Here is a 140327-nt window from a genome sequence, read left to right as displayed (position 1 = left end):
TTTCTGGATTTTTTAAGTTTTATTGAAAATATTCCCTTTTTCCCTTTTTGCTAAATTTACCTATTAAATTTCCCTAGACTAGGGAAATTTCCCTCAAACTACGAAGACTGCTGCTGAATACAGAAATTACGTTGTTATTTAGTTTTAAAAGTGTAAGAACGTGGCTGTTTATATTTGTCATACAGAGTCTTATAAAACGCATTTAAATGTTTAAACATTGTAGTTTTGTTCTCAGCGGTTTAACACAACAGGAAGTTAATTTTTGTGATAGAAAACATAAATAATCAATCAGGTGATGTTTCCCTTCCAATCTTGATGCCATGGCGTCATTAGAAATAGAGGGTGGGGGAGAGGTGTTGGCCTGATTGACATGAGAAAGAAAGATTTATTTCTGCACGTTGTACTACCATGAGCAAAATAAATGATTCGTCTCTTTATTTTGAATTTTTTTGAAAATATCTCTGTTTTCTTTATATGTTCGAAATTTCGGAAGGTTTCCCCAGCAGGACAGGTTAATAACAAACCCGTTTTTAATATTTGTGTTAGATATTAGCTTAAAATAAATAAATTAGAAGCAAAAAACATTAAATCTCGAGAATTACCAACTCTGCTAAAGTGGGAAATTTTCAAGAACGCGAGGGAATTCTGCAGTTCAACACGAAGCAGCGACATCTATGTCACTGAGAGAAATGTGGATAAAAACTACAAACGAAAGTTTTAACGAAATATTTCTAATATGTCTTATTTCGTGCATTATCTGCATACTCCAAATATATGAATATATGCCAAGTATTAACGTAAAGATAGAGCAAAAAGTGGAAATTGTCTATGGAAAAGGACGAATTGGTAGCGCGACCGTAATGAAAAATCGTCTTTATCGTAGAACAGGGTCAGTTTACGTAAGGAAACATATAGCGCAGTTAGTTAAAGCAACTAGTCTGTATGCCGAAGGTAGACGGTAATGTATGCAGTAAATGTTAATCCTAATTTGGAGAATTTTATAAAGTTTCACAATATTTCTCACTAGATAGTCTTCTATCTACTTGTTTGGATATTTTGATAACAGATTTCCCTATTAAATGTTTAATTTTCCCTAGATGTTTAATTAAGGAAAAGTTTTACAATGTATTTGTATTAAATTAAAATTGTTTTGAATTTACCACATGAGATAAGTAGCTCGAAGGAGGAAAACTCAAGTATTTGATATTCTACGTAAAAGCTACCTATTGTAGAATGATGATACTTCTTGCCATCAGCACATAATCTTCACGTTAGAGAGTCAGACAGAAAAACATTCTGGTTTTTCCTCCCTATGACCACCCATCTTAAACCTCTACATTCCATTGTTCGTCTCACAAAATTTCGGTGCTCCAAAAACATTCATATAATAATAATAATAATAATAATAATAATAATAATAATAATAATAATAATCCTGAATATGCCATCCTTACATAATGTAAGGATATCTTAGTTTCTTATTTTAAATCTTAGATATCTTAGTCTAAAGTGCTTTCTTTAATAATTATTTGAAAAACCATGTAGGAGGGGGTACGGCGTTTTATTTTGCCCCTCTCATTTCAGTACCCTTCCAACAGAAAGTAATTTCTCATAAGCAGGGTACACAAAATGAATAAGAAATATATTTACAGCATCCTCTCCCCTTTCATGATTGGAATATCACGTAGCATTTTTTTTTATTCTACCAAAGATGGCCCTGTGCGGTTAGGGGTAGGTAACTAAAGAAATACCTAATATATAGCGCCCCTTGATTGTAATATTACCGCTTCTTTATTTGTACGAGGGAGCCCCAACAAGGTGATAAAAAGAATAGGAAAAATGTCTATTGAATCCAGTGGCGGATCCAGCACAAACTTCTGGGAGGAGGGGTAGTGAAAGATTCTTTTGATGATGTGAAGCTGACACAAATTACCACTTAACTAAACTAAACAAAATGGTGGGGTGAACTGGAACCCAGTCAGTTTAAATTGATGTAAAAGTTTAATTTTTGGCTTCATATTAAAGTTTTGGTTTCAAATGAAAATTTCAGTCCTTGTGGACAATTATCAAATCTCGGAAGGCTCTTTGGTGTAGGGGTTTCGGCTTCTTTATGGGACAAGATTCACGTAATTGATATTGCAAAATTATTTTGTACACATTAGTGTAAACTTGCACCATTTGGTTAATTTTACCTCTTATATTTTGCAGATTTCAAATTCCAAGCATAGTTACTTCTCAAAGCTAAAAGGCACTTACTAGTTTCATTAAAAGAAAATGTCTTTTATGAAAAGTTGTCATGGAGTAGACGAACGAACAGGCACCCAAACATTGGTTGAGTCGGATGGTTGAAATTCGTTAAGCTCACTTCAATTATTATTATTATTATTATTATTATTATTATTATTATTATTATTATTATTATTATTATTATTATTATTATTATTATTATTATTATTAATAATAATAATAATAATAATAATAATAATAATAATAATAATAATAATAATAATAATAATAATAATAATAGAGCATTCATGGGGTCCGTGACTCGACTCCACTTCGCGCCAAGTGAAATTTGAGGTAGACAAATACCGTGTGCATGGGTATGGGTTTTCTTGGAATTTTCCATTTTCCTCCCACTTTCTTAATTTCATCATTTCATTCATCATCATTCTCCCTTAGCGTAGGTGCATAATCGTGCAACGTTAAACTAGATATTCCATTTAATTTTAATTTCAATAATAATAATAAACAATTAATTCAACTGAAAGAACTATAATTTATGTTGACGGCAACTATCATAAATATGCAACCATTATAAAAACAATGCTTTGAGTAGAAAGATAATCCTTCCCAAGTGTTAACGAATGCGCACGAGATAAGACATGTCTCGAGAAAGAGACGAGACGCGCTTTGTGACATCCAAAAGAAGACGTAACAAATGTTTTGGACACGAGATAGCTTTTAAAATGTCTCGTCTTGTCTGGAATGTCTCGAAAACAAAAGTCTAAGTTTTAAAATTATTTTTAAAGATCTATTCTCTCAAAAGTAGCTCTCTGCCTTAAAATTAATAACGGCATTTGTGATTTTTTTAAAAAATAAACAATGTCTAAAGTTAATAGTTAACTCTTCGAAAAGAAGCTTCATTAAGGGTGAACCTGAAAGATGTCCACAAACTTCGGGAGATGATTCGTGACATCAAAAGGAGACAAATAGCCCTCTTGCAGTTTTCGAGTTCAGCTTCGTTGTCGAGATACAAGGTTGCCAACTGGTCGTGTTTGAGAAACTCACTGGAAATAAATTCAACTCCAAGAATAAGCTACTACAGGTCAATTGACTTATACCATGCTGCAAGGTTAAATATTTGTTTATGAAGTGTGTACAAAATTTGCCAGTGTCCTTTCTGAGAACATCGTCGAGAAAAAGTCACCTCCAAGAATAAACTACCCCTCGTAAATTTTTCTAAGAGAAATATCTGATACTGCAATATAGGGTTGTTAATTAAATATTGATTAATGAAAAATAAACAAAATTGTTAAAACCATTTTGGAGAAAATAGCTTCTTTCGATTTTCGGCTGTTAGTAAACCACACTTATTTTAGGCGGTAGGAGAAAATGGGAAAATCTCCTGTAGGAATACTATGTAAACCCTAAGTTTAAAATTTGGTGTAGATACGTTGAACGGTATGGTCTCTAGGCGAGTGCACAGAAAAGTGTACCGAACGGACGGACCGGAAGGATGGGTATCGAAAAATCACATTTCCGGTATGTAGACGCCATGAAGTATGTAAATCCGTTGAAATCTGAATTTGATATACTATTTTCACAATCACCATATTTTCTTCTCTCTTTTGTCGCTCGAAAAAGAAAAGCCTGAGTTTACCACAAAAAGCTAGGGTGTTTACCAAAAAATATTCAATTACAGGGCCACCGCACTAAACTTTTTAAATTCAATTTCTTAACTGTGTTAGGCCGCAGTTGTTACTGAAGTTTGTATTTGGATAATACGAAAAAAAATATCGTATTATTCAAATACATCGAATGTCAGATTATCGAATAAAAAAACTTCGATTGAAGAAAATCCACACTACAAAACTAACTCACACTTTGAGCACATTTTCATTAGACATATAATAGAGCAATTAATGCAATAATTGTTTATGAAATATGAAAAAATCAAATGAGTCATTTTCGAGAAAGTCGTTCAAAAAGAACACGTCAGAAGTAACCTACCTCTTGTGAATTGTTTCGAACAATGAGTTAAGATATACTTTTGCTTATTAATGAAATATTTATTTGCGAAATTTGAACAAAATCGCCTGTCGTTCGAGAAAATTGTTGGGAAAAACCTTGACCCCCAAAATAATCTATCCGTCGTAATTGTTTTTCATAGAAATGACTTATACTAAAATATAGGGTTATTAATGAAATATTTATTTATGAATTATCAATAAAATTGTCCACGTAAGTTTTGAGAAAATCGTGAGGGAAAAATAACTCCCCGAATAAACTATCTCTTGAGGATTCTTTCAGGGCAAGCGAGTTATTCCATATTATTAGGTTTTTAATGAAATATTTATTTCTGAGTACGAACAAAATTGCTTGATTCATTTTAGAGAAAACCGTGGAGGAAAAACACCCCCAAGAGTAAACTACCCCTCGTATATTTTTTTTAGGACAAACGAGTTTTGCCATATTGTTCGGTTATTAACGAAATATGTATTTTTGAAATACGAATAAACTCTTTTGAGTCATTTTTGAGAAAATCACCCAGACAACACACTCCACCAAGAATAAACTACCCCTCGCATTTTTTTTAGGACAAACGAGTTATTTATGCCATATTGTTAAGTTATTAATGAAATATTTATTTATGAAATATGAACGAAAACACTTGAGTCCATTTTGAGAAAATCACTGAGAAAAAACTCACCCCTAAGTATAAACTACCCCTTGTTGATTTTTCTCAGATAAATGCCTTATACCACAAAATAGGGTTGCTAATTAAATATTGATTTATATAAAAAGAAAGAAAACAAGATCGTTAGAGCCAGTTATTAGAAAATATATTTTTTCTATTTTCATCGTACAGGAAACTACTCTTGTTTTGGGAGTAGGAGGGAAATAAAAGAAACTATAGGAAATACTATGAAAATATTAAACTAAAATTTGGTGCAGATAAGTTGAACGGTTGGCCTCTAGGCGAGTCCACAGAAAAGTGTAGCGAACGGACGGACGAACAGATGGACATGTATCAAAAAATAACTTTTTCGGTATTAGGGGCAATAATACGTGTAAATTCGTTGAAATCTCAAATTTGATTTTTTTTTTTCGATCACCATACTTTCTTCTCTCATTTGTCATTTCAAAGTAAAAGGAACTCAGAACTAAGATAAGAGACCCCTACTTTTACACATAGACATTTATTGATTTAAAACTGTTTTAGTTTGTCATTTCACTTTCAATTGAAAGGTTTTACCATGACTAACGGCATACCAATGACGAGACGGAAGTTTTGAGGAAGTAAATGCATTCAGAAGTCTAGACTACATTACGCCTATCAGCCTGTTTTTACTTCTGCAATTGTTGACAGTTGTAATTTCGTCCAAACACTACATGAAATAATTCTTGGTTGACGTCATTGTGTTACTATTTTAGTATTGTTCTCTTCAGACTTGGTTGAAGTTTTGTCTTAACGGTTATACATTTTTTCTTTCTTATTTCATCGTTACACAAGAATAAAATGTTCTGGTGAGTGGATAAATTCGAACCTACGAACATTGAGTTTTCATTCTTCCAACACATTACCAATGGACCAAGCTTTGTCTTCACGTTAACGCACGGTTACAGGGTTTATTACGATTTAAATAAAATGGCTGGCTGTTAGAGTTTTCTGCCCAAATATTTCGATAAAAAATTTTCATTGCTTCGTAGATACGTAGAGCAATGTTTAGATACACATTTTAGGATAGTGCATTTTAGTGTATATAATAATTTCATGCCAGATAAAAGCTATATAAGTTTTGATAAAATGTTTCATATGTAGTTCTCAATAATAGGCTTGCTGTTCGGGGTGAAGTTCCAAGGTTCAGCATTGACTAGCAGTTTTTGCTATTAATATCCCTTCTAACAATATTCGCAGTGGACAAAAGTTAGCCCGTGTTAAAGCTTTTTGCTCCTAATTTAATTATTTTACTTTATTATTTAACGAATATATTGAAAATTGTGAGCAGGCACGTATACAGTAATTTATTTCGGAAGGGGACCGACTTCAATATTAGGATAAATTATAATAAAATTTTAAAAGATAATCCCAAAAATTAGGCTAAATTTACAGAAAAGTTGGGATTTCAGAGGGGGTCCGGACCCCCTGTACCCACCCCTAAATGCGTCCTTGTTTGTCAGTAACGTTTTCTCATTTTGAAACCTTCAAAAACTTCGGATATATAAAGGGAAAAGAGTTATTTTCGATAAAATATCACTTCAAGGAGACGCGACAGTTTTATTGCACATGGTGGTATCCAACGTTCACAAGGGCAAGAATTCCTTCCCTTTTATTCTTTTGCTATTGTGTTCTATCGAAAGGTTAGGTTTGTAAAATATTACTCTTACAAACAAGCGTGATTGGCAGATAGGAATACTGAACAGAACTCCACAGAAATGCATGCTGAACTTACGTTTATAGCTACTCTTTGGTGATTTGGCCTCAAGGTCAATCGAGTGGTAATTCAGTTCCGTCTCTGTTCTTGAGCCATGTTCGTATTACTTCGAACAGTTTTGCTAATGAAAAGCATGCCTCGTAATATAACAGACTTCTTTCGCGTAAGAAATCGAAACTCAGTTGGTCACAGCAACTTTTGTTACCTAACCATAACGGCCATAGTCGTCTTCAGTAGAATAAAAAATGTTACGTGATATTCCATTCACGAAGGAGGAAAGGTTACTTTAAATATATTTCTTATTCATTTTGTCTACTCTGCTTGTCAGAAATTATATACTTTCTGTTGGGACGGTGCTGAAAAGAGGGGGGGGGAATAAAACTTCGTGCCCCCTCATACATTTTAAATTTTGTTACATGGTTGCTCAAATTATTACTAAAGAAAGCACTTTAAACCAAGATATCTAAAGTTACATTATGTAAGGGTGGCATATTCAGGAATAATAATAATAATAATAATAATAATAATAATAATAATAATAATAATAATAATAATAATAATAATAATAATAAATGTCTTTGGAGAGCCGAAATTATGTGACACGAATCATTACATGTAGAGCTAGCTTTAAGATGAGTGGTCATAGGAGAGGAAAAAACAGGGTTTTTCTCTGTCCGACCAACGTAAAGATTATGTGCTGAAGTTAGGAAGCATAATAATTCTACAATAGGTTGCGTTTACGTAGAATATCAGTTACTTCAGTTCTCCTCCTTCGGGCTACTTACCTCATGTGGTAAATTCAAAACAATTTCAATTTAAGACAAATACATGTAAAATTTTTCTGTAATTAAATATATATAGGGGAAATTAAACATTTAATAGGGAAATCTGTTATCAAAGTGTCCAAAAAAGTAGATAGAAGACTATCAAGCGAGAAACATTGTGAAACTTTATAAAATTCTCCAAATTAGAATTAACATTTACTGGAAAACATTCGTTATGCACCAGTGAGCATGTAGTGAGTAGTGAGCACAGGGGAAATCATTACGAAACTGTTTGCAAACAAAAATTAGAGACACTAATGCAAGTGCGAGAACGGCATTTTTTTTGTATCGTCATGAGTTTTACACATATGTTACAATTTGATTTTTTCCCACATAAAAAATAAATAAAATAACCACAGTAATAAAAATTACAACGGCACTTCCATGCGGTTCGAACCCAATACCTTCGGCATACAGACTAGTTGCTCTAACTAACTGAGCTACTTGTTTTCTTACGTGAACTGAACCTGTTCTACGGTAAAGACGATTTTTCATTACGATTGTGCTAAGAATTCGTCTTTTTCCGTAGGTAATTTCCACTATTTGCTCTATCTATACGTTAATACTTAGCATAGATTCATATTTTTGGAGTTCGCTGATAATGCATGTAATAAGACACATTAGAAATGTTTCGTTAAAATTTTCGTTTGTAGATCTAATCCACGTCTCTCTCAATGACATAGATGTCGCTGCTTCGTGTTGAACTGCAGAATTCCCTCGCGTTCTTGAAAATTTCCCACTTTAGCAGAGTTGGTAATTCTCGAGATTTAATGTTCGATTTAATGTTTTTTGCTTCTAATTTATTTATTTTAAGCTAATATCTAACACAAATATTAAAAACGGGTTTGTTATTAACCTGTCCTGCTGGGGAAACCTTCCGAAATTTCGAACATATAAAGAAAATGGAGATATTTTCAAAAAACTTCAGAATAAAGAGACGCGTCATTTATTTTGCTCATGGTAGTACATAGGTAGGGTGATAAGGAGAGTGTGTTTGGGTTTCAGGGCTCCTACAGTCCTTGTTTTATAAGAGGCAAAGATTGTTGTTCCTCTTTTCATTTGTGTTGACCAGTCTGAACTGAGTGTTGTGAGCTCGTTCTTTCCTGTACGCAATTTAACATACAGTAGAATCTATCTTTACGGACCCTAACACTTGAAGCTTTGCTTTCGTTGTTTTTACTTGTTTTGTGAACGCGGCATTGAATATCTGGGTTCCATAGGCTATAGTTAGTTAGTTAGTAAGTTAGAGACTTTGGTGTTTCTTGTGTTCAAGAGTAGAAATGACATCGAGAGATATTTTAGGTTGAGAAGACATTCGAAATGAGTTGGAAGCAATGGACATAGTTTCGGACTGGGATGAAGAACAGATTGTTCTGCCTTCCTCAGACACATACGAATTTAATTTTGATGACTTTGATGAAACATCAGGTTCATCAACGCTTCCATCATCTTCATCTACTCCTCCGTCTTCCCCTTTCCCCCTTCCAAATCAAACTCTTTTCTCTCAACCTACTGTTGCCTGGAGCATTCCCACTGGAGTTCGGGCTGCTCCAAGTTTACAGCCATTTTGCGAACATACGGGACTGACTAATAGATGCATCAGAGCAAACTTTACCTCACAGGATTTCTTCAATTTGACTTTTTCAGAGGAAATATTCCGGCATATTGTGTCTGAGACAAACAGCTGTTGTGTCTGAGCAACAACTTGTAGTGCGAACACGGGGGTCGGAGCTCAAAATATTTATTAGAAAAATTGTAAAAATTCTATTTTACCCCACTCCTAATCCTTGATTACAGTGACCGAGCGAAAACCATACTGATTAGGAAACTTTCATATATTCTCCGTAAACTGCTTCAACTTTCGTGAGTCTACTGCTATTAGAGTCTGAGCTACGATCATTTGAAAATAACCCTGCATTTTGTCCTTTCTTTCCTAATCAGTGGCGTAGAAACATTATCATTTTGAGAGGTTTCTGATTACTCTTAGTTTATCCTATGTTAACACTGCTGTTGTAATTATTGAGAATATATTTTTAAAAATGTTGATATGCATTTTATGCGCATCGTCAAGTTTTAGGGCGACAGAGGGGGCGAAACCCAAAATTTTTATTAGAAAAATTGTAAAAAAAAAAACTTTTTCCACACCCTCTAATTTTTTATTATAGTGGTCGAACGTAAATCATACTAATTATGAAACTTTCATATATTCTCCGTAAAATGCTTCAACTTCCGTGAGTCTAATGCTAAATGTCCCATATCAACGACTGTCCAAATCATTAAATAGTTATGAGACAATTGGAATAAAACTGTATAATAAATTGCCTGCATCACTAAAAGATGAACATATAGGTAGATTTAAAAGTAAGTTATACAATTGGTTAGTTGCAACGCCGTTTTATTCTTTACAGGAGTATTTTAATTGTTCAATAGAAGTGTAACGTATTTTGTAATCTCGTGTTGAGCTTGTATTAAAATGTATATTGTTATTGTAATTTATTTTGTAATGTCATTTCATCATTAATTTAGTTATAGATCATTATTTATTTATACTTACGTATCAATATTGTATCACATTTTGACGTTGTCTATTGCTATGTATAGCTTAACGACAATAAAATTATTTATTATTATTATTATTATTATTATTATTATTATTATTATTATACCCTGAGCTATGATCATTTGAAAATAACTCTGTATTTTGTCCTTTTCTAATCAGTGGCGTAGTTTCTGGTTGCTCTTAGTGTAACCTATGGTAACACTACTGTTATATTTTATTGAGAACATCCCAAAGAATATCTTAATGTACATTATGTGCGCATCTTCAACTTGTAAAATGACAGAGTGGAGGGGCAGAACCCAAACTTTTTATTAGAAAAATTGTAAATATTCTATTTTTCCTCACCACTAATCCTTGATTACATTCGATCTGCGTCAACCACACAAATTATGAAACTTTCACGTCTTCCCCGTAAAATGTTAATTTCAATTTTCGTGAGTTTACGCCTATTAGGGCATGATTCACAGCCATTTGAAAATAACCCTACATTTTGTTCAAAATTGCCGCCGTATCCCAGGCTTTATTTTTTAAAAAGGCTATGTAATTAAAAGGTTAATTGGTAAACACATGAATAACAGGAGTTTTGTCGTCTTGTTTCAAACTTGGTTAAACCTGAGATTAGGAATAAAACCTTGTACTCGAGCAGAATTGTTAGATTTCGCGCGACGTAAGCAAACATTGAAAAATCAGCATATAAGCAGTAGCATTAATAAACTGATGCCTATTAGCGCTAGAATATTTTCTCAGTACGTAAAAATAGAGGTTGTAATTCTTGTGGTTTGAATACACACACATAGAAAATATGTTCGTATAGATATAGGAATAAAATAAATTCTGAGTCATAGTATTATGCTCAGAACTGAAAAGAGTGAAGAAAATAATTGCTTGTAACAAATGTAGTGCCCACATTTGGCAGTGTCAAATAATTTGTCTGAGCTGTACCCACCGGTTATAGACAGAGGCTTGAATTTAGTCGAAAGAAATGTTTAAATGGAGACTCGTTAAAAGTGTCGGCCCCAAATAAAAGCAGTAAAGTTTTCAGTAATTGTGTTAGACAGCGAAATTGTTCTAAAATGTGAAATATTGGAAGTTATATTTTTTGTGCACGAATTACGACTTATAACATGGTTTGGTGTCATACAACACCCCACACTTAAAGTGTTGTTGGGATTGAATTTCCTACTAACAAGTAGGCATTCCAAAAAAAAAACATTATTTTTACATAAATTAAATAAAATAATAAAATTAAATGATTGGGACTATTGACCCTCTGTTGCATGTGATATCAGAACCTTGGAAGAGAAATGACGAATCCTGAAATTGGAGTGTTGGGAAATCAAGCTGAATGCTTTTCAAGTGCATGAAGATAGCAAGGGCGGATCTTTGTTTATCTTGAAACTTTGAGAATACGAAGGACGAACCAGGGCAAAACGCGGTACCTATATGTTGTCCAGACATGTTTGGTTCGAGGGTAAAACAAAAAAATCAATTTTTCGAGTTCACCCTTTCTCTTTCAAGTACTGATATGTCCATCCTTAATTCTCGTTCAAGGTCTGCTTGTTATAACTCTGCACCATCTGGCGCCACCGGTACAAAGATGAATACAAATACAAAGATGACAGACCTGGTGTCGAAGTTATTCCAGCTTCAGTTGGAGGAGGTTCGAGTTCTGGTTCGATATGAGAAAACGACAATAGAAATCATCGGAAAGGTATATATGTTGTTCCGTTTATGTTTGGGACTAATGGAAGTCGTTTGGAGGAGAGACGTAGTGGCAGAGGGAGAGGTAAGCCGTCTCCCAACGTTTAATCCATGTTGCAGACCACTCATCCAAGCCAGGGGCGGACAAGAAGAAGGGATGTTGTCAATCAAGGTTTACCTAATCTTAAAAGGAGTATTCAAAGTAACTTTCATTTTCTTCATGACAACGGAATCGAGATCTACATCAGATTCTACCAATCAAGAAACTCAGAGATAAGATGTGACAGTAGGCCGGCATACCACTTCCCGTTCACAAGTGGTTACTTGCATGACTGAGTTATAAGGATGTTCCACCAGGTGTCGCTACCAGTAATCCAGTTCGGTAGGAGTTTCAAAGCTTATCGAAGGATGATGTGAATTTAAAAGATACAGTAGATATTTCGACTGATATTATTTATCCTGATTTAATACCAATGTTTATATATTTAACAAGTGTAGCGGTGTCATAACAGAGGAACTTGGTGAACACGGGAGTATCAAAATCAGATACAGCTTACCAACTCTATTCTTTGTATTACATTACCTTATACAAAGAAAGATAAATTAAAAGAAATGGACGAGTTTATTGACTCTGATAAATAAATGGGTTTTGATTCATAATATATTTCGGCTTGTTTGAGGGTTACGAACAATGATAATTCAAAACGGTGAGTTGTTAACTACTCTGAAATTAATGAGGGTTTTGATCAATGCTTTTTCTTCTCCTCACATTGATCAACGATCGCAAACATAGGAAAATACCGTTTTTATAATAATTTTGATCCCAAATTTTCATTCAATGAAATTAATATTCATCCTTATTCTAGCCTTTATACAACCTTTGCAACACCCACTAGATTATTAGCATTCACTAAGGTCCCTGTGGGGTCTATAAATAGTAGAATTTATTCTCTATAGTTTAATGTATCGTATGTTGCATTGAACTAAAGAGAATAGAACGAAAATACTATGATGTGTTTGCCGACGATGTGATTGTACATGCTGATACCATTGAAAAATAATGAAATGTTAAAGAAAGTTGTGCAGCGTCTCCGTGAATACGGAGTAATTGTTTCAGCTCATAAAACAAAGTTATGTAAACATCGTATAAAAGTTTTTGGATAGGAATATGTGCATTGATACGAGCGAGTTTAAGTGATAATAAATCTATCTAGACTGAAAAATTGGAGATCCATTATTAAGCTCTTAAATTTCCTACGATAATACCTACTTTTTATTCAAATTATCTATTTTTTTATTTATAAATGATGTAACTTAGAATGTGCCTGATTTTTGCAGTCTATGTGTTGTGCAAGTCGATTATTCCAGTCAGTGCTCTAGCGAAATTTTAAGTCAATATGATTCCGCTGGCTTTTAAGTATATTTCTTCGGGATGCTCATACCAGCTTCTGATTGGTCTAAGAATACATTTGAACTTGAGATGCGTTCTCTCGTTACACAGATTTGATATATATTTACAAAATAAATTGATATAGTAGTATATTGCGACATTGCTAATTTAACATGGATCTTGAAAAATCTTTAACGCTGAAAGAAATATGGAATTCTGAGAAAATTAGTGAGTATAACTTTAATATAATCCACTTTCGGTCAAAAAATAATCTACCTTGTTGATTATGTCAGCAGAAGGTATAGCTACACTGATTTTTTTACCTTCTTATGAAATACAGAACGTACAGCAAATAAAGAATCAAAATGTTCATGTTGCCTTTATTAATGTTTGGATGTTTCTTCTCTTTAATCAACCTTTAGATGATCTGCAGAGGCAAGATCCCAAATTGAAGGAAATTATTAACTAGTTAGAATTTAAAAAGTTGTAGAACAGTGTATTTTAAAAGAAAATAATTTTGTTAAAGCATACGAATGCAAAAGTTTATGGGGAACTTAATGCTGTTGTTCCAGAGGTTTTAAAATATAGTATTATGAAATTCTACTATGAACTTGTGAGGAATATGCTGGTCAGGATACGTAAATTGCTAGGGTTACTTTTTGTTTTACATGAGACAATATGTTTAATGAAATCACTGAGTATATACGATGATGTGATACTTGTCAACGGATCAAGGATACGAACAAGGGCGCCGATTTCTCTGTAACTTGGGAAGGGGGGGGGGGGCATTCATAAAAAACATATAACAAAAAAATCATATAAAAATGATCAAGGATACGAACAAGGGCGCCGATTTCTCTGTAACTTGGGGGAGGCATTCATAAAAAGTACGTATAACAATACATATAACAAAAAAATCATATAAAAATACATATTCATAAACACACAGGGAGCCCACACGAGCTTTGTGGGGGCCCTCCTCCCGGCCCCCCAGGATCGGCGCCCTTGGATAGGAATCATCCTCTGTATTGGGCTTATTACTCTGAGAAAGAGCTTTATCCCAATAATTGCCTTCACATTGACATAGCTGCTCCTTCATTGCTTAGTGATGGGTTCAAACTTCCACTCGTCGTAACTCGCTTATTGTCGGTTCGTTATAATAGAAACTCTTAGGAATGTAACATCTAAGATTATATTTGTTTCAAGCTTGATAAGATCTATATGCACGGTTATACGCACAAACTTCTAGACGATATTTTGCTAGCGATCTATTTAAACATTATTTGTTTAGTCTTGGAATTCAGAATATTTGCATTGCTCCATATTCGTCATTTTGTAATTGTACGGAGCGTCCGAATCGAAACAAAATTAATTTTGAGATAATATGCAAATAAAAATCAAAAGAAATGGGCGGAGCGTATTTATAAAATTTAATAACCTTTAAATTCGAGTGAAAATTCCGGGAGTAGGAGAATTCCAGTGGAACTTCATCTAGGCTGGAAATTGCTTAATCCACTGGACATTAGTTGCATAGTGGATCTTGGTGTCGGAAGGGACTTAGGATAAAGAGCAAATGAGTAATACTAATGCCAATAATACTGAGAAGTTTTGGAAAAAAGAAAATTGTCTATAACAGAAAGCATACCCCTTCAGCCTTAACAATAGGAGAGACTGTTGTAGTAAAACGTATGTGAAAGGCTTTTATTGACAAAACGTAATGCCGAAACTGAGTGAACAATACATGAATCTATTCCAAATTCTTTCATATCCAACGCTAAATACTGTTTTGTTTAAAAATTCACAATAAAGTAATATTTAAACTTAGTAACCCGCACAAGCACGAGAAAACAATATTGTGTTTAATTCGCTCTAATTACAGTAGTTACTAATTAGCTAGTTTATCTGATTATTTTTAAAAAGTCATCCTCCCTCACCCCACCGCAAAGGATGAGGATAAACTTGACATCATGAAAACTAATACCATTAAACTCAGCGACCTTGAAAACTCAATTCAACACTAGTATCTCTCATTTTAGATTACTTTTAAAATCTCGCCCCTCCCTGCAAAGTGGAGTATCACTTCGAAATTGAATTAAATTAAAACTTATTATTTATCTCAGGACCCCAAAACTGCGAGTTTAACTCTAATATTGGTCGTTTTCGAGGGGAGGCAGAAAATGTTTGAAGGGACAACAAGTTATTTAGAGCACAGGGCCACACAATATATATATATGCAGGCCTGATTTAAGGTAATTTATCAAAAAAAAAATATAATTCATTCTTGTTTATTGTAATTTTGTTATTACAAATGTATATGTCTTCTGAAGTTGTAATCCTGTAGGATCTGTCTTCGACTCTCACCTATCATTATCATTTCCTAAGTAGATATATCGGAATGTCTTCTTGAGAGAGGCATCACTCTAAGATAAAGTATCCGAACATCTGAGGAACTTCGAACTTTAATTCATCTGAATTCAGTAAGAGTTATCTTATATGGGATACTATTACGTTGATGTATAGTGTATCCAAAGTTGACGGGCCCGTGAATTAAGGGCTTAGTTATGAGAAAGTTGGAACTATAGCCGATGATGAATGTGTTCACTCTATAATTAATATGGAAAATTCACCAGTGAACTGGATTAAGGTTTTTCTAACAAATTACTTTAATAACGTTTAAAATTGTCAACAATCAAGCGGGATAGTTTGTAACGTATTTTATCAGAAAAACGATTGTTTTTCAGTGGTCTTGATACAGACTTAATGTCTTTTTTACTCGAACTTGCAAAATTGTATGATGGGAGGCAGGTTTGATTGTCAACTGGATACGATCTTTTTAACGTGCTTCATCTTTGCGAATAACGATAATTATTTCAATACGTATGCTTGTACACTTCAACTCAGGTAATGGACTGACTAACATCTCGAATTTGTGTCTCATTTAGACTGTTGTAAAGAATATATATGTGTGAAGTGTTGAAATAGCGTGTGAAAAATGATTTGTATATTAGAGTCACTGAATAATTAGTTATCTGAGCGTTTGTAGTAACATTTAAAATAGGTAGATATTTATTTTGTTTGTAGTGATTTCTTATCTTTGACTTAGTTTTTGAGTTATATTTGATCAAACATATCAGGTGCTAATTGTCTATGGGACTTTAATGATAGGTCGTAAATTTCAATATTCATTAGTAATAATAATCCTTTTGACCTTTCAACCACAAAATCGCAAATTGTGTAAATTTCATATGAGCATGAGATATTCTTGCACCGAACTAAAACTGATTAATCGCGGAGGCATAAAAATCAGTATACTATTTCGGAAACCCATTTAATCTTTTAAATTCTTTATTATTGTTTGCATTACGAAGTCTGTTGTTTTTAGGTATATAATAAATACATTGTGTTCTCGAAATGTATTTCTAATTCACAGCCAGTTTATTACTGTAGCAATAAATATGACTACAATTCCTACAATAATCGTTTGAGTGTCCTCTAGTGCCTTATCACCAAACGACCGACCATTCATATTTCAGTACATGTGCAATCATGATCACTAAGCTTAATCATCCACCTCCCTTTGAACCTCTTCCTCACTTTATAATTGGAATTAAATTAATACCGCATTGAAGTAGTTGTTTCTAGATAAAATACTACTGAAAGAAAAACGAAACTTAGTAATAACCCGACAAACTATACCCTCAGGAAAAGTTCTCCATAAGCGCGAGAGATGACACTAAAAATTTCATGGATGGAGGTTGAAGACCGGACACCCTCGCGTTCTGAGTGAAGCTTCATGACTCCGCGTGATCACTATAATATTTCCTATGCACGAATCAAAGAATGTAAACTTTAAAGGAGAGGTCAGTTATTGTTCGTTCACGACTGTACATGATTTACATTATGATAGCATTTGGATTTGAAGAAATTTTATATTCTATTGTAATTACTATCGAATTAAATACGCATTTGTATACATAGAAGAACTAAACTTATGGCGATGGTGAAAAGGTATTTACGCTTGGATAAATTAATAATTGTGCTTTCTGTAATTTGAAAACGATGAGTCCAGTGAATCCACTATTAAATAATCCATCCATTCATGAGAAAAAATGACCTCAAAATAGAATATATGAACTACTGATCATGCTAATAGTAAAGGTATCCGCTCTTGGATAAATTTTTAATTCTGGCTGAAATACCCGTTCTTTTCACGGGGAAAGTAGTACACGAAGAATATTTGAACCACTGTCCAACGTTTAGATACGCATTTCAATGAAAATTTAATTACAAAAATCCATAAAACATCATTTTAGGATAACCATTGAACGCTTCTATTCACTTAGGATGCACTCTTAAATCAAAGTAAGTGATAAAACCTAGTTTAACGTACCTACTATATTCCCTATTAATTCAAACTATTACCTTGGGAGAAAATTATTCCTTTCAATGAAAGAGAAGGTTATTTAGCAAGTAAATAATTGTACCCAACTCCACATATTAATTCCATATCCCTTCCTTTCTTCTGTTTTAGGATCCAAATTCCCGCTTTCTAGATACCTCTAAACCATTTTTTGTCGACAATGAAGATATACTTAAGTCTTTCCCTTTTTCAAACTTGGCTACAGGCGGTCAGATGTCTAATGTGACAGTTTCCTTTTTAAAAGGCATCGGTTTTAGGATTTTTGTGTACGAATTTTCCTGAAGTCCTTAGAATAAACATATGTTAATTTTCGAAAGCTTTAATAGATATCAAAATATTTTCCAGAAACGTCGCTATAATAATTAAATTAACGGTATACATAATAAAGAATTCCTTTTTCTGTTTCTTTATGTCAAATGTTAAATATATAGACAGTTTTTTTTTAATGTTTAGGTATTTGTATTCCATAATAACACAAACTTGGTTTGAATTCAATTTCATCGAGAATTATTATATTTTATTATACCAACAACGATTCTTTTTTATCAATGTCAACCGCATATTCTTCAAAATTCCATTTCACGATGTTTAATCAAAAAGCTAAAATTATTTTCAATATGTAATTTTTTATGCATAGCCGACAAATAAATTCATGCTTATTATTATTGGTATAACAGTTCATCTTAATTCATTCTTTTCATATAACACAATTGTCATTTTTATAAATTATACTATAAGATGAATTCAGATAAGCCTACTCATTAATTTCAACCAATCAAAACATTGCTAATTCATTTTCAGCTAATCATCACCAAAAAATAAAAAATAAGAATACTATATTTATTAAGATCTAACTTTCTTTACGAAAGTTATTATGAAAAATATTATTGAACACAGACTAGAATATACAGACCGCAAACTCAGCGAAAAACTGGAAACTTGGCGACAGCAGCTCCTCTAACACGCGACGACGGAACTAACCATTCGATCTGACGTCATCTACGTGGAAATTTCGAAGTTGCGTTTGGGAAACAGGTTTTTTTGTTGGCGTACTTCACGGAACTTACATATTTTCAAAGCGAACTCTTTAAAAGAAAGAAAAATCTATTAATATAAATATAAAAAAAAGCTGGAATGGAACATCCAGTGCAGAGATAGTACAAGAAAAAGTGAACATTAGCTTATCTGATCTTACTACATCTAACACTGAGATGCGAAGCAGACGAAAACAATGTGTCGTTTACTATGACAACCCATGACGTCACGTTCCAAGACCGATGGCAGCGCCATCCACACACGACGACACTGATCCCGCCCACCGAGAGCATTGATTGGTTCTTTCGCTGTGCAGACGATCCAAACTGATTTCAATAGCGCATATGCGAAGTTGCTCGTCTGTATGTATTCTAGTCTGTGTTATTGAATTCTGAAGGTAACTACTAATATCTTCACTCCCTCACTTTTGACTGATTGTGACCGCAAACAGTAGAGGTGATTTTGAAGCCAAGCACACATACAGACACAAGGTCATATTAAAAAATTTATATAAATTTTGTGAAGGTAATTGTTGAGCAACAGACATGGAAATGCCGTAGAAACTTACCTACACTCTTTCCAAATGCATTACTGTTTACTACTAATATATCTTTAGGAACAATGAATTATATTTTGTGATGAGTGGAATTTTTGCAGTTGGGAACAATCCCTTGTACTTCCGCTTTGTATGTATTTCCTCAAAATATAATGCCATATATTAAATTCAAAATAAATTGTTTTTACTGTAGAATATCTTAATATGTTTTAAGTACTTTAATTGCGAAATAAATTTGATTTTTTTTACTGAGCTTAGTTATATGCAGATCCCAGGAGATTTTTATCTTTTCAAATTCCTAAGAACTTGGTTAATTTCACGTAGTTTAGTTCGTTACTTTTAATTGAGATATTCACTGACTGTGTGGGGATGTTTGTTGCGCAGGTGATGAAAGTTGATTGTTTGTGTCTTTTTATGTTTATGCTTATTTTTTTGAATCCAGTGGTAGTTTAGAAAGGGTGTCATTTGCACTACTTTCAACATCTTTATTAGTTTTCCCTTTTACTATACTACTAACGTCATTTACATGAAAGGATTGTTCTGCTAGAGGAATATTAGTTTGTAGGTCTTTAATGTATATCAAAAATAAAAGCGGCCCTAAAAAAATGCTTGTGGCACTCCATATTTCTTGTTTCCCCGATATGTTGTATGGAGTTTGTTTCTCTGTTACTATATGTAACTTCTACTACTACTTGCTGCCGATTTTCCAGATACGATTTAAACCAATTGTATGCAATATCTCTTATCCTATAATCGCGTAGTTTTGAAAGATTTCTATATAACACTAGGTCACATGATTTGGAAAGATCAAGGAACGCACCTATACATTTCTCCCTCTTATCTAAACTTTTACGTATTTTCTAGAAAATTATATATTACAGTTTCTGTTGATCTGCCTTTTAAGAAGCCACGTTGCTCATTGTTATTAGATCATCTTTAAGAAAAAAGATGCTACTCGGACACTCATTGTGGCTCCTAGAATTTTTGAGAAAGTTGAGAGAAGTGAAATAGACATAATTTTCAAGCGGTGATTTGTTACCACTTTTATATATTGAGTTTACTTTTGCAATTGTTAATATATCATGGAATTCTTCATTTAAGAATGACATATATATATATATATATATATATATATATATATATATATATATATATATATATATATATATATATATATATATATATACATATATATATAAGGAAACGCAGGACGTCGGCAATATATTCAGTGCTATTCTTTACAATACTTGGCTATATGCCATGTATTCCAGCACCTCTCCTTTCATTCTCTTCACCACTTTTATTATTTCTGTATTAGTAACTGAATGTAGATACATCGTATTGTTACCAATTTTTAGACTACTTTCGAAGTGGGCAATGCTGGCTCATTATTGTACATTTGTGATAAGTTGTAATAATTATTAAATATGTCAGTTATTATACGATAGTCTTTTATTATGTTGCGATCATCATCTAAATTACCATCAACATTACGAATATTTACATTTAATTCGTACTGCACTAGTTTCCATAACGCATTCGACTTATTGTCTATTTCTTAATGATTGTGTCGTTGTGTGACTTTGTTGTGTTTTAGGACGGCATGACGTCAGCGAGAAAGGACCCGAGTGTGTGCACCCTATTCCTTTCAGTAAAGCTTTGTTCTGAGAGCTGAAGGCCTTGTGTAATTGCAATTGAGGAGTTTGATACAATAAGGACGTAAGTCTGAAACATGCAGTTGAAGAAAAAAAGATGTTGAAAATTGAAGTAGTGTTTTTTCTTACATAAAACAATGTAATATGCAGCATTTTATTCTGATATTAAATTGAAATGTTACCAGGAGGCTAAACAAGCATGGCAAAAGCTACAAATGCGTTTGATGCAAAAAGGGCGTAAACTCGCTTATGCCCTTATTACATCAAACTCCTTAATTAATATCTTCTTCATGTCGTTGTACAATGGAACTGAATGGCAACTTACAAATTTGAGCGTTTCGACTGTACTGAAGAAAACAACGGAATAATTAACAATTTAAAGGAGTATCGTTATCTAAATAGGAATATTACAGTAAATATAATTTGAGGGGTAAATTTGGATAAGGGCGTAACTATCAATTCTTCAATTTTTCAGAAGAGCAGGAAAACAAACGCCTTTATCCATTTAACCAACGTATTCACACACTATACACAGGTTTTGGAGACAGGCGTTCGCTACGCAGCAGAGATATTACCTTAACACCACCTAAACACATACGGACATGCTCAAACTTGCAGAAAATATGTATATCTCATTTTACCGGAAATAGGTTGATATGCCCTTATCCAAATTACCCCTTCATTTGATATTGGCAGTAAATATACTAATTGGTCATTAAAAGTTGGCCCCTAAAATTGCAATATAAAATTCTAGTGTCTTATTGTAGAGGAATTGAAAGCAATGGTCAACCAAACCCAAGTTGAGTGAGGGAAGGAAGATAGATTATGGTAAAACCATATTTTTCTGCCCGTCCTCTTTTTCTGAGTTGAATTTGGTGACTATTTATTATTAATGTAGATAAGGTAATTGTGCAATTATGTAGTTTTAAAGCGAATGCATTTTGTAAAAAATTACTTTAATAGAATTGAATCCAAGACGAGTGAAACTATAAATCAAAATTGTTAACTTTTAGTCTTTCTATGAAAGGGGAGGAAATTTACAATTGGAAGTCAAAATTTAAACATTATTTGTTGGTGTTACCTGAATATAGACCTAACATTGATATTCCTTTTGAAACTACGTACTCCATACTGTCCTTTCAAATAGATTTCGTGTTAACAAGTTGCTGTGCAGGGGCGTCATTTAGGGAGACAGGAGGGGACAATTGATCCCCCCAAGAGTTTGAAAAATACATATACTTTGATCGATTGTCTATTTATATACTAGTACTAAACATGAAAGTCTTATGTCTGTGGTGCTCTTGCCCCCTCCCCCTCGAACGAAGTCTGAAATGACGTCCCTATGTTGTGTTGCCAGATATTCAAATTCAGAATTTAATTCTCACCTTCTGTCTGCTTTAAGCAAATACCACGTACAATGAATTAATTTAAAATTTTTCGGAATTTCTAAAATTTTGTTTTGGAAACAAAATTTTATTTTATTAATTAAAACTTTTCGTTTGTTTCTTTTCCGCAACTTGACTACATATTACGGATAAAACACAAGATTTTCTGAAATGTTCACAGTTGAGAAGCGTGAGGTAGATCGCTGTCAGCTGATCCAAGGAAATGTGCACAGTAGTTATCAATATGTTAGGTATCATCAGCTACAGCTTCAGAGGAAAAATAGCCGGGTTGGGTGGAGAAGTTTGATTACTTGGCTGGAGTTCAACGGATGCAATAAAGCATTGAAAAATACAACTGCAATTCTAGAATGTCACCTGTCATGTGTAATAAAGAGAATCTGATTGGAAATGTGAAGGACATAAGCACTTTATATTTGTTAATTCCTGAAAACCTGAAAAGTGCTCACATGAATTGGTATTTCAACTACGAAAACGCCATCTTGGAACATGAAATCTTTTCTCTTTATAAATAGATGACAATTTATGCCAAGACTTGCATGTGACGAAAAGTGAACATGACTGCAGTTAATAATCATTCTAATTGTTGAATAGCAAAAGAATAAATAGCATTGTTAACGTCATTCTTATACAAGGGGTGTATGATCTAGAGTTCAAGTTACTCATGGAGAAATAAATGTACTGTAGATATTCGCATGGTTATTCGAAGCGCTAAAAGCAGCTCACACGGTATAGGACATCCAAAGTTCAACAAATACATGTATTCGCTGAGTACCCAAAATAATATCAACCTCAATTATTTCCTCAGTAAAACCCTGTACAAAAATCAGTTTACATCTGTTACATATTATTATTATTTCGTCCACAACTTTCGAACGAATTGAACAACTAATATATTGTGGTAGACCTGCGGTGTGGTTTTTTATTTAGTGCGGCATCCACACACAAGTTTAGTAAACAAATCAAAGTTCTTAAAACTGATTAGCAAAAAGTTTCTATAAACCCTAAATTGTAATTCGAGCGACCAGGAATATGAACACAGCCACTAACCAGAGGCGGCTATCCTAGGTGAAAAACATGTCTGCGCCCCCATAATCTCCTTCTTCCTCAAACCCAAACTAAAGTGAAGCCTTATCACCCCTGACATTTTCACCACACCATTACATTGTTACCAATTGTTTAAGCATTAAATAAAATAAAACTTACTGCCAATGCCTCATAAGTAATCTATAAGCCAATTGTTTTTAAAACATGTTTATTGCTGTGGCATTTGGAATGAAATTTTACTAGTATAACCACAGGGCAACAGGAAATTGCAGTTTTATTGTAATGTAAACTTATGTCGATGTCCAATGTAAATATAAAATAAGATGATTAAGACAAAGCAAAGATGAAGTTTCTTAATTCATTTTTAGTTATTTTGAATTTGTATAATTATTCTGTCAAAAGCTGAGTAGATTTAAAAATGTTCACACGCCAATTGTTATCTGATTACAGTATATAAAATTCGTGCTCTGTAAAAGAAGGACCTTTGAATAATCGACAGTCTAGGGCGGGAAAGGTGGAAGAGGTTGGTATTTGGTGCTACACGGATAGGAATTTGATTACGTAATTTTAATTACGATTAAAATTACGATGCATTTAATTACGATTAAAGCATAACTCTTTTTATACTATTATTTACATAACCGACGTGCTTCAAAAAGGCATTTGTTTTGTTCTATTTCATTGCAGTTAGCACTCGTACGTCCTGTACTGACACTATAGCTTAGTTCAAAATAGATAGCGTTGGAAATACTTGAGAATATGCCAGCTTATATCTAAAGCAAAATGTAGAGTTGCGAGGGGAGAAGAGGAGCGAGAAAGCAAATAGTTGGGCATGCGCATTCGACAGAAAGCAGACGAAAACCCCGATGCTTGTAGTAGGCCTGGATGCCCAAGGAACATAGCATACAAGAGGAAAGAATGAATGTGCATCTGAGTGACGCGCATGCGTAGGTTCCGCTTGTCAAAGTAAGGCGAGAGAGCGCATTTAGAAGATTGCAGTGGAAATATTTGTGATAATTAGAAGCAAACAATTTATATATAATGAAATACGTACTTTTTCTTATTACCAAAGGATGCCGGGCATACTGGCGTTCCCTTATGCTACGCCGCTGCCAGATATATGTTCTCCCGCTCATATAAATGAGTAGTAATCGATCTTGGTGATCCCACTTTTTATTAACTTCCTCTTCCTATATATGTAGGGCGTTGGCCATTCCACCCCTAAACGTTTCCGTCCTAGGCAGCCGTCTAGGTTGTCTAAATGAACAAGCCGGCCCTGCCACTAATCAATCTGAAAGGTCTTGGTTTTACAGGATAGTTTTGCCCATGGCCTAGACTAAGCTTGAGACAGATGGTGGTCCTATCTAAGACTTGATAATTACCAGCCTACGATGTACCGGTATCTTTTGCAAGGAAATAAATTAAAGTTGCAAAGTAACTTAATTTATTTACTTTTAGGAACTATACAGCTTCCACGAGTCAGGTGAGTGAGCAGACCAAAAGATCTTTATTTTTTTATTTTATCTTTTTTTTTTTTTTTTTTTTTTAAGATATTAAATGAGAAAACTTACAAACTTCAATAGGAGCTTTTGGCACTCGGTGAATTTTGCTCAACACAAATAGCTTTCTACTAACAACTGGGACGGCGAGAATCAGAATCAGATACTGGTGAGATCTTGAGAATGTTGCCCAGGAACTTGGTTACTTCCTAAAGGGATAAGAGGTTGGGTACTAGAACTATATCGCCTGTCCCGTAGTCTTTGGCGCTGTTTACAGGAATCTATTCCAACTACTTGGTCCACAACGACTGGGGTAACTGAATTTCTAGGGTGGACATGCAGTGCCAATTGTAGGTTCCTGCAAAAGTACGGTTCTGAATGTGACCCTATAAAGGGAGGTCTATAAAACCAGGGATTAACAGAATGGTAATAAATTGCGCACTCCTAGTAGTTGTACCGCATCCAGTGATAATCCCTGGGTGACGAAGCAGAAGAATCGGTCTAGGATTTTTGATAGGGCTCAAATGTGTCGAATGTAAAGGGTAACACGACAAAAAACTATGATCCAAATACACACAACGAGTGGAAACGTTCAGAGACCGGGTATGCATCGTAAATCAGGACTCCAGGGTTGGACTAAATATGGTATGTAGGTGGTACCGATGAAGGAGTTTGATTAGTAAAAGTTCCTTCAGATATATTGGGAAAGGATATTTCGTTATCTGAAAGCACTGTGGTTGGAATACGTCATGAAAGAAGCCTATTAGCGTGGCAGAACTATCTTATCAAGAGATATAGTGCACTGTTCCTGTATACTTGTAAGTGAATGAAAGCAGCATCTTTGGACATGTGTGTATTTACCCAACTCTGGATGGTTTCATACATTCCACTATCACAATAGTTATGCATAATAGTAATAAACTTGAATATACAAGCAGAAAAATGCATATTTAAATCACAGAGGGTGTCCGACAAAAACACACACACAAACACACACACACACACACACACACACACACACACATATATATATATATATATATATATATATATATATATATATATATATATATATATATATATATATATATATATATATATATATATATATTCATTCTTGGGAAAGCTAATGTGATATTAGAATACTTTATATACCAAAAGCAAGTAATATAACAAAGTGTTTTTTACCTTCCCTACAAAGATTCAATATGGGTGCCCTTCGTGACACGGCAGGTGTCTAAAGCAGATTTCAGATGATAAGCGGCATGGCCTTGAGTTGGCTTCACGCGGCGTCCAATTGGCTTTGAGCGGTGTTGACAATTCGCGACAAGCAGTCCTGCACGCTGACTTCTCGCGCTACTGCGAATGTTGACAATACCAGAGGCGCTTAGTAGAAATATTGTATTAGCACATCAACTGCTCACTTTACGAAGTAGAGAAAAGAATTACGAACACATACGTGAAAACTACATCTTTTTATGTCAACTGGTTCTTATGATACACGCTTTTAAAGGTTTCCATATAAAACAATTAGTAAAACGAGTGATGAGTCCCGCGTCTAATTTCCAGTGGATTTTTCTTCAATTTGGAAATAGAACTCAACTTTTATTACAAAATAATCATGGGTGTAACCAGCAGGTTGTTCTAGGGGAACATTACTTTCAGGGGAGGAAAGCTTTTCACACATTAAGAACAGAACAAATGACCTCTTTCAGAATATAAAAGCATTTTAACTCACCATGTATACTATATACATATTATGTTTTCTCGATGCTACCTTAACAAAAGACGGATCCTGACAGTACTGAAATTGAAAACTGGATTGTAAGAGATAAATCAATAAGCTATTCATAAGAAAACAAATGCTGTTTCTAGCAGTCTGTTTATCCGATTTTGTGTTTATGTAGGTTAAAATACTAAAGGGAAAAAAACTCGAAAAAATATCAACTCAGATATTATTATGCAATAATATAGTAGTGAGATCACACGGTGAGCGTCCAGTTAGGAAAATGAGAATATAAAGCATATAATTAATTAGTTGTTTTAATTAGGCAAGGGCGCCGATCCTGGGGGGACTGAGGGAGCCAGGGCCCCTCATTTTATTTGTAAATGTGCAATATTAGGCATAATTTGAATGCAATTTGTCTTAAAATCATCATATATGCTTTCTGCATCTGAATGCACTCCCCCCCAATTTACAGAGAAATCAGCATTCTTGTAATTAGGTACAGAAACTGTATTGATGATGTTTTCTTTTTTCTTTTTTTTTTAAATCGTATTTTATTATAAACGTTCCTAATTTGCATTAACTATTAAATAAGTTTGCTAAACATATACCAGATGAATCTCATTTCGGGGCTGGAAATAGTTTGGAAAGTCAAGGCCCTCTTTTCCCCCGTTTCTACACCCTTGAGAATAGTAAGCGATCGAATTAAATAATAAGCCTCTGCAATTTGATTCATATATCTATTTTTTATATATATATTCGATTCCCGGCGGGAGCTCATGTGGAAGAACAGAAGGTATGGGACATTCGTAATATTGTTTTGAAATTGCCTTCATACAAGATTCTTCCTTATTCGACAGAAGAAACGCAGTATGATTTTTTTCTTCGTTTCAATACCTTACGTATGTGTGGCCAATTACGTACTCCTTCTTTATTCCTCTAGCAGGGATGCAAAAGCACCAGGCGTCTGAGTGGTGTCATAAATTATTGTAACCCAAAACAAACTCGACCATATCGTGTTGCTTACGAATCAGATGGATTGTTGTTGTGAGACCTACATCAAGTATAAGAGTATGTTATTATAGGAACAGACATGGAAGCAAAGGAGCTGATTGTGTGTGTAGGAACGCAGCTTCTCTTCTAGCATAAACAGAATTCATCAGTGTCTGGGTTGCTTTCTTTCGTGGTAGTTCATTTGTTCTCCAAAATTATAGTTGACAATGTCTTTAAGGAAACCCAGTACAAGTGCGGAATTTTCTTTTTTTTAAAAAAAGTGCTACGAAGTGAAGCTCGAAGAATTATTTTGTGTGTTTACAATTTTTGGAACTCATAATAAAAAATTTACAAGAGTCAGATTCAGACAATGGCGAAATATTAATTGACATAGACGATAGTGAAAGTAGTGTTGAAGACGAACGTTTAGCAGTTCCACTGGAATAAGTTAATAGGTAGGTTATTCAGTTGCTATATATACTTCTAGGATACACAGCCAAAATCTTTGAGTTTGCTGAAATAGTATATTTACATTGTGAATAATGTTGCCAATGTATGTGTAATAATCTCAACTAGAGGAAGAGCGAGAAGGGAAAGGGGAGTCCGAAATCCGGCAACACCGCGCGGAATATCGCACAGCATTGGCTACTGCCCGTGATGCTTTACATCTGAAAAACACAATAGTCGATAGTCCATTTCGTCCTATGTTCGAATCAACATGTCTCTTATAACGGCAACAATAGCTTGTGATCCGTTCTTGCAGTTCTGTCAAATCTCAAGGCAATGGTGGGACAAAGACATGGTCTTTGGCAAAGCTCCATAAAAAGAAGTCTCATGGTGTCATGTCTGGAGATTTCGGGAGTCATCTCATCAAAGTTTCATCAGGACCAGTGCGACCTACCCAACCCTGTGAGAGATGTCAATTCAGATACTATCTCACGTCATTATCGAAGTAGGATGGAGTTCCATCCTGTTGGAAAATAAATCTCGGGAGTTCTCTTCAAGTTGTGGTTATCAACCACATATGGAGCATTTGAAGATACGAGTGTCCCGTTACAGTTTTTTTCTGCAAAGAAAAATGACCCATAAAGTTTCGTTCTGCACATGGCAGCACAGACGTTCTACTTTGGAGACTCTCTGATATACTCAATGATTTAGCGTGAGTGTTCTTAACCCCAGATTTGAACATTACTCTGTTGACTTTGTCGTTGATATGGAAGATTACCTCATCACTGAAAATACCCTGTCCCTAAAATCACCATTTTCCAGGAATCCCAACATGTCTACACTGGAGACAGTGCGAAACTTATTGTCATCTTAGTGGAGTTCTTGTCAGGATCGAACCCAAAATGTAACCGAAAGTTGCGTTGAATTGTCATAATGGACGTTTGTCTTTGCGTATTCCCAGCACAAAATGCCCTCTGTTGTTGTGTGTCCGCCATCTTGAAAAAATGGTGGTCTTAAGAACAGCGAGTATTTCAATCAAAATTTGAAGTATCTAATAGCAATCCTTGTCACTGACAGCTCTCTCCACATACTGGGCACCTACAAAAAAAATAAAGGGTACCGTACAATCTTTTTCGGATATCCTGTATTATTCTTAAAGTAAGAACACATGATAAAGAGTAGATACAAAATCCAACGACTAAAGATAAACAAATATCCATTTTAACAAAACCAATATCACAAATACTAAAAATGATATTGATTTCCATAGGAACAGTCTTCTTTTATACACAGACTTATGGATGGGTCTTTTCAATATTGTGGTTCTATCAAGGGAAGAACAAAAGAAAGAGTGTATATATATCTAAATGATTGAGAGAGTTAAACAAAGGTCAACGGGCAAAAGTTCAAAACTTAACCGATTCTTCTGTTGATTACAAGACTCGATTGGATAATTAGAAAGAAAGAAAGTATTATTCCATAAGAATATTTAAAATTTTATTTACTTACAAATGAACGAAATATTTTAACATACGTAAAAAAAAAAAGTGGCGTGTGATTTGAGGTCATAGAGAATTATCTTTTTTTATTTTTTAAAAATAAACTTCCTGAATTATATGTAACTTCACTCGCATCACACACACACACACACACACACACACACACACACACACACAGTGAATATGAAAAAGAATATAACAGAAGCAACATAAAATCTACCAGTCATTTCACGTTTATAGCAGGGGCGGATCCAAGGTTGCGATTGCCCCCCAGAAGACGAAACTTTTTTATTTTATGTATAAACTAGCAGCGTTCACCCCGCTTCGCTGCGGTCACCCCGGAACGCAATAAACTTTGTTACTTAGATAATTTTTACTTTTTCGCTTTCAAGTGATATGATAAAAACCATAGAAGATTGCAGTAAATCTTAACATTATATCGCCTGTCATTTATGTTAACCCGCCCCGCTTCGCTGCGGTCATCCCGGAAGTTTTCGCTTTCAAGTGATATGATAAAAACCATAGTAGATTGCAGTAAATGTTAACATTATATCGCCTGTCATTTATGTTAACCCGCCGAGTGACACGGTCATGCGGGTTGCATATAAATACGTTTATTTTTACCTATGATGAACTAACAAAGGATTTGTACGTTATGGACACTTGAATGGTCAATTATCTCAAGACACTGGTAATTAAAAATTAAAGTGATATGATAAAAACCATCTAGGGTCCAAATCCTAATAACCCCCCAAAAATAAAAGAAATTGGTTCAGCCGTATTAGCGTGATGAGGGAACAAAGGATTTGTGCGTTCTCTTTTATATATATATAGATAAAATCCATCCCAGAGTTTGGAGCTCTTAAAAGTAGTTCTAAGTAGCAGTATTAGAACTCACCGCCCCCCAGAAGTCCGTGCTGGATCCGCCCCTGGTTTATAGTAACAAATTCGATTGCATAGCAGCACGTGTAGCTACACATAGTAAAGCAGTCATCGAAAATAATTTGAAAGTGATGTGTGTTGACTAGCAGAAAATACAGCTTTAGTGGATGTGAGTAGTCACATAAATCCCAAAGTTGTGGCCTTTTGCGTGGAGTACACATATGCCCTTTTCGACATTGGTTACAACCAAATAAGTGAAGTGTATATAAAAAAAAAGGTCTGTCACAGAAATGAAACAACACAATGTTGAATCGTAGTAAAACGGGCACTTACCCTTATACCGGAACCTCTGATAATGTGTATGGTACATATCGGAGACCAAAGAGTTCACATGTTACGCAAAAACTTATTATTATTATTATTATTATTGCATTGTGAGAACTCGCTCACTCACACGCTCAAAAAGAAATAGCAAAGGCAGTGAAAGTTTTGCCGCAATTGCTCAAGATGTACAACGTGCAAACAAGTGTAAGGCTTGAGTTCGTGGAGACAAAGATGAATAATCGAAAACTGTGTGAACACCAATTTGTAGAGAATCACTGAAAGTTTGTAATATCTCTAGACGAAGTAGGCCTATATGTTATCTATCGGGATGTGGTTAAAAAAAAGTGTCATCTAGCTACTTAGCTTGAATCCATAGGTCGTTTTGCTAAGTAGTGAATGCATTGAAAGTTCTCCCACTGCTTGCTAGTTCCTGCTATAGTGAAAAACTTTACGTAGACAGGATAAAAAGGCTTCAAGTAAACACATAATATTATCAGAACATTTTGAAGCCACTTTTCTGTCATGATATTTCATATCTTTATGGCAGTAATACATGTTATGTTGTCATTAACTAGGAAGAGGCATTCAGTCATACTGCAAAGCGAACAGTGACGTATAACAATCGGACGTTCATATAATCTTTTTTCCAGGATGGATTTTTGTTGGTTTCTGTTGTCGACTGTTGTACATACCTGATGGTCTTTGGAAAAAGTTTCTAACAGGAATTAAAAAACAAACTTGTTCAAAGTGTTTCTGAACACAGTCTCCTTCTGCAGAAATTTGAATGTAGGGCGATAGTTAACAAATGGAGTTTTTATATCGAGCATAACCGCTGGTAGTGTCGTTAAGAAGGCACAGGTAACAACTTCGTTGTCATTTACTAAAAATTTTGTGCTGAATGAGAACCGTATCACACATCGCATAGAGATTATTTAGAATAGAGGCAGGGATATTAACTTAGGAAATGTGGGTTTAATGTTGGGATTCAAAAAGAACCAGCTGCTAAACAGGGGCGTCATTTCAGACTTCGCTTGGGGGGGGGGGGGCAAGAGCACTTCCAACATAAGATTTTCACGTTTTATACTACTATATTAGTAGACAATCGATTAAAGTATGTATTCCTCAAATTCTTGGGGGGAGGCAATTGCCCCCCTCCTGCCCCCCTAAATGACGCCCCTGCTGCTAAAGAATGGCAAAAAAGATAGAATAGAATAGAATATTTTGTAATTTAGCTTTACAAGAAATAGACAACGTCCGAATGAGATATACATATAGATACAGATATAAAAAAAGTAATCATAACATACAGACAATCAGTTATTAGTTAATATTATAATGAACAACCTAATAATATTTGAAATAAAGTGACATTGCAAATTAGGACACAATGTCTTGACATTCACTAAACTCTTAAATCGAGTAAAGTGGATTCGTTATCAACCAAACATATAACTTTTTCTTATAGACCTTAAACGGCACCTGCTGTATGGAGGATGTTAGTTTATTAAACAGCTTCGGTCCTATAACTAAATAACTATTTTTGATCTTCGATAATCTAGTGAAGGGTATATCAATTTTCTTACACATCTAGTATTATATGTATGTACTTCATCCCTGAGTGTCGTGTTTGCCAGGTTTTGCTTAGTGTAAAGTAGCACTTGATAAATATATACATTAACTACTGTCATTATCTTAAGCCTGATAAATAGTAGTTTACAGTGTTCTTTATCATATGTTCCAACAATAATCCTGATGGCTTTCTTTTGCAAAACTAGAACATCATGTGCTTCGCTACTGTTGCCCCAAAGCAAAATCCCATATCCAATTATGCTGTGAAAAAAATGCAAAATATGAATTCCTCGGATACTCATAGGGAACTGTCTTTCAATTTTTTTTTAACAGAAAGAGCACTCGGGAGAGCTTTGTAACATTACATACATATTTGACATGTTGTTCCCAGGTTAGTTGGCTGTCTATACGTATACCAAGAAATTTAACCTCAGATTCATCATAGTTTCCTCTATCATTGCAGTGATTGAGACTAAAGGTTACTTTTTTTTTTTTTAATCTTGATTTAGCACAAAACCATTTCTTTTAAACCAGGTCGCTGCCTCTCTTAATGCAGCTTGAGCTTCTATATACACTTCTTCAAAGGTTGTATTTATGTTAAGTAGGGTAGTGTCATCCGCGTATAGAATTGATGTAGTATTAGTATTTAGAGGCAAATCATTTATCATCATTAAAAATAGTACCGGACCCAGAACAGACCCCTGCGGTACCCCATATTTCACTTGTAAGATGTTTGAATGCATGTTAACACTATCTGCTTACGTTCATTTAAATAGGATTTTACAAAGTTTAAACTGCTACTATGAAATCCATAATACGCTAATTTATCACATAGGATTTTATGATCTACACAATCAAATGCTTTACTTAAATCGCAAAATGTATCTAGAGCAAAACCCTTATTTTCAAAAACTTCATATACTTTTTTCGTTAGTGATTCTACTGCATCAGTTGTAGATTTCCCAGGCCTGAATCCAAATTGAACTTCTAAAATTATGTTTTGCTCACTCATATATTTATATAGCTGATCTTTAACAATAGTTTCCATAATTTTAGAAAAAAACTGGAATAAGAGATAATGGACGGTAATTAGACGAACACGATCGATCTCCCGTTTTGTATATAGGAATAACTTTTGCTATTTTAAACGCTTTAGGAAAAATACCTTGAGAGAAACATTTATTGAAGCATATTGCAAGGGGTTTCGCAATGTGACTAATGATAGCTTTTATAAGGTTGCTCGATATGTCAAATATATCTTTACTGTAAGAAGTTTTCATTTTTTTTACTACTTTTATGACGTCATTAGGGTTAACATGGTTAATAACAAAAGAACTATTAAATGAACTATGTTGACTTAAATACTGATACATATTTACATTAGAATCTGCATTGTTTTTCTTGATTTCCTCTACGGAAGTAACAAAATACGTGTTAAGAGTATCAGGCGACAGCGTAACGTAATTGTTGTTATTATTATTACTATTGCTTACCTTGTTGATTATCTTCCATGCAGTTTTGCATTTATTTTATGATAATTCAATGTAATTTTCATTGTATATTGCTTTCGCTACCTTTATTGCAGATTTATATTTACTCCTTTAAGACTTACAAATATCACTGGATTCACTAGTCATTTTGTTCTTATATATATTACTAGCAGCGTTCACCCCGCTTCGCTGGGGTCACCCCGGAACGCAATAAACTTTGTTACTTAGATAATTTTTACTTTTTCGCTTTCAAGTGATATGATAAAAACCATAGAAGATTGGAGTAAATGTTAACATTATATCGCCTGTCATTTATGTTAACCCGCCGAGTGACACGGTCATGTGGGTTGCATATAAATACGGTTAGATTTAGCTATGATGAGCTAACAAAGGATTTGTACGTTATGGACACTTGAATGGTCAATTATCTCAAGACACTGGTAATTGAAAATTAAAGTGATATGATAAAAACCATCTAGGGTCCAAATCTTAATAACCCCCAAAAATGAAAGAAATTGGTTCAGCCGTATTAGCGTGATGAGCTAACAAAGGATTTGTACGTTCTCTTTTATATATAAGATAATACTGTATTACTTTAGCTTTCATAGCAGAGAGTTCTGGGGTACACCACGTTCTTTTACCTAACTTGGTTTTCTTTGATGAATTACAGTATATCGGACCACCCTTTTAGGCACGATCCGCTCGGGAGAGTAATACTCCCGGAAGTACGTTATTTTCGCGCGCTACTCTAGCCAGCTGTTTTACGCGCTACCCTAGTCAGTTGTTTTAAGTTGGTCACAAAATCTGTATCATTTAGTACAAGGGTAAGAAAACGAGCCTTATATCATGGAGTACAAGGGCAACAAAACGAGCCCTGCGGGGCTTCTAACCCGTTCCTACTACTACTACTACTTATCTGCACAAAAGTAAGTAAATCACATTTTTGAGTATTATTTTCGTATTATTTTAATTTAAAAAGTGTTATAAAAATGTTTAAAAAACTTTCCTCAGGCCGAGTTTGAACTCACGCCAAAAGAGATTTTCGTTACTAGCATACAGCGCTAGCCCACTCGGCCACGACGACCAACAACAACAATCGTCTGAATTCTGCTATTTGAATGCAACGTGGCAAGACATAGATAACGCCAACCAATCAGAACTGTGTTTTCCATTCCTACTTCCGGGAGCATTACTCTCCTAAGCTAGTCCTTTTTAGGCACACACATTTCAAAAATATTTAGAAACAGTTAAAAAAAAAAAAAAAAAAAGATCAAATGTATCGCTGGTATTTAAATTATCACACTTAATATTTACATCCCAGTTTATACACAATAATAGTTGAATGAAACTTTGCAAGTTAGTTTCTATGATGGGCCTATAGTAGCTATAAGTTCGGTGGTGAGAAAACTAAAATTGCAGGATTCTACTTTCGTTTTACTTAGATTGACTAGTAGGGCATCATGATCTGAGAAAGGAAATCTGACATACATTACTGGTTAAATATTCCGTTTTTACATTGGTAAATGCATTATCTAAGCACGCTGTGCCTCTAGGGACTCGATATTGCAAGTCTTGAACATCGAGACGTTGGGCATTCATTTGAATATAGTAAGTGGGATAATCATTAAAGATGGAGATTAGATTTATTATTTGAGGTTTAATGGATGAAGATTAGAGACCAAGAAACCAATATCATTATATTTAAGCTCTACAGTGAATGTTTGGAGCCAATTGTGTCTATTCCTATGTTTGTGTTATTATTTCCGACGCAACAAGACAAAATTAGAAACTTTGAACTATCCATACAATATATAAATAATGACCCAACTGACTTTGGTAGGGATGTATCCAGTGCAATTATCACTATAACCAATTTGTAATCTCATTGAAGCAATTAGAGAAACAGCAAAAATAATTTAAAAATCGCTTCAACTTCTCATTTTTCAATATCAAGAATATGTGCACATATTTCAAGTCACTGTGACCAATAGAACAGGGCCAGTACGCACTGCAATCACAATCATGAAGGGAATAAAGTTGGTTCAGTTATGTTCATCGTTTCAACTCCTCTCCACGAACGTCACATTGTTGAGCTGGTAATTCGATGTTGATTTTGTAATACTTCACGGCAAGGTACGACTTCTACATTCAAATATCAATTGTTTGTCGTCTTTAGGGTTGAACTCCACTTTGTTTACCACTTCAGCTGTGAGATTGTATTGATGAGAACGTACTTGAGCTTGTTTATGTGCTTAATCTCTCCCTTTAAGCTAAGTACCAGTGAAACACCCAGAAACATTCTGTGTGTAAATAAGGTTTTGAGTAAAAAAAAAAAAAAAAAAAAAAAATGCTTAAAATTATGAGAGCAAGCTAACATTATATAATTACAATTTACACTATTTATTATTATTATTATTATTATATTTTGTTATTTATTTTATTTATTTATTTATTTATTTATTTTTTTTTTTGTCTGAGTGGACCGCTATGGTTCCTCGTCATAAAGACAGAGTGAGGCAAAGATGTCTAAGCAGGTAAAATTGTACAGAAGAATCTTATGTTTTCTTCCAGCTGTTATGTCACAGCCTGGCCGCCTTGTTTTCAACCCACTATTTGTTCCCAGCAAGAAGCTGTCATATATGCAGAGTGACGCAAAATTCCGGAGCCCATAGGCCAACTCGGTTACTATTGCAGGTATGGAAACAAGGTAAGATATGTAAGGACTCTTTTAAATTCCAGCAACACTTGTTTTTGTACTAGTGTACCGCTCAATAAAGAAAATGCGTTACCATACATCATGTCGGGCTACACGAATGAAAGAATGTGTGGTTTGAAATTAGCTACACCGAGAAGAATTGAAAGGAGACACAGTGAAGGATAAACATGCAAATGCAATATCCACACCAGTGGCGTAGCAACCACGGTGTTGGGGGGGGGGAGCAGATACGAAGGATGCGAAATTGGGTCTTGCACTATATTTTTCATTGTGTCTTTCCGTTCCCTTTGGTCCAAATAACTTCAAACCACACTTTCTTTCATTCAGTGTTGTCCAACAGTGGCAGCGTTGTACTTTTCGTTATTATTGGGCAGTATACTAATATAAAAACAAAACTTGCTGCATTTTAAAAAAAATCCTTCTGTATCTTACCTTGTTTTCGTATCTGCAATAGTAACCGAGTTGGCCTATGGGCTTTGGGTTCTATCATGTACAGAAATATTCTGTAAATATTTTGTCATGTACAGAAAATATTCCCTAAATATTTTGTCATGCACAGAAACTATTCTCTAAATATTTTCTGTGATGTACAAAAAATAATCACTAAATATATTCTGTCATGTAAAGAAAATATTTTGGCATATGTAGGAAAATATTGTCTGCGTTATTGGTAAATAATTTTAAAATATTCCATGAGAAACATTTTAAAAACCATTCCGTTAACATTGTATAAAACGTTTCAAATACCTTTTCAGTAATGTTTGGAAATCGTACAGGAAACATTTATTGGAAAACTTTTCTAACGGCGTATAAAATATTTCTACAACGTTTTTGAGTGTATTCAGAGAATATTTTCAGTATTATGTGGAAAATGTTTTCAACAACATATGGAATATATTTCCTTAAGGGAAGTAGGATACATTTTCTGAAAGAAAATGATGGCACGTTTTAGAAACGTTTTGGAAATACTTCATTGTTGTGTGGGAAACTGTCAGTGTGAGGGAACTAGTGGCAGTTTTCTTTATACCTTTGATATGTCTTATCAGTTTCTTGTTCTTTTTTACTCCATAACAGTACATTTTTGTATGCAGTCCTACGACATACAAAACGAGAACGAATTTGTGTCAGTATATGCCAATTGTACGTTCTCCCATAGTACGGTTTAAGTACATCATAATACAGATGGTGATCAGAAAAATGGAAACACCTGTAGTTGGCAACACGTCAGATGTATGGGTTGGCAGTGGTGTCGTGGCGCACGCAGCGCCGGACCGCTGGTGGTAGTGTGTTAGGTCGGTCTCCATACTACGTCAGGCGCAGTGGAACAGTAGTGTCCAGTGGCTGCAGCAGACGGAGGTAGTGTAAAATGGGAGACCTTTCAGATTTTCAAAGAGGACAAATTGTTGGTGCGCGGTTATGTGGAGTGAGTGTGACGGCAGTGGCTACTGTGTTAGGTGTGTCGCGTGGGACAGAGTCAAAGGTGATGACGGCCTACACAACACACGGGAAAACCACATCGGGGAAGCGGAACAGTGGGCGGAAGAAAATCATGAGTGACAGGTCACGCCGGGTATTAAAGCGCATTGTCACGCAGAACCGTCGTGCCACTGCGGAGCAAGTGACGGAGGAACTCAATCAGCACCTCCCCCACCCTGTTTCGACAATCACAGTCCGCCGCGAATTACATGACATGAACTTACGGGGTCGTGTTGCACGGCCCAAACCGCTCATCAGGGACCAAAACGCTTTCGCATGCCGCAAATGGTGCCGCGACCATGCAACTTGGACCGTTGAGGACTGGAAACGTGTGATATGGTCGGATGAGTCATCCTTCACCCTATTCCCAACCACTGGCCGTGTTTATGTGTGGAGAACGCCCAAAGAAGCTTATGATCTGCAGTGTCTCCGCCCAACTGTGAAACATGGCGGCGTCTCGATGATGCTGTGGGCCGCAATATCACGGTTTTCATTGTGTCCTCTGGTCACACTTAGCGGACGAATCACTGCCAACGATTACGTCGCAATTTTAGGAGACCACTTGCATCCTATGGTCCGGATGTTGTTCCCGGACAATAACGCCATCTTCCAGGATGATAATGCACCCATTCACACAGCTGGCGTTGTTGCAGCGTGGTTTGAGGAACATGGGATGAAGTTCAACACCTCCCCTGGCCCGCCCAATCCCCAGATCTCAACATAATTGAACATCTGTGGTCCGTCTTGGAAACACGACTCCGGCGACGATTTCCACCTCCATCCTCTCTCACTGAACTGGCCGATGCCCTGCACGAGGAATGGTGTAAAATTCCACTTGCTACCATTCACGACCTCTATGCCTCCATCCCACGTCGCATCAAGGCTGTTCTGAAGGCGAAAGGTGGCCCGACACCATGTTAATCTGGTAAGTTGCAATTTCGTTCAGGTGTTTCCATTTTTCTGATCACCATCTGTAAGTGTTATATGGCTGACTTGGACAAGTCTAATAATGCAGCTCCAATATATATGGGCTCGTCCAAGTTAACAAACGTCTTCTTCATGTGAAATAGCGTTAGGATCTTAATTTAATCCTTTTTTGTCAATGTCCAACACACATCTATCGTATGTGCTTTCTAACGTTCTCCATGGTTTCGCCATATATAGAATAATTCAGGAGCTATAAAACATTCATCTCCAGAGCATTTCTCACACCTCCCCGCAAATTTATATTGTTATCTTCTTTAACCAATCACTTCGTTTAAACGAAAAATGAAATGAAATATTTAAGTTTTACGTCCCATGGTTATGCTGGCTAGACTAAAGGAGACGGAGATTATGAAAACCTCGAGGTGGAATGAAGTGGGAGGAAACGGGAGAACCCCGAGAAAACCCACGCACACGGTGTTTGTCCATCACAAAGTTCACTTGGAGGGAGCTGGGATCGAACCGGGGACCCCACGTACCAGAGGTGAACGCTCTACCACTGAGCCACCGCGGCCCTTCGTTTAAACGATATCAAATGGCGTGCTTTCTTTAACACTAGCCCACTTTTTTAAGTACAATTGCAGCGAAGAATAATGCACAATATACTTTTCCTTGTCTTTCAATATAAGAATGAGTTTGTTTTGCTTAGGGGAGTATTCGTAGATGAATCTTATTGAAAATTTCTCTCAAGATCTGTCTTAAGTAAATTTGTGTTTCCCCACTCAGATAAGATTTTGAGACAGGTTTTCAGTTAGAAGGTCTTGATAAAAATCGCATTTTGACCTTATTCATAAACATTTTTCAAGATACGCTTTCGATCTCGAAAGTTGACACCAGGATTGGTCCCAAATTTTCTACAAGACAGGAACAGAAGTCTTGATCAAGATGTGTTTTCGCTAAGAAATTCTCAAAACATGTTTATGAACAAGAGTTGCCTCAAGATGGAAATTTTATCAAAGAACAAGTTTCACTAAAGACAAGATCTAGAGTAGGCATCATCTACGTATATGTACGGCCCTTAGTACCGAGAGGACACTCGTTTTCCGGAGCAAGTGATAGGTCACGATAAGCATCATGGACTTCAACCTGATACCCCAAATCTACTTTAGCGAGAAACGCATGCTCATTATCTCCCAACGCCTAACGTAGTTGTTTTTCATTCCATATATATTCCATGTTGATATTCGCACTATCGTATCTGTCCTAGTGATTCCTTTCCGCACGTTGCAATTAGTTTCGTTCTAATCCCTGGATTTGCATGGTGTATGGACGCGTAACTAATCTTTGGTATTTTTTGCCTATACTGAAGCTAGATTTGACTACAGAACTGATGGTTTAGTATAATTTTCTCTTATTTTGAGTTTATATTGCTAAGAACTATAATAGAATTATTGAATTAAGCCTGTGTTTTCCAACGTAAGATTTATTCCCTTGATTATTATTATTATTATTATTATTATTATTATTATTATTATTAATCCGTGTAACGTGGATTCCTGTCACCACGGCATGGCGCGTCCTCAGGTTGCGGATCGAGAAGGCCTCTAGATATAGAGGTTAGCTGCGAATATTCTGAATAAGCAGTCGCGGACAGACGACTAGGAGTGGTCCTCCAGCTTGGGGGTTTGGGTAAGGTTAACAACCTCATCCTGTAAATAAAAAAAAAAAAGACACTTATTCAGAAACATTCACAAAAGCCTTGGACAAGGACTGATAACTTGGCACGACCTCGGCAAAAGAAAATGGACATGAGATTTGGAACATGAAATATTAGAAGTCTTTATAGTGCAGGCGCGTTAAAATCAGTAACGAGTGAGTTAGAGAAATACAGGATGGACCTAGTAGAAGTTCAGGAAGTTAGGTGGGAAGGAAATGGATCTGTGAATTCCGGAAATTTTACGTTCTTTTACGGGGAAGGAAATAAAAATCACTAGTTAGGAACAGGGTTTTTCGTTCACAAACGAATATTACCAGCAATTAAACGGGTTGACTTTGTTACTGACAGATTTTTTTTTATTACTCTGAAGGGACGGTGGTGTGATATTGTTTTAAATGTACATACTCCAACTGAAGATAAGGATGACGATATAAAAGATAGTTTTTACGAAGAAGTGGAACGGATATTTGACCAACTCCCGCGATACCATATGAAAATTCTATTAGGGGATTTCAATGCGAAGGTAGGACGAGAGGATATTTTCAAACCGATTATAGCGAACGAAAGTCTGCATAAGGAAAGTAATGACAACGGTGTTAGACTCATGAACTTTGCAGCATCCAAAAACCTAATCGTGAAGAGTACAAAATTTCCACATCACGACGTTCATAAATACACTTGGACAGATTACGTTTTAGTAGATAGAAGAAGGCAATCTAGCATAATTGATGTCCGGTCGTTTAGAGGGGCTGATTGTGACACTGATCACTACCTGGTAGTAGCGATAATACGAGAGAGATTATCGTTCAATAAAGGTAATATTCAATGTCCGAAAACTGAGAGATTCAATTTAAAGAAATTAGAAGAGAGCCAGGTAAGAGAAGAATACCAGATTGAAGTTTCGAATAGATTCTCGGTTTTAGAAGACTCGGAGTGCACTAGTGTTGAGGATATTTGGATTGAAATTAGAGATAGCATTAAAAGTTCAGTAATAGGAAAATTGGGACACGCGGAAATACATAGGAACAAACCATGGTTCGACCAGGAAATACGTAGGAACAAACCATGGTTCGAACAGGAATGTATTAAACTAGCAGAGAAGAGAAAACAGGCAAAATTACGCTGGTTACAAAATCCGAATGAAATAACCACACAAAATTTCGCAGATATCAGGCGGGAAACTTCCAAAATTTTTAGAACCAAGAAACGCGATTTTTTGAAAGCTAAAATTAAGGAACTCGAAGATAATAGTGAAAATAAAAATATTCGGGACATGTACAGTTCTCACTGATACGGATAGCCTCTTAAATAGATGCAAAGATTTCTTTGACGATTTGCTGAACACGCAGCCAAAAACTAATGTGCGTGGAGAAAGGGAGATACACACCGCAGAACCGTATATTCCAGAACCCAATCGAATAGAAGTAGAAACCGCTATAAAGAAATTAAAGAAACACAAATCTCCGGGTGTGGATGAAATTCCGGCTGAGTTAATTTTAGCTGGAGGCGAAAAATTGTGGAACAAGATACACAAACTCATTCTCCTTATCTGGAACAAGGAAGAATTGCCACAAGAGTGGAAAGAATCAATCATTGTTTCAATTCACAAGAAAGGCGACAAAATTGACTGTAATAATTATCGAGGCATTTCTCTTCTTCAACATCCTATAAAATCCTTTCAAATATTCTATTAGTAAGATTGACCCCATACGCAGATGAAATTATTGGAGATTATCAGTGCGGATTTAGACGAAATCGGTCAACTATCGACCAAATAATCACCATTCGCCAAATACTCCAAAAAAAAGTGGGAATACAATACCCCGGTACATCAATTATTTATTGATTTTAGAAAGGCGTACGACTCGGTTAGGAGAGAAACGTTATACAACGTTCTTGCTGCACTTGGAATACCGAGAAAGCTAATTAGATTAAGATATGTTTAAATGAATCCCAAAGTAAAGTCCAGGTAGGAAAATTTTTGTCCACGAGCTTTCACGTCGAAAATGGCCTGCAACAAGAAGATGCATTGTCGCCATTATTATTTAACTTTGTGCTGGAATACACCATAAGGAAAATCAAAGATAGCAACCAGGGCCTAAAGCTGAACGGTATTCACCAGGTTATGGCATATGCTGATGATGTAAATTTAATAGGGGATGATAGGAGAACAATAGAAAGAAATGCAGAGATCTTATTAAACGCTTGCAGGGACATGGGTTTAGAAGTAAATGCAGAGAAAACTAAATACATGGAAGTGCGTCGGGACCGTAATACGGCAAATTGTGGATGCGTTAAAATATTAAATAATACTTTTGATAAAGTGAATACTTTCAAATATTTAGGATCAATATTAATAGACGAAAATCATATTCACGAAGAAATTAAATGTCGACTAAAAGCAGGGAATTCGTGTCACAACTCGGTTCAAAATGTCTTGTAGTCGCGAATTCTGTCGAAGAATTTGAAGCTTAAAATATATAAAACGATAATCATGCTTGTTCTGTATGGTTGCGCAACATGGTCGCTTACACTGGGGGAAGAATATTGACTGAAAGTATTTGAGAACAGGATCCTGAGAAGAATATTCGGACCCAAGAGGAACGGGAATGGGGAATGGCGGAAACTTCATAACAAGAAACTACATAATTTATACGGTTTACCCAACATTGTTAGGGTCGTCAAGTCTAGGAGGTTTAGGTGGGCAGGTCATGTAGCTAGAATGGAAGAAAGTAGAAACGCTTTCAAAATCTTGACGGGAAGACCAATCGGAAATGACCATTAGGAAGACCTAGGTGTAGACGGGAGGACAATATTAAGATGAATCTCGCAGAGATAGGAATACAAAGTAGAAACTGAATCCAGTTGGCTAAGGATAGAAGTCAGTGGAGAGCTTTTGTGAACGCGGCATTGAACCTCCGGGTTCCATAAGCCATAGAGTTAGTTAGTTAATAATAATAATAATAATAATAATAATAATAATAATAATAATAATAATAATAATAATAATAATACGAAAGGGGAAGAGAGAATAGAAATATATGTATAAAGATTTGACTTTAACAGCGATATAGCTTATTCCAGTTTGCCTTGCTTTCTTTTTATTCCTTTTTTTTCCAATATTGGAAAATTACAAAATTATATTCTTTTAGGTGAAGTTTTTAAAATCATGTGGCACATTAAGAAATAACAAACTAACTAAGTCTATGGCCTATGGAAACCGGAGGTTCAATGTTGCGTTCACAAAACTCTCCATTGACTTCTATTTTTAGCCAACTGGATCCAGTTTTTACTTTGTATTACTATTTCTGCGAGATCCATCTTAATATTGCCCTCCCATCTGCGCCTAGTCTTCGTAATGGTCGTTTTCCAATTGGTCTTCCAGTTAAGACTTTGAAAGCGTTTGTACATGACCTGCCCACCTGAACCTCGCAGACTTGATGACCCTAACAATGTTTGGTAAACCGTATAAATTATGTAGTTCCTCATCATGAAGTTTCCACCATCCCCCATTCCCGTTACTCTTGGGTCCGAATATTTGTCTCAGGATCTTGTTCTCAAATACTTTCAGTCTATGTTCTTCCTTCAGAGTAAGCGACCATATTTCGCAACGATACAGGACAACAGGCATGATTATCGTTTTATATATTTTAAGCTTCAAATTCCTCGACAGAATTTACGACGACAAGATATTTTGAACTGAATAATAACATGAATTCCCTGCTTTTAGTCGACATTTAATTTATTCGTGAATATGGTTTTCGTCTACTGATATTGATCCTAAATATTTGAAAGTATCCACTTTATCAAAAGTATTATTTGATATTTTAACGCATCCATAATTTGAAGTATTATGATTCCGACGATCTTCCATATATTTAGTACACATTACGAAATAGAGATATAAATAACCTTTTAATACTGTAGTCTCTGGACTATCCGACATACTGGGGCGGAAAAAGCATACTGGATAAAAAAAAAAAAAAGGCGGAGTTCCATAACTACTTACTTCCTTTCTCATTTATAGATACTTTATATACAAAAACCAGCTGTTATTTGTATTTTCTGACTTCTTAGTATGGGCCGATACTTTATAAATGTTCATGTACTATATGGTATATAACAGAAAATTGTGCCATACAGTTTTGGTTATTCCTCTGTACACATTAATTCTCTCGTATTCCTATTATTCTACATAATTACCATGTTCGTTTAAATACTTATCATAAAGTTAGAGAAGTTTTTGTATACTCAGGTCGTAGAAATCACTCGCCTGTGCCCGAAGTCAATCTCCAGCCGTACTTTTCAATTGTTCATCGATGTCAAACCGATGACTGATGAGAAACTGTTTCAGGTAGAGGAAAAGATGATAATCGCTCTCCGCAAACCAGAGTTGTAAGGTAGGTGCTCCAGTAGCTCCCATCCAAAAGAGCAAATTAACTCTTGAGTTCGAGCAGCACAATCAGGGTGTGCATTGTTACCCAGCAACAAAATACCAGATGACTGTAGGCCATGGCGCTTATTCTGTATAGAATGTCGAAGTTTTTTCAAGGTTGCGCAGTAAGTAGCTAAGTTGATAGTTATTTCTCGTGGCATAAACTCGACTAACAGGACACCATGACGATCCTAGAATACGGTAGCCATCATCTTGTGTGTAGACATTGTCTTTCTGGCTTTCACTTTGACTGGAGTCGTGTGTTGGTTGCCATTCCATTGATTGCCGCTTCGACGGTGAAGTCATGTGGGAAATCTATGTTTCGTACCCATCACGCGCAGTTTTACCGCAACTTCAAGGTTTCAGAATCGATTATGTTCACCACCGATCATGAAACGTGACTTAGTGGAAATCGTAAAACGCCAGTTTTCATGTATTTTTGTGTCAACTGCATGCACCAACTCTGTAAATACAGAAGGTTGACTCGATCGCGGTTCATCATGAACATTGTCCTGTCCGTCCATGAACGATCGCACTTATTTACGCACTTTGTTGTCATTCATCGCATTCGGGCCGTACACTTCATATCTGGCGATGAAATTCCATCATTGACACTTCCTTGCTATCAAAAATCGAATCACAGACCTTATTTCACACTTAGCGAGATGACCAATTTGAAGACAAATTTCAACTGCCCACACTGAACCATACACCGCCGCTACGACTCCAACTGGTGTCGCCTCATGCCCAAGATATGCTGGGAGACAGCGTGAGTGTGTTTCTACAGAAACAACAAACATAACCAATACCCGAAGAGAAAACAACGGCTAAAGATTGGCTTCAGTCACAGACGGGTTATTTCTAAGACGCGGGGAATACAAATACTTGTCAAGCACTATGATAAATGTTTAAACAAACATGATAACTTTGTCTTCGAATTAAAAACAAAACTATAAAAAAATGAAAACCCACACAATTAAGTACTACATGTATGTTTTTTTTTTTTTTTTTTTTTTTTTTTAACGAAACTTCTCATATACAGTATTAGTACAGAAATAAATGTAAAATTTATTTTTCCCAAAGGGTTGTAAGTCTATTTGATATAAATATAATTATGAACAAACAAACAAAAAATAATTTCTGAGTAGTATTGCACACAAAACATTACTGCTAAATGTATCACGTTAATAAAACTGTTTCACAACTAAGTTGAAATCACCAGTTTCATGAAAATGCCTTATTTGCTGGAAACCTGTGTCATTTTAGTGCCAGTTCCAGTTTGTTTTAACGTTATTTTATTTCCAAAATAAAATTGTAAGTCTGTCTTAATATTAGAAAATTAAAAGCTACAAACCCAATTTTGAAGATTTTATTTAGAACTTTCTTTTCTAATTTAAGAAGGGAAAAATAACACATTCAGGTAAAATATGAAATTTATTACTTCAATTTTTCGACCATTTCCAGACGATTGACGAGTAATACAGAACTCTTCGATTTCGACTTTTTGTTTTCACGAAGACAACATGACAATTTACAGTTACATATAATTAAGACAGTTATTTATAATATAAGCTTATAAAATGTAAAAAGAATTTCTCTCTTTCTTCTTAAACCGTAAAAACTTGGGAACGCCTTAAAATACGTGTATTACAACATTCCACTTAATTCTTATATACGAATCACAAGATTCATACTTACATTGTACTTATGTCGAATATGAACCATGACAAGCCAAATAATGCATAAAAGCAAGCACGCATTATCTGTACAAACAAAACTATAATTAAAGACAAATTTGCACATTTTTAAATGCCCATAGCGTTGTAACAAATGATTATAGAAAATAAATCTACAGCCAAAACATTTTAACTATGAAACTGCTAGTTCCTCGAAATACTGTGATTGAAAAGAATATATATGGTGTCTGATATTTAACTGGAAAGAGAATACCTTCCATTAGTACAGACTGAAAATTTCCTTTTCTCAGCAGACCTTACAGGTTTTCTAATACAGAAGGCAAACAAAGAAAGCTGATCGTCAACATGCTCGCCTAGACCGATTATCTTTGTATCACATACTTCCAATTTCTTTTATGAGAGAGAACGGCGGAGCCATGGTCCTCACTCTTCGGAGGTCGAATTGTGACTGGGCTTAGCAATGTTTAAGAACACACTAGGCGGAGGGTGCTAAGAATGCGGGGAGTTATTCTGGGTTCTAAATGGATTAAAGTGCCATTTGAAAATGACCGTTTGCTACATATAATGCAAAATCTTGCTCATCAGAAGCAATATTCGAGCAGATGAAAGAAGAACTATAGATCAACTACAACATGATCCGATTAAGTATAAGCAAGCAGCCTCGAAACTGCCGTTCCATTACATAACTCAACCTTATTAACAAGTAGGAAGAAAAGGGGCAAAACAGATCGAATTCAGAAGTAAACTCCTAAAGAATCAGAATGTAGCGAGACTGGAAGCGTTGGAGTTCTTATCAACAAAAAACTGAGAACAATGTCTTGAATGTACCTCCAGTTGACTTGCAAGACTTATTATCAAACTATCCCAGAGATTAAACTGCAAGTGCTTCAAGTATATGGTACAACAATAAGCCATTCAAACAGGAAGTAGGATTCTGTGAAGAAATTATAGAGTTTAATAACAGAATAAACAATTATGTAAAGATTATCACGAGTGATTTCAATGTCAGAATCGGACACAGTCCAAACGAAAAATCAATACAATATTGCAGATACTGCGGACGACACGAAATGGAAACCTTGTCAAGGAATACAGGAAATTGACATGACGACATTCAGGTGGGAGAACAAAGGAAATTGACTATATCATATCGAAAAGAAGGTATGTGATTCAGGGGTCTAATACTCTCAACAGGTTCAACGTAGGAAATGGCCACCAAAGATAAGTGTTAAGATTCTGAAGAAGAAAGTTAGTAAGACCATAAAAATGTGTAAAGGAAAATTCTTTAAAAGCAGCCTAACATATATTTCAATTAGAACTGCAGAAGTATTTTGTTGCACTCGAGGAAACTACGTATATTTCAGAAGCTAGTAAGGTCACAGAAACTTGATGGGTACAACTACAAAGATAGGAACTGGCAGAATGAAGAACGAGAAGACAACACTGAAGAAACAGAAGTTTGATGAAGAAAAGATAAATTGGAATTAACTTCTGAAACAGAATCTATGGAACTTTTCGAGACAATATATAAATGTATTACAGAAGATATATAAGAAATATACATAAAACAGTACACTTTTTTCTTTTCCATTTTACAACTGAATACCTCCCTATATTTACCTTATACAACGTTCACATTTGCCACATACATAATCAACATTCTAAACATATTTAACTAACTTAACAGACATTTTGTAACAGAGCATTAACTATATAAATGTCAAAACATTACTTTAAATGTTTGCAAGTCAGCAGACAAACTAACTCCAAAATATTAGTAGAAACTAAATCTTCCAGGAACTGAAGACTTTAAGTGTGTTGATACATTGTGTTTCAGGCTAAAACATGATAGATATATTAAGACAACTAATAATACAAGTAAGAAAACGAACAATACAACTGTCCTCATGAAACAAAAATTAACAATAAAGGCACAGTAATGATAATATGTGTCGTAATGTTAAATTACGTTTGCAACACAAACCTTTCCTTTACTATCAGGAGAAAGCTTTTGTAATTAGTATTTGTAGCTATCATGACTCTTAGAGCTCTCAACACGTTCTATGAATTTGTTGAATAGTGTATACATTTGGCACTTTCTAACTTTTCGAACAGTATAGTCTATATCGCGTTGAATATATGTAATTCTAGCAAACAACAAATAATGCAAACATATTGTTTCATCTTCAGTGCGCGGAAAATACAAAAACTGTTTCATAACGAGTTCATGCTTTCGACTTTATTTTCCTCGTCAATACACAATCTAATATACACTGATTTTCATCTGGACATTCAATTACCAATTCTACTTATATATAATATAAAATTACCACATACATACAGAACCATAATCTTACACGGAGCAAACGATAAACTTCAACAAAATGGGATTTTGTGATGACAGTTACTGTAATGCAACAAATTAAGCATTTAATACTGTTTTAACAATCACCACGAGACTAGGTGTGACCAAACGTTTGTGTGATTCGTTTGAAATCCTAAAAATAATTGAGTTTGTAGTTGTTTTCATTAATCTCAAGCCATCTGTTACTGGGATTTGGTGAAATCAATTGAGATCAGCTGGCATAAATACGACAAACTGATATTTATAACATGAAATTTTGTATAAAGATTGGTAAAACTGCACCTGACAAAGTTAAAGGGTCTTTGATGGTACAATGACCGCAAAAATAGACAACCAAAATTAAAACAGATGAAACAAACGTAAACAGAGTGTGAAATTTGGTATTATTTGATAGAGACTAAGTATGCGACAACTCGTAAATACATGGAAATATTTATCTGTGCGAAATAATAATAATAATAATAATAATAATAATAATAATAATAATAATAATAATAATAATAATAATAATAATAATAATAATAATAATATAAAAATGGCATCAAACCTTTAAGTTTTACGTCCCATGGTTATGCTGGCTAGGCTAAAGGAGACGGTGATTATGAGAAATGAAGGAAATAGTGGAATGAAGAAAGTAGGAGGAAACGGGAGAACCCCGAGAAAACCCAGGTGTTTGTCCACCACAAAGCTCACTTGGCGCGTACTGGGATCAAACGAAGGACCCCATGTACCTGAGCTGAACGCTCTACCACTGAGCCACCGCGGCCCCAATAATAATAGTAATAATAAAATACCGGTCATGTTATGCAAGGAGTGATAATAGAAACCAGTCATGGTCTTTATAAGTAGGACAGCATATGGTGCAGACATTTTATACGTCAGATGGTACACACTTGTAAATCACGTGGTGCGATCATCAACCTTCCGAACAAAACCACAGTGCACATATTGCAGAAGTTTCTCGAAGAACAAGAATCAGTTACCGAATTAGATTATGTTGCTTATGTCCACCTAAATTGGTACTTTTATGACTGCTAGTTGCTACCAAAATGGAAGACCGTGAAAAGAGAAAAAAATATATATATATCCTAGGCATTCAGCGAAATATGATAACGGATTAAGAATGTTTCAGGGAAGTTTCCCCATGTTTCTTTCTACAAATAGTAACATCATCTAAACCAATTAAAGTATAATTTCGGAAGTACGTTTCTCACAGTTTCATTCCGAGACTTAAATTGTCACCTACAAGTACTCTAGTATATTTGAAGAAAGCATATCTACATTCTGGAAGATTCTGTCATTTCTTTACAATATTTTACCAGAAAAGAAACTTGAACGAGTATTATACGTTGCAATATAAATGTCAAACTGTAACCATTCGACTAGAAAACCAATTACATGGCACAAGAAACATTCCATTTAACGAATTCATTTACAGAAATTGATATAGCTCTAACTTTATCGATTATTATCAACAAACAAAACAGAAAACTCAAATTCATACTTATAAAGAGAATATACACACACAATTCGCTTAATTTTGAAGAAGTCTCTTTTAACAATAACCCAACAACAGAAATATTAAAACGATATTCAAACCAGTTAATCTAAGTTGTTAATACTCTAAATCGTATATTAGTCGATGACCAATTAAGTTAATACTTCACATACATATCCTTCTGCAAGTACTTTAGTAACAAAGAACAATGGATGATGTCAGTTGTGTAGCTGAATATCAAATTTTAGAGTATTTTATCCATGTTTTTTCATAGTAAGCTTGTTCAATACGTTCTTTACACCAACAACTTGGACAATATATATATATATAAAATTTGCAAATAATGTATTTCCATAATCTTTATCCACGAAAATACGCACAATTCAGTATGGATAATATTTAAACCCTTAAAAAATGGCACATTTACATATCTATAAAAACGAATACCACGGTATTTGCTATCGTAAATTAACTAACGAGTCTAGACTATATTTAAACCATTAAAAAATACTATTTTAAAACTCTTGTTTTTATATTGCATATTAATGGAACACTATCAAAGAAATAACATAATATACAATTTTTAAAAAAGAATAACTATAATACTACTAAAACATTCGTAACATATTCGCATAATACTACCAAAACACTATCATAAAACATTCTTGTAATACTATCAAAACATATTTTGTGTACTTTTTTAAGCCAACAACTATTAACAACGTAATTCAAGTTTGAAGAAATAAGCAAAAGCTGAAACGGTGCACGATATTCTAGAGAACATCAAAATAATACAGAGAATGTTTTAAAAACAATTCAGCGTGGTAAATATATAGCCCTATTGTGCTTTCGAAGGCGAAATCGAAAGACACAAAATTAATATGACACGTTTACTGAAACAATATAGTTGATGACAGCAGTTGCCTTATATAATAAGCTAACCAGTACTGCGAAGTTATACTTTTCAAGTATTTTCTTGTTTGACTTTATCAGCTTATTTCTGGTTGCTAGTTGCTACCTTCTTCGAAGTTCACGGTAAGGCTGGATTTAGAAGTTGGGTAATTAACAGGGAAGTTGCCCAAGTTTCTAAGCCAATATTAGCGTGAGCTCGGAAGAAGGTATCAGTTCTGCTACCAAAAACTAAGTTGACGAAGTCAAACAAGACAATATTTCAAAGATCTCATTTCTTAGTATTTAATTGTATTCAATCAGTGTTCGTAGTTTTTTTAAAAGAAAATTTCCCTCTTCTGACACAAAATTTTCCCTGTCCTTAACAAATTTTCCCTAGTTCGTTGAGTGTCCAATTCCTATGACAGAAGTTATGTGATAAGATTAATTTAGCTATATTAAAGGAGGTCCCAACCACTTTGTTTTCTTTATCTGCTTTCTGCTTCTATTTTCTACTTCTTCACTTTTTTTTTAAAGCGAAAAAACCCGCGCAAATACTTCTAGCCAACAACAATATATATACTACGCAGACAATGAGGCTTGATTATGTATTCTAATAATTAGCATTTACAAATGCTGCAAACTATGGCACTTTGAATAGATACACACATACGAAACAGACATAAACTATTGCTGTTGTTTTGGTTTATTCCTGAAGAACAAAGAAAAATTTAAGCATTTATATTCGTCAATCAGTCGGCACGAGAATTTCCCTGGATTTTTCGCTTTTTATCGAAAAATTCCCTTTTTCCTTTTTACTAAATTTACCTATGAAATTTCCCTAGATTAGGGAGATTTCCCTCAAACTACGAACACTGCATCCAATGCGTTTTATAATCTGAATTAGTAATCTATCATGGAATCGGAGAAGGAAAGCCTTTCTCTCAGGAAATATTTTATTTTTATGTCTCTCTGTTTTATTAATTTTTAGAACTTAATACCAAATTGACACTCGACACTTGTATAATACGAAATCCTCCAAAAGTAAAGTAATCATTCGTATTAGTTTTTATTTCTTAACACTATCGACTCAATTTTTCCGTTATTTTATAAAAATTATGTATATATGTGACATTTATGAAATGATTTTAGAATATTTGGCTTTTAAAAGGACATTACTTTGACCAAAATAATAAATGTACACTACTTTTACTGTATCGTAAATAACTAATTGATTTACAATGAAATGAGACGGAAACTGCTTCGATATGTTTTGCTTGGGACGTGGAAAAAGAGATGCATACGGGAAGACAATACTAACACTGCATATAAGATTTATTCATGCTTTCTCCAATAAAGAGCCTGAAAGAAGCTGCTTGATAAAGCTTGCAAATCGTCTACATAATTTGCAACTTATTAATAACATTTATCCTCTGCACTGTACATAAACGTAAGAAATAATAAATACTTCTAGCAACGAGAAAAAATTAGTACTATATTGCATATATATACTACGCAGACAATGAGGCTTGATTATGTATTCTAATAATTAGCATTTACAAATGCTGTTTTATCAGAATACTAACAAATGTCGCGGTATCCTAAATCAAAAGCACAACGATCTCTTTTAGAAACTGACATTATAATTACTATTTATAAGGTAAGTAAAAACAGTGCATGTCATGCGTTTCTCTAACTAAAACACTTTTAAAGAGTGCATAACGGGCAATCTTGTTCAAAAAAACTTGACCACTCACGTTGCTTTAAAAGGTCGTATTCTGGTAAACGTACGTGGGAAATTTTAATACTTTTATTTCAAATAAAGACGTCAATTGGCCGAAGAAAATCTAAATTTGTTTGATTTCAGTTCAAACTATAAATTCGAGTGCAATGTTTTGTAATGAGAGGTAAGGGATCAAGTTATTTTGAAGAAGACTGTACATACACTACGGATAAGAAAAAAAGTATTCCATACTACTTTCTTTACTGTATTCATATTTGTACCTATGTATATCTTTCTTTAATACATTTTTACTCCCTTACAGATATACTTGGTGTGAACTAAAATACTGAATATTCCAATTTTAAAAGATTAAAATAATAATGTTAATACTATTTATAGCTGCTATTGTTGTTTTCACTAAACTGTGAAACTATGAAACTGTGGGTCTGGATTTCTTTGAAAATCCACTGCAACCACAAACAACACACTAATCTCTAAATATTACAGTAATGTACCAAAATACATTTAAAAATAAAGTACATTCCTAGTGCGACCGTAAAATAAATTCTTCAATTTACCAACAGAAAAAAAAAATCAAGGAATGTATATTTCTTCCAAGCATAAAATGATTTCATATGTTGTTATAAGGCTTACGCTTGTGGATGTAATTATTTTAATTCCAAGAACTCTTCTGTAGAAGTAATTGTTGCTTCTACTAAAAGGCCAAAATCCAATTCAGGTAGGCTGGCTGAAATAAACAAGTTTCTTTTATTTATCACGAACTACAAAGATTAACTTTCAAGACACACATGTTATATATATAGGGTGTCCGGAATGGGATTGGCGGTTTTTAATATGGTCAGAGATACAGAAAAAAAATGCATTTTAAAGAAAAACTCACAAAGTTTATTTGGCCTTACTTACAAGTCATTCTAACTCAGTGTAACTCCGTGTGAGTTCCATTTGTAACTCTTACAATATCTAGCCTGAACTCAATCTCTCTCCGCGTATTCTGTAACATCTGAGGTGTTACTGAAGCAATCGCATTCCTAATACGGTTCTTCAATTCATCAAGGTTACGTACCTTTTCACCAGAATATATAAGGTCTTGGGGGCCGCGGTGACTCAGTGGTAGAGCGTTCACCTCCGGTGCATGGGGTCCCGAGTTCAAACCCTGCTCCCGCCAAGTGACCTTGTGGTGGACAAACATTGTGTGCATGAGTTTCCTTAGGGTTCTCCCGTTTGCTCCCACTTTCTTCATTTCACTCATTTCTCAACATCACCGTCTCCTTTAGCCTAGCCGGCATAACCGTGGAAAGTAAAACTCAAAATATCATTTCATTTTTACATAAGATTCTTCACATACTCCTACCGGAAGATGTCCAGGGGGTAACATCAGGAGAGCGTGGAGGCCACCTAACTGGCCCATCACGGTCTATCCAACGGCCAGGATATTCAGTATCAAGGTACTCCCTTACTTGTAGGCTCCAATGTAGCGGGACACCATCCAACTGGAATATCACTTGAGGTTGCAAATGTTGTAACTGGGGAACACCAAAGTGTTGAAGCATGTCTAAGAACACATTACCTGTTATGGTTTGCTATATGAAAAAGTAGGGGCTTATAACTGTATTATGTGTTGTTAAAGCACACCAAACATTCAATTTGGGACTGTCTCTAGAATGATCTATGTACGCACGCGGTTTCTCAGATCTCTATATCCCAACATTGTGTCTGTTAACACAGCCAGACAAGTGAAAAGTTGCCTCATGAGAGGAAACAACGTTCAATAGGAAATTATGGTCATAATCAATCCTGTCCAGAATTTCAGTAGCAAATGCTGCTCTCTCTGGCTTATTTTTGAACTTAATTTCTGGCAACAATTTCACATTATACGCGCGCAAACGTAATGGTTTGGGTACCACATCATGCACTGTTGACTTTGGAATTGCCAATTGCCTGCTCGCTGAGCGAATTGACTTCCTCGGCTACGTGAGAAACACTCTCTTATTGCTTCCACATTTTCTTCTGACACACGCGATTTACCACCGCTGTGTTGTTTCACTACACTCCGCGTTGATAAAAACTGATCCTTCCACGCCTGGATACTGTTGCGTGATGAAGGATCCTTGTAGTAAACACGTCGAAAGTTTCATTGAACTTGAACAGCACTTCTTGTCTCTGCAAAACACTACACGCATTGCACCTTTTACGACTGCCGACGCTATTTCTGTTTATCGGCGATACTAGTTGCCGTCGCCGGTCGCGTTTGCCGTCACCGGTATTTGTTCAAGTATGAAAATTTACTGAACAAAAGTTTTTGAGTTTTCCTTCAATATGAATGTTTTATTTCTTCTGTATCTCTGACCATATTAAAACTATACACTTTTAGAAACCGTCAGTACCATTCCGGACACTATATATATATATATATAGGATGCCCCAGGAAGAAGGGGCAGTATGGTAGTTTCGGAAAACGTAGTATGAGTGATTCTAAGCAAAAAGTTCAAAAGAACATGAGTCCTAATCTCAACGATTTGAGAGCTACAAGTTGTAAACCATTTCTGACTCCATGGTGCTTATACTCACCCTGTATCTCTACATCACTCTACAGAGGAGACAGAACGGATTTGAAAGGTGATGGAATTGCCTTCCCAATGGTATGCAACATGTAGCAGTGGTGTCTTTGGAAGGCAAGTTATTGAGGGAAATTTGGGAAGTGTTGCCATCCAATTCCCTTACATAATTTTAACTTTCCGTCAATGACCCCATTTTGGAAGACATCACTTGAACATGTTGCATACCATTGGAAAGGTCATTCCATCACCTTTCAAATCTGCTATGTCCTACTTCTGTAGCCTAATCACACGGTGAACAATACACAACATAAAGTCAAAAATGGTTCACAACCTGTAGCTCTCAAACCATTGAGATTAGGACCAATATTTATATAAACCTTTTTTCTTTGAATCATCCATGCTGCCATTTCCCAAGATTTTGCCCCTTCCTTCTGGGACATCCTATATATATATATATATATATATATATATATATATATATATATATATATATATATATATATATATATATATATATATATATATATACACTAACCTAGGTAAATGATCATAAGGATCCGCACACCACAACTTAATCACACCACATTTATACAGGTATCTCACTTATCGTACTTAGCATGTTAGAAAAGATGTCTCACTTATAGAGGTAATGTTGAAGTACAAGATTCGCAGGTTAAAGTCCCACTTTATAGCCTTTAAGCTAAAGGAGACAGATAATTTATAGAAGCTAACGATACTGAAAGAACTGATAGAATAAGGATGTGAGAGAAAACGGGAGAACCCCAACAAAACTCATGAACACGATGTTGTCCACCCCAAACTCACTTGGCCTGGGATCCAACCAGGAACTTAGCACTAGAGATAAGTGCTCTACCGCTCAGCCATCCTGCCTCCCTTTTTATGATTAACCCTTAACGAGTTTTCGTAACCATTTGGTTACACATTTTTTGATTTTGCCTATTGGGTTGAAGAGTGTTATATTTCGGTATTGTTCGTTGTAGTTATTTGTGTACATACTTTCTGCGATGGGAGAGCAGCTATTGCCTTCTTATGACAACTCTGGTGAATTTTATGCGGGAAGTAGTGTGTGGATATGTTGTTGTTTTGCAAGCAGTGATGGAAGCAGACAGAAAATATTAAATACTGAAGGTGAGCAGTTTATGTTTTTATTTTTCTCGATATGTTCTTGTTTGTAAGTCATTGTCCAACAATGTGCAAGTATGAAAACGGCAAAATGTCAACAATTGATTACTATTTACGATAAAAATATACTACGTAACCATTCGGTTACATTGTCCGGTAACGGATCAAACGTATACTTTGTACAGGAAAAAATACAAAATATTGGACTAGCTTATATTGATGTATCTTTTGATATTTTTATAGAAAATCTAACGTGAAAAATAAACATAGTACTCTGTTTATTAGTCAAATTTTAAATTTCATACAGAGGCTCATTATGGGATATATATATGTAAATGTATATGTGTGTATAAATAAGTTTTACTGTGAAATCTCATGTCAGATGCAAAGGAGAAATATTGTGATAGGCTATTTACATTTTTGCAGGTGACTGTGTTTCGTCAAAAATGGATGAAGAACTTACCTCCCTTGATATATCCTATGGAAGGAAACTAAGCATAAGGCCAACAGTAGTGATTTCTTTCTCTCTTAATCTATCGGATTTCGGAACCTCGGATTCAGATCCTGTTCCGAAATCCGATCCTTACTTTCAGTGATTCAGATCCAGATTATATACCTGAGATATAGTGCAGAGTGACGCATTAGTCAGTTAAGACAAATGTAGCACAGGAACATCTTGGCATTCACATTTGGTTCATGGTATATGTTTTTCGGGTGGGTAATGGACCATATTTTTTGACATGGTTGACCTGGCAGCTATCTTGGAAGCCGTAATCTTGGATCCAACTTTGGATTTTTAAATGGAAGGGGATATGTGGGGTATCATTTGACACGACCTCAATTTCAGGAAAACAGTGATACAAACTATTTCACCTACCGTTATTGGTTCAGAAGTTATTTTGCCACAAAGTGTGAAAATTTGGCCTTACAGCATTATTTGCTTTATGTGCTATCCTTGAGTAACACAAACTGCAAAGCGCCTTTGCCAATCCGCATGGATTCGCAACAGCATGTCATCGGTTTCACAACATTGCAAAATTCTTTGCATCAGATGGTGAATATCATGGATGGGTTCTTGATAAATAAGGTTCCACATATGATAGCAGAGGAAGATCTCTAGTGGCGTAAAATCTGGCCCACTCTATCCGTCTCCGTCGCCGATTCCAATGTCCCGGAAATAGTCTATCGAGCCATTGGCGTGAACATAAGGCATAGTGAGTTGGAGCTCCGTCTTGCTGAAAAATTATGGGAAATCACCGTCCTCATTCAAGAGAGAGGAGTCTGAGTTTCTAATCGTGTACATTGATAACTTTTTACAAGTGTGAAATTAATGCAATATTTGAAGGATGTACTCAAAATCTCAACTCTACCAACAATGAGACAAAATCGTTTAGGAGGCAGAAGATAATATTTTTTCTTATCTTCTGAGGTAAACACATGAGAAGTGTAGATAAGTCAAACATGTTCATAGAACTCTGCCGTACACCAATGAAATCAAAACGATGGTGTCTTAGAATTTTTGGCTACATGCTAGATTTAGTTGTTGTAAACAGCTGGTTACCTTACAAAAGAGAGTGTAACGTACTTGGGAAATCATCCAGACATCTTAAAGTGTTTCAGGCTGATACTGCATCTGCACTAGTATCATGCAGAAAGCCTAAACGAGGAAGACTATCTTTAGAAAGCTTGGGCGAACCTCAAGTGAAAATATGTCGACCTGTTACTACGTAACCATGTGATGATACAAGAAAATATTTTGTTGCTCAGTGGCCAGCCTACACATCTAAGGGAAGATGTCGTTTTTGTAAGTCGGGAGTAACAAGCTCACTAAAGAATTAATTTATGCAGTTCCATCTGTAAGTATATGTATCACGATAAGGAATGTTTTTGCCACTTGATAATTGATATCCTTTCTAGACCCCTAAGTCACTGTTACATTACGTTGATATATTCAAATTTAAAAATATAAAAAAATGAAATAAAAACTAATAATATTCTATAAAACTACGCATATATTTGAATATCATATTTATTCAATCTGTATTATCAGCGAAATGTAAATATTATTATTTTTTCTATGTGGACTCATAGATAGTACCTTACATTTTCTTATAAATTAATATTCCAGATTTAAATAATAAATCCTATAAAGTAAACAACTTTTACTATGTTTCATTTATTTCTCCTTTCTTATGAGACTACTTTTCTTTATTACTATATGGCTACAAGTACTCAAAAATCACTTTGCGGAAAACTGTGCAATGTAACCATTTGGACACAACTCAGTTCTCGAAAACTATTGGCGGGAAAATGTAGAAAACTATTTTCAAATGATATACAAACCAAATAGACGACATACTGCAAATATCATTATTTTTTGATAATTTTTAAAGGTAGTGAACTGTTAAGGGTTAAACCAATGGCTACACATTCTGTTCTGATCGATCACCGTTAGACAGGTTTCGCAGTTTCCCTTACTTACATCATGTACTAGGGGAGGAGGGGAAGGGCTATTTAACGTATAAATGACTAGGTCCGTTTCCATCCTACAGTGAAACAGTTTATGCTCTAGTAATATAAGCATTGATTGCAAAGTAAAGGAGTATCCAATCTTAGTGAAATATTGCTCAAAGTATGTCATTTTCGAGTTTGTCGAAACACCCGAAAATGTGTCGCTCCCAGTGGATTGAACGGGCATTATGCATTACACATGCCAAAAGTGTTGGAGTTACTGTTCGTAATCTAGCCATTTTCGATATTCCTGTTATCTTTTGTAATATTTTAACCAAACCCAATCACTCTTTTTCATAGACCCTTTACAGTCCTCGCACAACCTTGTCCGTACATATACACCGGCAATGTCAAAAAGGATGAAACTCATGCACTAGTATTAAGCGCTATTACCAAGCTAGTATAAGGCCTTGCTATATGTGCAAAACTTCTTCAAGCATTACGATGCTGACTAAATATCCAAGTTTCTAATAAATCCAATGAAATAATGTAGTTTAGCTAATTTATATAATTGATTAAATAAATAGCAGATACATTAAACATTAACAAATTTTCGAGTAGGTGTATGCCATAGCGTAATTATTAGTTATATTACGAGGCAACAATCAGACTATGCTTATATTATCATTTTAAAAAATAATCACTTAAAATCAATCAAATATACAGTATAACACTTTGCAGATGAACTGTTCTTGAGATGAATGGATTTAAAGAAATGAACTGGCTAAATTTTATACAATATCCACGTTGACATCAACTGCATAGTAAAGGGATGTACCATCTTATTGAAATATTACCCGAAATATATCACTTTTGAATTAGTCGGAATACTCTTGTATTTTCTAAATAGTTGTACATTCTGTTCTTAGATGTATTCAGTACTTTTAATATCTCACATAACACCCCTACATGTTTCGGACGCATGCTGAAGAATTTTGTCGTTTTTGATGTTCATTGTATAACTTTACAAATTATAATTATTATTATCTAGAATTTATACCGCTTAACATTATGTTTGGCAGCTACGATCAAGATTCTTTCATTTTTAAATTTCATTTTTTTTTTTTTTTTTTTTTAAGTTCAACGTTCCACGATTATGAATCGAAGCTAAGAGAGACGGTAATGATGAGATGGATTATAATGGTGGAATGATGAAAGTGGGAGGAAACAGGAGAACCCCGAGAACATCCATGGCATGGTGTTTGTTTAACAGAAAGCCGATTTGGCAGGAGCTGGAATCAACCCAACGTTCCAGGGCTGAGTGCTCTACCACTGAGCCGCCGCGGGCCTCAGCTAAATTCACAAGTACTTTTTACAATTCAACAAATATATAACAGTACTACAGTTAAAAAAAATCACTTGTCAATCCACATAATGTCATCTGTAACTCTGTCATATACATATACTTGTAATTTTATGAAGCATATACTTATAAAAAGTTATGACTTTTAGAAGTTGTATACCTGTTTACAAGATTTGTTCTTTTTATGAAGCAGACCCCAAGAACAAATCTAGCACTACGTACCACAGAAAGGCGCAAAACTGAACAGCCACATAAGCCTTTAGGAAAAAAAAAAAAAAAAAAAAAAAAAAAAACCGAGAACATTTCATTTAACAATTTGCGAAGCGAACTTCAGTTAAAATTTTGATCCAAAAAGGTGTCAATCTATACAGGGTGCTCGGAAACAACACCAAAAAACTTTGGGAAATGAATTCTCACATATTTGGGAAATGAATTTTCACATATAAGATAAAAATATAGACCAATATGGGAACACAAATGTATCATTTCGGAGACAGTCCGCCGAAAACGACGGAACAGTAAAAGAATCATAAATTAAGAGTGAAATAAGATGAAGGTCAAGTAAAAGAACATAGTGCTTATAAGTATCAAGCCACCAGTGGATGCAGAGAGGGCGGCAATAAGGTTAGTTTTGATGCATAGGAGATTCATGGGGTCTAGAAACGAAAAATGATAACTCAAGTATGGGAAATTTACACACATCACTGGCTTTTAATGGAATCTAGACACAAAGTAACTCACGTTGTACTCCAGAATAAAACTGTCGTAACATTAAATATCAATGCCCCCCCCCCCCCAAAAAAAAAGTGTCTAAAGAAACTATTTCCTTTTGTTTTGGGGAATTGCAACGTTATTTCAATACATATAGTATTAATTATTGTAGAGAAAACCCTTCTTAAATACATAAAATTACAATTATTACACATGTAAAAATTGGTACTTTAAAACCTATTTTGGGTTACGACAGTCTTACTCCGAGAATGTGATATGTTCTTTTACCCGCCTTTATTAGGCATTTAGTTCTTGACTTATGACCCTTTCTATACCTTTCCGACTAATTTTCGGTGGGCTATAACTCTGAAATGACGCATTTGCGAACCCATGTTAGCCTAAAATTCTTATCATGTTCTTGCGTGAAAATTTATTTCCCAAAGTTTTCGATTTTTTGGATCACCCTGTGTATTGATTTGTTTTACACGTAATTATGAATAATATGGAATCTTAAAACAGCTATAAAACTAGGAACTTCGTAGCCAAATGGCGAGATTCTTGAAGGACTTACTGGATGAATGTTATTTTACGGCGCGTGTGAGTGCCAGTCTCTCAGAGCGATTTCTGCAACAAAATGACATTTCACAAAGCAGGGTTGTCAACGTCACACTATTTGCTGTTGCCATCAACACTGTTCTGTCTCAGATCTAGACCCCTGTATATCGTCTGCTTTGCATTAATGATCTTGTTCTTTATTGTCGCTTAAGATACCTTCGCGTAAGTACTCAACAGGTTCAATGACGTTAAACTGTCTTCTTCACTGGTCGCGAGAGACAAGCTTTCGGTTTTCTGGTCGAAAAACAGTGTGTGCACTTCTGCCGCCAAACGAAATTGTGTTATTGATCCGTACTTATATCTCGGTGGCACTCGTCTCACATTTGTTAACACAACCCAGTTTTTGGGTTTGACTATCGACTGCCACTTAACATGGGCACCACACATTCGTAATCTTAAGTACTCTTGTCTTCGAGCTCTGGATTTTCCTCGTGTACTTTTCCAACGCATCTGGGTTGCTAATCATATTATTATGTTACTAATTCGGCCCAAGTAAGACTATGGTTGTATTACCTATTAATCTGCTCATTCCTCCCTGCTGAAACAACTTGATACTATTCATCACTTGTGAATTGCGTTAGCTACAGTACTGGTGTCTTCAATACTAGCCCCGTTCCTAGCCTTTATGCAGAAGCAGATCAACTACTATTAAACTATCGTTGTGAAAAACTTCTGAGGAATTGTACAGTCCATGTGAGCTGTATTTACTAGCCCTGCAACTTTCCGTTGTGTGGTGGCTAGATTCGCAACCGATATGCAGAACAGCCTAAGGTTACACGCCCATGGTTGTTCGTGGTTACGAGATTCTCACGATTGACGAATTTGAGAGGTCGTTTCTTTGCTTGCTACAGTTTGTGCTCTTCCACCATGATAAATGATGGCACACAAGTAACCAGGAATACCAGCAGGAGTTCAGAGCGTTAATAGAACAGTATCCCAATTTTAATGTGGTATATACACATATGGTTCTAAAGGAGATAATTCTGTTGGTCATGCTTTCATCACGGACGAGGACCAATCAGAATTTAGTCAGCATCACCTGGGTTCAGTATTTACAGCTGAACTAACAGCGATTAAGCTTGCCCTCGACTATGGTTTTCAGCTTTCGCTACGTCGTGTACTTATCTGCACTGACTCATAAAACGTTATTATAGCTACAACAAGGCTGTGTCATTGTTGTTTACTGGGTGTCGGGACATGCCGGCATCCGGGAAAACGGACGTGCCAACAAAGCAGCCAAGAACGTCGCATTGGCTGGAATTGCACTACTTTCTTCCCTGCTCTGATCTCTTGGTAACTATTTCTTCCAACGGAAGCGCTCTCATTGGAAAGTAGAATAAAACCAGGCCAAGAAGATAACATCCACTCAGTTAAACCAGGCCAAGAAGATAACATCCGCCTTTTTTGGGCCATTGATAGACGTCGTCGCGTACTAGTCGTTGAGATGAAGTAATTCTAACACGCTTGCCTATTGGATACTCACATCTCGCACATTCCTATTTAGTACATGGCACTAATTGTCCGTATTGCGAAGACACTATCGTTCCACTGAGTATTCGACACATTCTTGTAGAATGTCCAAAATACTCAGACCTCAGAAGAAGTTTAGTATTATCTTAAAAAAAAAAAAAAAAAAAAAAAAAAAAAAAAAAAAAAAGTTCAATTTTCGAGTGACAACGTGGTCTTTACCTACCACACTCTTTCCTCTATTCGTGCGATTGGAATGGTTAACATGCTTTGAGGAATTTCTTTTTTCTTAGATTTTTTGTTATGAGTTTCTCTTATAGCTACTTTTTAGTTGCTGTTATATATTTTATATTTTGTTAGTTATTTCTTTGCCCTTTTTGTGATCTTTGTTTTAATTTTAATTGCTTTTGGTTTATTCTCTTAATTTATAGATGTTATATTTGATTTGCATTTTTTGGAAGTTTTATTCTCAATTTTAAATGCAAATTGTGTCGGCCATTGACCTTATCGTGACAGGGACCAAAAGCCTCGGTGCTGACGTTCTCATCGAACTTTAACCAATCAATTAATCAAGTAAATACGAATTAATACTCGTTTACTATTGTTTCATAATATGATATCTTGTCTGAGGATTCAGCCAGAACGCAGGTTACAGCCATAATGTAGTGAGGGGGGGAGGTCACTATGCCACTAGAGTAGCGATAGAGTGGCTTATTCCTTTCCTCTTTTGTCCAGAAAGTATGGAGACAACAGAATATTACGAAGCTCGAGTGTTCCTTCTTGGCCAAATGGCTAACGCGCGCATACTTTATGTGGGAATTCCCTATTTCATTCCCGAGGGAGGGGTGGAATGGGTGCTTGCCTTGGATAACCTTAGTAGTAGTTCGGATCCTATTTTAGAAACTATGCAATGTCTCATATAGCCTCGAACTCAAAGGGGACGTCAAACTCCAAATAACCAAGAAAGAAACGAAAGAAACTGGAATGAAGAAATAGATTTGAAAATTAGAACTGGGGATACTGCTTATACAAGATTAACTTATACATATGAAATTGAAGTTGTCCGACTCATCATCATGGAAAACAGCTGAATCATCTGAAACGAATTTTTGAAAATACTTAGTACTTGGCTTGGGCCGAGTTTTTATCAGGTCACTTTCATCAAAATATATATCTCAAGAACGGAAGGAGAGTGGGTTAAAAAAGTACGCCAAAAATAGAGTATCTTAAGAGGTTCTCAAGTTAGGGATACGAAACTCAGTATATAAACTCCTTATTAAAAGTAAATGGTCACTGTCCCAGCGTTTTCAAAAAGTGAGGCAACTTCTGAAATATTTTAATGTCCCTTTTTGTAATCACATAATGGCCACAGTGAAGAAACGTTTGAACCTTGAAGTTTTTGAACATAGTAAGCGATGACATCGACCTGTTTTTATCATTTTACTTCGATTGAAACGCATATTCTAAGGAGTGGGGGGAGGAGGGAAAAGACAACTTTTTCGCAAAGAATAACGGCTGCACCATCTGAAATGCGTTTTCCAAGATCTGTTTTTTCTTCATTTCACAAATGATTCAAATAGAAATCGGAAGTGGGAAAGGGTTGTTTAAATATATCTTTCAAATATACGTATTTTCAATAAACCTAATCTTCTCATGCGAAGAACAAGCATTTCAGCCAGTTACCACCAGTGTTGTAAAATTTCCGGAACTTTTGAACCGGCTGGTAAAATATCGTATTTTTCCGGTTTCTTTCCGGAAAAATTCGGAAAATAACAAAAATCTTTGTATTAGGTTAGTTTTACTAGTAATGGAACAGTTATTTTTCGAACGCGTGAAAAATGTAAATTAAGAAATTTCAATATTGTGAATATTTAAAAAAAAGAAGCATTCGAAAATAAAACTTGTAATTATTCTTGAAAATTAATAGTCTGCACTCATTTCCTTTATGTACCTTTTAGTCATTTACTCCTGGTTGTGCATTATAGAACTTTTACAATTGCATACACATCTACCATCATGAAGCGTTTCTGTTGCAACAAATAGGGCTCTTGAATGAAACTGAGTTCTTAGTGTGCTCTTTGATCTGGTGAAATTTTGTTAATTTTAACCAAATTCCTTCTTAAAAGAGAGAGCAGTAGGCACATTTCACTAATAGTCATGCACTAACTACTAAGACATATAATTACTATTATTTAATATTTAAATACAGACATTAATATAAACTTTATGTATAAAATTTTCTATGTAAACAAATACCTGTTTTCTAATGCGAAAAATTATCTACATATATAAAATGAAAGTGACTATATTTGTAACTTAACAACTCTTGAACCGCCAGACTGATCTCGATAACATAGATGAGGTTCGGGCCTGGGATGGATTTTATCATTTCACTTTGAAAGTGCAACCTGGAGGAAGGAAGTGCGGATATATATTGAAAATTACCGATCTTAGTGTCGAACGCATCGTTTTCGGAGTTGCTGAGATGAACAGTGATATTTCCGATGAAGCTTAAATTCAAATTAGCACTGTAACTTGGGGGAAGGGGAGGGAGATACATAAAATGATCAAAAATGACCGACCAAATCCATAGTTCTCGTGGTTGCTGAGATGAACAGTAACATTTCCAATACTGTTTAAATAAAAATTCAGGCCCGCAACTTAGGGGAGGGGGAAGGGGAGATATAAAAATGACTGACAATAGCCGATATCACTGTCGAATCCATACTTTTCGGGGTCACTGAGGTGAACAATGACACTTTCGATGCCGTTTAAATCCAGATATATCCCCGCAAACCAGGGGAGAAGGGAGATATATAAAAATGATGCAAAATGATCGATATTGGTGTGAATCCATAGTTTCCAGGGCCGATGAGATGAACAATGACATTTCCGATGCAGTTTAAATCAAAATTCAGCGCCGCAACTTAGGGGAGGGAGAAGGGGTGGATATATAAAATGATCGAAAATGGCCGATATTAGTATCGAATCCATAGTTTTCGGGGTGGTTGAGACGAACAGTGAAACTCCGATGCTGTTTAAATCCAAATTAAGCCCCCATTAGTTACTCATAAAGGGGGAAAATGACATGTAAAAGTAACTGAAAATGACTGATACTAGTATCGAATTCATAGTTTTGGGGGTTCCTAAGTTCATTGGTGACAGTTTTGGTGCCTTTTATACCCAAAATGAAACGCATTCTCTCCGTGCGAAGAATGGGTATTTTGTTAGTCTTTAATAATAACGAACGGAAATTTCACATGTTAAATTCTTTAATATATTTGTCGCTGCTCAAATTTACGCACTTGTGCGGTGTATGTGTATATATGTAAATAAGATCATCTCTCTTTTGGAGTTGTTCGAAAAATATAAATACAAATAATAAAGAGGGACTTTTATCAGAAATCAGAAAACTAAAAAGTAAAATTAAAAGCTCTTACTTAAAAGCGAAATACGTTCTATACATATATGCTGCAGACACGTTACAGAAAATAAGATTAGTATCAGGCGAAGAAATAGTTTTTAAATTATATTTTCCGGGTTTTGACAATATTTCCGAACAAAGGTTTTTTTCTAATGGGTTCAAAATTTCCGAAAATTTTACACAGCACAAGGATAATACGTATCTCCATAAAATATACAGGGTGTTTCAAAACAACAATGACGTATCGGAGGTGATTCCTGACACCAAGATAAGGCAAGATGTATAGACCATCCTGGGTGCACAAATGCTCTCTTTCGGAGTTATAGGATGCCGAAAACATGAAAAAATGAACTTTAAAGGTCCATAGCTCCAAAAATATGGAACCTACCGTAGTCGAGTCAGGACTTCACTTAGAAACTAGTATGTGCCCTATGCAAATATCCATGTTCCAGCGGTACTTCCGCAACAATTTTTATAGAGGCAGTTGGAGAGTACTTCAAATTATATGCCCGTAGCCAAACTCCCTCTACAAAAATTGCTTCGTAAGTACCTTAGGATTCTGAAACTTGGATTTTTAGATAGGGCACATATTAGTTTCTAAGTGAAGTCTACCCGACTACGGTAGGTTCCACAGTTTTGGAGCTATGGACCTTCAAAGTTCATTTTTCATGTTTTCGGCGGCCTATAACTCCGAAAGGAAGCATTTGTGCACCCAGAATGGTCTATACTTTTTGTCTTATCTTGGTGTCAGCAATCCCCTCCCACACGTTGTCGGTGTTCCGTGTTCTTTTGAAACACCCTGTATATTTTATTTTAACATACTGGTATTAACTAGAATGATTCTGGCCCTGTTATTTAACACTTCGCTTCCATAAAACGGTAACTTTATAAGATTACTTAAGATAATTTAAATACGTCTATATTAATTATTCTAACTAGCATTATATTTTAGGATCTTTTGTAGCCATGACTCCATTCTATCACGGTGCAAAGGAATGGTACAGATATATTTGTTGCCACAAAATTTCCCTATTCTAATACAAGAAACATAACTATTCAATGATTTTAACTGTAAACTAGTAAACTAGTAAATATAAAAGCATAATGTGGTAAAATATTTGAAAATTTCAATTTTTCCCAATTTTTCCGTTTTTTCCAAGCTCGGGGAAAAAACGGTAAAAAAACTTTTTTTTTAACCCAAAATTTCCGGTTTTTGTCCAGATCTTTACAACACTAGTTACCACTATATTGCACTAATATCCATTTGCACACACCAAATGGAATTTCTGTGACGTAAGGTTTAGATGCCAAATGTTCTTTCACAGTGTATACATGCTGGATGATACAACACATAATTTCTTGTTTAACATGAAATAGAACTATAGATATTATCAAAAAATATTATAAACTACCTACGTACCTTTGGCTGTTAGAAGGTCAAGAAACGTGTCTAGAGGTGAAAGTCTATCTGCGGATGGGAAGGCTGCTAGACCTACAACAGAGAAATGGTAGATTAGCTAATAATTGCGTGCATGAAACAACTAAGTGATTACAAAATTAAAGCATTAAAGAAAGAACTGCGTAAACGGTGCCCCTATTCGGGATACGCTATATTAAGGCTCAAGGGTTGAAATAAGTTACGGTTCCAAATTTATTAAGACTTCAGATCATACAGCAAATGCCGTATGTAGTCAATACCACCCTGTAGCCACCTTTCCACTTTTTTTCATTCTTTAGGTACCCATTTGACAGAGGCTGGGTGAATCCCTGAGATGCATGGGAACGAGAAATAACTTGTGCACTACTGGAACAGAACTCGACAGTTCAGTTGGTACACAATTTCCCACAAATACGTCATTTTAAGCAGTACAGCAATCTTTACTCATGTCTGTAACATCTCTCGAATAGTTTGAAATATCATATTGCGATAAATAATATAGGATATTTACGCGTATTGAGAACAACCTACGTGTTTTGATGTGATACTTATCTACGCATTTTTCGAAATCAAGACTTTTCAAAAAAGTCAAAATTTCAATTTCTTGTAGTTATGTCCCTATTTATGCAAAATACCTTATACCATGAGGATAGCATTCGACACTAAGGTACTTAGAATGTGTATTGCCTTTCAGTCTCACTTGTATTGACATTGTTAAAAAGGCTTTCAAAATTTGGACGTTTGTGATACTGTAAATTCCTTAGTTTACAATACTGATCAATAAGAGTGGTATTGTGTTTTCATTTAACATTTACATTTGAAATTTTATTAATCTCACGTAGTGGCGTTTGAAAATATACAACTTTAAATTGGGCTGCCAATCCTGATAATCTGCTCGAATTGCACATTATGTTAAATAGTGTCTCACTGCCGATATTTGCATGATTCAAAATTTCATAGTTTTTTGTCTATAAGTTCAAAAGTTACACGGGCATTTCAAGATAAGTGGTTCACTTTGTATATAATTTTTCTTACATTTAAAACCGAGAATATATCGTCTCTATTACAAGTATTATTATTTGATTTTCACTATTAAGATTTTATTACTATTAAGATTTTCACTTTGCCTGCATCTCCACATTTTTGCTTTCTTTTACCTCATATTAATTTAGGAATATCTAAGGCAACTAAATAAATATTTAAAGAAGAATATTATCAGCTATCTAAATGTTTAACTATCTGCCTGTCTAAATGTAAAACTTCATTTACGCTGATAACTAATTTAATAATTTTACAGCAATTTATTTGGATGTAAATTGTAGTGTAAATATATATCTGTAATTAAATCAAATTGATGGGCAAAGGGTTAGATGATTAGATTCTGGACAGCAGCTCCTTTTCTTTATGTCGACACCATTTTCATTTTCGGTCCAGAAAATTACGAAAGAATACTCTTTCTAGCAACCTCAGAGATTCTATCATTGTACTTTGTTGACTTAAGCAACTCAAGAATGCTGATCATTACTAATGCATTTTATTGCGTCTTAATACAGTAAAATACCACAATATTTTAACTAGTGTTGCAGCCCGTAAAATTATGGAATTATGGATTTACTTTTTAAAAAGTATTCTGTTATACAATTACTGAAAAAGCTGAACTGGTGCATCATCATACTTCTGAGTTTAATTTAATACACTGTTATACACAACTATTATCAACCCGTTTCTAGATGGAGATCTCTCCCAACTCTTTTCCAGAATCATCTATATTGGGCAATTCTTTTAAATAAACAATGCTGGTTAATAAATAGTACTTTTTAATTTCGCCCCACTACCTCTAATGAAGATGTCTAGACTGTTTTTCGTTTCTTAGTATTCAGATAAGGATTGCGGTTGTCCATCAAACATAATTTCTTTTTTCAATATGTCCGGTCCATTGCTACTCTAATGTCTTTATTTTCACGATATCCGTCACTCCTGTCATTTTTCTAATCCATGTAATTTTTTTTTTTTTTTTTTTTTTCAGAGTAACTTCTAGCATACATCTCTCTATGCTTCCCTGTGTAGGCTACAGACTGTGAACGTCTCATCTTGTAAGCATCCACGTCTCTGACCCCACATCAAAATAGACAGAAAACATTCATTATAAATTTTACACTTTAAACACATTTACATTTTAATTTTCAATACGAAGCTGTTCGTCGCAATTACATTCCAATCTAGCTTAATACATTTTTTTATTTCTTCTTTAGTTTTGCACAGCCATGGATATCTTTTGTCTCCAGACGTACATATTCACTTCTAATTTCGCAGTTTCACCTTCGATTATCAATTTCTTTTTCCGAAGTTGTTAAACATCACTTTTGTCTTCTCATATTGTTTCAATTAAAAAAAAATCTTTAAGTTTTACGTTCCACAGGTATGCCGGCTGGGCTAAAGGAGACGGTGCTGGTGAGAAATCAAGGAAATGGTGGAATGAAGAAAGTGGGAGGAAACGGGAGAACCCCGAGAAAACCTATGCACACGGCGTGTGCCCACCACAAAGTTCACTTGGCGCAAGCTGGGATCGAACCACGGATCCCATGCACCACAGGTGAACGCTCTACCACTGAGCTACCATGACTCCCGAATATTCAACTCAAATTTCTCGCTTTTCAAATAAAACTCTTTTATTATACCTTGTAATCATGTGTTGTTTACGATAAGAAACTATGTTATTACCAAAAACAAAAAAGATTTGTAGACATGAAATTCAGCTTCCCGCTCAGCACCGAGGCTATATGAAAGGTAGACCTACAGCTTAATTTGGGATCCAAATGTCATGAACTTACACCAAGAATCAAACCTGAGTCTCCCGGAGGTGCGTACACTAACCATATAGTCAGGAGAGAATTCATTGATTTGTTGGAGTTTAGCGGCACTTTTCAGGACCGAGGCCATATGAAATGTGTACCTAAAGATTAAGGTGAAATCTGTCCACCGTAGTGCTTTCAAATTTCAAGGTTCTCCCAGGACCCCGTACGCTAAAGGAGTACGCTCTAGCGACTAAATCAGTGAGGAGAGCTTTCTACTTCATAGAAGCTGCGCTTGGATTTTCTTTTTCTATTTTTCACTGCTTCCTTCCGTACGTCTGATGTAATTTCATCTTTCTGATGCCTTTCATAATCCTTAATTGCCTTGGCTACCTCAGGCCACAGGATATACTTTCCTGGTTTACCACTTGAGTATTACTTCATGTATGGTTATGACATCCTCTTTCTTGAGCGCTACAAATTCTTTCAACCAGCAGTGCTTTGCCTTCAGAATTTTTTTTTCTTTTACGAAGTTTCTGTTAAATTTTCTTATATCCTCTGTAATGCATTTTCGTATTATCTTGCGAAGTTTCACATATATATTTTGTTTTGGATGTTGCACTGTCACTGTTATTCCCTCTTTTTGTTATTATTATTATTAGATGCACATCTCTTCGGAGATTTCCTTCTCTTTCTCCTTCGCATTGTACTTCCTACATTTGTAGCTGTTTCGAGCAGAATTTCTCTGCTATTCTTGTAAATTCTGAAATATCCATATACTACTCGATGTGGCGAAATAGTTCTTCAGTTCCAATTGAAATATGTAACTTGCTCTTGAAGATCATTACTTTTATAATGCCTGATATTGTGTAATCTTTCTTCTTGCTACTTTGATATTCAAATGCAGTTTACACTTTACCTTTCGATGTTGAATTTTGTGTTCAATTTGTTCAGAACGCTGTAGTCTTCAATTATATACCGTGTTTGACATGGTTGTCAATTTTGCTTGTTCCTTCATTATGTATATAGTAAACACAAAAGCATCTCGGGTGAATTTGGTGTTACCTATTACAATAGAATACAGTGATGTATAAATAAAGTACTGTCAGGCAAGTTTCACACAGTCTATGGCATTTATAACAAATGGTTAGCGCCGCCGTTCTCGAACCATTCATGCTCGAACCACGAAAATGCGCCGTAATGTCTCCAGCACTATAGTGGTAGAAACAGAGGCTATTTTAGTATGGAATGTTGATTTCCTGTACTTTCAGTGCTTCTGAGTATCTTTCAATGATACGGAACTTCAGGACCCCTAAGGAAGCTAACTGATTTAGCACATATGCTGGCCAATGGATGTCATTAAATTCAGAGATGAGAAGATTACAAAATAGCGTGGCTCTGCCATTGACATCTGAGCGTTATGAGAGGTTGCTCTATTTTCTAATGGAAGAAGTTGGAGCATTATTTTTTTATACATTTACTGTTTTCAACTTCCTCTCTTTCCAATATTTATTTATTTATTTATTTATTTATTTTTGTTGAGTTAAGTTAACGTCCCACGTTTATGCTTCAAGAATAAGGGATATCCGGTGATGATGATGATAAACGAAATAGCAGAATGGAGAAAATGGGAAAAAACACGTAAATCCCGAGAAACTTACTTACACTGTGCTTGTAAACCACAAAATCCATTTGATGTGCGATGGGATCAAACAAGGGGCCCCAAGCATCATATGTGAACACTCAACAACTGAGCTACCGCAACCTTCCAATATTTTGTTTCAATACTGAAATTTTTATATTACACAAAAATATCAAATGGAATTAATTTCGTGTTGAGAAACTTCTACTATTATCCTTTGAATACAACATTTCTCAGCATGAAGAAATTTATTCTTAATACGTATATGAGAAGAAACTCTAAATTTTCAAAATTAATTTAATATTTCTAACCTCTTCCTTCAAGTTTTCTCTGTGATGAATGTCCTCTTGAATCCTTGCCTTGAACTCCGGACAAAATGTTCAGTGCATGTTCTCTTGCTCGAAGCATGTAACTGACAGGGTGCGACCACTGATTCAATATTCTCTTTGCTCTTGATCGAGGAAGAAACAGCAATAACCGAAGCTTCTGATTCACTCCTTCTTTTGTATCCTCAGTATCTGAGAAAGCCAACAATTGTAGATATGTACAAAGTATTATGTACGTAGGAAACTTAAAACTATTTTGTTTTCAAGAGTACTTCATCTAAAATGATATATAATGAAACAACACACATACTTCTGTATTATTTAATTTAAATAATAAATTTAATATATACAAAATAAACTTCAGACATAAGAAAAAACTATCTACTCAAAAACAATAACATGCAGTATATAATAAAAATATTTAAGTATACTGCGTTTTATTATATCCTTAGCTTATAATTCAACTTCAACGGCGCTGGCAGTTATCAGAGTTAACTGTATTGGAAGCAAATTTGAGCTGTATGTGTGGACCATTTGAGCTGTATGTCTGGACCATATATACCTTAATGTTCTTAGACTGTGATTTTACTCTAAATCTGTAAAATTTGACTGAAGAGTCTTAATTTTTCTAGTTATGCCTTAAATATGTAGGATTTAAAAGATAATATAATGAGCAGAAGATAAAAATATCTGAACTTGTAAACACAGCTTCCAATCTTCAAGAAGGTCAACCACATTGATATCAGTGTTGCTAACTTCCAAGTCAGCCTAGCTTTATATATTAGTTCTACTGAGACCGATATGGTGGGCCTTCTTGAAGATTTGGGGTAGCATTCACTAAGACCAATATGGTGGACCTTCTTGAAGATTGGGGGTAGTATTTACAAGTTCAAATATTTATTTTTTTATTCATTTTACTATCTTTTAAATCTTACACATTAACAAGAAAAATTAAGACTCTTCAGTCTAATTCTACAGGTTTAGGATAAAAACGTAATATATGAACATTAAGACAGGTAATCCAGATAAGCAGTTCGAGATAATTAGCTCTGACAAAGACTTTACCAATAGTGGAAGTTGAAATTTTGGTTAAGCAAATAATAAAACATAATGTACTATAGGCATTTTTCAAAAGTTATATGCTTCGTGTATACGAATATGCGTGAAAAATACGAAAACTTTATAATTTTAAATAAATTGCAGGTTTATTATTAGATAGTCTTTAATAGATTCCTATATTATCATATTCGAGCGATGTATGGACAACACATTGACTCTCCTCACCGTTACTTCCAGTATTTTTTATCCAAATTTAACACTTTCTCATTTAAGCAGCTCTCTTACTGCATAACAATTAAGTCCACATTGAAAATCTAAAAGATTTATTGTCTTAAATGAAAGAGTGTACTTAAATTTTTCGTAACTGTCAATTCTTATTTTAAAACCATTTATTTTCTAGTCGTCGAAATAATTTGCAATATTTAGTGGAAATTACTAACACATATTATTCCATGGTAGATATGTAAACTGACTCTGACTCCGTTCTTCGTAGGTTCGTTAAAGTGATTACAAGTACAAACCTTGCTAGGAGTACAACACTCTGGATAAAAACACAAGTAGTCCGGATTTTACTTTAATACTGTTTATAGATCCCCTTTGAAAACTTGGCCTTGGACTATCATGCAAAACAAGTTACAACGTAGTGATAATAGTGCTTTATTACTACTACGAAGTTTACAGTACAGAAGTTTGATCGGAAGTATATCCGACCGATTTTCAAAGTTTTCTTACCCTATGAAGGGTTGCGCAACAACCAACTGTTGTGTTCTACCGGACCACCAGCATTATGGTCTATCGCCCTACATCGTAATATCCACTGTAACAAACACTATATTAGACCACAGGCATAGGAAAGCCATCTCATTTCTCCCTGCAGATTTTCCATAAGCCCCTGAAAGCGATGTTAAATACGTCGTTTTAACAATCCAAATGCTCAGAAATCCACTGTGTTGCTCTTTTAACGGAAATGTACTGAAAGTGAACAACACGAAATTCCGTTTTCTACTCCATGTCATGATAAAATCGGAGGCTACAGGTGGACGCTTTGTACATGTGGAACCACATCAGGTTAATGTTGGCCCCTATAAAGGAGGGATAGGTTGGGTAATGATAAGATTCCTAAAAGTAGGCAGCATTCCCCTTCACGCTTTCTTTCCCTTTACGAACCTCTACTTACCCTCGTAATAGGATCCAGCTACAATCACGATTCCTTGTGGAAAACTTCCTCGGCACAGCAGGATGTAAAAACCGGCACGCCCTTTGCCAAAGATGGTACGAAATTGCTCCATTGTTACTATTACGCCTGAGATAAATGTAATCTCATCCAATGTGACAAACCATTTTCCGTTGTGACCTACTCGTACGTTTTGCGGGAGTTACATTCAACAATGTGGTGCTGAAGGAGGTGTTTATGTGCGCAGACAGGCCAAGACTGCGGCAAATGTGGCTGACAGAGGACTGTGCCACATTTAATCTGTGGGCTATATCATGTTGAGGTGGTATCTTCATTAGACTGCCAGTCGACGAATTGCACGAAGTACCTCAGGCAATGATGATACTTTGAACGGCCTCTTTTATTGTCAAATATTTCTGCAGTGTTCACATTTGTATTTACCTGGCCATGGTATCTTTAGCTCTGGTCATTTCGATGGTTAAGCATTGTGCCAACCTGTTTCACTATTTGGTTTTACGAGAAATGTATGTGAGAAAGAGTTGTAATGTACCCTTCTGAATAACGGTTCATTTCCAGCAGCATTTCACTAGCGCCCACACGACAATCCAGCACCCACAAGATGAAATATCACACTGTTAAAGACGCCAATTTCATATGCTGACGCAAATACACTGGTGACAGCAGCGTTGCCAAATCGGTCGGATACAAACCAATTAACTTTCTTTAGTCGAGATAAAGAACATTGAAGATGATGAAGTTGCTATGAACTACCGAATTAGAATGTTCAAATAATTATAATCAGCTTCCAGTCATTTACATCCAGGTTTCCAAGATTTTCATTTCTCACCCAAACATATAATATCCAATGTATGCCCAAAACTGTTTATCCCCAATCATTTTCTCAGAGCCATCATTGAAATATTACGTTAAGACTGAACCCTCGAAACTTGGTAAGTCGAATAAGTGTTATTCAGAAACTTGGAGAAAACTATTGCCGTCTCAAAATTTTAGTTACACTCGAATTCCATTACCAAAAGTTTTAAGATATATTGTTCTACCAGAACATGCAACCCCACGAAATTGAAGGACTAGGCTACAGACTGATCGGGTAAATCAAATTAAAATTAGAATGAAACAGCAGGAAAACTAAATGAATTGTCTACAGCAAGATCTGATCGCAGAGTCACCTAAAAATATGGTACTCCAAGCTCCAAGTTATCCCTGAAAATCGAAAGGTTCAGTAACTGAGGATAACTTTCGTGTCACTATTAAACAAAAGCATACTTCACGTGTTTGAAAATTCCTTTAGTTGAAAACGTACAAGTAGTCGAAAAGTTCAAATTTTAAAGCATGTTTACCGAAGAAAATGTAATAATCAGTATAACAAAAAAGACAAGAGCAGCTAGTACATAGGAAACAGAGTCTTACCTGCCATTATGACTTTCATCACATCAACATGGAGTTCAAAGACATTTCGTTGAAGGTACTGAAGGAAAACAGGGAACTGAAGTGTTCTGTAACCAAGGAAGGTGAAGAAAGAAGTAAAGCCCTGAGGGAGAGGAAAGGCAAGGCTATCCACCGCAAAGAAGTATCTCTCAAGGAGAAGGAAAAGGACATAGCGACGTTCGTCATCCACCTGATCGCTAGTGCCAGAAAAAGATATCCATTGGTTAAGTACATTTTAACAAGGCTACAAAAAATCCCATACATATTCAAGATTATATTTATTTACATGCATTCATTTTAATGAAGTTATTAGAAACATGTACATCATAGGTGCAATGAAATTCCGATCTCAAATTTCTTAACACGCGTATGATGTTAAATGTCTAATGTGAAACGAATCTATAACTTATCTGATAATACATGTGTAATATCCAATACAAATATCTACACTCATTGACAAAAAAAAAAAAAAAAAAAAAAAAAAAAAAAAGCACCAAGGAAGATCATGCAATTCAACTACAATTTGGTAGATGTGTAACGCTGTGGAGGGTGTGTAAACGGTTTGAGTTTCAAAGTAGTGAATGACCACCAAAGGACAGTAATGTTAGCAGTAAAAAATTCAGCTCTGGTCGTATCGATCAGTTGTGAAGCGTGTGAGAGTGAGTCTGCACAGTGCAGGAAGGTCAAGAAACACACATAACGCTTTGTAGGTGCATTAGACAACATTACTAGCATTTGACGGCATTCGAAAGGGGCAGCATCGTGGGGTTACACCAGACTTGTTGCGTGTTTCGCGCAATTGCCAGATATGTGGGGCATTCCGATGTCCTGATTTGGGGCCTGTGGATACGTGAAGATTCCGGTCGACCCAATAGATCACAACACGGGAGGATCGTCGCATTGTGCGTGAAGCATTGCGTAAACCTGTGACATCTGTGTCCACAATCCGGATACAAGTAGTTTACTCTATCATCCCGCACGTGTCTCGACGACTGGTATCAGCTGGATTGCGGACGGACCGTCCCCTGCGTAGGTTGCTATTAACACCAGTGTGTACAGTGGTATCGCACTTGGGCAACATGGAATCCTCGTGGAGTGAGATACTGCGTCTGCATATACCCCCATCTGCGAGAGAACGCCAGTAAAACCTTTCAACAAGACAAGGTTACACGTTGCACATATATCTATGGGCTGTCTACGTCATGTTGAGGTTCCTCCCTGGCCAGAAAGGTAACCTGATCTCTCCTCAATTGAACACGTTTGGGACCAGATCCGATGTCAACTTTGCACCACTGCAGATGTGCAAGATCTCGAGGCGCAGTTACAGTAGCTATGAACTGACTTGCTTCAGGGAATGATATGACGACTCTACGAGTCACTTCCAAGCCATATCAAAACATATCCATGCTCGGAGGTGTGCTACAACTTACTGATATCCAACACGTATTAAACTCGTACAACCAAACTGGCTGTCGGATTGACCTGAAATTACGATCATTACAATAAAGCTGTATGGCATTGGAACCCATGAAGTTTTATTTCATTGCCTCCATTCCTTCGACCAATTCCTCCCACACTTGGACTGATCATGATTTTTGGTTACGAGTAGACTTTGGCCTAACTTAGATTTTCATCACATTAGCTTTCCCGAAGGGCGTATCCTGAGGTTGTAAATAGAGGGGCTCATTAATTAACGCAAAAAATACAGTATTTCACGGGCCTGTTAAGTTCCAAAGATTGAACTCGGTATATAAGCTCCTAACATGTTCTAGTGTTTTTGAAAATTTCCGTGTAAAGAAGAGGTATTTCCTACATAAATAAAATGACTGTACCGACGTTTGATGGCCAATTTCTCCTAGACCGCGGCACCGATTACGATCATTCTTGGTACATGAGTCGACCCTGGCATAAAATTAGGTTCTTATCACGTTTTCAGCAATATAGAGAAGTATGTGCATGTATAAGGGTGGCACGTGAAAATTGAAAACTACCAATATTAGCTTCCAATCCATAGTTTTCGGAGTCGCTGAACAGTGAAATTATCGATGTTTTTAAGCCCAAATTCATCCCCGATCGGCATGGGGGCTGAGGAGATAAGAGTGGTAAGGATGAAATGTAAAAATAATCCAAAATGAGCAGTATTAGCGTCTAATTCATAGTTTTTGGGATCGCTGAGATGAATACTGACACTCCTGATGCCGTTTAAATCAAAATTAATTCTCCATGTGTATCCAAATATGATACTTTCATAAACCTATTCTCCCCATGCGAAGAACGAGCACTTCAGCCAATAAAGCTGGATGCTTGTTTGTTTGGTGTCTTACGTAAATCCACCCCCACCATTTGCTTGCCACATCGCTACCTTGGCATCTTCTACGTAATAGCAGGGAAAAGCCGAAGGCTATTTAGAATTTTTAAACTGCATCTCCGAGGGGCAAGTGGAGGGTTCAAAATTTATGCCGAAAATAGAGTATTTCAGGAGCCCCTCAAGTTAAGGGAATGGAACTCGCTATATAAACTCCTTACTGAAAATAAGCTGACACGTGTCCTAGCGTGAAAATTCTGCTTCTATACGAGGGGTGAACTTCTATAATATTTAGTTTAACATTCCTATTACGTATTCATAAAATGACGGAAAAGACCAGATGGAAATTTTTGCCGCACGAAAAATTAAATTTAAAGAGAAAGGAAGAAAAAAATCACAGTAAAACGGAAACTATGTTCATTAAAAAATGCAAAAACACAATTGGATTCGTTTCCTAACGTAGGAGAAATAAAACGTTTGAAGGAATACAAATTAGAGGGGAAAAAAAGCAGAAATAAGATGCTGAACAGCCTTTAAAGTATCAATTGTAAGATAGTCGTGCTTCAAATTAATAAAAGGTGCAGGTCATCCTACTGAACTTAACTCGTCTCCATTTCTTAAAACAAATAATAAATGATGTTATACTGCAAAACTAATACTGAAATATTTGTAGACGAAATAGAATAAAATTACAATAAGACGTTTTTCGAATTTTCAAAGAACACTCACATCCATCAGTAATGAGTTCTTCAGAAAGAACCGGATTAAAACATATTCTCAGGTTAAAAAAATACTGAAATATCTATTTATAAAATACCAGCAAAATCGTTATAGCCATTTTGGAGAAAAATCGGCATAACACAATATAACCACTGATGCCTTCTTTTCTTTTCCCCAAGAGGAATAATTTATGATGCCATACCGTAATACTATTGATAAAGTATTCACGAAACCTTAATAAAATGATCTAATTCGAATTTATGAAACTCGTCCGAAAAAAAAAAAAAAAAAAAAACTCACAAGTAAATTACTTCTGGAACTTTTTCGATGCAGGATTTGTCATATTGAATGGTTATTAGTAAGTACTGATTCCATAAACGCAAAACAAAATCTCAGAAACAGTTTCGATAATAGAGCAATTTTCACATTATATATGGTGAACCCCAGCTGATAGCCTGACCCGCAAACTCAACGAATCTTAACCTCACTGAATATATTTAGGATATCATCACCTCTATCCATGGAATCTACAGAAATTGAGTGACCTGTGGATGCAGACATGGTGCACTTTGCCTTCATCCACCTACGCAGACTTCATTACTTCCATGCCACTGAGTGCCAAGAATAGTCCTACAGGAAATTAAATACTGTAGGTGGTAATAATGTCTTGGTGTATCAGTGTTTGTATTTAATGAGTCTGTGAGAACACCGTGGATGATTTATGACTCACCCTCGTAAATCAATTATTTTAGTTTCAAAATATCTTTGGTTGTCATTTTTAGATAATATATTGCTCTAATACCTGAATTCAATTCTGCTTAAATATGTTAATATTATTCTTCAATACACTTTCAAGGGAAAAGGAAATTCTGCACTAAACCTGTACATTATACGGATATAGAAATCTGAAACATATATTTAGATCGGAATTTCAAGCGCATTCATTATTCTTAAACCAAAGCCATGCTCACACACAGACTTAAAATACAAAATTTTTGCCAGCACCAAACCTTTTAGCAACAACAATGTATTTTCAATTTGTTATTAACATAAAATTTTAAGCGTGTGTATACACAAAAAGTGGAAGTTTCAGACCCCATACTCTGCACACTGCAGCATAGTACTAAAGAGGTCACAAATGTGTTTTAAAGTAAATGCGTGAATTATGAAATAAAAGTACGTACAGTGGAAGTTAAATCAAGATTTATAAACAGAGATTCCAAAAAGATTTCACAGATACATTTAAATATTATATTTTTCTTTAAATTTCTTTCTTTAAAAAAGGAGTTCAAATATTCACAATTAACCACATGTTATACCAACATCAGCCATGGCGCCCATCAACTGAGTGCTTAACAGTTACGTTATTGTTTGTTAATTTTACTTTTTTATCCTCCTTTTCCCTCTCCCTATCTGGTAAAACGCTGCATGGAAGGGGGTGATAATTTGTGAGGATTTCCTTTTTTGTTAAGTGAGAAATTATTTTGATTCAACTGAAAATTTTGTGAATCTTATAGGAACATTCCGGAATTTTAGTGATATTTATTGTTCCAAATTAATGCTAAACATACATTTATACTAATATTCCTAAAGTCATGCATATCCTCATTACTGCTGTTGCCTTAAACAGATTGATTTATTTGAGTTATTATGGGATTCGTTTAGTGTACCCTATACAATAAAACAGAGTACATTATGGAAATTATACTATATTATTATTTAAATTAAATTTACAAACTTACACTACCACTGTAAAATTTATTCTTAAGTGTCGCACAGATTAAGAAACGTTTTTTTTTTTTTTTTTAACCCAAAAATTTGTGAAGAAATAAGGAAGAAAAAAAGAAAATCGAAGTAAACGCCACATAAAAATTAGAACAAAGATGCTAAACGTGAACGGATTTATCTCTATTCACAGAACTACCAAATAAATTTTAACATAAATTTCCCCAAACAACTTGAAATTTATGAGGTGAATATACACGAACGTGCGTTCTGCTGATACTATTTTCTGAATTAAAAAATGAGTTTTTTTCTTTCTTTTACTAGATCAATACTTTTTCTGTTCCTTCATCAATTTTTGAAATGGCTTATTGATAATCAAAAGACTCACAGTACTTTCTCTTTTCTATTCTTCATTTATCTTGTTTCTTTGTGTGTAATACTCAGGAGATCCAGAAAGTACCTTAAAATTTGTTTTTCGTGTTCTCGCGTTATTTGTTCTAATAACTAAATCAAAATATAAAATGCTAACATTATTTCGCTGAGCATACCCTAGAAATTTAATAAAGCCGTGACTAACTGAAAATTAGCTTATGGAAAAATTGTAAATTATAATTCCGCGACACAAAAATCTAACATTACATTTTCAAAACATTTACTGCTAGATTACTAAAGCAACTTCGTCGTCTAGCATTGCTCTCATAGCTCTACAAACAATTCGTTGGAACCAGAGAACGCATTACCATTTTTTCTTTCGTATCATAGGACTGATGATTTTCTTTGATTCTTGATATTTTTTTCATGTCCTTTACCGTTTCTCAGAATGTAGCAATAAATTTTTTACTGCTATAATGAAAAAAATTTTTTTTTTTTTAAACAGCTGGAACGTATTGTCCATTTTTCATTAAATTTGAAATGTTTACAGAAGTCCAAAATTTCCTCGGTAGAAAAGTCATAGAAAAAATCGATTCTTCCAAAACAGGCCAATTTTTTGCACATCCTTTCATACTTCGAATATAAACACAAAAACGTTTTCAAAAGTTTTTTCGATTGTCAACAGACCGCCATTACATTACTTCACGTAGGGAAAGATACAGTGTTAAGTTTTCGGATACTTTCGCCAAAAGGATCCAAGATAGCGATCTAAACAATCCATTACTTGACATCCTCTATCATTTTGAATTTCAATGCTTTCTTTCTTCTTCTATGCAACAAAGATGATTTCGTTTCAACCAAAAAAGATTCAAATTTAGTTTTGAGTGCTTTTGTGTATACTCATCTTGCATCCTCCATTAAAATTCTCTCATGTGCAGTAAGTACAGTATCAGTAATAGAAAAAAAATCCCCTCGCTGGAGCCTTTCTCGCTGATCTACTCGCTAGCACACACACACACCTTTGGTTCGATTTCCGGTAGCAGGACATCGAAATTTAAAACGCACCATGGTGGTTCGGATCCATTTTTGGTTCGGTTCCACCGTAAATTGTAGGTCCGAGTATCATGTAACCTCGGTGCTGAAAAGGAGTGCTAAACTTCAACCAGCACCAACAACAACAATTCGCTGGACTGGCGAGAATCCGAACTCGAACTTCCTATTTTAAAGCGACAAAACAGTCCATGTTGCTAGTAACTCATTTAATACAGCAACCGGCAGGCAAACAGAAGATCGGAGTTCGATTTATTTAATTTTGAGTTTTAGGTCTCACGATTGTGTCCTTCAGGTTAACGGTGAAAATGAGGATGAAATCAATGATGAAAGAACAATACAGAATTCAATGTCCAGAAGAGGATCCAAACCCGCGACACATAGCTCCTCCGATCGCTAACCTAATGTCTCACACCGTTTGGCTATGCCAGCCAGAATCTCGTTTTCAAGTCCTTGCTATTTTTTTCTGTGTTATTTCATCCATCTTGTATTTGAGCTTTCCCAATGTCTCTCTGATAATTCTTTATTTTTAATGTTGTACATCAAAATATTGATAAATCTCGGCTAACGCGTCACTAATTATCGCGTTAAGATCCTTGGTTATCTTGACTTTACTGTTTCTATAAATTTGAAATAAATGGAATTACTATTGAAGAAAATTTGTTCTAGCTGAATCACGTAGTCATCAAAAGAAATATTGCTATAATTTTATTTTATTTTATTTTAAATCCGACATTCTATAAATTGAATGAAATCGTAAAATCCTAGTGTAAGATATTTAAGCTTTCTTAACAACTGAAAATGTATATGTTGTGCAATACAAAAAGCTGAATTATAACCGATCTGTTCTAACTTTACTTTGTGAGACACAATATTAAATCACTTTTTTTTTAATATTTTCTATTATGAGATAAGAATTATACATGTTTTAAATGTAATTAACTCTTCGACTCATTATTGCAATTAACTCATTATTATTATTATTATTATTATTATTATTATTATTATTATTATTATTATTATTATTATTATTATTATTATTATTATTATTAATTTTTAAATTTTCGGGTGAGTTCTGATTATTTATTTTGAATTAATAACATAAAACATTACTCAATTTAAAGCAGTGCAAAGTTTTATAAATTTTATACATTTTTCCGTGCAGTTAATCCTTGCTAGCAAGCAACAGGAATTAAATTTCCTGATGTTAAACGATTCATCAAACAAAACACTGGTGCCCATGTTATCAGTTTTAATGTGAGAAGTGTTTGACAACTTAGTGTGTATATGTTTTCTTTACTATAAACGAAAAAGAAGAATCTTACATTAAAGCAAATCCTTTTTCTTGTTCTTGATCTGGATCAACAGCTGCACATAAACACAGTAGATGGCACAGGAGCTTAGACATTTCTAGTTGAGCTGCGACATATCTTGTTGCAACTGCATGAACATGCATTGGCGAATCCTTCGAGCTATTCTTTAGCAGATGCATGCTAAGTTCTCTCAAATTCTAAAAATAGAGGAGAAAAAATATATACAAAAGAATTAATACTAACTACATTTACAATAAACATAAGTGAATAAATTAATGATTTACTACAATTTTAATTTACTTGATTTACTCTCATTGTACTTTTGAAATTAATCATTCAGAATGACTTCCAACGTCACGGACCCTTTTTCTTATTAAATTAGCAAAAAGTTTTCTTCCATTTCACCTACTAAATATAAGTTAAAATCATTACATAATTGGCAACTAGTATTCTGTGAGTGAAGTATAAATTAGAATTAACTAGCCAGCCATTTTGAATATTCTTTAATAAAACATGCTGGAGTTGAATTCATTGTCTGTGAAAGATTTATCATTCATAATGTGAATTCATTGATACATTTTTTTTCGACGTCGACTGAGAAAGAAAGGTACTTTATTTTTGAAATTACTTCGATTACAAGATTCCTGGACAAAGCTTTGGTAACTATAATCTATTAAGTTATTAAGGAAAATATGTCGTATGTGCTGAAAATTCTTTCATCTGCTGCAACAATCTTCGCTACGTGATAAGCTTGCAACCAGTTTCTATGCCGATATTCATTAAAAATAAAAATTCTTGAGGTATTTCTCTTCGTTTGAAACATAATTACTTTCCCTTTGTGCTCGTGGTATTTTACTCTTACTTACTTGCGTTTCCTTAGCAACTGACAATACATTTCTATAACTAAAAATTTTATTTTCCCCTCGTACTTTAGACTTACTAAATACAGCGTTCACACAACTCAAACATACTTTATCTCCACAGTAGTCGTGAGGAACTAATCAGAATGCAGTATTCTGAACTTTGTGTGATTGACAATTATGCTTTCTTCCTCTGCAAACGTTGAATAGTGTAGTAGATTCGGCAATTCATCTTACTGACTGATCTTAAAGTAAATCTTTACTTGGAAAGAAAAATGAAAGGACAATTAGTTAATATTTATTATTACTTTACTTGCAGACACTTACAACTGATATAACATGCTCTTGTTTGCTTGCTGTACAGCTTTCCACCTCATAGAATGGCAAGGTATCTGGTCCTTTCCTCGCTGCAATCGCTGCCAGATCAGCCAACGTACCACTTCCAACTAAACTGGCACCAGGTGACAGAGGAGTACTTGAACGGGATAATGCTTCTGGCTGAAACGTTACGGAAGATTTTTAGTACGAAGATGGATGTGTTATTGTAGGCAGTAATTAAAAGAAAGTTTTTAGGTGCATTCAATATCATCAATTGATATACCGTATTTTCTATTGTACTTCATAATGCACACACATTACAAAAATTAATAGATCACATGATATTAAAACGATATTTCTGTACTAAATATTGCTCAGACATATTATCTACAGTTATTATTATTATTAGCAACACCATCAGCATTACCATTATTATTATTATTATTATTATTTACTTCTTCTTCTACTATTACTACCACTACTTCTCAGTTTTCTTTCTTTCTTCTCATTCCGTGCTGTTATATAAAAGAGTAGAGAGAATAATCATCGCTCAGGCAACACTACTGTGAAGAGACCAATATTCATTATTTATTGACTTTCGTTGATCTCCCACAAAATCATTTATTGTTTGTATAAGAAACATGATATTCTTTAAGACTTATCTTCGGTGTTGTGAGACTATTCTTTTTTTTTCTTCCTAATTACATAAAACTATTTCTTATGTGTCGAAGTACGCTAGTCATTCGGAAGTCTTAGTTAATGAAAATTCATTTATGTCTGAGAATTTAGTCAACGTTTTTCTTCCGTAATTTTGTGTTTTCGTAGCTAAATCGTGGAAGTGTTTGTTTATGTTATATAATGTATTATGTCAATGTGTATTTTATGTAATAATGCTGAGAGAGCTCCTTTCCCAACTATCTGTCCATCTCTGACGTCATGAGTACCTGTTGAGACGAAAACATCTCATTTTCACGTGTCTGGAGTCAGCAGGATTACCAGCAGATCTTTGTCTTTAAATACTCCCTCCATCCCGGAAACAGGGAGTCACACGGAGCCTTTGGAGTCGGATATCGAAGTTAGTCTCCAGAGCCTGTCGAGAGTCGGTCTTCGGAGTCATCTTAGGACTCAGTCGCGAAGTTGTCAAAAGACTGTCGAGTGTCGGTCCGGGGAGTGCACGGCGGTCAATTGGACACTCCGAGAGTAACTTAGAAAACGAACCGAACAGACTATAATTCGGTTTTCGACATACAGAACACCGGACGAACAACAGGAGGATATCAAGAAGCCCAGCAGAGGAGATGAAGCTACAGGTACTGTGACATCAGATTTCTTCCTTTCTCTTCCTCACCTCTCACCTACCCACACTCTCTCTCTCCAAAAAAAGCTAAAATTCTCATTTTTATTTCTCTTAAAATCAGACGGGTGTCGTCCGGTCCCAGGACCCGTTCTACCCTTGAGAAACATCCCAAGAATCTCACTTTGACGACACGGCTTTCTTTGAAAATGCTTTTCAAATTAAGCACCCGTAAAATGGCGGAGATGCTGGTCTTTTCTCAGTAATTGTTCCTCTATCCCCCCCGTAAAATGGTGGATATACTGGTTTCTTCTTTATAACTTTTCATTTAAGTTTTTTTCTAATCATTTTTCAGGTAGAAACGTGAAGTGTAGATAGAATACTCCTTTTGTGTTGCAAGTAGGGGATAAGGAAGGAATTTTGGAAATACGTATCTTAAGAGGGAGGGGTTTAACGAGGTTCAAAATTTTTTGCCAAGAATTGTGTATTACACGAATCCTTGAAGTTAGTGAAAACTCGATATATAACCTCTTCATTAAAAATAATGGAAAGCGTGTTTCAACTTTCGAAAATTCTGTTCCAAAGGAGGGAAAGGGGAACATTTCTAAAATACTTTCCTCTCATAAGGGGAGAAAAGGGCAATCTATACAATATTGAAATTTCCCTTTGTTTCCTCACAAAGTGCCAAATGTAGGGATTCACTTACGTTGAAAATATGAAAATCGGTATATAAACTCTTAATTAAAAATAAAAGGTACGTTCTTCAACGTTTTCGAAACTTAAGCTCCTAAGGGAAAAAAGGGGGAGTTAAATTTCTGTCATACTGAATACTGAAATTTCTCTTTTTTCATTCACAAAGTGCGGAATGTGGAAATTCGCTTATATAGACTTGTAAATCTAATATTTAATTTTAACTTTGTTGTATGTTAGTCTATGGATTAATTGGTTGTTTTATATTTAATTTGGAGTGTACTGATAAAAGCTTAGTCGCAGACTTGTTGTTGGTAGATAGTGTATGTAGAGTATGATATAAGTTTTTGTGTATGACAGAATGATTTATAAAAAAATAACAGAATTGCATAGGATACACTGATTTTTATCTACGCCAAGGTTGTTAGCTGGAAATGTGAAATTTAATATACAAACTCTTCAATAAAAATAATGAAACGTGTTTCAGCATTTTCGAAGACTCCGTTCCTAAATAGAGAAAGGAGAGTCATTTCTATAATATCCAAATTCCCTTTGTTTGTTAAGAAAGTGCCCAATGTGAGGATTCGCGTAAGTTAGAGATGTGAAAATTGATATATGAACTCGTAAATAAAAATAAGTTATTACATATTTCAGCGTTTGTGAAAATTTAACTTCTAAAGGAGGAAAAGGGGACTATTTCTTTAATACTATGATTTGCCACTATTTTATTTAGAAAATGCTTAATGTAAGGATTCGCTTAAGTTAGAGATGTGAAAGTCGTTATATAAACTCTTAATCAATAATAATGAAACATGTGTTTTAGTGTTTTGAAAATTCCGCTCCTGATAGAGGAATGGGGGCAATCTGAACTATTATATGAAAAAGTGAAAGTGACTGATTCACAGACGCCTAGACCATGATAATATACCTAGAAACGTGAGATTTGGAAAGATGACTACTTTTATTACGAGAGCCATGAATAAGAAAACTTCTTTGAAATACGTATGCTAGGGCAGTAAAGGGAATTTAAATGTTCAAACCAGAATAGAATACCACATGAAGTTAGGCACATAAACTATTCATCAGAAACAAGTGGACACATGTTCCAGCTATTTTAAAATTTCCGTTTGAAGGAGAAAGGAGTATTTTTTCTATATAGTTTTTTCCTCCGTATTGAAAGCGATGTTGCTGTTGTGATTGCATCACAGGAAAACGGATTAAAATCTTCTCAACGAATTTTAAATCATACTTAGTGCCTACCTCGAGCTAGGCTTCAATCATCACTTTGGTTAAAGGACATATCCTAAGTGAGGCAGGGGGTCCAAAATTAATGAAAAAATATAGTATCTCACAAGTGCCTGAAGTTACGAAGATGAAACTACGTAGATAAATTCGTCATTACAATAGATAAATTCGTCAATTACATTTATAACCTAGCATTTTCCAAAATTCCGATTTCAAGGAGGAGGATAGTGATACTTTCTATATTTTTACGGCATATTTAAATCGATATTATCTGTTGTTTGTGATTGCATCACGGAAAATGCCTTACCAATTGAAATGAATTTTGGAACGCAGCACCTACCTAAAGGTTTTTATCATGTCATATTGATTAACGGGCGTATTCTAAGAGAGCAAAGGAATTCAAAATTTATATTAAAAACAGAGTATCTTATGGCTTTTTGTAATTACATTTTCATTGAAATGCGTATTGTAAGGGGCGAGGGAGATTCAAGTATTTTCATTAAACCTATTCTTCCCATGCGAAGAACGGACATTTCAGTTACTCTAAAATATTGATGTCTTGCTTTAAACATTTACATTCAACCAGCACAATTTATCATTGGGAACACATTTAATTCAACAGAAAATGAGATGAGTATAGCGCATAGTAACACTCGTCAATTAAAATGGCGGTTGGAATGGAAATTGCCTGCCTACAAATACATAATCTGGAAGATATCTGATCTCATTTTGAATTGATAGTGCAACAATGTGCTATGAAGTAAGTTTTCTTTTCTTACTTCCTGCCTGTATTTAAGTTTAATTGTGTAATCATTCATAAAGTCTACTCTTATTAGACAAAATATTCAGAACAATGTAATTAATATTTAAAACCATATCAAGATAAAGTTTAGCTTTAACTATTGAATATTTTTTTTGATTCCGTAACAAAATCTAACCAAACATATATAAATAGAATAGAAAGTAATATGATGCTAGTGACAATAAATAAGACAGGCTACTTACCTGATAACAGATAAGGGAAACCATTAACTTGTCAGCAACTTGAGAAGGTTGAAATCGTGGCCTTTCTTTACATCCTCTCTGGACTTGATCCCATAGCCTTGTCCACATATCAGCTCGATATGGTATAAGTCGCTGCTGAGGGGACAACAGCATCATTGCTGTATTCCATAATACTTCTTGGGACAAATGGATGTTAAACCTGTTGACCTAAAGAATGAAGAAATGATAGAAAAAGCAAATTTCTATGAACCGAATTGTATCGAAGCAAAATTAACAACTTATCTTTTTTCCGGTCATGGAGTTACAAAATTAGGATTTCCCTCCTTTTAAATAAGTAATATTAAGTACAAACCTTAAACATAACCACAGTACAAACCATTTAAATACAGCTAAACTATTGTACTTCGCATCCTTCTAAGCCTATATTGTACCTGCGTATCCGGATCCAAAGAACACATGTTATCATACAACTCCAAACTCTCCTTGTTAAACGTTTCTCAAGGAACCGGTGCCTTACGTTTCTATAACTGTTAAATACCTTTCTTTGAGAAAAGAGTACAGACGGAAGTAAATCTGTCTTACTAAAATATCAGCCCATCACTTACCATGACTGCAACAAAACCACAAGAAATTTCACACAGAGTAAGAAACAAAGATGATCGAACCCGAAACCTTCTCAAATCGACTAAAGCATGCTAACATAACTAGTTGGTTATTATCTTTTACATTCCGAGATCAATGTTTTTGCGTGTTCAGGCAGCATTTCCTTCATTATACAAAGTGCAAGTAAATGAACGGTTATCGTTTTTGTTTCCCACAGCAAGCCTTCCCAATTAGAATTTCCTCTCAGTATTACCGAGATGTATTTTTAAATATAAGCCCTTACCGACTTCCTTCTCGCATCTAATCATTAATTTATTGAGCACAAAACTATCTTTATGGACGCATCCAGAACTTTGCTGAATAAAGAAAACATATTTTTATTAAAAAAAAAAAAAAAAAAAAAAATCCGATATTTATTAGAATATTCCAAGGAAGCAAAAGAGTAAAATTTTCATTGCCGATATTTCGAAAACTTTTTTTTTTTTTATTATTATTATTATCCAGGCCATTAAGGATACAAGACTTATTACACTGAAGGTTTATTCTTTACATTTTTGAAGAAAAAAAAGTACCTGATCACAATTACGTGGTGTCGGCGTATCACGAGAAAAATTAATACGAACAAAATTAGCACTAATACTTTTATGAAATTTTAATAGTTATATTTACTAGGAAGTTATTTTTACAAACTATAAAACTAAATAACACAACAAGTAGTCATTAATCAATGTTTTATTTTTACTTTTAATTTTCCAAAACCCATTAATCACCTAAATTGAAGTCAGGTACTAAGATTGAAACATTTGGTTTTTTAGAACATTTCACAAAGTTTCAGAATATTTTTTATAATATGTTCTGTGCGCTTGATTATAAAATATTCTCAGGGCTCATAGTGGTCTGGTCTCTTCTAAATAGTTGAAAATTGACCAAAAGCACACAAAAAAGTGACCAAAAAGTGACAAAAATCTCATCATGCCCCTTTTTTTTCCTTTGTCAATTTCTCCATCGCCTCTCTTTGTTGTTTTGTTTCATCTTTACTTCTTCTTCTTTTTGAGCTTTCTCCTTTCTTAGCCTTTCTGAGTATGCTTTGTAGTTATGGTAAGCAGACTTAGCAGATGTAAGAAGCTTCTGAGTAAGTGTAACCAGTTCTGGCCTATTTCCGAATTTCTTCATCCCAGTCATTATATTTAACTTAGCATTAAGAGTTCTCAAAGCCATGAAATATTCAAATTCTTCACCTACTCTTAAGAAGAACATACAAGACGCACAGCACAAGACGAACATAATGAACCACACAAACACACACACAACGTTGAACGAAGCGTCAACTATTACGAGAGAAAACTAAAAAAAAAGACTATTATGATAGAAGAAAGAATAGACAGAAGGATTCTCAACCCCACCTTGCGAGCTTAAGCATCCACCAATCATCCACTGTGTTTTTAGGTAGAATAAAAGCTGAAGTGAGAATAAAGCTGACTGTTTCACATGTGGCAGCAACTACTGAAGCTTTCAGAAGAGTAATGAGTAACAAGCCTTTTTCCATTTATTTTTGTAATATTTTTCTTAGAAAACTGCCAATGCAAAACATAAATCACACGAAAAAGTCACTTTACCTAACAAAAAAGTAATTTTTAGTGACAAACTTGAAAAAGATAACTTTTAGTGACCAACTTGAAAAAAAGTAACTTTTAGTTTTAAAAAAGTGACTCGCTATGAGCTCTGTATTCTGCATCTTCTCGAGATCTATATGTGAGTTTCATCTTATTTTTATATGCTGAGCTCCTCCGTGGCTAAGCGGTTAGCGTACGCGCCTTTGGCGTGGGAGACCCGGGTTCGATTCCCGGCGGGAGCTCATGTGATTCGGATTCCACGTTAATCAGTAGGTCCACGTCTCATATAGCCTCGCTGCTGAACGGGACGTTAAACTCAAAATCAACTCAACTGAATTTTTATATGCTATTGGTAAGTTCGCCGAATCCTCCTTAAACAAAGAACATTATTTGTTAACTATAGTAAAATTGCCTTTAGCGTTGACTTTAAAACTTTTGAGACAGGCCTGGCATATAAACAAATACACCTCTAAAGTGTCGCCATATCCGTCAGTAAAAGATTAAAAATATATACATATTTTACTTTAGAAAGAGATAAAAATTAATAATAATAAAATAGATATGACAATAATGAAGTACATGCATTGTAAACGTACGTAACCAATGCTAAGAAAGATATATGTTATTTTAAATTTAACATATCTGTCTACACCAGTTTACATATTTACTTACTTAACAAACACCCTGATACAGTCTGCGAGGCTAATTTATATTGGAATAATTAAAAATCAACATCAACAATGAGAAAGTCTGTTAGGTCTATATTTAAAGGTACAATTTCAGCATCCACTTGGAGGTAAATAAAAAATCATTACCTTGACTTCAATATCACTGACGGGTGGTGCAGCAGTGAGAGGAAGTAATGACACCAGTTGGTAAGCATCAGGGGGAAGATTTCGCTGTGCTGAAGCATATGCTCCTCCAACAAGAACTTCTTTGAAAAGGAATGGCACTGATAAATCTACTGGCTTTTCCGACACTGGCATCAACAGCTGAAAAAGTACACATCACTATAGTTTAAATAACAGATTTATGTATGATCAAATATAAAAGTGGATACATCCTAATACAGTTATGTCAACAAAGGGGGCTGAATGGTTCAGCACTAGAGCGTCTTCTCTTTTGCATAGCTTCTACTAACCTATCTCTGGTATATGAGCTTGTGGTAAACTACCGTATTATTCAATGATTTTCTCAATATTCTATTGCCTCGTTTTTGTTCCATTATTTTTCATCATTGTTCCATTATTGTCATGTATAAGCGCGGACGTTAAACAAGACGATTCATTTTCTTACGTTAATACAACAAGTCTGATTCAGGATCTTTTGCTTTACGTGTTTGAACTAAATCAAAACACCGCGGAAGAATGCGAAAAGTAAAAGGATAATTGATTACATATAGTTCAAGGAATTTCGCTTGGGTTTTAAGAACCTCACCGATATGCTAGCGTCAGGTAAGCCGAAAACCGCAGAATTCAAGGTCATGCGCCTGGTGACAGAGGCAAATCCGACGACTAGCACTCGCAGCTTATCAGGCAACTTCAGTATTTCACAGTTCAGTATAGTTCCCCATCCTCACTGTCTCCGGAGTTTCCGCATTATTCCTTAAAAATAGACCCCAACTCAAGTACAAAGGAAAGTGGATGCGTGCATGATGCTCTGGGTAAACAGGTGTTAACTATGCTACCTGAAGAAAATGAAGTTTGACGAATCTTTTCCGAAATCCTAACTTGCATAAACAGCGGCTATACACAGCCCAGTAACGGAACCCGTCGCCAAACACGCATGTTTCAAACACAAGGTAATGTTCTGGATTTAGTGGATTTATGAGGTGATAATTAACTACGAGTTCGTTTCGGTTTGTCGAACCAACCTGTACTCCAAACAGATAGATGTCACTGGGTGCTAAAAGCACCCTGCACTGGTGAGCAGAACATGAGTTTTTCAGCAGTAAGATAGCACAAAACCTAATGACCTAAAGAACGACCCGAAATCACTTCCAGAAACTAAACGGAATTGAAATGATGTCATATCTACATATAGTCCGAACATCGCATCCTCCATTTATTACTTGTTTCGATCCATGACTCATTTCCTGGGTTCCCGGTGCTTTAAGAACCAACAGAAAGTAGTAGTACCTGCAAAAAAGGAGTTCGCCTTGAAGGAGAAATGGTATCAACGTCGAATTAAAGAATATATAACTTCAGAAGATGCAACACAGATATGCTCTAATTTGAGTGTTAAACCGCTTTTATTGTGTCGTATTGTTGTATTGCTAACCCTTTGACTTACACTTATAATTCAGGAACAATAAACACCTTTTATATATAAAATCTGCTTTCAGTGTCCCACTCGTCCAATTAGTTTTATCTTTCTCCACTAAATTATATCTCTCTCCTTTTAGCCTAGCAACTTCATCGTCTAACCCTGCATTAAAGAAAGAAAGAAAGAAAAAAAAAGAAAGAAAAAGAAAAAAACTTGGATGTTTCAAAGGCACTTTTCAGTTGTTTAATTTTCCCTTACTTTTCTACCTATTTCATGAAGTCCTATGCGGAAGTGCTTAATAGCGTACTTTCTAATGCGGTGATAATGTTTCAAATATTTTCTGGTAAGAAGTTCATTTTCCATGCCTGCTTTGGAATTCCTTTGTTCTAACCAAGTATATAATTATATCAATTACAGAATAATTTCTTAAAAAACCTTAACCATCAACAAGAAAATCAACACGAAAATCTTAAATTCAATTAAATTTACTGTATTACTGCATTTCTCGCTTTAAAAGTGTTAAGTACATATTCTCTAGAGTAACAGTACGGAACTACAGCTTACCTTGGTTACAGTATCGAAATCACTCATATGAACAAGGAAGAAATGCAGGATTGCTAACCTATTTTGTAGACAATGATTATTATTGAACGTCTCAATTAAAAGTTCTTTAGATATTTTTAATGGCACAACATCTAACGTAAGTAAATCCACTGTTACTAATACTGATAGCGGTTCCTTTCTTACAAGTGGGACTAGTTGCGTAACCGTAGCAGGAACATCAGGTAAAGCACTCATTAGAATGTGTCCAAATGGTTCGTGAGATACTCCAATATCCAATAAATGCGTAAACAGCCCTGGTGCATACACGATCATATGATGTTCTGGAACAAAAGAATCACATATATAAATGGTATATAGGGAAAAAATGAAATGTAAAACAATCTAAAATAGATGTAGACAAATAAAACTGTTCGTGAGTGATGATACAACAATAATGGAATAACAATAAGAAGAAAAACAAGGATAGATTAAGAAAACCCACAAATATAATGTGTCCATCACTAGTTCGATGGTCTGTTATCGAACTGGAAACTCATTGATAAAAGTGAGAATTCTACCATTGAAAAATAATTTTCGATATTGAAGTTCTGGGCTATAAATATACATACATACATGTACATACATCGTGTCCAGGATGGGACTGACGGTTTTCAAAAGTATATGGTTTTAATATAGTACGAGATAAAGAGAATGAGAAAAAAAAAATGCATTTTAGATGAAAACTCAAAGTTTTTTTTTCAGCAAAGTTTCATATTTGTACAATTACTGGTGACGGCGGTAGTATCGCTGAAACAAAAAAATGATATTGCTATTTGAAAAGGCGTAATGCATGTAGTGGTCTGCAGACAGAAAACTGTTGACAAGTGCAAGGAAGCTTTCGTAGTGATTACACAATGATCCTCCATCATGCAAGAGTATCCAGGCGTGGAACAAACAATTTTTGTCGACAGAGGGTATAGTGAAACCTCACAGTGATGGTAAATCGTGTGTGTCAGAGGTGAAGACAATAAGAGTGTTTTACTCGTAGTACGAGAAAGTCAATTGGCGCTGCGAACAGCAGCAAGGAATCCCAAGGTCAATTGTGCACGATGTGATACATAAACGATTATATTTAGGAGGGTATCAATCGTCGCAAGAAATTATGCCTAACGACAAACCTTAAAGACTTATATTTGCCAATAAAATTTTGCACAAAATTGACAATGGCCATAATTTTCTATCGAACATTGTTTTCCCAGACGAAGCAACTTTTCACTTGTCTTGCTGTGTTAACAGACACAATGTTAGGATGTGGGGATACGAGAGTCCGCATGCGTATCTGGAACAATTCCGAAATAGTCCCAAATTGAATATTTGGTGCGCTTTAATACACATATAATGAAGTTATAGGCCCCTTCTTTTTTATGGATCAAACCATAACAGGAAATATGCTGCCAGACATGCTTCAAAACTTTGCAGTTCTTCAATAACATCATTTTTAACTTAGTAATATTCCAATTGGATGGTGTCCTGCCACATTGGATCCTATGAGTGACAGAGATCTTGATACAGAATTTTCTGGACGTTGGGTAGGCCGTGGTGGGCCAATTCTCTGGCCACCACGCTCACCTGATTTAACTCTCATGGACCTTTTTCTGGGGGATATGTGAATGAAACTGTGTATTACTATTATTCGCTAGATTTGTGTTTCCTGAAGTTGAAAACAATATAATCCCTTTTGTGGTCCATATTCCCTTTACCAAGATTAAGGGTGGAGTCTTCAGTTCTGTTTAAAACCGATTCAAATACATTCCTGTGAGTGGTGGAAGAACATAAGTGTAAAACTTGAATGTTTTCAATTTGATGTTGAGAATCCTGAAAATTCAGAATATACATTTCCAGTTAATGATTTGATTCATGAAAAAGAAGGGGTCATTATGTATTAAAGCGCAGCATATATTGAATTTGGGACTGTAGACAAGCCTGATGCGTGTGGGGGAAGGGTTCTTTTCCCCTTGGAATCCCTCACATATTCCTTTTTTATCCTAGTGATGTTCCTTTTTGTCATGCCTAGATAACAACGTGAGCAAGTAGCTTTATATATTTCTAAAGATGATAGAGAAATCTTATAATAATTACTGTAGCCTGACAATAACTTTTCGAAACTAATGCTTGATTTAAAGCAATAATTTACACTAAACTCTTTTTTTTTTATTATTATTTTTTTATTTTAAGATATATCTGTCCAGAAGTGCAGAGAGATCTATCTATGTTTTCGTGTTGCGGAATTCTCTAAAATTCTATATTATTAGGGCCTGAAAAATCCACTCGCCTGCTCGCCACTGGCGAGTACTTTTTTATATTTGGCGAGTAAAGACACTGTGACTGCAAAATGGTCTGGCTAGTAGATTTTTTGACTGGCTAGTACTTGCAAGCAAGATTTTTCAAGGCCTGTATATTATGGAATTCCCATGTTGTTTCCTTCCATTTTCTTAGTATTTGTATATCGAAACCTTTCCTTCCCAGAGTAAATGACAACTAATTACTGGGAAGAAAAAAAATTGATACTCGAACGCTAAGAAATTAGAATGAAGCAGAATGGGAATACCATGAGTTCCTTAGATAATTCAATTCTGCAATATAAAAGAAAGAAACACGAAGATAAGTAAAATTAAATGTCAAAATCTGCGGGACTCAATGGGGAATAGAACTCGGATCTGGGTTTATGAGGCATCAGCAACATAAGATGAAGACCGAGTAGAGATTCCTAACTCAATTCCACTTCTTTTTCACTCTGAATTTTCATTTAATTCGCACCTACGATGAAAGGAAAATACGTTGATTCCTACCATAGAAGAAGACAAGAACTTCAATCCACATATACTACAGATATTCACGTTAGAATTTATAACTTTTTCTTATCATAACAAATCTAAAACTAACTAAATTTTAACCTATCCTCAGATATCAGTTTGGAAGAAGGTATCAGTAAAAGGTCATCGAAAATTCAACAAATTTGACACACACAGGACACAAGAAAATAAAGTAATTAATCTTTGTAATTAAAAATACGTCTTTTGCATAATATTACAAAATGCATCTTCTTTGATTCATTCACACTTTGACTACAAACATAAGACATATACCACACTTACCGACTCGACTTTAAGCGTAGTCGGTGAAGTATGATTCGACCAGGATTTTCTATGATGAACGTTAATTTAAAAAAAAAAAAAAAAAAAAAAAGGCACGGATGTTTGTGTATCATTAAATGTATATGCACATCAAATCAGAACACAAAACGTTTATGAGTATATCCTCTAAGGATATCTTCATTGTCCGTTTTATATAATCTCTTCATATTTTTAAGCTATTATTGAATACTAGTTACATAATTTAAGTAACAAACATAAAACTACTTCTGTTTCTCCTATGGTACTTCCTCCCTCCCCACATCAACCTTTCGTGTTATCCATATTTTGCCAGCTCTCGTAAAATACTAAACTATATTACCTAGGATTGTAAGCATAAGAATGCTACAAGAAAGTTCACTGTATTATAATCTTATTAATACGGTACTGTAATGAAACAGTGGCTCTCAACCCATGTCTTGCAACATCAACAAAGGAAGGGGGCAGGATACTAAACAATGTGACAAAATAACTCTTTTTATTATCTTTCGCAACTCTATCGGAAATTAAACGCATGATGGCACGTATGTAAGGCACATATGATACTAGACCAACAATGGGACACAGAACGAGAGTTTACAAATGGAAGAATGAGGTATATTAAAAAAAGAGAAGAAAAGAACGAAACAAATCTATGTCGCAAAACAAACTGTGACAACTCGTCTTACTCGTTTTTTAAAATCTGCCAATTGTCACCTGAGTAATAATAATAATAATAATAATAATAATAATAATAATAATAATAATAATAATAATAATCATCATCATCATCATCATCATCATCATCATCATCATCATCATTCCCCCCCCCCCCCCGATGACAGCACTGCACTTTCTTTGTCTTTCTGCGATGAGCTTTTGTAAGTCAAAAATTTTGCTGCAGGAATTCCAAATTAACAAATTAAGATGATCAGTTCCAGCAAAAGAAACACTTGTGATTGCTAAAAATATGCTTTATACGACGTGAAAAACAGTTTAAATGCGAGTTGTCCGTGCATTTAAGACATCTATATACAGCAGGCACGTTTTTATACTTTTCTGTTGGCTATTTTATTTTCTCTGGCAGTTTTTTCTGCACAGGCGCGGCAAATTTTCTGCGATCACATTGCAGATCGCGGCATGTTCTGCTATGGGGATAATAATAATAATAATAATAATAATAATAATAATAATAATAATAATAATAATAATCTTTATTTTAGTGCCGCGAACAGCTTTTGGCAAAAATACAGCACTTGGTATCAGAGTATGCGATGGAATAATAATACTACTAAAAATAAATAATAAGAAAGAAAACAATAAAAAGAAGGGTACTAATATAAAACACAATGTAGATAAAAGCCAGTTAAGCAGAAATAATTCCTTGTCAACACAGTAAAACTTATCAAGTTTTCTATCCATCTAAAACAACAAGAAGCTAAGAACAGCAGTCATAAAATTACATTTGGCTTAATGTTTCTAAAGTCATTGATTAAAAACTATCAGTCAGATCACATAAAACTTTCACATTATTTAATACAATAAGTCTAAAATGAGCTTAAAGAATATGTCAATCTTTTTAAGATTTCACATTTCCAATTCAGAGGAACTAAAATCATGGTATTTCTTATGCTATGATTTGGCACTTTAAAACCTATGTTTTGTAAACAATATTCACTGATATAAATGTTATCTAGTATTTTTTGCATGCATACTCTGTCGAAATTTTTTCGTCATTTCATAAGGCTTTCTAAACCCCAATAATCAATCCAATATTCATAACTATGTGAGTAATAGCTCATTTTCATTTTAAAACATAGCAGTCGAATAAAACATTTTTGCAGAGATTCAATCTTGTTTGTCAAAGTTTTAGAAATGCTGTTCCAAATTACCGAACCAAATTCTAATTTTGGTCTTACAAGTAATTTATATAGAAATACATACGTTTTATCTCTTTGAAATACAGGCCACTATTTAAAAATAAAACCTATTATCCTTCTGACACCTTGTACAATACAATTTATATGATTAGAAAACTAACTGACTGTCAAATGTAATACCTAGGTCTTTAATAATGCTTACTTTCTCAATTTGTACACCGCTGACTTCATATTTACTGACATAATATTGAGTTTTATTGGTGTATGTCATAAATTTTGTTTTCTTATCATTAATTTTTAGAAAATTATTTCTGCACCACGTGTTTACTGCATTTAAGTCTTGTTGCAGTAAATAATTATCGAACTCATTGTTGACTAATCTGAATAACTTCATATCGTCAGCATATAGGAGAATTTTAGAGTATTTTATTTTTTCTGTTAGGTCATTTAAAAATAAAGAAAATAAGAGAGGGCCCAAGGGCGACCCTTGTGGTATTCCGTTTTTTACATAGCCTACACTAGAATGTACATGTCCGGTTTTAACTTCGTAAGTTCTGTTTGACAGATAGCTTTCAAACCAACGAATGTACAAAGCTGACAAACCAATATTTGATAACTTGCTAATGAGATACTTATAACTGACAGAGTCAAAAGCTTTTGATATATCTATGTATATTACATCGACTTGCAATTTATTTTTCAGTGCGTTATAGGTAAGTCTGTAAAATGAATTAGATTTGTTATAATTGACTTGCCCTTATAAAAACCATGTTGAGACTCATTTAAGATATTTCTTACATTAAAATATATGTGTTTATGGACAATTAGTTCAAATATCTTCGAGAATGCATTGACAAGAGTTATTGGCCTGTAGTTGCTTGCAATCTTTATATCACCTGATTTATATACCGGAACAACATATACTTGCTTCCACATTGAAGGATATACACCTGTACGTAATGAAACGTTAAATATATTTGCTAAATTAGTTGAAAGTTCAGTTGCACAAGCTTTTATTACATAATAAGGAATATTATCTGGACATGGAGTAGTGTTCGGTTTAATTAGTTTAATTGCTTCCATTACATCTAAATCAGTAACGGTAGGAATTCCGATTAGAGCGCTATTACTAACGATATTCTCAGGCAATACCTCTTGACCTACTTTTAAGTTAAAAGCTTCATAAAATACACTCTTAAATGCTTCAGCAATTTCGATAGTGTCTTGAATTAGCATACCATTACAATTTATTTGCTTTGGTACTTGTTTACAGTCAGACTTTTTAAAAACGTTCCAAAAATATGAGCTGTTCTTATAAATACTATTTTCTAAACCTGAATAATAAGATTTTCTTGCTTCAATGTATTTCTTTTTTACAAGTTTCCTTAGGTCTGAATATCTCTGATACCATACGTCATCATTTGTTCTTTTGGCTTTAACAAAATATTTGGTTTTCTTGTTTATTAGTGCTTTCAATTCTCGCGTCATCCATGGGTCCTTATATTTTTGTTTACAACCAATTGACTTCTTAGATACATGCTCGTTAAATACAGAATAAATTAAATTATATAAATGGTCAGTGGTTTCATTGACACTGTTACTGCAATTATTTATTAAGTTAATTTCTCTAATGCCCTTGTAAATACCTAGGAAATTTGCTTGTTTGAAATTATATGTATCGTACTGAGGAACGGGACAATATTTGCCACTATCTATAATTTTCCACTCAAACATGAATGGGGGATGGAAGCGATCGACTTTAGTCAGTGGTGGGATGTCAAAATGCATAGAACTGTTATCCAAATTTGTCAGCAACAAATCTAATACTCTTCCCGGATTACTATGGTAATATGACTTGTTTTTCTGGTTTAAATTTAAAATATTGCTTAATTCAAATATTTTTTCTGCTTTTTTCTTCGAATAATAATTATCAGTTGTTGTTATGTTACCTGAAATCCAATCTATGCCTCCTGCATTAAAATCTCCTAATATAATTACATTAAAATCTTTCGTCAATACAAAAGAACATAGCCAATCACAGTAGTTACTAAAATCTTGAAGTAACATGTCAGGAGGGAAATAAACTAAACATAAAATCAATGGGGTACTGTCAGGAATTAAAATTTTGCTATAATAATGTCTAAGGATTCGTCAGGGGGATTGAGGATTTCATAAGAATATTCATTTTTTATTAAGAGTAAACACCCTCCACCTTTAGACTTATTTGTGAGGGTTAGATTTCTATCTTTTCGTATCACACTGTAGTTTCTAGAGATTAGAGAAAGATAACAGTTTTCCTTTTTATACCACGTTTCTGTTATACAATAAAAATCATAGTTCTCACAGCTTGTTTCATCTGTAAATTCTTTTTCTTTTGTGTTCAAACCATTAGAATTTTATAAGTATAGTTGTAAATATCTCGTATGCATTGATTATGCATTAGTTACCTGTTGTTGCACTTTTCCATTCCGATCGCTTGCCGACGTGGGTACCACTATTTCATCATTCAAACGTCCCATGAACCTTGTAAACAATACTCCTTCAGGCCACATGTCTGAATTGCACACAGTATCAAAATGTTTTTCATGTACACTAACGTAAAAGGATGAATAACTATTGTGTTTTGTTTTTAATTTGGCACACTTTACAACCTCAATGTTTGCACTATCTTTAATAAATGCACTAAGCTCATCACACGAAAGACTAGGATCAAGTCGAGTCACAAACACTGCGGATACACGAGGTGTTTTTTTGTTTACCTTTAGTTTATCACTAGCACTTCTTCCCTGCATTAGATTTGAGCTTCTTATAGGTTCGCGTGATTCATGGTTTGTTATGATTCCTGGCTGTTTTGCTGGATCAATACGCCTGGAGCGTTGGCTTACAACCTTCCATTCACTATTGTTTGCATTTTTTGCAACTCGCTCATATGGCATGTCGTTCGCTTCATTGACCTTGACATTGTTTTCATTCGAGCACCCTTGCACTAGAACATGTTCAGGTGTGGGTGGACTATTTACAACTTCTGCAAATGTCTTAACTCTGTTCTCACTACTTGCTTTCACTAACTCATTTAATTTGATGTTTTCTTCCTTTACAGAAATTAATTCAGCTGTCAATGCCTCATACTTGTCACTTATTTCCTGTAATATAGATATTACATGGTCTAGCTTTTCATTCACTACACTACAGCACGAAACACCTTTTGAGTTGTTATTTGAACAAATAGTACTTGAAGATTTGTTTTCCTCATGTTCTAAAACTTCATCATCACTAGAATCACCATAATTGTCTATTTGATCAGTGTCTACGGAACTTACGTGCTTCCTCAATGTAGGAGTAACTGCCGTGTTGTCGTCTCGTTGCCTTATGCAGTTTTGACATTTATATGTTGAAATTCCTTTTTCCGAATACATTTCGTATTCAACACGTCCAAATTTGAGACAGTTCTTTACATGGTATCTATTGTTGCATAGACAATATCCTAGAATTGTTTTCCAAAAAATGGTTTACGACACAGACCACACGTGTCGTCAGTAGGCGCCATCTTGAATAATCATTTACTTATTAATAATAATAATAATAATAATAAATAAATAAATAAGTAAACCAGTAAGTAATCAGAGGATGAATGATTGCGAGAGAGAGAACTTTCAAATAAAGAGCAAAATTATAGAAGGAATTAGATCTACATGTAGCTATCTTACAATAAAATATGTTCATTAATAGAAGTAGCTTCACTTTTCTAGTTATGGTTAGAAATATACTGACTCTTTTTAGTAAAATTTTAATGGTGTCGTAAAAACTTAATGCTTTTACCATATTCGTACAAATCTATCAACAAATAGCATATATATATAAATTTTTGGTAAATATTATCCAACTTTTCAGGTCCTTATTACATAAACACTAAAATATAGAAAAATATGTCATATGGCCGAACATGAATATTTCACCTACCACCAAGTAAAGCAAACGTAGGTTTCATGATTTTGGCTTGAGACCAGGGTATTCCAGGTACCATGCAGTGAATGACACATCGATGATGAAGAAGAGTAACTGAGTAGGCAAAATGTACTGTATTAATTGCATCTTTTTTAGGACTTCCTTCAGATATCGGTGGTTTAACCGGCTGAAAAAGAAATATGTATATTCAAGCATGTGCCAAAGGCTTATGTAACAGACAGAGAGACAGAGTAGTAGTACACCCATCCACGACTATTTCATTTCATTCACGAAAACGCTTATTCAGAATAACCTGCAGCGAAATTTAACTCAAAAATTAGTATCGAATACTTAGGGTGAAATTGTCGAAATTTATATACACAGTCATATTTAGAAATACACATTTAAGAGAAACGTGCCCAGAGCAGCACATTTTCTGCGAAAAAAGATATCATGGCATTAAAATTACCTGCTCAAATAGTTTTACGGTTGCTCTCAGCAAATTTTCGGCAGGCCTTCGCCAAGCTGTACATGAAGGAAATGGGAGAGATGTACTTTCATAGCAGGATTTTTCTAAGATAAACATATTCTGCCATATTGTAGAACCAGCGTAACAGTATTTCCATACAAATTAAAATTCAAATAAGATACAAGGGTTGTTCAGTCTACATTTGGACAATTTCGACTTACCTAAAAATTTAGAAGAATCAATGGCGCCAGATCCGTAAGTGCTCGATGTACTTCCCTTGGTTCCTAACAATAGCCCGATAGCGTAATTTCCACTGTAATACGATTCTCTGAAGAACTGGGAGGGGAATCTTGTCCCATTTCCTTTGCACAGCTTTCCAAAGTCCTTCCACAGTTGTCACACGCCGTTTTCCCAAAGCCCGCTTCAGCAATCAAAATCCACAATAGTCCATAGGACTTGCATCTGGAGATTTAACAGGTACCTCATTGAAAGGTATCACCTGTATACCACTTGCCTCATCCATCTCCCTGTAGAATGCGAGGGACGATCGTGAGATATGTGATGAGGCCTTGTCCATGTGAATGCGCACCAAATTGGCGTCATTTCCGTACCTTGTTGTCATCTCATGCTCGTAGATCGCGGCCGCATGATCTGCTCCTGAAAATACTGCGAATTTATTTTGCAGTTCTTCGCCACCCTACGAATCTTCAGTTTACCTCCGTAACAGTGGCCAGTAACGACCATGAACCCTTTTGGGAAGGATTCTTTACAGACACGGACCCAACTTCTGAAGTTCTTGGCGCCTTTCTCTCGGTACATGATGGCTCTCGGTTTGCCGCAGTCGGAATGGTAAATCCATGCTTCATCGAGCGTTACGACGTACATCCACCTTTGTTTTGACAGATGCCGTTCGTACAGCTTCCGGGCGTTACACTTTCGTTACTTTTGGTGGGCATCCGTGAGAAGATGGCCGCGAGCTTTCATGACTTTTTCCAGCTTGAGTTGATGGTGTAACGTCGGGCTCACAGTCCCCAAAGACACGTCAAGACGATTAGCCATATATCTTTGTGTTGGTGGATTTTCTTGCATTGCCATTTTGCTAAGTTTCCTCTGCATTTCCACTTCCTTTGTGCATTTCCGCTTCCTAGGCAACTTCGTTGGTGATCCAAATGGTGGAGCTTCGTTGCCCTTGTAGTTATCAATAACATTTTTTATTCCACTTAAACTGATGTTGCAACCATTCTTCTTGCACTTTTTTCTAATGACAGAAGCACTAAAGTGGGCGTCATAAAGAGCCGCAACATAGCCTTCCCAAAACCGGTTTAGTATGAGAGGCATTTTGGTCACAGAGCAGAAACCCACACACTTGGAAACAAATTTAACACAACACTCACAACAATGGTCTTGTTTTGTGCGTTATTGTCGTCCGCGCGGAAAAACAACTCCGTTTCCATGAAGCCACTGCACAACACTGCAGGACGCCACGAGCCACGTCGGGTGAGTCCATTCTGCCCGAGAGGGGGAAGGAACGAAATCGGCCAAACGTAGGCTGAACAACCTCTGTATATGATGACTAGCACAGTTCATAGTAAAGTGTTCCGTGTGCAGTTTATCAATTCTCAGAAGAGAACAAGCGTACTAATACATGTACTTTTGACTTTAAATGCTGAAGTTACTCTTTTTCTCGTATACATGAATATATACGAGTGGTTTAAGATATAATTCAAAGAAAATGCCTGCTGGAAAGAGCAAACAAGAGAGGTTTGTTAAATACTGCAACAAAATAAAATTACACAATGCACCATACAGATAGTAAAATTTGCTCTTTTCTATCCTTTGTGCATTTTTCCAATGAATGAAATGAAATGTAATTTCTAATTCAGCGTCCTACGATCATGCTCCGAGGCTAAGGGAGACGATGATGATGAATAATAATTGTGGAATAAAGAAAGCAAGCAAAAAAGGAAGAACTCCGAGAAAACCCATGCATACGATGTTTGTCCACCACAGTTTGCTTTGTACGATTTAAGAGCGAACCAGGGTCCACGCAGTACAGGTAAATGCTCTACCACTGAGACACCGCGACCTAGGATTTTTCTAAGATAAATATATTCTGTCATATTGTACAGCCAACATAAGTATTCTGTCATCTCTTGCAGGTTACTTAGAGCAACCTGAGAAACTTCATGCACTACAGATTTCACGTCTTGATGTACTAGTCCATTGATCCACTTTAATACCAACAATCGTTGAGTTGAGTTGATTTTGAGTTTAACGTCCCGTTCAGCAGGGAGGCTATATGAGAAGTGGACCTACTGATTAACGTGGAATCCGAACCACATGAGCTCATCAACAATCGTATTCTATCCTCAGCCTTCTCTTTTTCTTTTTCCTTCTACCACGTGTCTTTCTATATATCACGTTCCTCTGAATACAATTTTGTAGCTTTGTTAATAAATAATTATGAAATACGAACAAAACTGTTAAGACCTATTCTCGAAAAATTCAAAATATATATTAACTATATATTTACAATAAAATAATATATCTTTAAAATCTGTTGAAATTTCAATTGCTATTATTATTACTACAGTACCTTCTTCACTTCTTTTGTAGCTCAAAAGCTAGTTGAACTTGTTTCTGGCGATGACAGAAAAAAAAAAAAAAAGTCGATGAGACCCAAGGATACGAAATATGTCCTTATTTATTTATTCTTTTCTTAAAACATAATCAAAAGTGAAAACGAAATACAGAAATCTGTAAATCATATATTAAAAACCTGTAAATCAGAAAGAGAAAGAGAGAGAGAAAAGAGTAAGGCAAGGTTTACACACGGAAAATTATGGTGGGAGTATTATATGAATATATTAATGCTTAAAATGGAATCCCAAGAGAATATTCATGTTTTTTTTTCTTTCTTTTATTATTTATTTGTTTAAGAGAAAACACATCTTTAATAATTCTTTAGCAGTCAAATTTATTGTGACTTACTTGATATAAGTAGTGATGACATATACACACGATTCCTTTGGGATCTGATAGCACATACAGATCCAAAGAACAGTCATGTATTCGAAGTGGAATGGGATCATCTTCATAGCTGCCTGATGTATTAGTGAATCCTTTAGGTAACTGTGGTAGATTTAATGGTATATTCAACTGAAAAATAAAGCAATAATTTACCTTCTTAAAATAAAACAAATATTCACTTCATGTTATATTTTATTTTATCAGTAATAGAAATTACTTTCTTGATTATTACTAACTAGGCACATTCTCAATACATGTTTAAATTTACAGGTAAGTGCATAAAGTATGAGGCGTATCCGGAAAGAAAGTACCGTTTCGCATTCCCGCCGCTGCTGCGCTGCGATCGGCGTTCCGCGCATGCGCGCTAGTCGTCCTTGTTCGCTGCTCTCAACTGACGCCATTTTGGTTGCTCTACGTAGTGTTGTCTGTTTACAGTGCAAGTTTAAAATGTCTAAGACAATTGATGATCCCACCGACTGTGAGATTCGTTCGGTAATTCGATTTTTAAACGCAAAGAATATGAAACCGGCAAAAATTCATCGTCAAATTAAAGATGTTTATGGTGAAAACGCAACGACCGATGGAATGGTGAGAAAATGGGGAAGGATGTTTAATGAGAGTCGAACTAATGTCCACGATGAGCCCCGGAGTGGTCGGCCTTCTGTTGTCAACGATGATTTGGTGAGGAAAATCGATGAAAAAATCCGTGAGAACAGACGTTTCACTATGACAATGCTTTCAGGCGAATTCCCGACGAAGTGAAACTCGCTGTGCAGCAATGGTTCTCATCACAGGCGACATAAAGTGTCAAACTCACTGGCAGCATCGTTCTATGAGGAAGGACTAGATAAGTTGATCCACCGCTACGACAAGTGCCTGAACAACGGTGGAAACTATGTTGAAAAAGTAGTGTAAAATATGCTCTTTCTTGTGACAATAAAATTTGTTAAAAAAATATGTTTATTATTTTTTTAAAACGGCACTTACTTTCCGGATACGCCTCGTACAAATTTTTCCGACGATATTTCGAGAATCTCTCTATTCTCTTCCTCGTGCTGTGAAGTTGCAAGATGAGGTGCTGCATGAACAATTTAAATCTACTTAAAAACGTTGGTTTACCAACAAATAATTCTAAATATGTTTGGTGTTCTATGAATTGCACTATGCAAGTACGCCTCACACCGAACATTCACTGATATAAATTCGCCTAGATATTCTATATTTAATTTTTTTATATAGTTAGTGTATTGATCGTATTAAATCCCAAAACAAAATATTAACATCCCGAATTTTATGTCACCATTATTAGTATCTCGCAATTTTCACGACACGACTAAGAGAGTAGTAAGACTCTAGAAATATTGTCCAAAATAAATAAATAAATAAATAAATAAATAAATAAATCTTCAGCACTCACCGATAAATTTTAACATTTACTTTCTCTATTTCTTTCGCGCTTATTTAAACAGTATCAATTTATCATTCACTATACCAATTAAGAATAACGCACCCACGTATTTAATCAAGTGTCATTTTGTTATTTAATCGCAATGGAGAGAAATAAAGTACCTCAGGTTTGGTTTCATGATCACGTTTTACTTGTTTTTCTTCCTCCTCCTTCTACCACCACCACAATAATAATAATAATAATAATAATAATAATAATAATAATAATAATAATAATAATAATAATAATAATAATAATAATAAAGCAGCAAATAATTTTATGTGAATAAGTTACATGATTACATAATAAGGATTGCCAGATACTCTAAAGTTCTTTAATTCAATTACCTTATTATTAGTAAATGCAGTTGCTCGTACAATAAACTATTTTCTTTACTATCCAGTAAGTATCCTTCTCAAGAATAAGTTCCCCATGGCTTATTACTTAGCATGTTTACTTTCATTATGTAAGATTCCCGACAGAAGCTCGCGAAAGCTAGAAATAGTAGCTGAAGATCAATACCCTGACCATTCAATTTAATGTGAACATATGGTTGCCCACAGTTGTATAAGATGCTACCTCACAGTTCTTATTACTTTATTTTATTATTATCACAACTACAAAATCAATAACATTTTTAACGAGCTTCTTCGTGTTTATATGGTTGTCATATGAGCTTTCGGTAAGGAAGACCTGGATTTGATTCCTGGTGGGAACTCATGTGGTTAGAATTCCACTTCAAACTCTTGGTCTACATCTTATATGGCCTTGGTGGAGTACAGGGACGTTAAAATGCAAATCAACAAATTAGTGCATGCTTAATACTTGACGATGAAGGTCATCTCAAGATTGTGTTTCCATTTGTTGCGGACGAAGGACGAATTTGTCTAGTTCTCCAGCTTTCGAGTTTATTGTGTGCATGATGACAACTAATTAACCGATTGGAGTTTAATCATCGAAGCTATACGAGACGGGACCTATTGCTTGAAATGGGGTTTCGAAAAACTACTAGCGTTTGCATGTGAGGCACCTAGCGGGAATCGAACCCGAGACCACGCGTATTAGTCATTTCCTACGGAGAGAAGTTTCATGTGGAAAAGCTATTTCCTTCTTAGTCTTACTCTTAGATTACCTGGTATATGACATCAAAGGAAAAGCAAGCCTAATTATCTTATTCTAAAAGGAAGTGAAAAAAAAAAAAGTATTGTTAAACGGTCATCAATCTCCTAAATTATTATTAAGGACCGTTTTTCAGACACCAAAAAATAAACGTTATTTATACATCATATATATTGATTGTACAGAATTATGAAAAATTTAAATATATATGCTTAGAAGAACGATTATCTTTTCAATGACATTAACTTAACAACATAACACTTCAAATTGAAACAACAGGAATGAGTGTTAGGGTTTAGTAAGTTAGGCTTGGACATTGTTTAAAACTATCGGACACAGTGCTGATGATGAATAATCAGACGAGATATTGGGAAACTGGAAGAACAAAACAAGGGTGTAACTATGTAATATAAATAGTGTGTAATTTTGTTGATGTTGGAATGGAGTCATAAGCTGTTGAAGTTATTTGTATGTTGAATATGAGCCGTAAGTGGTTGAAGTTGTTTATATATTGGATATAGGCCACAAGTAGTTGAATTTGTTTGTAAAGTGGATATAAGCCACAAGTGGCTATAGATATTTAGGTTAATGAGCTAAGTGTGGCAACTGATATTTTATGTATTTAGTAATACCAAGTGTGTATTTAGTAATACTAAAGTATTGGAATATTTTTTGGAATACAGATACGTTTCTGTTTAATTGCATGTCTAGAGTGGTAGACGATTGACTTGATGTAAATAGAAGTCAATTAAAAGTTGACTGTAAAAAAGAAGAGGTATTGATATTTATTAGCAATTCCTAGTAGATTAGGAAAGGTAATTAAAAGTAAATACCTTGGCTTGTAAAAAAAAATATTAAACTTACCTAACAATAAGAAATTAGGATTAGGAATTAAGATTTCTGGGTTTTCGGCATCTATGATCATGTCAGTCCGTCATTTTGAGTGATGACGTCCTAGGGAATTGCGGAAGAAAAACATGATATGAATGAGGAAAACCCAGATAAACCTCACTTACGACGGTTGGCCTGGAAACGCTTTTACACTTTTTCGACCGAGTACCTCCACTAGAAATCAAACCCGGGACTGCTCACAGCAAATGCAAGAGCGTTACCGGCTACGTTACGTAGGGCCACAGGGTAAGAATTTTCCAAGAACAAGAAAACAAAGTTTATGCACAACTCATAATCATATATTTTAGCGTCCCCGCAGTATTAAGCCACAATAAATTTAGAAAGACGAACTTACCACCGTCTCATGAGGCATATCATCATGGAACTGAAGACATGACAGAGTAGGTATCACAGGTCCTTCTTCCTGCTCCTCCTCTCCTTCCACACTTTGTTGTGGTTTTCTGTAGTGAATATAGTAGAGGCTTTGGTTTACTGGATCCCACTGTGCCCATGTGAACACCCGTAACACTGACTCCACAGAGAGATTTTCTTTTGGCACCTATAAAAATCCATTCGGATTATTAATAAAGGAATCTACACAGGAAAAAACAATAGTAAAACTTTTTTTATATAGCGAATGTCTGTCCTATTCTATTCTGCCATATTTTTGTATTAACTTAAACCTTGAAGAATATAGAAACCAAATCAAGTCAGCCAAAGTGAGTTCTTAGAAGAATCTTCTTGAGATATGACCAGAAAATCAGAATAAAGAACAAACTTGGTTAATATGACGCTGGTATAAAATTAAAATCATTAACTTGAAATGTTACCAAGTTGTGTGATTTCACTAAACTATCAGTATTCAGGGTCTTCAGTGGCGAATTTTTGCATAGATATTCTATGAACTAACATATCTTTAATGGTTTAATTATTATTTGAATGTGTAACGTACTTCCGGGTATGAACCTAAGCACTTTGTTTTTATTTCCTCGTGTGGCCTCGTAGAGAGACTAGAGGAAAAATCAGCAAGATTCAAGCGGTTGAACAGCTTCACAAATGTGTTGAACGCAGGTTAATAGTAATAATTATTTCATCATATCAATACATTTTATAGGTTATATGAATAATACAATAAATTTAGATTCAAATATTGGTGTTGAAATTTATAGTGGTAAGACATATCAAAAAGGATTATACTACCAATTACACAAATCTACCTAATATTTAGTCCATATGGCCATCAATTACAAGATATCCCTAATCAAACCAACTATCTTGAAAACCAACCACAAATAAAAAGAAAAATAAATAGGAAAACGTATGTAATTTTCACCAAAGATAACCTATTAATTAATGTACATATCGGCTAATACAACCCTATACTTCCTATTTAAAAACCTTATATAACACAATGTGAATACCACATCAATACACTGGAATAATTAATTCCCCTACATCACATTCTTGCTTTTCACAGACAAGACAAAGTTTGCTCCATTCCCTAGCATTCCGTAACGTTATTTCATAAAGTCCACTGCCCTCCCGATAGATGTCACTATGTCTTTCGAGTTCACACAAGCAGTCTATCAGAGGAACCACCATGCGGAGAAACTGATAACTATTAAGCCTCACAAAATACAAAATAGAAGATCACAAAATCTTTCTTTTATTTATTTATTTACAATCTTCCGTTTCAAATGTTATTAATCCTTCCAAAGTTTTAATTTTGCAAACAAGGCATTACATGTCCAACATGACATTATATATATATTTTGTGATGAGAGGTTTACCAGTAAGTAATTCCGACCTGCCGCAGCAGACAGACAGGAGTATCTATCGAAACTGTATAAAACAATTAAACATTTACGTAATTTTAGTTTATAATAGCAGAAATATGAATCACGCATTAGTTAATCTGTACTGAACCAGTGCAAAATAAACAATTGGACCCGGGTTCGAATCTCGATCCAGTTGTGTATTTCTTCATTCGTTGTATATAAATTCGCACCTACATAGAAATTGGTATGCCTCAATTTTATCAATTGCAATAAACTCATACTCATTCTAGATTTAATGATACCAAGGTAAGTTGGCGAACGAAGACGAGTCTGATATGCGTCCACTACTGAACGTACAAAACATATATGGTTTCCTAAGTGATGGATATATATATAGCAAAAATAAACAAAGGATTGACTCACCATAATCTATTGTATTGACATATGGGAGAGGATGAAATCCCATTAGGCCAAGATTATTTACGAATCAGTCATCTTTGATCCAACTAATCACGCATTCCTTTCTAAACGGCGTTTAGTGCACGATACTGGGCCAACACTGCGAATCAACCTCGGAACTTCATTGGTTAACCAGTAATCGACACGTCAGTATCTCTACTATATACCAATACTTTCGATTATTTTGTGACAATTTTTTTCCCTAACTGTTGTCACGATATTGGTTTATTTATAAAAGTAATATTTGAGAGTGTTTTGCGAGAGATTTTAATAACAACATAACAATCTTTTTTTTATTATACTCTAAATAGTAAAGGTTTTATACATAGAGCATTTTTAGGATTAAATGAAAAAGGAGCAAGTTTTATTTAGGGATTGGTTTTTAATGATTGTGTTTCTGTGTTTATGAAGTATTTATGTATTGTGAAACGCATGGTAATTGACAGATTTTAAATACCCATACACCTGATGATTTTTAACAAATGTGAATGTCTGATGACCTGTTACTTACGCACAACCTCAGTAAAAGTCTCTATAAATGGCAAAGTAATCGAAGTTTACAAAGATGGCTTAGTGTTGTTATAAATCTCTACTGTTTTTTGAACTTCATAAAAACAATTACTGATGAAGTTGAATTATTGATGTTGTTCTTTGAATTTTAAGTAAATATATAATTTTAGTTTTAGACCAACATGGAGACAATGTTTGATATAAAACTAGTTAAAATCTTATAACACTGGCATCTCGGAAGTGTTATAAGATTTTATATTCAGATTTTTGCTGAGGTTGTTACTTAAAGTGCCCCTGATTCTTTCTCAAGTTATGAGCCATCAAAAAGTTAGGGTTCGGACCTAGTCCAATTTTCACAAAAACAATCTCCAATCGCTAGTTAGTACAAAAAATACATTGAACAAATCTATTTAACACGTTAGTTTGAAGCATCAGAGAGTAAATGATGAGTCAATTGATTAGTTACGTTATAAGTACAGTGTGTACTTTTAATGAAGATTGGATTTTTAAAAAAAATCAATGAAGGAAGAATTTTGTCAACAGAATTTTGTTCTAGTAACGTAACAACTTCCTGAAAAAAACAATTAGACACTACAAAAATATTAATTTGTCTTATACTGGAAGGAATACTAATTGACAGTGCATGTAAGTATTTTTATAACATTATAAATGTTCAATTCTTGTAAATGTATATTCTCAATCCTAGTTCTTACTCCAGATCCATAATGTCTTAATATTCCACATAACCTTCTGAATCAGAAGGTAAACGAACTGATACCTCGCTCCTGCTCTACTGCCTTAGTAACAACGCCGAACTATGCTAAGTAAATGGGCTAGAATCTAATCTTTGCAGTGAACACTCCGACAAGAGAAACGAACCACACGTCACAATGTTATCATGGCATCATTGCTAAATAGAAGTACAATTCAATAATTCACAGGCTTACTGCTAATTCATTTCCAAGAGTAACGATCACATGAATTTACAATGACTTTTTCTTTTTAAAAAAATCAATCAGGTTGAATTGTCACAAGACTGAAAAACCACGGCCAATTAATAATCATGAAAGGAAAATATTAACTGTTTTCCCAGCCTGGTCTTTATTTTTGTCAAGAACTTCGTACATGCAGAGATCTAGATAATTTTGATATTTTGCTTTACAAAATATCACATACACTAGAATTTCCAAAACGGCCACAAAACACAACAACAAGCAAGTGGAAAGAGCTTTCATATACATTTAGTTCTGTATTGACAACACAACATTGCTGCACGTCTTGCATATAAGAACAGAAATAAAACACTGAACTGCTGAACAAGACTATTCATAAAAATTATATACTTTACATGTTACGTTTCGATCTTCTAAACAAGATCCTCATCAGACATACATCAGTCTTATTAGACATAAATCAGAGTGTATGTCTGATGAAGATCTTATTTAGAAAATCGAAACGTAACATGTAAAGTATGTAATTTTTATGAATACTACAGTCTTGTCCAGCAGTTCAGTGTTTTATTTCTTTTAGTTCTGTAACTTAACACATTCACAGATAACAATACGAAAAATGTGCACACGATCACGGTTCGATTCCTAAAGGGAATCTTCCTCGGATATACACATAAGTAGAGGATTGGATAATACTTTAAGGGGTAGGTTTAGTCTTATTTACGCTCAGTACTGGAAAGGAATGTTAAAATGCAATCAGTCAATAACAAAGAAGACTAAACAAGAATCTGGTAGATTTCAACAACTTACCCAAGCGTTATCACCATTCTGCTTTAACTGAATCTGATAGAGAGAGACAGCTGCGGAAGTGAAAAATATGCTCTACGTTAAGTCAAATACAGAAACTCACAAACTAAGAATTTATACCTGTGTTCAAAGAAAGTGATACAAGATCCAATATATATCTACGTTTTTACGAAGCTACTGTAATACAATTTGAAGGAAAAAAAAAAACTACTATGACGAAACATGAAACTACAGAAAGTAATATGGTGCAATTATATCTGTATTTAACATTTTATCTGCAAATACTCTACAATAGATGTCGTATATTTGTTACAAACGTAAGACTTAGAGGCATCAGTTTTTCGCATTAAGAATTTGAAAATTTCGCGTTTTGTCGCATTTTCCAAATAAAGTTGCGCATTTTGTAGCTCTTGTGAAAGAGATATTCACTGACATTTTTAAAATTGTTCCTTTCATTCATAGATCACTACAGAAATAAACCATTAATAATAAAATACACTTAATATTTTACTTGACATTGTAAATTCCACTTACAGAAAATTATGTTTTTTAAATCAAACTGAAGGAACATCAGTAATTAAACTAACTACGAGTAGGAAAGTTTTGCTGTTTTTTGAAAACATAGGCGCAAGTTACATTTAAGCATTAAACATGACCATGTTACATGTTTCCACATTTTCCTCCTTCACTGTTTGTCACTTATCACCAGTCCATGCCATTGGCTAGCTAATTACAGCAGTTCCTCCCCATCTAGCTGCGATAGTGATAGCTAACGCGCAACATGTTCTCTATAGCCGTGTCTGAATCACCCAAATGCAACGTTCATGCCACGTTCTACCGTTCCGTCAGCGGAAAACTGGCGTTTTTAAATTAATAAAAACGTATTTTTAAAATTTCGCGCTATTTCGTGTATTGATAGTAATTTCGACCAAAACTGCCAATTTCGCGTTTTATCGCGCAACAGGAACCAATGAAAATATACACAGAATTGAAAGTCAAGAAATTGAAAATTACTTAATTCTGATGCACCTCGTTTTATCACGCATTGCGAAAAACTCGTGCCTCTACCCACAGTTATCTTCACAGAAAATTCCGGGTAATTCTTTTAACCAACAATAACGCAAAACCAGTACCTACACAAAAAAGTAGCCACTACTGATACCAATTATATTATCATTTTTGTGACGTAATTAAATAATAATAATAATAATAATAATAATAATAATAATAATAATAATAATAATAATAATAATAATAATAATAATAATAATAATAATAATAATAATAAAGATTATTTACAACATTCTGTACCATTGTTCTGTATGCTTGAGAATGAAGATGTAATGAAATGAACTGATTTTAAAATCGTTAATGGAATTTAGTTCCGTTAGAATCTTGAAGTCACTATTCAGTTTACTTTACGGCATTTAGTAATTGTTGCAAAACATTTAACTACTTAACTATTTCCTGCGAACTACAGGACAGTTACAAAGAGAAAGATACTGCATTGAGACATATATATAGAATATTTAGTTGAAATAAGAGGAAAGAATGATTCTAGCAGAAAAAAAAAGAAAGATATATTTTGAAGAAACTAAGCTCTAAAGGGTGCAGTTAATTTTGTATTAGAAGATCGGTAAAAAGTCAAACACATCATTCGAGAACATTAAGACTAGAATGTATCTTTAAAATACAAAATCTGCTTATATACATACCGAGAGATAGACAGGAACAGAGATTTAAGAAAATGTGTACCCATTGTTTACTTTTAAAGTTGCCCTAAGGTTACTCTGTTTCTTCTTAAGCATACTAGGCAAAAACTGGATCAAGTATTTTACTTTTTATTTTAATTATTATTATTTTAAATACTCTTTACCTACCCCACAGACAGTAACAATGTTAAGATAAGGAGATTATTTTCCAATTGTTGTAAATCCTATTAAAATGCCAATATGATAGCATGTATCAGCACTAAGAGTAGTGATTAAACAACAATAATCCTGGAGCTTACTTACCTTCCTGATGTATCAGAACAAGAAACTTCTCCTTATCTGCTGACTGTTCTTTCTTTCTATACAAAAACTGTACCATTATTTGACGAGAGCGCTCTAACTGCAGTTCGTGCGCTTCTCCTTGAGGATTTATCTCAGCGAGAAATACACGGTAAACATCCATCACATCGTCAGATTCATTTTCAGCCACATCCGGTGGAACCTTTCCATTCACTTCACTATACGCTTCTTTTACAACAAAACCTATAGAAAATGAAGTTGCTGTAAAGTTTATATTTGAAAAAAAGAAAGAAAGAAAGAAAGAAAAGAAAAAAAACTTAATGAACTCGCAAAAGTGTTTTAACTAACAGCGAACTGACACCTTTACTACAGCAGAGGCACTTTGATGGTAGAAAAAAAAAATATGCTATTGAAATAGAAAAAGTTATTATAATCTCTTTCTGTTACTAGCTTAACATGTTGATTTAAATTACTTTATATTTGAGAAATTAAGGAAATAATCCATTTTATACGACACGACATTAATTCTTCTTCAGGTGTGAATTTAATAATAATAATACTAATACTAATAATAATAATAATAATAATAATAATAATAATAATAATAATAATAATAATAATAATAATAATATTCATCTTCATCATCATCATCATCGAACAGACCTCGGCTCGTACCTCCAGTTTACCTTAATTATGTGCCAATCACCAGATCACCCAGTTCGCTCCATGAAAACTCATACATTCATTACATTCAGCCACACATTATACTGTATTTATCAAAACCATACATTCAATTGTCAGAGGTATTTCTGTAATTAGAACACTTGGTCGTTCAAGCACAACAGGAGTTGCAGTACAGTCAATGTGGTCTAAGTATTCAAGTACATGCATCACGAGTGAAAAGTGTATGGCTGTTCATAAAACGGACTAGATGGAATGGTAGTTGATGCATCGGCACGATAAGCTAGAGGTCCAAATTCGAAACTCCGTCCAGTCACACATTTTTTCCACACATTCTTTCTATATATGTACACTTTAATTTGAATGTAATGTTTAATTTAAAGCGAAGCGAACATTAATAATTTCTCAGTCTTTTGCTTACTTCTCTGTTGTTTGTTTCCGTTCTTCGAAAGCTTTCAATACACAAGAGTATTTTCTTCAGTTGGGTCTGGCGGTCAGGGAGAACGGTTATGATAACGTTTCTTAGATATATACACATTTATTGTATTCCAATAAACGTGAGATTAAGACTTTGGCCATCAGTATTCTTCATTTCTTGGTCTCTTTTACTCCTGGCATGCTGGTTTCTGATTCTCTAAGAAGAAAAAAAAGCTTCCTTCCCTTCAGTATCAAATGCCATATTTTTTCCACACTCCGCGTTCTTCCTCACTTGTTAGAGCATTTTCTACAGATATCGATTTGTGAGGTTTGTTTCAGAAAAAAGTAGTTAGTGGAGTTTGATTATGAAGTATATAGTAATGGACTATGTTCGTGTACTTTATTACAGAATCTGAGTTTGGAATACATATACATAAATCGAAAGTCATGAGAATATCCCGTGAAAATGCGCGCTTACGGGTCAGAGTAGAACAAAGAGTACTTGAAGAGGTAGATCATTTCAAATATCTGGGAAGTATTTTGACGAGAGATGCTTACTGCAAAGAGATCAGGTCTAGAATTACCATAGCCAAAGAAGCATTCAACAAGAAAAGGTCACTCTTAACTAGCAGCCTTAATATTGGACTAAGGAAGAAATTGGTCAAGTGCTATATACAGAGTATTGGACTTTATGATTCAGAAACTTGAACATTACGGAAGTTAGAGAAGAAATATTTAGAGAACTTCGAAATGCGGTGTTGGAGGAAGATGGAGAAGATAAAATGGACAGAAAGAGTAACAAACGAAGGTGTTTAAAACGGATAGGAGAGAGGAGGACATTTCTAATCACCATCCTTCGTAGAAAGGCCAAATGGATTGGACATATCTTGCGAAGAAATTGTCTTCTTCATACCGCCATAGAAGGAAAGCGAGGAATAGGAAGAAGAAGAATGTAAGTTATCGATGATTTGAAAAATAAAAGGAAATATTGGGAATTAAAAGAGCACGCTGAAAATCTAGAAACACGGAAGGAACATTTCCAAGCCCAAACTGAAAATTAAGAAGAAGAAGAAAAAACCCTCATCAGTCCCAGGTCCTGTCAAAAGGCAGAATACTTAACAATAAGAGGTCAGAAAATATGAGGAGTGTTTTAAGTAGAACTGTAAGATGGAGATGACAAACGAACGGTACAAAGTGGGATATGGTATATTCTTTTGGAATTGGCATGAAGTTTGACCGACTGAATGCGAAGTTGAGTGAAGAAAAATAAACACTGAAATTGAAATAAATTGTGGACCAACAAGAGTGAGTGAAATTATAAAAGGGAACTCCCGAAAAATAAAATGAAATGAAATCTTCATGTTTTACGTCCCATAGTTATTCTGGTTAGGTAAAGGACACGATGATGATGAAAAATAAATGAAATTGTGGAATGAAAAAAGTGGGAGGAAACGGAAGAATCCCGAGGAAACCAACGCACATGGTGTTTGTCCACTACAAAGCTCACTTGACGCGAGCTGAGATAGAACCATGGAACCCATGCACCACAGGTGAACGCTCTACCACTGAGCCAGCGCTCTCGAAAAAGAAGCAATAAGTAAGTACGACTTTAAAATTGCTATGGCCATAATCTACATATATTTGACAAATTAGTAAATTGAAGAAATAACCGACTTTATTCACACCAATTTTTCTATAGGTACGAACTTAATCTAAGCGACTGAGCACCGATATCAAAAGTGAAAGAATGTATAGCTGTTCAGGAAGCGGACTGGGTAGTGTAGTGGTTAACGCCTCGACATGGAACGCCAGAGAGCGGGTTCGAATTCCAGTCGTCGAGTATTTTTTATTACTTTTTCATATACCTTTAAGAAATTATTTTAATTTTCTATATCATCATTCTAAGTTGGATAAAAAAAAACATAGCAAATATCATATTATTTCCTCCTATACAAGTTTTTCTTTCTTTGAATGAATTTAATATTGATGTTTTTTCTATCAATGTGCCATCAGATGAGGGTTTTTCTTTTTTTAATTAACTTTTCTCCTGTCCTCTTTTACAGGTGAATGAAAACATTTCTTTTGCATTTTAAGAGAAAAATATTCTCCTATAAAAGAATTATTAAAAAAAAACTAGGCGCCTTTTAAACGCAATAATCAGTAACTTTGAAAATGATTAAAGTTTTCAATTTAACGTCCCATTATTATGCCTATTAGGCTAAAAGGGACGAATCATTAACGAAAGTAAATGAATAAGAAAGAACTGGTAGAATGAAAATGGAGGGAATGAGAGATCCCAGAAAACCCACGGACACGATGTTGTCTACCACAAACTCACTTGGGCTGGAATCGAACCAGGGATCATTCACACGAGAGGCAAACGCTATATCACTGAGTCATTGTATTCCTTTAACAATTAGTAATAATCTGTCTCTTTCCTTAAAGATGTAATTTTATCTAATCTAGAATATCTCAAACAGATATTTCGTTCGCAGAGTGAGGAAGACTATTAGTACAGATATAACACATTAAACAATACTAATCATGTGTACAAGAAAAATAAGCAGACGTGTGCTTCGTACTGTAAATATTTTTTATTGTCAAGCATGAACATGCATTGTACGATATTACTACTGAAAAAAGAAGAAAAAAAGTGAAATACAAATAAATAATAATACTGAATAAAATTTCGAATCAATTTTTTTCAGAACCAAATTTGGTTTTGGGTATTTGAACCTAAGGGCCAAAATGAAACTTCTAAACTTCTATGTGCGAGTTTACAAAAGACAACTCTGAACCAAATACAGGGTGTCTACTAAAATTCCAAAATGAAATTTCGTGATTTTTTCGTGACCTTTTCTTTACCAAACCATAACATTTCGCAACTCTCTCAAGAGCGAATTGGAGTGCGAATCAGGCCGAATTTCCATGCATGTGACAGAAACGTGCTTTGCTTGCGATTTGCCAGCGTCTAATGCCGACCCTAGACATTTTTGGCGCTGAATTCTGACCTTTTATTGAACAAAGTTTTTTTCAGTCAGTATTTATATGTGTACAGATAAAAAAAATTGCGACCCAAAAGCTAAATTTCGCGACTTTTTCTTGACTTTCATGACCGTTTTCTGATTCCGTGACTGATAGACACCCTGCAAATATTAAATGCACAGCAGCTTTATAAATGGGCTGTGGGCAATATTACATCCATCAGATATTTTTGTATCAACTGAAGATATTCAGCAGCATCGCACGACTCAAGAAAATAGGTTTATCCCTGTGAAAACAACACTTGGAACAAGAAATAATCATGCTTTCATTCCTGACAGTGAACTAAGTTTAAAAATTGGACTAATTTTCTGTACACCAATGGAACACCTTCATAGAGTTTGGGTAGATAAACAATACAAACAGAAGACATCAGAAGTAAAAGTCTTGGATCCAGAAAAAAATTGTAGCGCGTGTCTATGGCTGCAAATGGTGGACTGAGATGGTGCTAGAATATTCTGAGGAATATCAGGACTACAACACAAAGTTCTTAACCCTATATGGCCAGCTTCCACTTTTCACTGGCCTGGAACCGACGATATCGTATGGAAGCCAGCCGATCACGTTGTTATTGAAGCAACAGATTACATTTTTATTACAGCTTATGGAAGATCACATAGTGTATCACATGAGACTGTTAATAAAACTAACCAGTTATTCAAGACTTTCAGTAAACATTGATACATTGTTCAATACTGATGATTAGTAGATAAGTCAACTGTTATTTTTGCTATAATTGTAGGCTACTGTGTGGAATAGTTGTAATAACAATTATACAGTATCAAATAGCCTACTTTAGAGACTCGTTATGAGGAAAAAGACATTTTTTTTAAGGGGGGGAGCTTAAGTACAAATACCCAAAATAAAATTTGGTTCACACGAAATATAGGTATTTCTTAACTTCGTGCTAAAATTTCACACATGTACAACTTTCACCACATGCTCATTCCGGGGCCTGAACTTTGGACCATAAATGCTGATATAACTCTACACCTACACAATATTCATTAGTTTTGATTACAGATTTAAAATCTACAGGCAAAATTACATGCAGATGCAAAATTTTAGCTTCATAGCTCTTATGACTATTGAAATAAACAATAAAATGCAAAATCAGACGTTTCTGAGTTGTGACCTTGGAGCTGATTGCGTAAGTAATTACTAATTGCACTATGTGACAATTAAAATTGCCGCAAAACAAATACCTGTGATTTCTATGAAGTTCAGTGCCCTAATGACGAAAGTGAAAACAGTTTGTCCCTATTAGGTATACTTTTCTCTGGAAACTCAAGTTTATAAGCGTAAACTGTATGTTTTATGTGTTTTTCACGGCGCGGCGCTTGTCAGCCGGGTGAGAATAAAATACGCGTTCAAAGTATACTAGGGTGTTTGTTAGTGAAATTGCGTGGAAGGAGGAGCAGGAGAGGAAAGGGATAGGTACCAGTCACTTGTTAAATGCGTGGTGGAATTGCAGTGATTTGTGTCAGTCTGTTGCTAGTGGAATCACACAGTGTATATGCCTGTAGTGTGTCATCAATATTCCCGACTTTAAAACTATTGTTATTTGTTGTTTATATGTGGATGAGTGTTTTTTGTGTTTAGTGATGTCTAGAAAGTGTGTTAATTCACCAAACAGTTTTTGTTATGTGTGTGGTGAGTTTATGACTAAGTCCCAACGACATCCCATTTTCCCGCTTGTCAGAAAAAGGCATACGAGTTGAATTTTTAGTCAAAGATAGACGAAGGTAAGTTCTGGCCACCACAGAACTGTTGCTTACGTCGCTCTCGCTATTTAACAGGCTCATTGCAGGAAACCCACCCATCCATACCATTTGCTGTACCATAGTTGTGGAGGGTACCGAAAGATTACATAACAGATTGCTACTTTTGTTTAACAAAAGTAAAAGTTACAAAAGTAAATTACAAGTAAATCAAAACAAAGAGTTTCATATCCAAATTTGGAATCAGCAATGCACACAGTTCCGCATTCTGATTCTCTTTCAGTTCCAAAACCACCAGCGACATGGACACTTGATGATCAAACAGACGATGGTAGTGACAAACAAACAGATCACGAAGGTCCTGACTACATGTCATCTACATCACAATCCCAACCATAACAACTGTCACAAGCAGAATTGAACGATCTTGTAAGAGATCTAAATCTTTCAAAAAGGCAAGCAGAATTACTTGGTTCTCGTCTTCAGGGAAGAAAGAAAGAAAGAAAGAAAAAAAAAAAACTTGCTACAACCAAACACTAAGATATCATTCCGTAAACGACAGCTTGGTCTTGCTACCCCTTTTTCGTAATGAGTGACAATCTGGTATATTGTAAAGACCTAAATGGGCTATTTGCAGAATTTGAATTAATTCACAATCTAGACGAACGTCTATTCATAGATTCTTCCAAAACTAGTCTCAAAGCTGTGCTCTTGCATAAAGGTAACGAGAAACCTTCGATACCAGTGGCCCATTCTGTTCAGTTAAAAGAAACCTACAACAACCTAAGACTACTTCTAAACTATATTGGCTATTCGAATTACAAATGGAAAGTCTGTGGTGACCTTAAAGTTCTGGGGCTTGTGCTGGGAATGCAGACTGGTTACACAAAATATTGCTGTTTTTCTGTCAATGAGACAGCAGAGCAAGGAAAGACCATTAAATAGTCAAACATTGGCCTGATAAAAAAAGCTTTTCACCTGGTGAAAAAAATGTGACGCATGAACTCCTTGTTGACAAAGATAGTGTGTTGTTACCGCCGTTACATCTCAAATTGGGCACCATGAAGAATTTTGTGAAAACAATGGACAAAGATGGCAGAGGTTTTCAATTTCTAATGTCCAAATTTCCTGCGATTAATACAGCAAGAATTTTCATTGGGCCTCAAATTCGTGAACTGATGAAAGACAGTACCTTTGAAGAGTTGCTGACAAATACTGAGAAGGCAGCTTGGCTTGCCTTGAAAGATCTGTGAAACAATTTCTTGGGTAATTCCAGGTCTGAAAACTACAGAGAACTGGCAGAAGACATACTGGATTGTTACAAATCTATGGGGTACAAAATCTCCCTCAAAATACACTTCCTACACTTCCTACATTGGATTTTTTTTCCACTTATCTCGGAGATGTGAGTGATGAACAAGGTGAGCGATTTCACCAAGATATCTATGCCATGGAAAGACGATATAAGGGAAGATGGTTACCAAACCTTTTGGCAGATTACTGCTGAAGTCTCCTAGAAGAAGTTTCACCTTCACCCACAAACAGAAAGTTTCCAGGAAAAGTTTCTAGCTTGTAAGTACATTTCACGCTGTTTTGTAGATTTCATGTTCGTTTTTTCTTAATGTTTTGTAACAGCAAATGAATTGTGGTACATGATCTGTACTTTATCCATCTATATGTTCCTCCTGTACTGCAATTGAGTCTTTGTTGGACACGTTGCTACTTGTGTTTTTTTAAAATAAATTATAATGAATGTAACGCTAACTGTGTGCAATATAGGCTAAGTGGTATATGTGATATATCTTATTCAGGAAAATTGGTACCTGATAGAACATTTCTAATTTCATTTTCGTAAACAGCGTATGCGAATTAGTAAAGAACACGTTCTTTTATCTCCCGGAAAGACACAATTGTTGCACTGTGTTACCTATGAGGGATGGAAAAGTTTTATTTTGGGAAATAACTATTCGCAAACATGTCTTTCAATATACAAAAAAAATTATTAAAATCTGAGAAATTAAATACCTACAAGCAATAGTGAAATGCATATTAAAGCAAAGAAAAATCAGCAATAAATTCTGTTTTGTAAAGACCTACCAAGCCATGTTCTTCTGTGATTTACGGATGCTTGAATAACATTCGTCACCTTATCAAATACGTACAGCACCTGTAAATAGTAACGATACTCATTAAGAATATGAGATGAAGCACAACATAAAAGCAGTCTAAAGATAAATTTCGCATGAAAAGAAGGAAAAGAGGGACTAGTACAATATAATATATCATAACAACATGGAACAAACTTAGTGTTAATACTAACTTTAACATTTTTCGCAGCAATTGACAAGTTTCTTTAGGCATTAATCCACTGCTTGAAACAAAATAATTAAAAAAATTCTGTATTGGCATTACGAACTTGTACACATAATAGAAGAATTTGTTAACTGGCTTTATTGATTGACAGAAAATCATTTCTACTGCTGAGATGAGTCGTGTCCACCGAACAGATAACAAGTCTTGTTTGGACTCAATATGGATTAACAAACCATCTTCCCTCTTCGCATAACCCTGGAGGCTCCACAGATATATTTCAATCAATGAAGAACCAATTTAAACCTCTAAACAAGGTCATTCACTATCTACAAACTCAAGTTCTAACTTTCAAGAACTGATTTTATATGTGTAGTTTTGAAAATGATCAAACGTAATAACTCTCTTGAGTTATGCATTTTTATGCATTAACTAGTTGAACCTGCGCTCTCTACACAGCGCATCATTCGCATATGAGCTCTCCTTCTCATTCCTCACATCTGTACATGTCCCTTTACAGACACAAGTGAAAGACGTCTTGATAATAATAATTTTTAAAAAGTCGGCAAGGAGTATCACAAAGGGGAGATTTTTTTCGATTATTTTTTCTCAAAATCTTTCACCGTTTGCAAAATTTAAGCCTACTTCCGATTGGTCATGTATGACCAGTGTTTCTAAGTCATGTATGACCAGTGTTTTCTTTCTTCTTGCATGCAGTATGTAATAAGCAAATACGTTACATACATAATTAAATATAATGTCAGTTATATATGGTGTTCATTGGGCAAAACACTCCAAAAATAAAGATTCATCTTATACTGGAGAAATGGTTATCCTTCCTTTTTCAGTACTATTTGGCCATGAAACGCCTGAGACATATTCAACCCGTATATACAACAATGTGGTGCTGGAATGTATAGTGCGTAGGATATGATGCTTTATTTTTTTATTATTATTATTATTTCAACACTTCCAATGTACCCGTAAAAATATAATAAAGAAATACTAGACATGATTTTTTTTTTTTAATATTCAATTAGAACTGGACAATCTATGCAAAATTTGCAATCGATCAGTGAAAACGTCATCTTTCTAGAGCCTGTAGTTTCCGAGATCTCATTGTTGAAAGGATTGGCCACAAACATATAAACGTCAACAAACATATAATTTAAAAGAACTCCAAAGATGGCAGCACAATTCATTTGCATTGATTTTGGAGAAGGCGTATTAAAATACAAAGGCATTGAACAATAGCTTTAAAACATAAACTTTATATAAAAAAAAAGATGTATTTAAATAATAATTTATTTAAAGTACACATACTTTAAAATATTGTCTTTGTTAAACGTGAAATTACAAATAACCGTAAGTCAAAGGTTTGAAATCCAAAGTTAGATGCTGGAGTTCAGGCGTTTTTATAACTTTTGTAGCATTTTAATATTATGCATTAATTTATGATAGAAATATGAATTAACCTTCCAAACATCCATTATATGCACTACAAGACTTAAGTTATTTTATCTGGGAATCAGTTGTAACGGATAAATATTAAGACAGCATATCAAATCACATTAGAAGAGAAACATGCAAATATGCAAAGATCCGAAGTTGAGTAATAAAGCAAGTGTTCTTGTTAGCAATTTGTAAAGTATTAAATCTGCCAGTGGAATTAATGTTTACAACAGCCAGAAATCAAAGATATAAATGGAGAGACAGCCACATAGAGTATAAAGAATATTGTGGAATTACGCATAAATTATTAATATGAACATTTTTCTTTATTTTTTTTATTGTTTTTAACAATAAATTGACGGGAAATATAGGTGCCATTATTAAGGGCAATCAAAAATCAAAATTATGTTAATAAATATTCTGTACAATTTTTTCTTTAAAGACAGCAAAACTTACATTAGGAGATGTAAAAGTAAGGATTTGGTGATACAACAATAAAAGTGGCGCTGATGACGTTTCCAGAGAAGAAGGAAATATTAAATTAACACAGAGGCACAAGGTGAGCCACTTCTCTTGTTTTTGTTACCTATAATTACTAATAGAAGCAATAGGGTACATATTATATAAGAGCAAATGACTCATGCAAAACTCAATTATATTAGACGAATTATTTGAACAATATCTTAATAAAAAAAAGATGCAAATAACAATTTTTAAAGTTCAAATGTTGCTGACTGTAAGAGTCACTGAGAATCTCCTTTATTTTTGTATTATGAAGGAGAGGTATGCTTACTTTCTTACCTGTAGATCCATAGCTTCGTAAGTAAACAGGCCAATACAACTAACTTCCTTCGCAATGCCATTGTCATCTGTCTGTTCTAATATCCAGCTGATCACTGTGCTGCCATCTTGTTCTTGGCCAAGAAGTTTCCATTCCTTCGGTTTTCCTGAATCCAATAAATAAGTTAAACTGAGTACATATTTGTTATTTCTCGCAATAAACGAACAAGTGATATCATATACAGTGATCCTCAAGTTTTGTGGCTTACTACTACTCGTTCAGTTTGTTCTGTATGAACATTAATACAATGAATGATAAAAAACAAAACATCAAACGGGAAATTAGAAGGAGACACAAACGAAGGAGAATGTGTTTTCACTCTTAAACCTGTTAAATCTTTTGGTAGTCCAGGGAAGAAAGATGCTGCTATGCTTCTAGATCAACTAATGATGAAAATTTGTGGGCTGTAACGCCAAGGTGTTTCTACATTCTCCAACTTTTCTGTTACCTCAGCTGATATTACAGCTCTCTTGGAAACGAATAATATTAAAAAGAAATTAACCAATAAATTAATAAATAAAAGCTAAATTTTCAGCAAATACATTTCTGTGTCATGGCCTCATTAAAATTCCACAAAGAAGAAAGAACTTTAAAACATCTAGATCTAAGCTCCTAGAGCAGGCTCTGTTTCTGCGAGCGGTGTGTTAATTGAAAGAAGTTATTCTTCTCCAAACGTGTTCAGAGTGAACTTTACCAACATAATTAATGTCATTTAACCAGACTTAAAAATTCTATGAAAGAGAGAGAATGACCAATGCTCAACCGTACTATGTGTCCCTAACAATTAGAGCTGTGGTATGTGAAAGTAACAGGAAGGAATGAGAAGGAAAACGATTGAGCGTGTAATGGTGTGTCTTGCTTTTGCATTTTTGTTATAAGTAAGCCATACATCTGGAATAGGTGTAATTACACACAAAAAATAAAAGTTCTGTGTACCGGACCTCAGGGTATGGGTTCGATGTATTTTGTTGCACAGAATCCAAATTTCGAAACCATAGGACGATTGACCGTGTTAATTTTGTCTTATGGGCGAAAAACGTGTGTTCTTCCTTCCCTCCCGAATGTGGAGATTTTTCGTCAAAAAAAAAAAAAAAGATTACTGACACTCAATCGTCCTGAGGTTGCGAAATTTGGATTCTGTGTAACAAAATACATCAAGTCTATACTGGGATCCGCTGAACAGTTTTTTTCCCTTGGGGGGGGGGGGGAGGGTTGTGTTACGTGTATCCTCCCTATCCAAAATCACTCAAGTTTTTCGCCCATAAAAAGGAATTGACACGGTCAATCGTTCCGGGGTTTTGAAATTTGGATTCTGTGTAACAAAAGACATCGAAAGCAAACCCTGGGGTCCGGTGCACAGAACTATTATTTTATTTACTTTTATGTCTGTGTGTGCGTGTGTGGTTATGTTATCATTCACTAGAGATAAGCTGATAGGAAATCAAAACAAGTTTTTTTTTTCCACCAAACTTACGCACCTCTCCGATAAACGCAATCATTACAAAAACATTTATGTGTCGATGGGGAAGATTACAGTGAAATTTAGAGCTGTGTCGGTGGTAGTTTACTACCAGAAGCGCCACTCCTACCGAAACTGTCTAAATGGAGCAGCCAGACAAAGAAGGCAGAAGGCAGCAGTTCTCCAGAAGCCAAGTTGGCGAAAATTACAGTTAATGGTACGGCATCTTGGACATTAGTTCCAGGCGTGGTCAGAGTGATTTTAACGGCTAGAATACTGCGGAGTGGAATGCAACGGGAAACCACCACTTTATTTTTCCCTAGTTTGCTGACAGCAAAAAGAGAACATATGTACAACAGTTTTTCGCAGGTCAAAATGTAGATCCGGAGGTAAAACATCTCCACATTCGAATGTCCAGGAGGGGGATGTCTTGGGAAGAACTATTGGACAGGAAATAACAATATGGGGATGATATATAGAGAAAGAAAGACAAGCAAGAGCAAAAGATTTACGACAGGGACATGGAACGTACTACCATGTTACAGGGAGAAAAATCTGAATATCTTACATGAAACAAAGTAATCTAGATTTAATAGGAATTTGTGAAGTTAGATGGTAAGATAATGGGATGTTTAACAACGAAGGATATGAAATATTTTACTCACGTAATGAAAAGGGCGGGCATAAAGGTGTACGAATAATTCTTGGTAAGAGTTTAAAAGAGAAGATAGTGAAAGTAGAATTTATTGATGATAAGAGTTATGATGTTAAGACTTAAAGGAACAAAAGAAGGATCTAGTGGTGATACAGACATACGCACCGACTACTTCGCATAGAACTGAAGAAGTAGAGGAAAATTATAAGAAGACAGAAGAAATTATAGACAGGGAGAAGAGGGCTGCGTGCGTCATTTTAATGAGAGATTTCAATGCAGTTGTGGGAGAAAAACAGGAAGGTAGTGTCGTAGACAAATATGGTTCAGGCGAAAGAAATGAAAGAGGTGAGGGACTGGTTATCATTTCACTCCCGTATATTATTCGTATTATATTCATACCTAAACTCCCCAAGAGATCATCACTCAAAGAGTTTATACTACAAAAGCAACTTTTTTATCAGTTTATGAATGTTTCTTTTGTGATTTTTTATAGTTTGTTATTATTGTTATGCAATTCCAATAAAAAATCTAAATATTGTTTCGTTTTAATAATGTTTACTATTGATAAAATACATCGAAATGGCGTGCTTTTGGGGGGCGGGGTCATACAAACCCCACGAGAGGCATTTATTGAAATCAGAAGTATCTTTGGCATCTATTTATATATAAATGGGTCAGAGCCAAAGTGGACTCAAATAATTCGTATTTTTATTTACTTTTCTTACTGATATGCAAATTCAGTCGTCGTATTTCCTTAACTTGGACTAATAAAAGTCGTGAACTAACTTGGACCAAATTAGTTCCTCTGTACTCTGCAGTACTTTGAACTTGTTCATATGTAATTCTGTATAATGGTTTCACTTGTGCAACTGTTCATCTTTTTGTCCTTCTGAAATGACTCTTGACAATTATATTAACAAGTATGTAACGACCAGTACAACATATTTTTATCAGGAGTCCTTCGTAAGTGAGTCGGCAGACGTATCGCATTTGTGGGTAATTAGTCCCGGTTTTGAGTTCAAATGGAGGACAGTTCCTCTCGGATATAAGCTGACAAGCGGTTTTGATTCCGCTTTAAGCTTATGTGACCCCTTTCAGTATAACCCGGTTGTTGCATAACACCAAGGCGAAACAAACTTATCTCCGTCCATATGTGATATAAATACATAGAGCAAATTATTTAAACAAAAAAAAAAAAAAAAACTGGTTTACCAAAAAAAAAAAAACTAGTTTAAACCCAAAAAACCGTGTTTTTCGGTTTTTTCAATAAAAACCATGGTTTTTGCCAATCCTCGTTACGATTTAGGACAGGTATCGGAATAGCTTGAAGAACGCAAAGACCCTTCCAGGGCCGACATTTTTTCTGATCATAATCTTGTGTTGGCCGAAGTGGGTATTCAACTAAAAACGTAGGCAGATGGAAAGTAAACAACAAGACGTTGAATACTAAAATGTTGAAAAACGAGGAAACAAAAAATCTTTTCGTTGAAAAATTCCAAGAAAAATACTACATGAGGAAAGGACAGCTGCGAATAGTAACAGACAGTAGGAGCATATTAGATTTTGCATACTGCAGGCCATAGAAGAAATACTAGGTTACCACGAACACAAAACAGTTAAGAAACCATGGATTACAGAACAGATGTTGCAGAAAATGAAGGAAAGGAAGATATGGAAATCGATGGATACAGAAGAAGACAGAAAGATGTACAGGAAGTTAAATAAGTAGTTATGAAGCAGGGTTGGCTGGTTTAAACAGGCTGTTCTTTTTTTTAAAAAAACCATCTGGTTTAAATAAAAAAAAAAGGAAAGAAAAAAACGAAAAATGCTTTAAATCGTGTGAACTTCATGGTGACGTTTCCACATATCAAACTATCTGCATTACGTTTACCTGCTTTTCACCTTTTAATCAAGGAGTCCCGTGTTCAATTCTCGGTCGAACCACAACCCATCTTTCAAGTGTAAACCAAGTAGCCATTTGAGGCGTCCCTTTAAGCGAAAGTCTTCTCCGTGATAACCTTGGTATTTCATATGGATGTTAAGTCGAAACATACGAAATGAAACAAAATTATATATTTCTACTTGAATGAATGCCTGTTGTTTTATAAAGAAACCAAGTTTGCTTAAATATATTGATAGAAATTGGAAAAAATTATCAACTGCCTACGTAGCTTCCAACATCGACTTGGATTTGACTTTGTTTTAATTTTATTGAATGACATCTACATACCAAATTTGTAATTTAATACATCAGTTTTAGCGAAGTAATTATGATACCTTGATCTTAAAATTTACATACAAATACATTTAAAGTAATAACACGATTTTCCCAATGGCTAAGGCGGGAGTTTCCCGATTTTTATATATAATTCTGGTATAATGTTTTTACTTGTGTACCTGTTTATCCTTTTGTCCTTCTGAAATGACTCTTGACAATTGTATTAACAAGTAGGCCTATGTAAAGATCAGTACAAGGTATTTTTTATCAGGAGTCATTCGTGAGTGAGTCGGCAATCGCATTTGTAACCAATTAGTCCCGGTTTCGTGTCCAAATGGACAATTTCTCTTGGATGTAAGTCGAGAAGCTGTTTGGATTCCGCTTTAAGCTTATGTGACCCCTTCCAGCATAACTTTGTTGTTGCATATTAACACCAAGGTGAAACAAAGTAATTTCTGTCAATATCCAATATAAATACATAAGAGTAAATTATTTAAACCAAAAAAACCTGATTTAAACAAAAAAAAGACAGTTTAAACCAAAAAAACTGTTTTTTTTGTTTTTTTTTTTTTTTAAATAAAAACCATGTTTTTTGCCAACCCTGTTATGAAAGGAGACAGAGCAAATGAAACTTCGGAGGAAACAAAAGGATATTACAATGGCACTACAAAATAAGATTGGGAAGGTAATCTGAGAGAAAAGTGAAGTCTTAGGGATATGGAAAGAATATGTTGAGGCCTTACATCAAAGTAGGAACAGACCATATGGCCTATAGGTTGAAGCAAACAATGAAGTACGCGAGAATGATAAAGGATTTAGTATTCTTCGGGATGAACTTGAAACAACTACATCCGAGATTAGCAGCGAAACAGCAACCGAGATAGATAATATACCAATCGAATTCATTAAGGGAGACAAGAGCATAAAGAATAATCGTTCCGACTCTGCAATGAAATATATGAAACGGGAAAGTGCCCAAAAGACTTCCTGAAGATTATCATGATATCGACGGCTGAGAAATCCAACCCAGAGAGATGTGAGGATTACAGAACTATTAGTCCCCATCGCATACAACACAAATTTTGCTTCGAATTCTGAACAGAGTTGAGTTTATTTTGAATTTAACGTCCCTTTCAGCAGCGAGGCTATATGAGACGTGGGCCTACTGATTAACGTGGAATCCGAACCACATGAGCTCCCGCTGGGAATCGACCCCAGATCTGAATTCTGAACAGAAGGTTGCACGAAAGAAGAAATGAAAAAGTTGAAGAGGAACAGTTTGAGTTCAGGAGAGGTAAGGGCACAAGAGATGCAACTGAATTATTAAAGGTGATCAGTGAAAGGTTTGAAGAAAAAATTAAAGAAGTGTATGTTGTATTTATCGATCTAAAAAAGGTTGTTGACCGCATGAATTGGAAATTGTTGTTGTGAGTTCTAAAGAAGGTTAGGTTGAAATGAAAAGATCGGAGACTCATAAGAAACTTATATATGAACTAACAAGTAAGTGTTAGAATAGGGGAGGAAATAGGAGAGGAGAATGTAACTGGAAGGGGAGTTCGACAGGGATGCTGTCTCTCGCCAGCACTATTTAATATCTATCTAGAAGAGACAATGAAAAAGAGTCTACATAATGAACACAGCATTTACAGGAGGTAGAATGATTAGGTAGATACGATTTGCAGATGGTACAGTGCTTATTGCGAAATCTGAAACGAAAATCAGTAAGATGTTAGAAAACTTGAGGAAAAGCTGTGAAGAATATGGGATGAAAATAGATTAAGAGCCATTCCATGTCAAATCAACACACCCAATTTACCTCACCATTTTAGATTTTCTTAAAATTTGGTATAGTTATAGTGGGTGCTGATATTAAGGAAAATACTAAATATCAATTTTTATCTCAAACAGTTTCTGAAATATGAGGATGTAAAATTTGCAAATACTAGTCAAAAAAGCGTAAACAGACTTTCTTTAAATCACTCTAGAAACTGCAATAGTTGAGCTAGAGAGCTGGAAAAGGTCTCGTTTTGCAGTATTTCGTATGCTCTTTCTAGTGATATACAACACAACATAGGTTCTAATAAAAACATATTTTTCAAAATACAAATTAAGATTTTGATTTTTTCCCAAAAAGTACATAATTGAAAATTTTCAAAATATTTCCATAAATACTTGGTACTGTTGTAAATCAAATGGCACAGAATAAATATGGGATGATGATGGGTTCATTGTTTAAAAAAATATATTTCTGACACTTGTTTTCTACTAATAGCCTCATTTGGACCAAACATACCTTCAACAAATAAGAATTTAACACAATAGGTACTAACGCTAATTTTTAAACAACTATCTATAAAATATAAAGTAACACTAACTAACCTGAGGAAGTTTTGAGTTGAAAGCAGTTCCCAAAAAATTATCTCAGACCTTTACAGATTGTATTCTGAAAAAGCCAATTGAGTTTGGCTTACATCACTTTCAACAAGAGTGTATGTTCCCCCTATCGGAGTAAACGGATTTACATTTGTGAGAATATCCACAACTGACACCCACAGGACGTCCGCATGTGTTAGATAGGATAATGGTGTAGCTAGTTCGAAGAAAAGTTATTTTCACTTCATCAAGTTCTTCATATTTTGTCTAAAATGTACCCAAGCTACCAGTTATTGTCATACAGAGTGGTAACGTAGCCTGATACGTCTTGTAGCGTCAGTTTGTCCGGTGATGTAGTTACCTCCCTCTCCCAACCTTGCACATCACCTGAAAAGTGTTTCACTAATAATTTCGATGTAGTTTTGGGAATGAATGCATGAAATTGCTGTGTTCCTTTGATTGTTAATGCTGCTTCAAGCAGGCTTTTTAAGAAAATTTCTGAAGCAACATAATCTTCTTGAGTGGAATAGGCAAAATCTATGTTTGTTATGTTATCTACTGCCTACTCAAATAGATCTCATGGGGTTTGGATCTGGTTGTGGCATGGCCTTTGCTCCGTCGCACTGCGCCCCTTCCCATGTGCTGTGGTTGAAAAGTGCCACTCGCCTTTGATGTTGAAGTCTTCCTCATGAAGGCAAAGGTTCAGAAAGTTTTTCTTATTTTTGTATTGAGCGGCAGAACCGTCTGAAAAATAGTTTTTTTTTTTTTTGAAGTGTCTGAAATTTATTTGTTAGATATGAAATTAGCTTCTTTTGAAAGGTGTATACAGCAATAGTATTGTGCTCTAGGCAATCAGAAACAATGACAAAGCTCACATGTTCAATTTTGTCTTCCTCTTTGAATATATAACAAAGGGATGTATAGTAACCTGTTGGCTTGTCCAGTGGTAACTCTGAGCTTCATCCTGTAGAACTATACTATAATTTTCTGAAAAATCACATGTAACAACAAATTAAGATCCATTAAGATTTTCTTTTGTGGAGTTTAGAAATGCTCTTTGTTGCTTGGCAATGAAGTCATGCCGAACTAAAGAGGACATCTGACTGCAGAATAAATCTATAAATTCTTCGGACGTTTTCTGTACGATTTCCAGGTTACAGCGGTCAACTGACACCCACTGGCGGAATATACTGGCTCAAGTCACTGAGGAAAAGGAAAAAACATTTAATATTACAAACGAGAAAGCCAGTAAGGTTGATATAGTAATAAAAGACAGCCATAAGTTTAAGCAACAGCATTATGCGAAACGTCAATACACTTGGTTTAACAATCAATTTCCAAATGCTGAAATGATTGATTGCGCAAATGAGCTGACATGGCAATGTACATTTTGAATAATCTGTTTGGACTAGAACTATTACATCAATACTTACACTTTTTTCATACCTTATTTCAATTTGTAGTTATAGGTCCAATATTCAGTATTTTCTGTTTTACCAATTTATAGGCTATTAGTATAAAATTAGAGTAAACTTGATCAACTTAATTTAATTATAGCATGTGCTGATTGGTTTCATATTAAGAAGATGATATTTTGATATTTCTGATATATTTTTAGTTACCTGTCTGTATGTTTTAATTAAATTCTTATTTGTTGAAGTCGTATCTTTGGTCCAAATGAGGCTATTAGTGGAAAACAAGTGTCAGAAATGTATTATTTTTAACAATGAACCCATCATCATCCCATATTTATACTTTGCCATTTGATTTAGAACAGTACCAAGTATTTATGGAAATATTTTGAAAATTTTCAATTATGTACTTTTTGAAAAAAAAATTAATTCGTATTTTGAAAAAAATGTTTTTATTAAAGCCTATGTTGTGTTGTATATCACTGGAAAGACCATGCGAAATGCTGCGAAACGACACCTTTTCCAACTCTCTAGCTCAACTGTTGCAGTTCCTAGAGCGCTTTAAAGAAAGTCTGTTCACGCTTTTTTGGCTAATATTTGCAAATTTTGCATCCCCATATTTCAAAAATTGTTTGAGATAAAAAAAAAAAAAAAAAAATCTGAAATTTGGTACCTTGAACCTGAACCTGTCTCAGCACCCACTACAACTATACCAAATTTTAACAAAATCTAAAATGGTGAGGTAAAATTTTTATTTAAAGTGTGTTGATTTGACATGAAATGGCTCTTAAACATTCGTCTCCTTTAGGCTAAAGGGCATAACCGTGGCACTCAAATAAAAAATGTGTGTTGGTGAAGTTTAAGCACATCACATTTTGCAAAATTTACAGGCAGAATTCAATACTCTACATGGAAATACAGGTTTATAAGAAACAATTTTCGCAGGCGGCAGGATTAAGTAATAAATAATACAGCTATAGGCTACTTTATATTTACAAGTGTAGGGTTATTAATGTATAATCATTAAAAGTGCTTTATGACGGTTAAAATAACGATGTGCATATAAAAGATGACAGCATTAGAAACAGTACTACTTTCCCCAAGCGGATTATTTGTAATTGGTGTACACACGCTATATTTTATCTTTGCAAATGTAGCATTACTAGTGTGAAACCATTACAGTGCTATAGAACTCGTATCAAAGAGAAAACGCACATTTTCTCACTTCCTACGATAAGCAAATATCCGCCGTCGCTAACGCTCCTGATTCCTTCGAACGCATTACTGCGAGTGCCCAATAGCTTCGCCCCGGCCTGATTCGGTTAGTTACCATTCGTGCTTTTGACCGCCCACCTAGCACCGCTCGGTTTGTATTAGGGATTATACTTTTTATGGCATATATCTGGATGCTGTATTTATACACAAATCATGAAAGGAAATTAAATTTTTCAACAATTACTTCTAGTGGTTCCGTTGAGGGTATTGTCATGCCGCCCAGCGCAAATCTTTTGGACGACAATAAGAAAAAAATTTAGAAAGAGTTATAATTTTTCAACAATTAGGATGTTCTTTAGTTTCTCCCCAAATCACCTGGTTATGACCTGGCTCACTTGGTACTGATTACTGGTACTGGTATGATGAGTTGTCTAAAAATTCATTGCAACATTTGATGACTTTCCCTACCACTTACTTATGTGAGCAGACTTTTTCTGCGCTTTGCAGTATTAAAACCTTAAAGCGAAATTGTCTTAATGTGGAATCAGACCTAAGAATGATGGTGACAAAACTTATTCCAGATTTCAACGCAATTATGAGGAAAAAAAAAAAAAAAACTTTCATTCCTCACATTACACCACATTTGAGAACACTGCTTATCAAGTAGATTCCTTTATTAAAAAAAAAAAAAAAAAAAAAAAAAAAACTTATTTTCAGCCTTGAAAGTTACTGTATTTTCAATTGAAATTTTATTAGAAAACAATCATGTATCTTTAGAATAAATTACTTATTGCGCTATTTTTCTTCACATTTTTCTTGTCAGTGGTAATTCTAATTAGTATTTTTATTTAAAAATGTGAAATTTCAGATAGCATTTCAAGGGAATCCTCAGATCACTTTCCGAATGAACAGAGAGTCCTGGTTATCGGAAAGTTTGAGAATCATTGGTTTAGGTTATGTCAAGGGTTCACTTTTATAATACCGGCTTCGGAGTCGTCGATCGATTTGGGCGAGATACTAAATGCCATCCAACAATTATTTTGAGTGCCAAAACTTGACCTACACAAAAATGTATAGTCATAAGAACGGTTAAGCCTTACTAAAGTTCACTTGGAACAATATTTAGTAGAAGGGATCCAGCTATTTTTCTTTAAAGAAAGTTACAATTTCGGTGCTTTCTGTTCACATTAGGTTAGTTCTGTTAGGTTGGGTTAGTTTATGTTAGATTATATTAGTGTAGTGGTCCAGCATAATTTTCGAGACAATGATAGAATTCTGCCTATTGCTACTAATATTAGGCTAGTTTAGTTAGATTATGTTAGGTCTACGTATTTGTATCTTCCATTTATCCCGTAAATTTTGTATTTTTTACGTACTTCTGGACCCCTTCTGCTAAACATTTACCTTAATTTGCACTAATGAGGGAATTGCCAACTATAAAATAACCTACAAAGAAATTAAGAGTTGATTTTGTGGAAAAGGCAATGTATATGGAAATTATTTGGGTAATAGTATACAACAGTGCCTCATGATCTGTGCGCGTTGATACTTCCTACTGTTGCACTACGTACAAAAATGATTTTATTACATTTAGAAGTAGTAAGAAGCATCCACGTGCACGTTACATGCGATATGTGTTTCAAATCCCCCACATATACTCATACACTACATACAAGGGCACATTATTCTTCTTCGCATACCATAAAACACAACGAAACGCAACGCAAACCGACGTACATTTTATTTTATATTACTCAGTAATTAAATGAAAGTCGCATTTTTACCTCATTTTCAAGTTCCTATATCCTCAATGAATAATCCTTAAAAGACTGCACTTCGTGAGTCCTCGCTAAATGATGAGGCACTCTCGTATACTATATCCATTATTTGAAGTGGGGCTTCTATTGTAAATATGCACCCTCCTTACTTAATTTTTATGTGAAACGTAGATAGAAGTTATTATAAAACTTTCAATGCTGATAAGTATTTTACTGTGCATTTTCCAAATTATGGTGTGTTTAAATTTAATAACGCAAGTTAACGATTTCGGTAGACATGAAATAAGCCTGCCCGTAATGAAATTAGCTACAAGTGCCACAAGTACAAATATACCTTCTAACGCAAGTGAAACAGCAGCACTATTCAGCCTCTCTCCTAGATTTTCAACACCAACCATCACTAAACATTTCTCTTCGTTCTTTCATATGCTCCACAAAACTGAGTAAGTTCAAAACAACATCATACTATCGTTTTCTTAAGCAGATGCAGACTTCCTCTATATTTTCATATTTTACTTTGTACACAATTTCCGCGAAATTGTAAATAAACAATTTATAAAAACATTACGAAACATGACTATCGATTAGAATTGATATTATTCTTTCGAACTATCGATGCAGTCGATTGTGTTTATATTCGCTAATAATGCATCCAAACCCATACTTTATGGTGAGCTCAGGACAAGGAATTTAGGACACACGGTATTTTTATGGTAATATTATCAATTTAAAAATCATTTTTCAATGGATCAAAAGCCCAGATACTTATTTTTTCTACTATGAGTTAACAAAATCAAATGCATGAAATATGTTATCAGTTTTTAAAGTGAAGTAATTGTAATTTTAGGTATTTAAGATTTTCTTTATAACAATTATTACAATACATACTGAAATAACATTACAATTTCCAAAAGCAGAAAAGATAATGGAATTTCTTTAAAAGCAAAGATTTTTTTTAGACTTGCTTATAAAAATTGACATTTTAGAGTTACGACAGTATTATTCTGGGTTATGCGCTTTAGGGTGCGACGACATTTTGACACTGTAGTTCAATTGTAACGTTTTCATCTCCGATTCAAAAGGTCCATGGTTCGATCCCAGCCCATGTGAATTCGTTCTTTCTCGCAGTTCTGCAGTTTCCTTCCACGTTTTAATTCCACCAACTCTTTCATAGTCATTCACTTTCATTAATAATCTCCCTCTAGTCTACAGGGTATAATCACAGTATTTAAAATATAATTTTATTTTGTATACTGATATACTATTCGAAATTACATAAATTATGTATTTTGTCCACCGGTAAGTGAAGGAAAAAATGTGACCTAAAACTACGAAACATTAATTTTGGCAAATTTGGCTCATGAAAATAAACCCATTTTCAATGTCAATATGTAACTATCCTCAAAATCGTGTAAAAACCACGCAGTTTGACAGCATAAAAGAGTGTTCTGAGTTTTGTGTTGTCCATTGTGAGTCCTGATCAGAATCATATTATGCTGGTGAGACCTATATCCCACGAGCTCGAATCTCTCTGAATTAACCTTTCACAATTCACTCCACTATTATTTCAATTTCTCATTGTTTCATTTGCCCTCTGAAGACAGAAACATAAGACAT

General features: G+C 34.8%; 1 protein-coding gene across 1 annotated transcript; it reads right to left on the bottom strand.

Moving 5' to 3' along the window:
• Window positions 1-46362: 46362 nt before the first annotated feature.
• On the bottom strand, window positions 46363-139341 carry pigeon (gamma-secretase activating protein pigeon). The gene is made up of 17 exons (XM_081761690.1): window positions 139045-139341; window positions 127561-127706; window positions 125095-125164; window positions 117140-117379; window positions 115128-115177; window positions 110976-111179; window positions 107125-107292; window positions 103680-103851; window positions 94691-95010; window positions 92677-92853; window positions 89646-89852; window positions 85421-85591; window positions 84246-84430; window positions 76731-76945; window positions 73055-73261; window positions 68292-68363; window positions 46363-53866 (listed from the first exon to the last, which is right to left on the bottom strand). Exons 1-17 carry the CDS (start codon window positions 139106-139108, stop codon window positions 53787-53789), a joined length of 2748 nt encoding a protein of 915 aa, XP_081617816.1. The 5' UTR covers window positions 139109-139341; the 3' UTR covers window positions 46363-53786.
• Window positions 139342-140327: the final 986 nt, after the last annotated feature.

This window comes from Thermobia domestica, chromosome 1 (genome assembly GCF_964235325.1).
Source record: "Thermobia domestica chromosome 1, izTheDome1.hap1.1, whole genome shotgun sequence".
Classification (NCBI taxonomy): Eukaryota; Metazoa; Arthropoda; class Insecta; order Zygentoma; family Lepismatidae; genus Thermobia; species Thermobia domestica.
This window is presented reverse-complemented; position numbering and strand designations above follow the sequence as displayed.

What these genes read in the sequence shown, in the direction of transcription:
- pigeon (XM_081761690.1), bottom strand. Translation starts at nt 139,108, where the DNA reads ATGGTTGGTGTTGAAAATCTAGGAGAGAGGCTGAATAGTGCTGCTGTT. An exon ending in TGTTTCACTTGCGTTAGAAG is followed by an intron (nt 127,707 to 139,044) that starts GTATATTTGTAC and finishes TATTGGATTCAG; the next exon opens with GAAAACCGAAGGAATGGAAA. An exon ending in TCACAGAAGAACATGGCTTG is followed by an intron (nt 117,380 to 125,094) that starts GTAGGTCTTTAC and finishes CATTTTCTATAG; the next exon opens with GTTTTGTTGTAAAAGAAGCG.